The sequence below is a fragment of the Dendrobates tinctorius genome, unplaced genomic scaffold, assembly GCF_039654945.1.
Source record: "Dendrobates tinctorius isolate UK_male_01 unplaced genomic scaffold, ASM3965494v1 ptg000300l, whole genome shotgun sequence".
Classification (NCBI taxonomy): domain Eukaryota; kingdom Metazoa; phylum Chordata; class Amphibia; order Anura; family Dendrobatidae; genus Dendrobates; species Dendrobates tinctorius.
In genome coordinates this window covers 609,315-720,449 of record NW_027361967.1, presented here as the reverse complement: position 1 = coordinate 720,449, position 111,135 = coordinate 609,315, and the positions used below count along the sequence as shown (strand labels likewise).

Here is a 111,135-nt window from a genome sequence, read left to right as displayed (position 1 = left end):
ATGACAGCACTTCAGAAGGTTGATTCCCTACCCTAATAGGGACAGAGAACACAAAGAGGTGAAATAGTCCCTCCTCAATGACTGTCCAAAGGATTTTTCTAGTGCCAAAAGAACAACAGACATATGCACAAAAAATCTGTTTGATGTTCCTAGAGTTCTTTTTTGAGAGGACAAATTCAGATTCACTCCAAAGACTCTCAGGAAATTTTTCAAAACCACATTACTAAGTTTTGTTTGACCTCATCTAATCAATAAATGAAGATAAAGTTTCTTGAAATTAAATGTTGATGTCAGAAGTGGGATTTAGACCGCTCGGCCATCCTGACTTTGATATGCAATTGGAACTTAACTCCTTCCATGCTAGTCAGCAGAAATGTTACCATTCCTTGTGATTAAAAACTTGTCACACCACCCCAAAAAAGTCAATAAATAACATTTTTTATATGCGTACTTTTCGTCTGCATTAATTTTTAAACCTCCATTTATTTTGTTTGGATATTAGAAATGTTAGATTTCTCACAAATGCGGTGATGCACCACATTTCTTCAGAAACTACTGTTTGGCCACACAGCAGGGCTTTGAAAGGAAGAGCCCTATTTGGGTTTTGCAATGCAGATTTTGCAGGAATACCTTGCAGATGAAATTTGCAGAGTACCAAAACAGCAGAAAACCTCCCAAAGTGACCACATTTTAGAAATTATTTTGCACAATGAGTTAATCAACACCTGCAATTACTATTGTCAGCCTATAGGTGTTTTCACTCTGAACCATCCAGCATTGCAAGTATGCCAGTTTAGTGCCCAGCTTTTGCTTGCAGAGACAAGCAACCCATACATTTTTAAGTGGGCTCTACTCACTGGAGCAATGTCAAATATGTAGATGCTTTGTCTCACCATTAAAGTAGAAACCTCCTATATTTCAAATTAAAGATGACGGACCTGTGTGGAGCTTGTGTTTTTTGCCTTTTTGACTTTGTCCACAGCATATTTTTTAAGGACATTTGTCTCAGTAATGCCTCAGTGTTTCATAGTCAAACAAGCTGACTATAATCATTCAGCTAGTGTCTGATAAGTGCTGTCTGTTTCAGCTATCAGGTTACCTTTTAATCCTCTTACAGCTAAGTCAATCTGAAATAAAACAAAATAGAGGAAAAATTACTAAAAAATATTCATGTGTTCAAAAGGAAACAGTTACCGTTTCTCAAATGTTTAACATTTTGTTTTCTGTAGATAGTTAAGATTTTTAGGCCTTTTGATCATGATCTGTCCATGTGCTTTGTTTAATATCTCCTTAAAATGTAAACGGTGAAGAAAAAGCATTTTGCCGAAACCCGGGATTGGACCAGGGACCTTTAGATCTTCAGTCTAACGCTCTCCCAACTGAGCTATTTCGGCCATATCTATACATTTTCTGGGGGGTTTGACACTCTGCAAATGTCAAGTGTCACACCTGGAGGGATATGTTATAATTTTTCATTTGACTGTTTTTTGAAGCATGATTTCTATTTGAAACGCCTTCCATTTTGCTGTACATATTTAATAACATTCATTAACTATTTGTGAATGAGTAGAAAAAGACAGCAATTTTGCCATTGAATTTTTACATTTTCAGTTTGTCTCCATGCACCAGTATAATTCTGACCCTGTGCTTCTAGAATAGGTCATGGTCGCACATAAAACACAATTTGCATGCATAATGTTACATCAAGTTTTATTTTTTATGAGATGCAAACAATTGGAGCAAAAAGGAGACAAAAATTTAGAGAAAATATTTTATTGATTGTTAATGTTAAAAGTGAGACCATTTGTCCCAAAATGTGCTGAAACATGTCAGAAGGACATGGGCATTTCACATTTTTTAAACTATGATTACCTACTTGTTAAGTTTTTGTTTATTAAGTATCGTTATGGTCTATTGATGTATGAGGTGAAAACTATGAAAGTAGACTTACCAGCAAATCTGTTTCTAGATATATTTCATGACAGCACTGTAGAAGGTTGATTCCCTACCCTAATAGGGACAGAGAACACAAAGAGGTGAAATAGTCCCTCCTCAATGACTGTCCAAAGGATTTTTCTAGTGCCAAAAGAACAACAGACATATGCACAAAAAATCTGTTTGATGTTCCTAGAGTTCTTTTTTGAGAGGACAAATTCAGATTCACTCCAAAGACTCTCAGGAAATTTTTCAAAACCACATTACTAAGTTTTGTTTGACCTCATCTAATCAATAAATGAAGATAAAGTTTCTTGAAATTAAATGTTGATGTCAGAAGTGGGATTTAGACCGCTCGGCCATCCTGACTTTGATATGCAATTGGAACTTAACTCCTTCCATGCTAGTCAGCAGAAATGTTACCATTCCTTGTGATTAAAAACTTGTCACACCACCCCAAAAAAGTCAATAAATAACATTTTTTATATGCGTACTTTTCGTCTGCATTAATTTTTAAACCTCCATTTATTTTGTTTGGATATTAGAAATGTTAGATTTCTCACAAATGCGGTGATGCACCACATTTCTTCAGAAACTACTGTTTGGCCACACAGCAGGGCTTTGAAAGGAAGAGCCCTATTTGGGTTTTGCAATGCAGATTTTGCAGGAATACCTTGCAGATGAAATTTGCAGAGTACCAAAACAGCAGAAAACCTCCCAAAGTGACCACATTTTAGAAATTATTTTGCACAATGAGTTAATCAACACCTGCAATTACTATTGTCAGCCTATAGGTGTTTTCACTCTGAACCATCCAGCATTGCAAGTATGCCAGTTTAGTGCCCAGCTTTTGCTTGCAGAGACAAGCAACCCATACATTTTTAAGTGGGCTCTACTCACTGGAGCAATGTCAAATATGTAGATGCTTTGTCTCACCATTAAAGTAGAAACCTCCTATATTTCAAATTAAAGATGACGGACCTGTGTGGAGCTTGTGTTTTTTGCCTTTTTGACTTTGTCCACAGCATATTTTTTAAGGACATTTGTCTCAGTAATGCCTCAGTGTTTCATAGTCAAACAAGCTGACTATAATCATTCAGCTAGTGTCTGATAAGTGCTGTCTGTTTCAGCTATCAGGTTACCTTTTAATCCTCTTACAGCTAAGTCAATCTGAAATAAAACAAAATAGAGGAAAAATTACTAAAAAATATTCATGTGTTCAAAAGGAAACAGTTACCGTTTCTCAAATGTTTAACATTTTGTTTTCTGTAGATAGTTAAGATTTTTAGGCCTTTTGATCATGATCTGTCCATGTGCTTTGTTTAATATCTCCTTAAAATGTAAACGGTGAAGAAAAAGCATTTTGCTGAAACCTGGGATTGGACCAGGGACCTTTAGATCTTCAGTCTAACGCTCTCCCAACTGAGCTATTTCGGCCATATCTATACATTTTCTGGGGGGTTTGACACTCTGCAAATGTCAAGTGTCACACCTGGAGGGATATGTTATAATTTTTCATTTGACTGTTTTTTGAAGCATGATTTCTATTTGAAACGCCTTCCATTTTGCTGTACATATTTAATAACATTCATTAACTATTTGTGAATGAGTAGAAAAAGACAGCAATTTTGCCATTGAATTTTTACATTTTCAGTTTGTCTCCATGCACCAGTATAATTCTGACCCTGTGCTTCTAGAATAGGTCATGGTCGCACATAAAACACAATTTGCATGCATAATGTTACATCAAGTTTTATTTTTTATGAGATGCAAACAATTGGAGCAAAAAGGAGACAAAAATTTAGAGAAAATATTTTATTGATTGTTAATGTTAAAAGTGAGACCATTTGTCCCAAAATGTGCTGAAACATGTCAGAAGGACATGGGCATTTCACATTTTTTAAACTATGATTACCTACTTGTTAAGTTTTTGTTTATTAAGTATCGTTATGGTCTATTGATGTATGAGGTGAAAACTATGAAAGTAGACTTACCAGCAAATCCGTTTCTAGATATATTTCATGACAGCACTGTAGAAGGTTGATTCCCTACCCTAATAGGGACAGAGAACACAAAGAGGTGAAATAGTCCCTCCTCAATGACTGTCCAAAGGATTTTTCTAGTGCCAAAAGAACAACAGACATATGCACAAAAAATCTGTTTGATGTTCCTAGAGTTCTTTTTTGAGAGGACAAATTCAGATTCACTCCAAAGACTCTCAGGAAATTTTTCAAAACCACATTACTAAGTTTTGTTTGACCTCATCTAATCAATAAATGAAGATAAAGTTTCTTGAATTTAAATGTTGATGTCAGAAGTGGGATTTAGACCGCTCGGCCATCCTGACTTTGATATGCAATTGGAACTTAACTCCTTCCATGCTAGTCAGCAGAAATGTTACCATTCCTTGTGATTAAAAACTTGTCACACCACCCCAAAAAAGTCAATAAATAACATTTTTTATATGCGTACTTTTCGTCTGCATTAATTTTTAAACCTCCATTTATTTTGTTTGGATATTAGAAATGTTAGATTTCTCACAAATGCGGTGATGCACCACATTTCTTCAGAAACTACTGTTTGGCCACACAGCAGGGCTTTGAAAGGAAGAGCCCTATTTGGGTTTTGCAATGCAGATTTTGCAGGAATACCTTGCAGATGAAATTTGCAGAGTACCAAAACAGCAGAAAACCTCCCAAAGTGACCACATTTTAGAAATTATTTTGCACAATGAGTTAATCAACACCTGCAATTACTATTGTCAGCCTATAGGTGTTTTCACTCTGAACCATCCAGCATTGCAAGTATGCCAGTTTAGTGCCCAGCTTTTGCTTGCAGAGACAAGCAACCCATACATTTTTAAGTGGGCTCTACTCACTGGAGCAATGTCAAATATGTAGATGCTTTGTCTCACCATTAAAGTAGAAACCTCCTATATTTCAAATTAAAGATGACGGACCTGTGTGGAGCTTGTGTTTTTTGCCTTTTTGACTTTGTCCACAGCATATTTTTTAAGGACATTTGTCTCAGTAATGCCTCAGTGTTTCATAGTCAAACAAGCTGACTATAATCATTCAGCTAGTGTCTGATAAGTGCTGTCTGTTTCAGCTATCAGGTTACCTTTTAATCCTCTTACAGCTAAGTCAATCTGAAATAAAACAAAATAGAGGAAAAATTACTAAAAAATATTCATGTGTTCAAAAGGAAACAGTTACCGTTTCTCAAATGTTTAACATTTTGTTTTCTGTAGATAGTTAAGATTTTTAGGCCTTTTGATCATGATCTGTCCATGTGCTTTGTTTAATATCTCCTTAAAATGTAAACGGTGAAGAAAAAGCATTTTGCCGAAACCCGGGATTGGACCAGGGACCTTTAGATCTTCAGTCTAACGCTCTCCCAACTGAGCTATTTCAGCCATATCTATACATTTTCTGGGGGGTTTGACACTCTGCAAATGTCAAGTGTCACACCTGGAGGGATATGTTATAATTTTTCATTTGACTGTTTTTTGAAGCATGATTTCTATTTGAAACGCCTTCCATTTTGCTGTACATATTTAATAACATTCATTAACTATTTGTGAATGAGTAGAAAAAGACAGCAATTTTGCCATTGAATTTTTACATTTTCAGTTTGTCTCCATGCACCAGTATAATTCTGACCCTGTGCTTCTAGAATAGGTCATGGTCGCACATAAAACACAATTTGCATGCATAATGTTACATCAAGTTTTATTTTTTATGAGATGCAAACAATTGGAGCAAAAAGGAGACAAAAATTTAGAGAAAATATTTTATTGATTGTTAATGTTAAAAGTGAGACCATTTGTCCCAAAATGTGCTGAAACATGTCAGAAGGACATGGGCATTTCACATTTTTTAAACTATGATTACCTACTTGTTAAGTTTTTGTTTATTAAGTATCGTTATGGTCTATTGATGTATGAGGTGAAAACTTTGAAAGTAGACTTACCAGCAAATCCGTTTCTAGATATATTTCATGACAGCACTGTAGAAGGTTGATTCCCTACCCTAATAGGGACAGAGAACACAAAGAGGTGAAATAGTCCCTCCTCATTGACTGTCCAAAGGATTTTTCTAGTGCCAAAAGAACAACAGACATATGCACAAAAAATATGTTTGATGTTCTTTTTTGAGAGGACAAATTCAGATTCACTCCAAAGACTCTCAGGAAATTTTTCAAAACCACATTACTAAGTTTTGTTTGACCTCATCTCATCAATAAATGAAGATAAAGTTTCTTGAAATTAAATGTTGATGTCAGAAGTGGGATTTGAACCCACGCCTCCAGGGGAGACTGCAAACTGAACGCAGCGCCTTAGACTGCTCGGCCATCCTGACTTTAATGTGCAATAGGAACTTAACTCCTTCCATGCTAGACAGCAGAAATGTTACCATTCCTTGTGATTAAAAACTTGTCACACCACCCCAAAAAAGTCAATAAATAACATTTTTTATATGCGTACTTTTCTTCGTCTGCATTAATTTTTAAACCTCCATTTATTTTGTTTGGATATTAGAAATGTTAGATTTCTCACAAATGCGGTGATGCACCACATTTCTTCAGAAACTACTGTTTGGCCACACAGCAGGGCTTTGAAAGGAAGAGCCCTATTTGGGTTTTGCAATGCAGATTTTGCAGGAATACCTTGCAGATGAAATTTGCAGAGTACCAAAACAGCAGAAAACCTCCCAAAGTGATCACATTTTAGAAATTATTTTGCACAATGAGATAATCAACACCTGCAATTACTATTGTCAGCCTATAGGTGTTTTCACTCTGAACCATCCAGCATTGCAAGTATGCCAGTTTAGTGTCCAGCTTTTGCTTCCAGAGACAAGCAACCCATACATTTTTAAGTGGGCTCTACTCACTGGAGCAATGTCAAATATGTACATGCTTTGTCTCACCATTAAAGTAGAAACCTCCTATATTTCAAATTAAAGATGACGGATCTGTGTGGAGCTTGTGTTTTTTGCCTTTTTGACTTTGTCCACAGCATATTTTTTAAGGACATTTGTCTCAGTAATGCCTCAGTGTTTCAAAGTCAAACAAGCTGACTATAATCATTCAGCTAGTGTCTGATAAGTGCTGTCTGTTTCAGCTATCAGGTTACCTTTTAATCCTCTTACAGCTAAGTCAATCTGAAATAAAACAAAATAGAGGAAAAATTACTAAAAAACATTCATGTGTTCAAAAGGAAAAAGTTACCGTTTCTCAAATTTTTAACATTTTGTTTTCTGTAGATAGTTAAGATTTTTAGGCCTTTTGATCATGATCAGTCCATGTGCTTTGTTTAATATCTCCTTAAAATGTAAACGGTGAAGAAAAAGCATTTTGCCGAAACCCGGGACCTTTAGATCTTCAGTCTAACGCTCTCCCAACTGAGCTATTTCAGCCATATCTATACATTGTCTGGGGGGTTTGACACTCTGCAAATGTCAAGTGTCACACCTGGAGGGATATATTATAATTTTTCATTTGACTGTTTTTTGAAGCATGATTTCTATTTGAAACGCCTTCCATTTTGCTGTACATATTTAATAACATTCATTAACTATTTGTGATTGAGTAGAAAAAGACAGCAATTTTGCTATTGAATTTTTACATTTTCAGTTTGTCTCCATGCACCAGTATAATTCTGACCCTGTGCTTCTAGAATAGGTCATGGTCGCACATAAAACACAATTTGCATGCATAATGTTACATCAAGTTTTATTTTTTATGAGATGCAAACAATTGGAGCAAAAAAGAGACAAAAATTTAGAGAAAATATTTTATTGATTGTTAATGTTAAAAGTGAGACCATTTGTCCCAAAATGTGCTGAAACATGTCAGAAGGACATGGGCATTTCACATTTTTTAAACTATGATTACCTACTTGTTAAGTTTTTGTTTATTAAGTATCGTTATGGTCTATTGATGTATGATGTGAAAACTATGAAAGTAGACTTACCAGCAAATCCGTTTCTAGATATATTTCATGACAGCACTGTAGAAGGTTGATTCCCTAACCTAATAGGGACAGAGAACACAAAGAGGTAAAATAGTCCCTCCTCATTGACTGTCCAAAGGATTTTTCTAGTGCCAAAAGAACAACAGACATATGCACAAAAAATCTGTTTGATGTTCCTAGAGTTCTTTTTTGAGAGGACAAATTCAGATTCACTCCAAAGACTCTCAGGAAATTTTTCAAAACCACATTACTAAGTTTTGTTTGACCTCATCTAATCAATAAATGAAGATAAAGTTTCTTGAAATTAAATGTTGATGTCAGAAGTGGGATTTAGACCGCTCGGCCATCCTGACTTTGATATGCAATTGGAACTTAACTCCTTCCATGCTAGTCAGCAGAAATGTTACCATTCCTTGTGATTAAAAACTTGTCACACCACCCCAAAAAAGTCAATAAATAACATTTTTTATATGCGTACTTTTCGTCTGCATTAATTTTTAAACCTCCATTTATTTTGTTTGGATATTAGAAATGTTAGATTTCTCACAAATGCGGTGATGCACCACATTTCTTCAGAAACTACTGTTTGGCCACACAGCAGGGCTTTGAAAGGAAGAGCCCTATTTGGGTTTTGCAATGCAGATTTTGCAGGAATACCTTGCAGATGAAATTTGCAGAGTACCAAAACAGCAGAAAACCTCCCAAAGTGACCACATTTTAGAAATTATTTTGCACAATGAGTTAATCAACACCTGCAATTACTATTGTCAGCCTATAGGTGTTTTCACTCTGAACCATCCAGCATTGCAAGTATGCCAGTTTAGTGTCCAGCTTTTGCTTCCAGAGACAAGCAACCCATACATTTTTAAGTGGGCTCTACTCACTGGAGCAATGTCAAATATGTAGATGCTTTGTCTCACCATTAAAGTAGAAACCTCCTATATTTCAAATTAAAGATGACGGACCTGTGTGGAGCTTGTGTTTTTTGCCTTTTTGACTTTGTCCACAGCATATTTTTTAAGGACATTTGTCTCAGTAATGCCTCAGTGTTTCAAAGTCAAACAAGCTGACTATAATCATTCAGCTAGTGTCTGATAAGTGCTGTCTGTTTCAGCTATCAGGTTACCTTTTAATCCTCTTACAGCTAAGTCAATCTGAAATAAAACAAAATAGAGGAAAAATTACTAAAAAACATTCATGTGTTCAAAAGGAAAAAGTTACCGTTTCTCAAATTTTTAACATTTTGTTTTCTGTAGATAGTTAAGATTTTTAGGCCTTTTGATCATGATCAGTCCATGTGCTTTGTTTAATATCTCCTTAAAATGTAAACGGTGAAGAAAAAGCATTTTGCCGAAACCCGGGACCTTTAGATCTTCAGTCTAACGCTCTCCCAACTGAGCTATTTCAGCCATATCTATACATTGTCTGGGGGGTTTGACACTCTGCAAATGTCAAGTGTCACACCTGGAGGGATATATTATAATTTTTCATTTGACTGTTTTTTGAAGCATGATTTCTATTTGAAACGCCTTCCATTTTGCTGTACATATTTAATAACATTCATTAACTATTTGTGAATGAGTAGAAAAAGACAGCAATTTTGCCATTGAATTTTTACATTTTCAGTTTGTCTCCATGCACCAGTATAATTCTGACCCTGTGCTTCTAGAATAGGTCATGGTCGCACATAAAACACAATTTGCATGCATAATGTTACATCAAGTTTTATTTTTTATGAGATGCAAACAATTGGAGCAAAAAAGAGACAAAAATTTAGAGAAAATATTTTATTGATTGTTAATGTTAAAAGTGAGACCATTTGTCCCAAAATGTGCTGAAACATGTCAGAAGGACATGGGCATTTCACATTTTTTAAACTATGATTACCTACTTGTTAAGTTTTTGTTTATTAAGTATCGTTATGGTCTATTGATGTATGATGTGAAAACTATGAAAGTAGACTTACCAGCAAATCCGTTTCTAGATATATTTCATGACAGCACTGTAGAAGGTTGAATCCCTAACCTAATAGGGACAGAGAACACAAAGAGGTAAAATAGTCCCTCCTCATTGACTGTCCAAAGGATTTTTCTAGTGCCAAAAGAACAACAGACATATGCACAAAAAATCTGTTTGATGTTCCTAGAGTTCTTTTTTGAGAGGACAAATTCAGATTCACTCCAAAGACTCTCAGGAAATTTTTCAAAACCACATTACTAAGTTTTGTTTGACCTCATCTAATCAATAAATGAAGATAAAGTTTCTTGAAATTAAATGTTGATGTCAGAAGTGGGATTTGAACCCACTCCTCCAGGGGAGACACGCAGCGCCTTAGACCGCTCGGCCATCCTGACTTCGATATGCAATTGGAACTTAACTCCTTCCATGCTAGTCAGCAGAAATGTTACCATTCCTTGTGATTAAAAACTTGTCACACCACCCCAAAAAAGTCAATAAATAACATTTTTTATATGCGTACTTTTCTTCGTCTGCATTAATTTTTAAACCTCCATTTATTTTGTTTGGATATTAGAAATGTTAGATTTCTCACAAATGCGGTGATGCACCACATTTCTTCAGAAACTACTGTTTGGCCACACAGCAGGGCTTTGAAAGGAAGAGCCCTATTTGGGTTTTGCAATGCAGATTTTGCAGGAATACCTTGCAGATGAAATTTGCAGAGTACCAAAACAGCAGAAAACCTCCCAAAGTGACCACATTTTAGAAATTATTTTGCACAATGAGTTAATCAACACCTGCAATTACTATTGTCAGCCTATAGGTGTTTTCACTCTGAACCATCCAGCATTGCAAGTATGCCAGTTTAGTGTCCAGCTTTTGCTTCCAGAGACAAGCAACCCATACATTTTTAAGTGGGCTCTACTCAGTGGAGCAATGTCAAATATGTAGATGCTTTGTCTCACCATTAAAGTAGAAACCTCCTATATTTCAAATTAAAGATGACGGATCTGTGTGGAGCTTGTGTTTTTTGCCTTTTTGACTTTGTCCACAGCATATTTTTTAAGGACATTTGTCTCAGTAATGCCTCAGTGTTTCAAAGTCAAACAAGCTGACTATAATCATTCAGCTAGTGTCTGATAAGTGCTGTCTGTTTCAGCTATCAGGTTACCTTTTAATCCTCTTACAGCTAAGTCAATCTGAAATAAAACAAAATAGAGGAAAAATTACTAAAAAACATTCATGTGTTCAAAAGGAAAAAGTTACCGTTTCTCAAATTTTTAACATTTTGTTTTCTGTAGATAGTTAAGATTTTTAGGCCTTTTGATCATGATCAGTCCATGTGCTTTGTTTAATATCTCCTTAAAATGTAAACGGTGAAGAAAAAGCATTTTGCCGAAACCCGGGACCTTTAGATCTTCAGTCTAACGCTCTCCCAACTGAGCTATTTCAGCCATATCTATACATTGTCTGGGGGGTTTGACACTCTGCAAATGTCAAGTGTCACACCTGGAGGGATATATTATAATTTTTCATTTGACTGTTTTTTGAAGCATGATTTCTATTTGAAACGCCTTCCATTTTGCTGTACATATTTAATAACATTCATTAACTATTTGTGAATGAGTAGAAAAAGACAGCAATTTTGCCATTGAATTTTTACATTTTCAGTTTGTCTCCATGCACCAGTATAATTCTGACCCTGTGCTTCTAGAATAGGTCATGGTCGCACATAAAACACAATTTGCATGCATAATGTTACATCAAGTTTTATTTTTTATGAGATGCAAACAATTGGAGCAAAAAAGAGAGAAAAATTTAGAGAAAATATTTTATTGATTGTTAAAAGTGAGACCATTTGTCCCAAAATGTGCTGAAACATGTCAGAAGGACATGGGCATTTCACATTTTTTAAACTATGATTACCTACTTGTTAAGTTTTTGTTAATTAAGTATCGTTATGGTCTATTGATGTATGAGGTGAAAACTATGAAAGTAGACTTACCAGCAAATCCGTTTCTAGATATATTTCATGACAGCACTGTAGAAGGTTGATTCCCTACCCTAATAGGGACAGAGAACACAAAGAGGTGAAATAGTCCCTCCTCATTGACTGTCCAAAGGATTTTTCTAGTGCCAAAAGAACAACAGACATATGCACAAAAAATCTCTTTGATGTTCCTAGAGTTCTTTTTTGAGAGGACAAATTCAGATTCACTCCAAAGACTCTCAGGAAATTTTTCAAAACCACATTACTAAGTTTTGTTTGACCTCATCTAATCAAAAAATGAAGATAAAGTTTCTTGAAATTAAATGTTGATGTCAGAAGTGGGATTTGAACCCACGCCTCCAGGGGAGACTGCGACCTGCGACTGCGACAAAATAGAGGAAAAATTACTAAAAAACATTCATGTGTTCAAAAGGAAAAAGTTACCGTTTCTCAAATTTTTAACAGAGACTGCCACCTGAACGCAGCGCCGTAGACCACTTGGCCATCCTGACTTCGATATGCAATTGGAACTTAACTCCTTCCATGCTAGTCAGCAGAAATGTTACCATTCCTTGTGATTAAAAACTTGTCACACCACCCCAAAAAAGTCAATAAATAACATTTTTTATATGCGTACTTTTCGTCTGCATAAATTTTTAAACCTCCATTTATTTTGTTTGGATATTAGAAATGTTAGATTTCTCACAAATGCCGTGATGCACCACATTTCTTCAGAAACTACTGTTTGGCCACACAGCAGGGCTTTGAAAGGAAGAGCCCTATTTGGGTTTTGCAATGCAGATTTTGCAGGAATACCTTGCAGATGAAATTTGCAGAGTACCAAAACAGCAGAAAACCTCCCAAAGTGACCACATTTTAGAAATTATTTTGCACAATGAGTTAATCAACACCTGCAATTACTATTGTCAGCCTATAGGTGTTTTCACTCTGAACCATCCAGCATTGCAAGTATGCCAGTTTAGTGCCCAGCTTTTGCTTGCAGAGACAAGCAACCCATACATTTTTAAGTGGGCTCTACTCACTGGAGCAATGTCAAATATGTAGATGCTTTGTCTCACCATTAAAGTAGAAACCTCCTATATTTCAAATTAAAGATGACGGACCTGTGTGGAGCTTGTGTTTTTTGCCTTTTTGACTTTGTCCACAGCATATTTTTTAAGGACATTTGTCTCAGTAATGCCTCAGTGTTTCAAAGTCAAACAAGATGACTATAATCATTCAGCTAGTGTCTGATAAGTGCTGTCTGTTTCAGCTATCAGGTTACCTTTTAATCCTCTTACAGCTAAGTCAATCTGAAATAAAACAAAATAGAGGAAAAATTACTAAAAAACATTCATGTGTTCAAAAGGAAAAAGTTACCGTTTCTCAAATTTTTAACATTTTGTATTCTGTAGATAGTTAAAATTTTTAGGCCTTTTGATCATGATCAGTCCATGTGCTTTGTTTAATATCTCCTTAAAATGTAAACGGTGAAGAAAAAGCATTTTGCCGAAACCCTGGATTGGACCAGGGACCTTTAGATCTTCAGTCTAACGCTCTCCCAACTGAGCTATTTCGGCCATATCTATACATTTTCTGGGGGGTTTGACACTCTGCAAATGTCAAGTGTCACACCTGGAGGGATATATTATAATTTTTCATTTGACTGTTTTTTGAAGCATGATTTCTATTTGAAACGCCTTCCATTTTGCTGTACATATTTAATAACATTCATTAACTATTTGTGAATGAGTAGAAAAAGACAGCAATTTTGCCATTGAATTTTTACATTTTCAGTTTGTCTCCATGCACCAGTATAATTCTGACCCTGTGCTTCTAGAATAGGTCATGGTCGCACATAAAACACAATTTGCATGCATAATGTTACATCAAGTTTTATTTTTTATGAGATGCAAACAATTGGAGCAAAAAAGAGACAAAAATTTAGAGAAAATATTTTATTGATTGTTAAAAGTGAGACCATTTGTCCCAAAATGTGCTGAAACATGTCAGAAGGACATGGGCATTTCACATTTTTTAAACTATGATTACCTACTTGTTAAGTTTTTGTTTATTAAGTATCGTTATGGTCTATTGATGTATGAGGTGAAAACTATGAAAGTAGACTTACCAGCAAATCTGTTTCTAGATATATTTCATGACAGCACTGTAGAAGGTTGATTCCCTACCCTAATAGGGACAGAGAACACAAAGAGGTGAAATAGTCCCTCCTCATTGACTGTCCAAAGGATTTTTCTAGTGCCAAAAGAACAACAGACATATGCACAAAAAATCTGTTTGAAGTTCCTAGAGTTCTTTTTTGAGAGGACAAATTCAGATTCACTCCAAAGACTCTCAGGAAATTTTTCAAAACCACATTACTAAGTTTTGTTTGACCTCATCTAATCAATAAATGAAGATAAAGTTTCTTGAAATTAAATGTTGATGTCAGAAGTGGGATTTGAACCCACTCCTCCAGGGGAGACACGCAGCGCCTTAGACCGCTCGGCCATCCTGACTTCAATATGCAATTGGAACTTAACTCCTTCCATGCTAGTCAGCAGAAATGTTACCATTCCTTGTGATTAAAAACTTGTCACACCACCCCAAAAAAGTCAATAAATAACATTTTTTATATGCGTACTTTTCTTCGTCTGCATTAATTTTTAAACCTCCATTTATTTTGTTTGGATATTAGAAATGTTAGATTTCTCACAAATGCGGTGATGCACCACATTTCTTCAGAAACTACTGTTTGGCCACACAGCAGGGCTTTGAAAGGAAGAGCCCTGTTTGGGTTTTGCAATGCAGATTTTGCAGGAATACCTTGCAGATGAAATTTGCAGAGTACCAAAACAGCAGAAAACCTCCCAAAGTGACCACATTTTAGATATTATTTTGCACAATGAGTTAATCAACACCTGCAATTACTATTGTCAGCCTATAGGTGTTTTCACTCTGAACCATCCAGCATTGCAAGTATGCCAGTTTAGTGTCCAGCTTTTGCTTCCAGAGACAAGCAACCCATACATTTTTAAGTGGGCTCTACTCACTGGAGCAATGTCAAATATGTAGATGCTTTGTCTCACCATTAAAGTAGAAACCTCCTATATTTCAAATTAAAGATGACGGATCTGTGTGGAGCTTGTGTTTTTTGCCTTTTTGACTTTGTCCACAGCATATTTTTTAAGGACATTTGTCTCAGTAATGCCTCAGTGTTTCAAAGTCAAACAAGCTGACTATAATCATTCAGCTAGTGTCTGATAAGTGCTGTCTGTTTCAGCTATCAGGTTACCTTTTAATCCTCTTACAGCTAAGTCAATCTGAAATAAAACAAAATAGAGGAAAAATTACTAAAAAACATTCATGTGTTCAAAAGGAAAAAGTTACCGTTTCTCAAATTTTTAACATTTTGTTTTCTGTAGATAGTTAAGATTTTTAGGCCTTTTGATCATGATCAGTCCATGTGCTTTGTTTAATATCTCCTTAAAATGTAAACGGTGAAGAAAAAGCATTTTGCCGAAACCCGGGACCTTTAGATCTTCAGTCTAACGCTCTCCCAACTGAGCTATTTCAGCCATATCTATACATTGTCTGGGGGGTTTGACACTCTGCAAATGTCAAGTGTCACACCTGGAGGGATATATTATAATTTTTCATTTGACTGTTTTTTGAAGCATGATTTCTATTTGAAACGCCTTCCATTTTGCTGTACATATTTAATAACATTCATTAACTATTTGTGAATGAGTAGAAAAAGACAGCAATTTTGCCATTGAATTTTTACATTTTCAGTTTGTCTCCATGCACCAGTATAATTCTGACCCTGTGCTTCTAGAATAGGTCATGGTCGCACATAAAACACAATTTGCATGCATAATGTTACATCAAGTTTTATTTTTTATGAGATGCAAACAATTGGAGCAAAAAAGAGACAAAAATTTAGAGAAAATATTTTATTGATTGTTAAAAGTGAGACCATTTGTCCCAAAATGTGCTGAAACATGTCAGAAGGACATGGGCATTTCACATTTTTTAAACTATGATTACCTACTTGTTAAGTTTTTGTTAATTAAGTATCGTTATGGTCTATTGATGTATGAGGTGAAAACTATGAAAGTAGACTTACCAGCAAATCCGTTTCTAGATATATTTCATGACAGCACTGTAGAAGGTTGATTCCCTACCCTAATAGGGACAGAGAACACAAAGAGGTGAAATAGTCCCTCCTCATTGACTGTCCAAAGGATTTTTCTAGTGCCAAAAGAACAACAGACATATGCACAAAAAATCTGTTTGATGTTCCTAGAGTTCTTTTTTGAGAGGACAAATTCAGATTCACTCCAAAGACTCTCAGGAAATTTTTCAAAACCACATTACTAAGTTTTGTTTGACCTCATCTAATCAAAAAATGAAGATAAAGTTTCTTGAAATTAAATGTTGATGTCAGAAGTGGGATTTGAACCCACGCCTCCAGGGGAGACTGCGACCTGCGACTGCGACAAAATAGAGGAAAAATTACTAAAAAACATTCATGTGTTCAAAAGGAAAAAGTTACCGTTTCTCAAATTTTTAACAGAGACTGCCACCTGAACGCAGCGCCGTAGACCACTTGGCCATCCTGACTTCGATATGCAATTGGAACTTAACTCCTTCCATGCTAGTCAGCAGAAATGTTACCATTCCTTGTGATTAAAAACTTGTCACACCACCCCAAAAAAGTCAATAAATAACATTTTTTATATGCGTACTTTTCGTCTGCATAAATTTTTAAACCTCCATTTATTTTGTTTGGATATTAGAAATGTTAGATTTCTCACAAATGCCGTGATGCACCACATTTCTTCAGAAACTACTGTTTGGCCACACAGCAGGGCTTTGAAAGGAAGAGCCCTATTTGGGTTTTGCAATGCAGATTTTGCAGGAATACCTTGCAGATGAAATTTGCAGAGTACCAAAACAGCAGAAAACCTCCCAAAGTGACCACATTTTAGAAATTATTTTGCACAATGAGTTAATCAACACCTGCAATTACTATTGTCAGCCTATAGGTGTTTTCACTCTGAACCATCCAGCATTGCAAGTATGCCAGTTTAGTGCCCAGCTTTTGCTTGCAGAGACAAGCAACCCATACATTTTTAAGTGGGCTCTACTCACTGGAGCAATGTCAAATATGTAGATGCTTTGTCTCACCATTAAAGTAGAAACCTCCTATATTTCAAATTAAAGATGACGGACCTGTGTGGAGCTTGTGTTTTTTGCCTTTTTGACTTTGTCCACAGCATATTTTTTAAGGACATTTGTCTCAGTAATGCCTCAGTGTTTCAAAGTCAAACAAGATGACTATAATCATTCAGCTAGTGTCTGATAAGTGCTGTCTGTTTCAGCTATCAGGTTACCTTTTAATCCTCTTACAGCTAAGTCAATCTGAAATAAAACAAAATAGAGGAAAAATTACTAAAAAACATTCATGTGTTCAAAAGGAAAAAGTTACCGTTTCTCAAATTTTTAACATTTTGTATTCTGTAGATAGTTAAAATTTTTAGGCCTTTTGATCATGATCAGTCCATGTGCTTTGTTTAATATCTCCTTAAAATGTAAACGGTGAAGAAAAAGCATTTTGCCGAAACCCTGGATTGGACCAGGGACCTTTAGATCTTCAGTCTAACGCTCTCCCAACTGAGCTATTTCGGCCATATCTATACATTTTCTGGGGGGTTTGACACTCTGCAAATGTCAAGTGTCACACCTGGAGGGATATATTATAATTTTTCATTTGACTGTTTTTTGAAGCATGATTTCTATTTGAAACGCCTTCCATTTTGCTGTACATATTTAATAACATTCATTAACTATTTGTGAATGAGTAGAAAAAGACAGCAATTTTGCCATTGAATTTTTACATTTTCAGTTTGTCTCCATGCACCAGTATAATTCTGACCCTGTGCTTCTAGAATAGGTCATGGTCGCACATAAAACACAATTTGCATGCATAATGTTACATCAAGTTTTATTTTTTATGAGATGCAAACAATTGGAGCAAAAAAGAGACAAAAATTTAGAGAAAATATTTTATTGATTGTTAAAAGTGAGACCATTTGTCCCAAAATGTGCTGAAACATGTCAGAAGGACATGGGCATTTCACATTTTTTAAACTATGATTACCTACTTGTTAAGTTTTTGTTTATTAAGTATCGTTATGGTCTATTGATGTATGAGGTGAAAACTATGAAAGTAGACTTACCAGCAAATCTGTTTCTAGATATATTTCATGACAGCACTGTAGAAGGTTGATTCCCTACCCTAATAGGGACAGAGAACACAAAGAGGTGAAATAGTCCCTCCTCATTGACTGTCCAAAGGATTTTTCTAGTGCCAAAAGAACAACAGACATATGCACAAAAAATCTGTTTGAAGTTCCTAGAGTTCTTTTTTGAGAGGACAAATTCAGATTCACTCCAAAGACTCTCAGGAAATTTTTCAAAACCACATTACTAAGTTTTGTTTGACCTCATCTAATCAATAAATGAAGATAAAGTTTCTTGAAATTAAATGTTGATGTCAGAAGTGGGATTTGAACCCACTCCTCCAGGGGAGACACGCAGCGCCTTAGACCGCTCGGCCATCCTGACTTCAATATGCAATTGGAACTTAACTCCTTCCATGCTAGTCAGCAGAAATGTTACCATTCCTTGTGATTAAAAACTTGTCACACCACCCCAAAAAAGTCAATAAATAACATTTTTTATATGCGTACTTTTCTTCGTCTGCATTAATTTTTAAACCTCCATTTATTTTGTTTGGATATTAGAAATGTTAGATTTCTCACAAATGCGGTGATGCACCACATTTCTTCAGAAACTACTGTTTGGCCACACAGCAGGGCTTTGAAAGGAAGAGCCCTGTTTGGGTTTTGCAATGCAGATTTTGCAGGAATACCTTGCAGATGAAATTTGCAGAGTACCAAAACAGCAGAAAACCTCCCAAAGTGACCACATTTTAGATATTATTTTGCACAATGAGTTAATCAACACCTGCAATTACTATTGTCAGCCTATAGGTGTTTTCACTCTGAACCATCCAGCATTGCAAGTATGCCAGTTTAGTGTCCAGCTTTTGCTTCCAGAGACAAGCAACCCATACATTTTTAAGTGGGCTCTACTCACTGGAGCAATGTCAAATATGTAGATGCTTTGTCTCACCATTAAAGTAGAAACCTCCTATATTTCAAATTAAAGATGACGGATCTGTGTGGAGCTTGTGTTTTTTGCCTTTTTGACTTTGTCCACAGCATATTTTTTAAGGACATTTGTCTCAGTAATGCCTCAGTGTTTCAAAGTCAAACAAGCTGACTATAATCATTCAGCTAGTGTCTGATAAGTGCTGTCTGTTTCAGCTATCAGGTTACCTTTTAATCCTCTTACAGCTAAGTCAATCTGAAATAAAACAAAATAGAGGAAAAATTACTAAAAAACATTCATGTGTTCAAAAGGAAAAAGTTACCGTTTCTCAAATTTTTAACATTTTGTTTTCTGTAGATAGTTAAGATTTTTAGGCCTTTTGATCATGATCAGTCCATGTGCTTTGTTTAATATCTCCTTAAAATGTAAACGGTGAAGAAAAAGCATTTTGCCGAAACCCGGGACCTTTAGATCTTCAGTCTAACGCTCTCCCAACTGAGCTATTTCAGCCATATCTATACATTGTCTGGGGGGTTTGACACTCTGCAAATGTCAAGTGTCACACCTGGAGGGATATATTATAATTTTTCATTTGACTGTTTTTTGAAGCATGATTTCTATTTGAAACGCCTTCCATTTTGCTGTACATATTTAATAACATTCATTAACTATTTGTGAATGAGTAGAAAAAGACAGCAATTTTGCCATTGAATTTTTACATTTTCAGTTTGTCTCCATGCACCAGTATAATTCTGACCCTGTGCTTCTAGAATAGGTCATGGTCGCACATAAAACACAATTTGCATGCATAATGTTACATCAAGTTTTATTTTTTATGAGATGCAAACAATTGGAGCAAAAAAGAGACAAAAATTTAGAGAAAATATTTTATTGATTGTTAAAAGTGAGACCATTTGTCCCAAAATGTGCTGAAACATGTCAGAAGGACATGGGCATTTCACATTTTTTAAACTATGATTACCTACTTGTTAAGTTTTTGTTAATTAAGTATCGTTATGGTCTATTGATGTATGAGGTGAAAACTATGAAAGTAGACTTACCAGCAAATCCGTTTCTAGATATATTTCATGACAGCACTGTAGAAGGTTGATTCCCTACCCTAATAGGGACAGAGAACACAAAGAGGTGAAATAGTCCCTCCTCATTGACTGTCCAAAGGATTTTTCTAGTGCCAAAAGAACAACAGACATATGCACAAAAAATCTGTTTGATGTTCCTAGAGTTCTTTTTTGAGAGGACAAATTCAGATTCACTCCAAAGACTCTCAGGAAATTTTTCAAAACCACATTACTAAGTTTTGTTTGACCTCATCTAATCAAAAAATGAAGATAAAGTTTCTTGAAATTAAATGTTGATGTCAGAAGTGGGATTTGAACCCACGCCTTCAGGGGAGACTGCGACCTGCGACTGCGACAAAATAGAGGAAAAATTACTAAAAAACATTCATGTGTTCAAAAGGAAAAAGTTACCGTTTCTCAAATTTTTAACAGAGACTGCCACCTGAACGCAGCGCCGTAGACCACTTGGCCATCCTGACTTCGATATGCAATTGGAACTTAACTCCTTCCATGCTAGTCAGCAGAAATGTTACCATTCCTTGTGATTAAAAACTTGTCACACCACCCCAAAAAAGTCAATAAATAACATTTTTTATATGCGTACTTTTCGTCTGCATAAATTTTTAAACCTCCATTTATTTTGTTTGGATATTAGAAATGTTAGATTTCTCACAAATGCGGTGATGCACCACATTTCTTCAGAAACTACTGTTTGGCCACACAGCAGGGCTTTGAAAGGAAGAGCCCTATTTGGGTTTTGCAATGCAGATTTTGCAGGAATACCTTGCAGATGAAATTTGCAGAGTACCAAAACAGCAGAAAACCTCCCAAAGTGACCACATTTTAGAAATTATTTTGCACAATGAGTTAATCAACACCTGCAATTACTATTGTCAGCCTATAGGTGTTTTCACTCTGAACCATCCAGCATTGCAAGTATGCCAGTTTAGTGCCCAGCTTTTGCTTGCAGAGACAAGCAACCCATACATTTTTAAGTGGGCTCTACTCACTGGAGCAATGTCAAATATGTAGATGCTTTGTCTCACCATTAAAGTAGAAACCTCCTATATTTCAAATTAAAGATGACGGACCTGTGTGGAGCTTGTGTTTTTTGCCTTTTTGACTTTGTCCACAGCATATTTTTTAAGGACATTTGTCTCAGTAATGCCTCAGTGTTTCAAAGTCAAACAAGATGACTATAATCATTCAGCTAGTGTCTGATAAGTGCTGTCTGTTTCAGCTATCAGGTTACCTTTTAATCCTCTTACAGCTAAGTCAATCTGAAATAAAACAAAATAGAGGAAAAATTACTAAAAAACATTCATGTGTTCAAAAGGAAAAAGTTACCGTTTCTCAAATTTTTAACATTTTGTATTCTGTAGATAGTTAAAATTTTTAGGCCTTTTGATCATGATCAGTCCATGTGCTTTGTTTAATATCTCCTTAAAATGTAAACGGTGAAGAAAAAGCATTTTGCCGAAACCCGGGACCTTTAGATCTTCAGTCTAACGCTCTCCCAACTGAGCTATTTCGGCCATATCTATACATTTTCTGGGGGGTTTGACACTCTGCAAATGTCAAGTGTCACACCTGGAGGGATATATTATAATTTTTCATTTGACTGTTTTTTGAAGCATGATTTCTATTTGAAACGCCTTCCATTTTGCTGTACATATTTAATAACATTCATTAACTATTTGTGAATGAGTAGAAAAAGACAGCAATTTTGCCATTGAATTTTTACATTTTCAGTTTGTCTCCATGCACCAGTATAATTCTGACCCTGTGCTTCTAGAATAGGTCATGGTCGCACATAAAACACAATTTGCATGCATAATGTTACATCAAGTTTTATTTTTTATGAGATGCAAACAATTGGAGCAAAAAAGAGACAAAAATTTAGAGAAAATATTTTATTGATTGTTAAAAGTGAGACCATTTGTCCCAAAATGTGCTGAAACATGTCAGAAGGACATGGGCATTTCACATTTTTTAAACTATGATTACCTACTTGTTAAGTTTTTGTTTATTAAGTATCGTTATGGTCTATTGATGTATGAGGTGAAAACTATGAAAGTAGACTTACCAGCAAATCTGTTTCTAGATATATTTCATGACAGCACTGTAGAAGGTTGATTCCCTACCCTAATAGGGACAGAGAACACAAAGAGGTGAAATAGTCCCTCCTCATTGACTGTCCAAAGGATTTTTCTAGTGCCAAAAGAACAACAGACATATGCACAAAAAATCTGTTTGAAGTTCCTAGAGTTCTTTTTTGAGAGGACAAATTCAGATTCACTCCAAAGACTCTCAGGAAATTTTTCAAAACCACATTACTAAGTTTTGTTTGACCTCATCTAATCAATAAATGAAGATAAAGTTTCTTGAAATTAAATGTTGATGTCAGAAGTGGGATTTGAACCCACTCCTCCAGGGGAGACACGCAGCGCCTTAGACCGCTCGGCCATCCTGACTTCAATATGCAATTGGAACTTAACTCCTTCCATGCTAGTCAGCAGAAATGTTACCATTCCTTGTGATTAAAAACTTGTCACACCACCCCAAAAAAGTCAATAAATAACATTTTTAATATGCGTACTTTTCTTCGTCTGCATTAATTTTTAAACCTCCATTTATTTTGTTTGGATATTAGAAATGTTAGATTTCTCACAAATGCGGTGATGCACCACATTTCTTCAGAAACTACTGTTTGGCCACACAGCAGGGCTTTGAAAGGAAGAGCCCTGTTTGGGTTTTGCAATGCAGATTTTGCAGGAATACCTTGCAGATGAAATTTGCAGAGTACCAAAACAGCAGAAAACCTCCCAAAGTGACCACATTTTAGAAATTATTTTGCACAATGAGTTAATCAACACCTGCAATTACTATTGTCAGCCTATAGGTGTTTTCACTCTGAACCATCCAGCATTGCAAGTATGCCAGTTTAGTGTCCAGCTTTTGCTTCCAGAGACAAGCAACCCATACATTTTTAAGTGGGCTCTACTCACTGGAGCAATGTCAAATATGTAGATGCTTTGTCTCACCATTAAAGTAGAAACCTCCTATATTTCAAATTAAAGATGACGGATCTGTGTGGAGCTTGTGTTTTTTGCCTTTTTGACTTTGTCCACAGCATATTTTTTAAGGACATTTGTCTCAGTAATGCCTCAGTGTTTCAAAGTCAAACAAGCTGACTATAATCATTCAGCTAGTGTCTGATAAGTGCTGTCTGTTTCAGCTATCAGGTTACCTTTTAATCCTCTTACAGCTAAGTCAATCTGAAATAAAACAAAATAGAGGAAAAATTACTAAAAAACATTCATGTGTTCAAAAGGAAAAAGTTACCGTTTCTCAAATTTTTAACATTTTGTTTTCTGTAGATAGTTAAGATTTTTAGGCCTTTTGATCATGATCAGTCCATGTGCTTTGTTTAATATCTCCTTAAAATGTAAACGGTGAAGAAAAAGCATTTTGCCGAAACCCGGGACCTTTAGATCTTCAGTCTAACGCTCTCCCAACTGAGCTATTTCAGCCATATCTATACATTGTCTGGGGGGTTTGACACTCTGCAAATGTCAAGTGTCACACCTGGAGGGATATATTATAATTTTTCATTTGACTGTTTTTTGAAGCATGATTTCTATTTGAAACGCCTTCCATTTTGCTGTACATATTTAATAACATTCATTAACTATTTGTGAATGAGTAGAAAAAGACAGCAATTTTGCCATTGAATTTTTACATTTTCAGTTTGTCTCCATGCACCAGTATAATTCTGACCCTGTGCTTCTAGAATAGGTCATGGTCGCACATAAAACACAATTTGCATGCATAATGTTACATCAAGTTTTATTTTTTATGAGATGCAAACAATTGGAGCAAAAAAGAGACAAAAATTTAGAGAAAATATTTTATTGATTGTTAAAAGTGAGACCATTTGTCCCAAAATGTGCTGAAACATGTCAGAAGGACATGGGCATTTCACATTTTTTAAACTATGATTACCTACTTGTTAAGTTTTTGTTAATTAAGTATCGTTATGGTCTATTGATGTATGAGGTGAAAACTATGAAAGTAGACTTACCAGCAAATCCGTTTCTAGATATATTTCATGACAGCACTGTAGAAGGTTGATTCCCTACCCTAATAGGGACAGAGAACACAAAGAGGTGAAATAGTCCCTCCTCATTGACTGTCCAAAGGATTTTTCTAGTGCCAAAAGAACAACAGACATATGCACAAAAAATCTGTTTGATGTTCCTAGAGTTCTTTTTTGAGAGGACAAATTCAGATTCACTCCAAAGACTCTCAGGAAATTTTTCAAAACCACATTACTAAGTTTTGTTTGACCTCATCTAATCAAAAAATGAAGATAAAGTTTCTTGAAATTAAATGTTGATGTCAGAAGTGGGATTTGAACCCACGCCTCCAGGGGAGACTGCGACCTGCGACTGCGACAAAATAGAGGAAAAATTACTAAAAAACATTCATGTGTTCAAAAGGAAAAAGTTACCGTTTCTCAAATTTTTAACAGAGACTGCCACCTGAACGCAGCGCCGTAGACCACTTGGCCATCCTGACTTCGATATGCAATTGGAACTTAACTCCTTCCATGCTAGTCAGCAGAAATGTTACCATTCCTTGTGATTAAAAACTTGTCACACCACCCCAAAAAAGTCAATAAATAACATTTTTTATATGCGTACTTTTCGTCTGCATAAATTTTTAAACCTCCATTTATTTTGTTTGGATATTAGAAATGTTAGATTTCTCACAAATGCGGTGATGCACCACATTTCTTCAGAAACTACTGTTTGGCCACACAGCAGGGCTTTGAAAGGAAGAGCCCTATTTGGGTTTTGCAATGCAGATTTTGCAGGAATACCTTGCAGATGAAATTTGCAGAGTACCAAAACAGCAGAAAACCTCCCAAAGTGACCACATTTTAGAAATTATTTTGCACAATGAGTTAATCAACACCTGCAATTACTATTGTCAGCCTATAGGTGTTTTCACTCTGAACCATCCAGCATTGCAAGTATGCCAGTTTAGTGCCCAGCTTTTGCTTGCAGAGACAAGCAACCCATACATTTTTAAGTGGGCTCTACTCACTGGAGCAATGTCAAATATGTAGATGCTTTGTCTCACCATTAAAGTAGAAACCTCCTATATTTCAAATTAAAGATGACGGACCTGTGTGGAGCTTGTGTTTTTTGCCTTTTTGACTTTGTCCACAGCATATTTTTTAAGGACATTTGTCTCAGTAATGCCTCAGTGTTTCAAAGTCAAACAAGATGACTATAATCATTCAGCTAGTGTCTGATAAGTGCTGTCTGTTTCAGCTATCAGGTTACCTTTTAATCCTCTTACAGCTAAGTCAATCTGAAATAAAACAAAATAGAGGAAAAATTACTAAAAAACATTCATGTGTTCAAAAGGAAAAAGTTACCGTTTCTCAAATTTTTAACATTTTGTATTCTGTAGATAGTTAAAATTTTTAGGCCTTTTGATCATGATCAGTCCATGTGCTTTGTTTAATATCTCCTTAAAATGTAAACGGTGAAGAAAAAGCATTTTGCCGAAACCCGGGATTGGACCAGGGACCTTTAGATCTTCAGTCTAACGCTCTCCCAACTGAGCTATTTCGGCCATATCTATACATTTTCTGGGGGGTTTGACACTCTGCAAATGTCAAGTGTCACACCTGGAGGGATATATTATAATTTTTCATTTGACTGTTTTTTGAAGCATGATTTCTATTTGAAACGCCTTCCATTTTGCTGTACATATTTAATAACATTCATTAACTATTTGTGAATGAGTAGAAAAAGACAGCAATTTTGCCATTGAATTTTTACATTTTCAGTTTGTCTCCATGCACCAGTATAATTCTGACCCTGTGCTTCTAGAATAGGTCATGGTCGCACATAAAACACAATTTGCATGCATAATGTTACATCAAGTTTTATTTTTTATGAGATGCAAACAATTGGAGCAAAAAAGAGACAAAAATTTAGAGAAAATATTTTATTGATTGTTAAAAGTGAGACCATTTGTCCCAAAATGTGCTGAAACATGTCAGAAGGACATGGGCATTTCACATTTTTTAAACTATGATTACCTACTTGTTAAGTTTTTGTTTATTAAGTATCGTTATGGTCTATTGATGTATGAGGTGAAAACTATGAAAGTAGACTTACCAGCAAATCTGTTTCTAGATATATTTCATGACAGCACTGTAGAAGGTTGATTCCCTACCCTAATAGGGACAGAGAACACAAAGAGGTGAAATAGTCCCTCCTCATTGACTGTCCAAAGGATTTTTCTAGTGCCAAAAGAACAACAGACATATGCACAAAAAATCTGTTTGAAGTTCCTAGAGTTCTTTTTTGAGAGGACAAATTCAGATTCACTCCAAAGACTCTCAGGAAATTTTTCAAAACCACATTACTAAGTTTTGTTTGACCTCATCTAATCAATAAATGAAGATAAAGTTTCTTGAAATTAAATGTTGATGTCAGTAGTGGGATTTGAACCCACGCCTCCAGGGGAGACTGCGACCTGAACGCAGCGCCTTAGACCGCTCGGCCATCCTGACTTCGATATGCAATTGGAACTTAACTCCTTCCATGCTAGTCAGCAGAAATGTTACCATCCCTTGTGATTAAAAACTTGTCACACCACCCCAAAAAAGTCAATAAATAACATTTTTTATATGCGTACTTTTCGTCTGCATTAATTTTTAAACCTCCATTTATTTTGTTTGGATATTAGAAATGTTAGATTTCTCACAAATGCGGTGATGCACCACATTTCTTCAGAAACTACTGTTTGGCCACACAGCAGGGCTTTGAAAGGAAGAGCCCTATTTGGGTTTTGCAATGCAGATTTTGCAGGAATACCTTGCAGATGAAATTTGCAGAGTACCAAAACAGCAGAAAACCTCCCAAAGTGACCACATTTTAGAAATTATTTTGCACAATGAGTTAATCAACACCTGCAATTACTATTGTCAGCCTATAGGTGTTTTCACTCTGAACCATCCAGCATTGCAAGTATGCCAGTTTAGTGCCCAGCTTTTGCTTGCAGAGACAAGCAACCCATACATTTTTAAGTGGGCTCTACTCACTGGAGCAATGTCAAATATGTAGATGCTTTGTCTCACCATTAAAGTAGAAACCTCCTATATTTCAAATTAAAGATGACGGACCTGTGTGGAGCTTGTGTTTTTTGCCTTTTTGACTTTGTCCACAGCATATTTTTTAAGGACATTTGTCTCAGTAATGCCTCAGTGTTTCAAAGTCAAACAAGCTGACTATAATCATTCAGCTAGTGTCTGATAAGTGCTGTCTGTTTCAGCTATCAGGTTACCTTTTAATCCTCTTACAGCTAAGTCAATCTGAAATAAAACAAAATAGAGGAAAAATTACTAAAAAACATTCATGTGTTCAAAAGGAAAAAGTTACCGTTTCTCAAATTTTTAACATTTTGTTTTCTGTAGATAGTTAAGATTTTTAGGCCTTTTGATCATGATCAGTCCATGTGCTTTGTTTAATATCTCCTTAAAATGTAAACGGTGAAGAAAAAGAATTTTGCCGAAACCCGGGACCTTTAGATCTTCAGTCTAACGCTCTCCCAACTGAGCTATTTCGGCCATATCTATACATTTTCTGGGGGGTTTGACACTCTGCAAATGTCAAGTGTCACACCTGGAGGGATATATTATAATTTTTCATTTGACTGTTTTTTGAAGCATGATTTCTATTTGAAACGCCTTCCATTTTGCTGTACATATTTAATAACATTCATTAACTATTTGTGAATGAGTAGAAAAAGACAGCAATTTTGCCATTGAATTTTTACATTTTCAGTTTGTCTCCATGCACCAGTATAATTCTGACCCTGTGCTTCTAGAATAGGTCATGGTCGCACATAAAACACAATTTGCATGCATAATGTTACATCAAGTTTTATTTTTTATGAGATGCAAACAATTGGAGCAAAAAAGAGACAAAAATTTAGAGAAAATATTTTATTGATTGTTAAAAGTGAGACCATTTGTCCCAAAATGTGCTGAAACATGTCAGAAGGACATGGGCATTTCACATTTTTTAAACTATGATTACCTACTTGTTAAGTTTTTGTTAATTAAGTATCGTTATGGTCTATTGATGTATGAGGTGAAAACTATGAAAGTAGACTTACCAGCAAATCCGTTTCTAGATATATTTCATGACAGCACTGTAGAAGGTTGATTCCCTACCCTAATAGGGACAGAGAACACAAAGAGGTGAAATAGTCCCTCCTCATTGACTGTCCAAAGGATTTTTCTAGTGCCAAAAGAACAACAGACATATGCACAAAAAAACCTGTTTGATGTTCCTAGAGTTCTTTTTTGAGAGGACAAATTCAGATTCACTCCAAAGACTCTCAGGAAATTTTTCAAAACCACATTACTAAGTTTTGTTTGACCTCATCTAATCAATAAATGAAGATAAAGTTTCTTGAAATTAAATGTTGATGTCTGAAGTGGGATTTGAACCCACGCCTCCAGGGAAGACTGCGACCTGAACACAGCGCCTTAGACCGCTCGGCCATCCTGACTTCGATATGCAATTGGAACTTAACTCCTTCCATGCTAGTCAGCAGAAATGTTACCATTCCTTGTGATTAAAAACTTGTCACACCACCCCAAAAAAGTCAATAAATAACATTTTTTATATGCGTACTTTTCTTCGTCTGCATTAATTTTTAAACCTCCATTTATTTTGTTTGGATATTAGAAATGTTAGATTTCTCACAAATGCGGTGATGCACCACATTTCTTCAGAAACTACTGTTTGGCCACACAGCAGGGCTTTGAAAGGAAGAGCCCTGTTTGGGTTTTGCAATGCAGATTTTGCAGGAATACCTTGCAGATGAAATTTGCAGAGTACCAAAACAGCAGAAAACCTCCCAAAGTGACCACATTTTAGAAATTATTTTGCACAATGAGTTAATCAACACCTGCAATTACTATTGTCAGCCTATAGGTGTTTTCACTCTGAACCATCCAGCATTGCAAGTATGCCAGTTTAGTGTCCAGCTTTTGCTTCCAGAGACAAGCAACCCATACATTTTTAAGTGGGCTCTACTCACTGGAGCAATGTCAAATATGTAGATGCTTTGTCTCACCATTAAAGTAGAAACCTCCTATATTTCAAATTAAAGATGACGGATCTGTGTGGAGCTTGTGTTTTTTGCCTTTTTGACTTTGTCCACAGCATATTTTTTAAGGACATTTGTCTCAGTAATGCCTCAGTGTTTCAAAGTCAAACAAGCTGACTATAATCATTCAGCTAGTGTCTGATAAGTGCTGTCTGTTTCAGCTATCAGGTTACCTTTTAATCCTCTTACAGCTAAGTCAATCTGAAATAAAACAAAATAGAGGAAAAATTACTAAAAAACATTCATGTGTTCAAAAGGAAAAAGTTACCGTTTCTCAAATTTTTAACATTTTGTTTTCTGTAGATAGTTAAGATTTTTAGGCCTTTTGATCATGATCAGTCCATGTGCTTTGTTTAATATCTCCTTAAAATGTAAACGGTGAAGAAAAAGCATTTTGCCGAAACCCGGGACCTTTAGATCTTCAGTCTAACGCTCTCCCAACTGAGCTATTTCAGCCATATCTATACATTGTCTGGGGGGTTTGACACTCTGCAAATGTCAAGTGTCACACCTGGAGGGATATATTATAATTTTTCATTTGACTGTTTTTTGAAGCATGATTTCTATTTGAAACGCCTTCCATTTTGCTGTACATATTTAATAACATTCATTAACTATTTGTGAATGAGTAGAAAAAGACAGCAATTTTGCCATTGAATTTTTACATTTTCAGTTTGTCTCCATGCACCAGTATAATTCTGACCCTGTGCTTCTAGAATAGGTCATGGTCGCACATAAAACACAATTTGCATGCATAATGTTACATCAAGTTTTATTTTTTATGAGATGCAAACAATTGGAGCAAAAAAGAGACAAAAATTTAGAGAAAATATTTTATTGATTGTTAAAAGTGAGACCATTTGTCCCAAAATGTGCTGAAACATGTCAGAAGGACATGGGCATTTCACATTTTTTAAACTATGATTACCTACTTGTTAAGTTTTTGTTAATTAAGTATCGTTATGGTCTATTGATGTATGAGGTGAAAACTATGAAAGTAGACTTACCAGCAAATCCGTTTCTAGATATATTTCATGACAGCACTGTAGAAGGTTGATTCCCTACCCTAATAGGGACAGAGAACACAAAGAGGTGAAATAGTCCCTCCTCATTGACTGTCCAAAGGATTTTTCTAGTGCCAAAAGAACAACAGACATATGCACAAAAAATCTGTTTGATGTTCCTAGAGTTCTTTTTTGAGAGGACAAATTCAGATTCACTCCAAAGACTCTCAGGAAATTTTTCAAAACCACATTACTAAGTTTTGTTTGACCTCATCTAATCAAAAAATGAAGATAAAGTTTCTTGAAATTAAATGTTGATGTCAGAAGTGGGATTTGAACCCACGCCTCCAGGGGAGACTGCGACCTGCGACTGCGACAAAATAGAGGAAAAATTACTAAAAAACATTCATGTGTTCAAAAGGAAAAAGTTACCGTTTCTCAAATTTTTAACAGAGACTGCCACCTGAACGCAGCGCCGTAGACCACTTGGCCATCCTGACTTCGATATGCAATTGGAACTTAACTCCTTCCATGCTAGTCAGCAGAAATGTTACCATTCCTTGTGATTAAAAACTTGTCACACCACCCCAAAAAAGTCAATAAATAACATTTTTTATATGCGTACTTTTCGTCTGCATAAATTTTTAAACCTCCATTTATTTTGTTTGGATATTAGAAATGTTAGATTTCTCACAAATGCGGTGATGCACCACATTTCTTCAGAAACTACTGTTTGGCCACACAGCAGGGCTTTGAAAGGAAGAGCCCTATTTGGGTTTTGCAATGCAGATTTTGCAGGAATACCTTGCAGATGAAATTTGCAGAGTACCAAAACAGCAGAAAACCTCCCAAAGTGACCACATTTTAGAAATTATTTTGCACAATGAGTTAATCAACACCTGCAATTACTATTGTCAGCCTATAGGTGTTTTCACTCTGAACCATCCAGCATTGCAAGTATGCCAGTTTAGTGCCCAGCTTTTGCTTGCAGAGACAAGCAACCCATACATTTTTAAGTGGGCTCTACTCACTGGAGCAATGTCAAATATGTAGATGCTTTGTCTCACCATTAAAGTAGAAACCTCCTATATTTCAAATTAAAGATGACGGACCTGTGTGGAGCTTGTGTTTTTTGCCTTTTTGACTTTGTCCACAGCATATTTTTTAAGGACATTTGTCTCAGTAATGCCTCAGTGTTTCAAAGTCAAACAAGATGACTATAATCATTCAGCTAGTGTCTGATAAGTGCTGTCTGTTTCAGCTATCAGGTTACCTTTTAATCCTCTTACAGCTAAGTCAATCTGAAATAAAACAAAATAGAGGAAAAATTACTAAAAAACATTCATGTGTTCAAAAGGAAAAAGTTACCGTTTCTCAAATTTTTAACATTTTGTATTCTGTAGATAGTTAAAATTTTTAGGCCTTTTGATCATGATCAGTCCATGTGCTTTGTTTAATATCTCCTTAAAATGTAAACGGTGAAGAAAAAGCATTTTGCCGAAACCCGGGACCTTTAGATCTTCAGTCTAACGCTCTCCCAACTGAGCTATTTCGGCCATATCTATACATTTTCTGGGGGGTTTGACACTCTGCAAATGTCAAGTGTCACACCTGGAGGGATATATTATAATTTTTCATTTGACTGTTTTTTGAAGCATGATTTCTATTTGAAACGCCTTCCATTTTGCTGTACATATTTAATAACATTCATTAACTATTTGTGAATGAGTAGAAAAAGACAGCAATTTTGCCATTGAATTTTTACATTTTCAGTTTGTCTCCATGCACCAGTATAATTCTGACCCTGTGCTTCTAGAATAGGTCATGGTCGCACATAAAACACAATTTGCATGCATAATGTTACATCAAGTTTTATTTTTTATGAGATGCAAACAATTGGAGCAAAAAAGAGACAAAAATTTAGAGAAAATATTTTATTGATTGTTAAAAGTGAGACCATTTGTCCCAAAATGTGCTGAAACATGTCAGAAGGACATGGGCATTTCACATTTTTTAAACTATGATTACCTACTTGTTAAGTTTTTGTTTATTAAGTATCGTTATGGTCTATTGATGTATGAGGTGAAAACTATGAAAGTAGACTTACCAGCAAATCTGTTTCTAGATATATTTCATGACAGCACTGTAGAAGGTTGATTCCCTACCCTAATAGGGACAGAGAACACAAAGAGGTGAAATAGTCCCTCCTCATTGACTGTCCAAAGGATTTTTCTAGTGCCAAAAGAACAACAGACATATGCACAAAAAATCTGTTTGAAGTTCCTAGAGTTCTTTTTTGAGAGGACAAATTCAGATTCACTCCAAAGACTCTCAGGAAATTTTTCAAAACCACATTACTAAGTTTTGTTTGACCTCATCTAATCAATAAATGAAGATAAAGTTTCTTGAAATTAAATGTTGATGTCAGAAGTGGGATTTGAACCCACGCCTCCAGGGGAGACTGCGACCTGAACGCAGCGCCTTAGACCGCTCGGCCATCCTGACTTCGATATGCAATTGGAACTTAACTCCTTCCATGCTAGTCAGCAGAAATGTTACCATCCCTTGTGATTAAAAACTTGTCACACCACCCCAAAAAAGTCAATAAATAACATTTTTTATATGCGTACTTTTCGTCTGCATTAATTTTTAAACCTCCATTTATTTTGTTTGGATATTAGAAATGTTAGATTTCTCACAAATGCGGTGATGCACCACATTTCTTCAGAAACTACTGTTTGGCCACACAGCAGGGCTTTGAAAGGAAGAGCCCTATTTGGGTTTTGCAATGCAGATTTTGCAGGAATACCTTGCAGATGAAATTTGCAGAGTACCAAAACAGCAGAAAACCTCCCAAAGTGACCACATTTTAGAAATTATTTTGCACAATGAGTTAATCAACACCTGCAATTACTATTGTCAGCCTATAGGTGTTTTCACTCTGAACCATCCAGCATTGCAAGTATGCCAGTTTAGTGCCCAGCTTTTGCTTGCAGAGACAAGCAACCCATACATTTTTAAGTGGGCTCTACTCACTGGAGCAATGTCAAATATGTAGATGCTTTGTCTCACCATTAAAGTAGAAACCTCCTATATTTCAAATTAAAGATGACGGACCTGTGTGGAGCTTGTGTTTTTTGCCTTTTTGACTTTGTCCACAGCATATTTTTTAAGGACATTTGTCTCAGTAATGCCTCAGTGTTTCAAAGTCAAACAAGCTGACTATAATCATTCAGCTAGTGTCTGATAAGTGCTGTCTGTTTCAGCTATCAGGTTACCTTTTAATCCTCTTACAGCTAAGTCAATCTGAAATAAAACAAAATAGAGGAAAAATTACTAAAAAACATTCATGTGTTCAAAAGGAAAAAGTTACCGTTTCTCAAATTTTTAACATTTTGTTTTCTGTAGATAGTTAAGATTTTTAGGCCTTTTGATCATGATCAGTCCATGTGCTTTGTTTAATATCTCCTTAAAATGTAAACGGTGAAGAAAAAGCATTTTGCCGAAACCCGGGATTGGACCAGGGACCTTTAGATCTTCAGTCTAACGCTCTCCCAACTGAGCTATTTCGGCCATATCTATACATTTTCTGGGGGGTTTGACACTCTGCAAATGTCAAGTGTCACACCTGGAGGGATATATTATAATTTTTCATTTGACTGTTTTTTGAAGCATGATTTCTATTTGAAACGCCTTCCATTTTGCTGTACATATTTAATAACATTCATTAACTATTTGTGAATGAGTAGAAAAAGACAGCAATTTTGCCATTGAATTTTTACATTTTCAGTTTGTCTCCATGCACCAGTATAATTCTGACCCTGTGCTTCTAGAATAGGTCATGGTCGCACATAAAACACAATTTGCATGCATAATGTTACATCAAGTTTTATTTTTTATGAGATGCAAACAATTGGAGCAAAAAAGAGACAAAAATTTAGAGAAAATATTTTATTGATTGTTAAAAGTGAGACCATTTGTCCCAAAATGTGCTGAAACATGTCAGAAGGACATGGGCATTTCACATTTTTTAAACTATGATTACCTACTTGTTAAGTTTTTGTTAATTAAGTATCGTTATGGTCTATTGATGTATGAGGTGAAAACTATGAAAGTAGACTTACCAGCAAATCCGTTTCTAGATATATTTCATGACAGCACTGTAGAAGGTTGATTCCCTACCCTAATAGGGACAGAGAACACAAAGAGGTGAAATAGTCCCTCCTCATTGACTGTCCAAAGGATTTTTCTAGTGCCAAAAGAACAACAGACATATGCACAAAAAATCTGTTTGAAGTTCCTAGAGTTCTTTTTTGAGAGGACAAATTCAGATTCACTCCAAAGACTCTCAGGAAATTTTTCAAAACCACATTACTAAGTTTTGTTTGACCTCATCTAATCAATAAATGAAGATAAAGTTTCTTGAAATTAAATGTTGATGTCAGAAGTGGGATTTGAACCCACGCCTCCAGGGGAGACTGCGACCTGCGACTGCGACAAAATAGAGGAAAAATTACTAAAAAACATTCCTATGTTCAAAAGGAAAAAGTTACCGTTTCTCAAATTTTTAACAGAGACTGCCACCTGAACGCAGCGCCTTAGACCACTTGGCCATCCTGACTTCGATATGCAATTGGAACTTAACTCCTTCCATGCTAGTCAGCAGAAATGTTACCATTCCTTGTGATTAAAAACTTGTCACACCACCCCAAAAAAGTCAATAAATAACATTTTTTATATGCGTACTTTTCGTCTGCATAAATTTTTAAACCTCCATTTATTTTGTTTGGATATTAGAAATGTTAGATTTCTCACAAATGCGGTGATGCACCACATTTCTTCAGAAACTACTGTTTGGCCACACAGCAGGGCTTTGAAAGGAAGAGCCCTATTTGGGTTTTGCAATGCAGATTTTGCAGGAATACCTTGCAGATGAAATTTGCAGAGTACCAAAACAGCAGAAAACCTCCCAAAGTGACCACATTTTAGAAATTATTTTGCACAATGAGTTAATCAACACCTGCAATTACTATTGTCAGCCTATAGGTGTTTTCACTCTGAACCATCCAGCATTACAAGTATGCCAGTTTAGTGCCCAGCTTTTGCTTGCAGAGACAAGCAACCCATACATTTTTAAGTGGGCTCTACTCACTGGAGCAATGTCAAATATGTAGATGCTTTGTCTCACCATTAAAGTAGAAACCTCCTATATTTCAAATTAAAGATGACGGACCTGTGTGGAGCTTGTGTTTTTTGCCTTTTTGACTTTGTCCACAGCATATTTTTTAAGGACATTTGTCTCAGTAATGCCTCAGTGTTTCAAAGTCAAACAAGCTGACTATAATCATTCAGCTAGTGTCTGATAAGTGCTGTCTGTTTCAGCTATCAGGTTACCTTTTAATCCTCTTACAGCTAAGTCAATCTGAAATAAAACAAAATAGAGGAAAAATTACTAAAAAACATTCATGTGTTCAAAAGGAAAAAGTTACTGTTTCTCAAATTTTTAACATTTTGTTTTCTGTAGATAGTTAAAATTTTTAGGCCTTTTGATAATGATCAGTCCATGTGCTTTGTTTAATATCTCCTTAAAATGTAAACGGTGAAGAAAAAGCATTTTGCCGAAACCCGGGATTGGACCAGGGACCTTTAGATCTTCAGTCTAACGCTCTCCCAACTGAGCTATTTCGGCCATATCTATACATTTTCTGGGGGGTTTGACACTCTGCAAATGTCAAGTGTCACACCTGGAGGGATATATTATAATTTTTCATTTGACTGTTTTTTGAAGCATGATTTCTATTTGAAACGCCTTCCATTTTGCTGTACATATTTAATAACATTCATTAACTATTTGTGAATGAGTAGAAAAAGACAGCAATTTTGCCATTGAATTTTTACATTTTCAGTTTGTCTCCATGCACCAGTATAATTCTGACCCTGTGCTTCTAGAATAGGTCATGGTCGCACATAAAACACAATTTGCATGCATAATGTTACATCAAGTTTTATTTTTTATGAGATGCAAACAATTGGAGCAAAAAAGAGACAAAAATTTAGAGAAAATATTTTATTGATTGTTAAAAGTGAGACCATTTGTCCCAAAATGTGCTGAAACATGTCAGAAGGACATGGGCATTTCACATTTTTTAAACTATGATTACCTACTTGTTAAGTTTTTGTTTATTAAGTATCGTTATGGTCTATTGATGTATGAGGTGAAAACTATGAAAGTAGACTTACCAGCAAATCTGTTTCTAGATATATTTCATGACAGCACTGTAGAAGGTTGATTCCCTACCCTAATAGGGACAGAGAACACAAAGAGGTGAAATAGTCCCTCCTCATTGACTGTCCAAAGGATTTTTCTAGTGCCAAAAGAACAACAGACATATGCACAAAAAATCTGTTTGAAGTTCCTAGAGTTCTTTTTTGAGAGGACAAATTCAGATTCACTCCAAAGACTCTCAGGAAATTTTTCAAAACCACATTACTAAGTTTTGTTTGACCTCATCTAATCAATAAATGAAGATAAAGTTTCTTGAAATTAAATGTTGATGTCAGAAGGGGGATTTGAACCCACGCCTCCAGGGTAGACTGCGACCTGAACGCAGCACCTTAGACCGCTCGGCCATCCTGACTTCGATATGCAATTGGAACTTAACTCCTTCCATGCTAGTCAGCAGAAATGTTACCATCCCTTGTGATTAAAAACTTGTCACACCACCCCAAAAAAGTCAATAAATAACATTTTTTATATGCGTACTTTTCGTCTGCATTAATTTTTAAACCTCCATTTATTTTGTTTGGATATTAGAAATGTTAGATTTCTCACAAATGCGGTGATGCACCACATTTCTTCAGAAACTACTGTTTGGCCACACAGCAGGGCTTTGAAAGGAAGAGCCCTATTTGGGTTTTGCAATGCAGATTTTGCAGGAATACCTTGCAGATGAAATTTGCAGAGTACCAAAACAGCAGAAAACCTCCCAAAGTGACCACATTTTAGAAATTATTTTGCACAATGAGTTAATCAACACCTGCAATTACTATTGTCAGCCTATAGGTGTTTTCACTCTGAACCATCCAGCATTGCAAGTATGCCAGTTTAGTGCCCAGCTTTTGCTTGCAGAGACAAGCAACCCATACATTTTTAAGTGGGCTCTACTCACTGGAGCAATGTCAAATATGTAGATGCTTTGTCTCACCATTAAAGTAGAAACCTCCTATATTTCAAATTAAAGATGACGGACCTGTGTGGAGCTTGTGTTTTTTGCCTTTTTGACTTTGTCCACAGCATATTTTTTAAGGACATTTGTCTCAGTAATGCCTCAGTGTTTCAAAGTCAAACAAGCTGACTATAATCATTCAGCTAGTGTCTGATAAGTGCTGTCTGTTTCAGCTATCAGGTTACCTTTTAATCCTCTTACAGCTAAGTCAATCTGAAATAAAACAAAATAGAGGAAAAATTACTAAAAAACATTCATGTGTTCAAAAGGAAAAAGTTACCGTTTCTCAAATTTTTAACATTTTGTTTTCTGTAGATAGTTAAGATTTTTAGGCCTTTTGATCATGATCAGTCCATGTGCTTTGTTTAATATCTCCTTAAAATGTAAACGGTGAAGAAAAAGAATTTTGCCGAAACCCGGGATTGGACCAGGGACCTTTAGATCTTCAGTCTAACGCTCTCCCAACTGAGCTATTTCGGCCATATCTATACATTTTCTGGGGGGTTTGACACTCTGCAAATGTCAAGTGTCACACCTGGAGGGATATATTATAATTTTTCATTTGACTGTTTTTTGAAGCATGATTTCTATTTGAAACGCCTTCCATTTTGCTGTACATATTTAATAACATTCATTAACTATTTGTGAATGAGTAGAAAAAGACAGCAATTTTGCCATTGAATTTTTACATTTTCAGTTTGTCTCCATGCACCAGTATAATTCTGACCCTGTGCTTCTAGAATAGGTCATGGTCGCACATAAAACACAATTTGCATGCATAATGTTACATCAAGTTTTATTTTTTATGAGCTGCAAACAATTGGAGCAAAAAAGAGACAAAAATTTAGAGAAAATATTTTATTGATTGTTAAAAGTGAGACCATTTGTCCCAAAATGTGCTGAAACATGTCAGAAGGACATGGGCATTTCACATTTTTTAAACTATGATTACCTACTTGTTAAGTTTTTGTTAATTAAGTATCGTTATGGTCTATTGATGTATGAGGTGAAAACTATGAAAGTAGACTTACCAGCAAATCCGTTTCTAGATATATTTCATGACAGCACTGTAGAAGGTTGATTCCCTACCCTAATAGGGACAGAGAACACAAAGAGGTGAAATAGTCCCTCCTCATTGACTGTCCAAAGGATTTTTCTAGTGCCAAAAGAACAACAGACATATGCACAAAAAATCTGTTTGATGTTCCTAGAGTTCTTTTTTGAGAGGACAAATTCAGATTCACTCCAAAGACTCTCAGGAAATTTTTTAAAACCACATTACTAAGTTTTGTTTGACCTCATCTAATCAATAAATGAAGATAAAGTTTCTTGAAATTAAATGTTGATGTCAGAAGTGGGATTTGAACCCACGCCTCCAGGGGAGACTGCGACCTGCGACTGCGACAAAATAGAGGAAAAATTACTAAAAAACATTCATGTGTTCAAAAGGAAAAAGTTACCGTTTCTCAAATTTTTAACAGAGACTGCCACCTGAACGCAGCGCCTTAGAACACTTGGCCATCCTGACTTCGATATGCAATTGGAACTTAACTCCTTCCATGCTAGTCAGCAGAAATGTTACCATTCCTTGTGATTAAAAACTTGTCACACCACCCCAAAAAAGTCAATAAATAACATTTTTTATATGCGTACTTTTCGTCTGCATAAATTTTTAAACCTCCATTTATTTTGTTTGGATATTAGAAATGTTAGATTTCTCACAAATGCGGTGATGCACCACATTTCTTCAGAAACTACTGTTTGGCCACACAGCAGGGCTTTGAAAGGAAGAGCCCTATTTGGGTTTTGCAATGCAGATTTTGCAGGAATACCTTGCAGATGAAATTTGCAGAGTACCAAAACAGCAGAAAACCTCCCAAAGTGACCACATTTTAGAAATTATTTTGCACAATGAGTTAATCAACACCTGCAATTACTATTGTCAGCCTATAGGTGTTTTCACTCTGAACCATCCAGCATTGCAAGTATGCCAGTTTAGTGCCCAGCTTTTGCTTGCAGAGACAAGCAACCCATACATTTTTAAGTGGGCTCTACTCACTGGAGCAATGTCAAATATGTAGATGCTTTGTCTCACCATTAAAGTAGAAACCTCCTATATTTCAAATTAAAGATGACGGACCTGTGTGGAGCTTGTGTTTTTTGCCTTTTTGACTTTGTCCACAGCATATTTTTTAAGGACATTTGTCTCAGTAATGCCTCAGTGTTTCAAAGTCAAACAAGCTGACTATAATCATTCAGCTAGTGTCTGATAAGTGCTGTCTGTTTCAGCTATCAGGTTACCTTTTAATCCTCTTACAGCTAAGTCAATCTGAAATAAAACAAAATAGAGGAAAAATTACTAAAAAACATTCATGTGTTCAAAAGGAAAAAGTTACTGTTTCTCAAATTTTTAACATTTTGTTTTCTGTAGATAGTTAAAATTTTTAGGCCTTTTGATCATGATCAGTCCATGTGCTTTGTTTAATATCTCCTTAAAATGTAAACGGTGAAGAAAAAGCATTTTGCCGAAAGCCGGGATTGGACCAGGGACCTTTAGATCTTCAGTCTAACGCTCTCCCAACTGAGCTATTTCGGCCATATCTATACATTTTCGGGGGGGTTTGACACTCTGCAAATGTCAAGTGTCACACCTGGAGGGATATATTATAATTTTTCATTTGACTGTTTTTTGAAGCATGATTTCTATTTGAAGCCTTCCATTTTGCTGTACATATTTAATAACATTCATTAACTATTTGTGAATGAGTAGAAAAAGACAGCAATTTTGCCATTGAATTTTTACATTTTCAGTTTGTCTCCATGCACCAGTATAATTCTGACCCTGTGCTTCTAGAATAGGTCATGGTCGCACATAAAACACAATTTGCATGCTTAATGTTACATCAAGTTTTATTTTTTATGAGATGCAAACAATTGGAGCAAAAAAGAGACAAAAATTTAGAGAAAATATTTTATTGATTGTGAAAAGTGAGACCATTTGTCCCAAAATGTGCTGAAACATGTCAGAAGGACATGGGCATTTCACATTTTTTAAACTATGATTACCTACTTGTTAAGTTTTTGTTAATTAAGTATCGTTATGGTCTATGGATGTATGAGGTGAAAACTATGAAAGTAGACTTACCAGCAAATCCGTTTCTAGATATATTTCATGACAGCACTGTAGAAGGTTGATTCCCTACCCTAATAGGGACAGAGAACACAAAGAGGTGAAATAGTCCCTCCTCATTGACTGTCCAAAGGATTTTTCTAGTGCCAAAAGAACAACAGACATATGCACAAAAAAACCTGTTTGATGTTCCTAGAGTTCTTTTTTGAGAGGACAAATTCAGATTCACTCCAAAGACTCTCAGGAAATTTTTCAAAACCACATTACTAAGTTTTGTTTGACCTCATCTAATCAATAAATGAAGATAAAGTTTTTTGAAATTAAATGTTGATGTCAGAAGTGGGATTTGAACCCACGCCTCCAGGGAAGACTGAACGCAGCGCCTTAGACCGCTCGGCCATCCTGACTTCGATATGCAATTGGAACTTAACTCCTTCCATGCTAGTCAGCAGAAATGTTACCATCCCTTGTGATTAAAAACTTGTCACACCACCCCAAAAAAGTCAATAAATAACATTTTTTATATGCGTACTTTTCGTCTGCATTAATTTTTAAACCTCCATTTATTTTGTTTGGATATTAGAAATGTTAGATTTCTCACAAATGCGGTGATGCACCACATTTCTTCAGAAACTACTGTTTGGCCACACAGCAGGGCTTTGAAAGGAAGAGCCCTATTTGGGTTTTGCAATGCAGATTTTGCAGGAATACCTTGCAGATGAAATTTGCAGAGTACCAAAACAGCAGAAAACCTCCCAAAGTGACCACATTTTAGAAATTATTTTGCACAATGAGTTAATCAACACCTGCAATTACTATTGTCAGCCTATAGGTGTTTTCACTCTGAACCATCCAGCATTGCAAGTATGCCAAGTTTAGTGCCCAGCTTTTGCTTGCAGAGACAAGCAACCCATACATTTTTAAGTGGGCTCTACTCACTGGAGCAATGTCAAATATGTAGATGCTTTGTCTCACCATTAAAGTAGAAACCTCCTATATTTCAAATTAAAGATGACGGACCTGTGTGGAGCTTGTGTTTTTTACCTTTTTGACTTTGTCCACAGCATATTTTTTAAGGACATTTGTCTCAGTAATGCCTCAGTGTTTCAAAGTCAAACAAGCTGACTATAATCATTCAGCTAGTGTCTGATAAGTGCTGTCTGTTTCAGCTATCAGGTTACCTTTTAATCCTCTTACAGCTAAGTCAATCTGAAATAAAACAAAATAGAGGAAAAATTACTAAAAAACATTCATGTGTTCAAAAGGAAAAAGTTACCGTTTCTCAAATTTTTAACATTTTGTTTTCTGTAGATAGTTAAGATTTTTAGGCCTTTTGATCATGATCAGTCCATGTGCTTTGTTTAATATCTCCTTAAAATGTAAACGGTGAAGAAAAAGCATTTTGCCGAAACCTGGGATTGGACCAGGGACCTTTAGATCTTCAGTCTAACGCTCTCCCAACTGAGCTATTTCGGCCATATCTATACATTTTCTGGGGGGTTTGACACTCTGCAAATGTCAAGTGTCACACCTGGAGGGATATATTATAATTTTTCATTTGACTGTTTTTTGAAGCATGATTTCTATTTGAAACGCCTTCCATTTTGCTGTACATATTTAATAACATTCATTAACTATTTGTGAATGAGTAGAAAAAGACAGCAATTTTGCCATTGAATTTTTACATTTTCAGTTTGTCTCCATGCACCAGTATAATTCTGACCCTGTGCTTCTAGAATAGGTCATGGTCGCACATAAAACACAATTTGCATGCATAATGTTACATCAAGTTTTATTTTTTATGAGATGCAAACAATTGGAGCAAAAAAGAGACAAAAATTTAGAGAAAATATTTTATTGATTGTGAAAAGTGAGACCATTTGTCCCAAAATGTGCTGAAACATGTCAGAAGGACATGGGCATTTCACATTTGTTAAACTATGATAACCTACTTGTTAAGTTTTTGTTAATTAAGTATCGTTATGGTCTATTGATGTATGAGGTGAAAACTATGAAAGTAGACTTACCAGCAAATCCGTTTCTAGATATATTTCATGACAGCACTTTAGAAGGTTGATTCCCTACCCTAATAGGGACAGAGAACACAAAGAGGTGAAATAGTCCCTCCTCATTGACTGTCCAAAGGATTTTTCTAGTGCCAAAAGAACAACAGACATATGCACAAAAAAACCTGTTTGATGTTCCTAGAGTTCTTTTTTGAGAGGACAAATTCAGATTCACTCCAAAGACTCTCAGGAAATTTTTCAAAACCACATTACTAAGTTTTGTTTGACCTCATCTAATCAATAAATGAAGATAAAGTTTCTTGAAATTAAATGTTGATGTCAGAAGTGGGATTTGCACCCACGCCTCCAGGGAAGACTGCGACCTGAACGCAGCGCCTTAGACCGCTCGGCCATCCTGACTTCGATATGCAATTGGAACTTAACTCCTTCCATGCTAGTCAGCAGAAATGTTACCATCCCTTGTGATTAAAAACTTGTCACACCACCCCAAAAAAGTCAATAAATAACATTTTTTATATGCGTACTTTTCGTCTGCATTAATTTTTAAACCTCCATTTATTTTGTTTGGATTTTAGAAATGTTAGATTTCTCACAAATGCGGTGATGCACCACATTTCTTCAGAAACTACTGTTTGGCCACACAGCAGGGCTTTGAAAGGAAGAGCCCTATTTGGGTTTTGCAATGCAGATTTTGCAGGAATACCTTGCAGATGAAATTTGCAGAGTACCAAAACAGCAGAAAACCTCCCAAAGTGACCACATTTTAGAAATTATTTTGCACAATGAGTTAATCAACACCTGCAATTACTATTGTCAGCCTATAGGTGTTTTCACTCTGAACCATCCAGCATTGCAAGTGTGCCAAGTTTAGTGCCCAGCTTTTGCTTGCAGAGACAAGCAACCCATACATTTTTAAGTGGGCTCTACTCACTGGAGCAATGTCAAATATGTAGATGCTTTGTCTCACCATTAAAGTAGAAACCTCCTATATTTCAAATTAAAGATGACGGACCTGTGTGGAGCTTGTGTTTTTTACCTTTTTGACTTTGTCCACAGCATATTTTTTAAGGACATTTGTCTCAGTAATGCCTCAGTGTTTCAAAGTCAAACAAGCTGACTATAATCATTCAGCTAGTGTCTGATAAGTGCTGTCTGTTTCAGCTATCAGGTTACCTTTTAATCCTCTTACAGCTAAGTCAATCTGAAATAAAACAAAATAGAGGAAAAATTACTAAAAAACATTCATGTGTTCAAAAGGAAAAAGTTACCGTTTCTCAAATTTTTAACATTTTGTTTTCTGTAGATAGTTAAGATTTTTAGGCCTTTTGATCATGATCAGTCCATGTGCTTTGTTTAATATCTCCTTAAAATGTAAACGGTGAAGAAAAAGCATTTTGCCGAAACCTGGGATTGGACCAGGGACCTTTAGATCTTCAGTCTAACGCTCTCCCAACTGAGCTATTTCGGCCATATCTATACATTTTCTGGGGGGTTTGACACTCTGCAAATGTCAAGTGTCACACCTGGAGGGATATATTATAATTTTTCATTTGACTGTTTTTTGAAGCATGATTTCTATTTGAAATGCCTTCCATTTTGCTGTACATATTTAATAACATTCATTAACTATTTGTGAATGAGTAGAAAAAGACAGCAATTTTGCCATTGAATTTTTACATTTTCAGTTTGTCTCCATGCACCAGTATAATTCTGACCCTGTGCTTCTAGAATAGGTCATGGTCGCACATAAAACACAATTTGCATGCATAATGTTACATCAAGTTTTATTTTTTATGAGATGCAAACAATTGGAGCAAAAAAGAGACAAAAATTTAGAGAAAATATTTTATTGATTGTGAAAAGTGAGACCATTTGTCCCAAAATGTGCTGAAACATGTCAGAAGGACATGGGCATTTCACATTTTTTAAACTATGATTACCTACTTGTTAAGTTTTTGTTAATTAAGTATCGTTATGGTCTATTGATGTATGAGGTGAAAACTATGAAAGTAGACTTACCAGCAAATCCGTTTCTAGATATATTTCATGACAGCACTGTAGAAGGTTGATTCCCTACCCTAATAGGGACAGAGAACACAAAGAGGTGAAATAGTCCCTCCTCATTGACTGTCCAAAGGATTTTTCTAGTGCCAAAAGAACAACAGACATATGCACAAAAAAACCTGTTTGATGTTCCTAGAGTTCTTTTTTGAGAGGACAAATTCAGATTCACTCCAAAGACTCTCAGGAAATTTTTCAAAACCACATTACTAAGTTTTGTTTGACCTCATCTAATCAATAAATGAAGATAAAGTTTTTTGAAATTAAATGTTGATGTCAGAAGTGGGATTTAAACCCACGCCTCCAGGGAAGACTGCAACCTGAACGCAGCGCCTTAGACCGCTCGGCCATCCTGACTTCGATATGCAATTGGAACTTAACTCCTTCCATGCTAGTCAGCAGAAATGTTACCATCCCTTGTGATTAAAAACTTGTCACATCACCCCAAAAAAGTCAATAAATAACATTTTTTATATGCGTACTTTTCGTCTGCATTAATTTTTAAACCTCCATTTATTTTGTTTGGATATTAGAAATGTTAGATTTCTCACAAATGCGGTGATGCACCACATTTCTTCAGAAGCTACTGTTTGGCCACACAGCAGGGCTTTGAAAGGAAGAGCCCTATTTGGGTTTTGCAATGCAGATTTTGCAGGAATACCTTGCAGATGAAATTTGCAGAGTACCAAAACAGCAGAAAACCTCCCAAAGTGACCACATTTTAGAAATTATTTTGCACAATGAGTTAATCAACACCTGCAATTACTATTGTCAGCCTATAGGTGTTTTCACTCTGAACCATCCAGCATTGCAAGTATGCCAGTTTAGTGCCCAGCTTTTGCTTGCAGAGACTAGCAACCCATACATTTTTAAGTGGGCTCTACTCACTGGAGCAATGTCAAATATGTAGATGCTTTGTCTCACCATTAAAGTAGAAACCTCCTATATTTCAAATTAAAGATGACGGACCTGTGTGGAGCTTGTGTTTTTTGCCTTTTTGACTTTGTCCACAGCATATTTTTTAAGGACATTTGTCTCAGTAATGCCTCAGTGTTTCAAAGTCAAACAAGCTGACTATAATCATTCAGCTAGTGTCTGATAAGTGCTGTCTGTTTCAGCTATCAGGTTACCTTTTAATCCTCTTACAGCTAAGTCAATCTGAAATAAAACAAAATAGAGGAAAAATTACTAAAAAACATTCATGTGTTCAAAAGGAAAAAGTTACCGTTTCTCAAATTTTTAACATTTTGTTTTCTGTAGATAGTTAAGATTTTTAGGCCTTTTGATCATGATCAGTCCATGTGCTTTGTTTAATATCTCCTTAAAATGTAAACGGTGAAGAAAAAGCATTTTGCCGAAACCCGGGATTGGACCAGGGACCTTTAGATCTTCAGTCTAACGCTCTCCCAACTGAGCTATTTCGGCCATATTTATACATTTTCTGGGGGGTTTGACACTCTGCAAATGTCAAGTGTCACACCTGGAGGGATATATTATAATTTTTCATTTGACTGTTTTTTGAAGCATGATTTCTATTTGAAACGCCTTCCATTTTGCTGTACATATTTAATAACATTCATTAACTATTTGTGAATGAGTAGAAAAAGACAGCAATTTTGCCATTGAATTTTTACATTTTCAGTTTGTCTCCATGCACCAGTATAATTCTGACCCTGTGCTTCTAGAATAGGTCATGGTCGCACATAAAACACAATTTGCATGCATAATGTTACATCAAGTTTTATTTTTTATGAGATGCAAACAATTGGAGCAAAAAAGAGACAAAAATTTAGAGAAAATATTTTATTGATTGTTAAAAGTGAGACCATTTGTCCCAAAATGTGCTGAAACATGTCAGAAGGACATGGGCATTTCACATTTTTTAAACTATGATTACCTACTTGTTAAGTTTTTGTTAATTAAGTATCGTTATGGTCTATTGATGTATGAGGTGAAAACTATGAAAGTAGACTTACCAGCAAATCCGTTTCTAGATATATTTCATGACAGCACTTTAGAAGGTTGATTCCCTACCCTAATAGGGACAGAGAACACAAAGAGGTGAAATAGTCCCTCCTCATTGACTGTCCAAAGGATTTTTCTAGTGCCAAAAGAACAACAGACATATGCACAAAAAAACCTGTTTGATGTTCCTAGAGTTCTTTTTTGAGAGGACAAATTCAGATTCACTCCAAAGACTCTCAGGAAATTTTTCAAAACCACATTACTAAGTTTTGTTTGACCTCATCTAATCAATAAATGAAGATAAAGTTTCTTGAAATTAAATGTTGATGTCAGAAGTGGGATTTGAACCCAAGCCTCCAGGGAAGACTGCGACCTGAACGCAGCGCCTTAGACCGCTCGGCCATCCTGACTTCGATATGCAATTGGAACTTAACTCCTTCCATGCTAGTCAGCAGAAATGTTACCATCCCTTGTGATTAAAAACTTGTCACACCACCCCAAAAAAGTCAATAAATAACATTTTTTATATGCGTACTTTTCGTCTGCATTAATTTTTAAACCTCCATTTATTTTGTTTGGATATTAGAAATGTTAGATTTCTCACAAATGCGGTGATGCACCACATTTCTTCAGAAACTACTGTTTGGCCACACAGCAGGGCTTTGAAAGGAAGAGCCCTATTTGGGTTTTGCAATGCAGATTTTGCAGGAATACCTTGCAGATGAAATTTGCAGAGTACCAAAACAGCAGAAAACCTCCCAAAGTGACCACATTTTAGAAATTATTTTGCACAATGAGTTAATCAACACCTGCAATTACTATTGTCAGCCTATAGGTGTTTTCACTCTGAACCATCCAGCATTGCAAGTATGCCAAGTTTAGTGCCCAGCTTTTGCTTGCAGAGACAAGCAACCCATACATTTTTAAGTGGGCTCTACTCACTGGAGCAATGTCAAATATGTAGATGCTTTGTCTCACCATTAAAGTAGAAACCTCCTATATTTCAAATTAAAGATGACGGACCTGTGTGGAGCTTGTGTTTTTTACCTTTTTGACTTTGTCCACAGCATATTTTTTAAGGACATTTGTCTCAGTAATGCCTCAGTGTTTCAAAGTCAAACAAGCTGACTATAATCATTCAGCTAGTGTCTGATAAGTGCTGTCTGTTTCAGCTATCAGGTTACCTTTTAATCCTCTTACAGCTAAGTCAATCTGAAATAAAACAAAATAGAGGAAAAATTACTAAAAAACATTCATGTGTTCAAAAGGAAAAAGTTACCGTTTCTCAAATTTTTAACATTTTGTTTTCTGTAGATAGTTAAGATTTTTAGGCCTTTTGATCATGATCAGTCCATGTGCTTTGTTTAATATCTCCTTAAAATGTAAACGGTGAAGAAAAAGCATTTTGCCGAAACCTGGGATTGGACCAGGGACCTTTAGATCTTCAGTCTAACGCTCTCCCAACTGAGCTATTTCGGCCATATCTATACATTTTCTGGGGGGTTTGACACTCTGCAAATGTCAAGTGTCACACCTGGAGGGATATATTATAATTTTTCATTTGACTGTTTTTTGAAGCATGATTTCTATTTGAAACGCCTTCCATTTTGCTGTACATATTTAATAACATTCATTAACTATTTGTGAATGAGTAGAAAAAGACAGCAATTTTGCCATTGAATTTTTACATTTTCAGTTTGTCTCCATGCACCAGTATAATTCTGACCCTGTGCTTCTAGAATAGGTCATGGTCGCACATAAAACACAATTTGCATGCATAATGTTACATCAAGTTTTATTTTTTATGAGATGCAAACAATTGGAGCAAAAAAGAGACAAAAATTTAGAGAAAATATTTTATTGATTGTTAAAAGTGAGACCATTTGTCCCAAAATGTGCTGAAACATGTCAGAAGGACATGGGCATTTCACATTTTTTAAACTATGATTACCTACTTGTTAAGTTTTTGTTAATTAAGTATCGTTATGGTCTATTGATGTATGAGGTGAAAACTATGAAAGTAGACTTACCAGCAAATCCGTTTCTAGATATATTTCATGACAGCACTTTAGAAGGTTGATTCCCTACCCTAATAGGGACAGAGAACACAAAGAGGTGAAATAGTCCCTCCTCATTGACTGTCCAAAGGATTTTTCTAGTGCCAAAAGAACAACAGACATATGCACAAAAAAACCTGTTTGATGTTCCTAGAGTTCTTTTTTGAGAGGACAAATTCAGATTCACTCCAAAGACTCTCTGGAAATTTTTCAAAACCACATTACTAAGCTTTGTTTGACCTCATCTAATCAATAAATGAAGATAAAGTTTCTTGAAATTAAATGTTGATGTCAGAAGTGGGATTTGCACCCACGCCTCCAGGGAAGACTGCGACCTGAACGCAGCGCCTTAGACCGCTCGGCCATCCTGACTTCGATATGCAATTGGAACTTAACTCCTTCCATGCTAGTCAGCAGAAATGTTACCATTCCTTGTGATTAAAAACTTGTCACACCACCCCAAAAAAGTCAATAAATAACATTTTTTATATGCGTACTTTTCGTCTGCATTAATTTTTAAACCTCCATTTATTTTGTTTGGATATTAGAAATGTTAGATTTCTCACAAATGCGGTGATGCACCACATTTCTTCAGAAACTACTGTTTGGCCACACAGCAGGGCTTTGAAAGGAAGAGCCCTATTTGGGTTTTGCAATGCAGATTTTGCAGGAATACCTTGCAGATGAAATTTGCAGAGTACCAAAACAGCAGAAAACCTCCCAAAGTGACCACATTTTAGAAATTATTTTGCACAATGAGTTAATCAACACCTGCAATTACTATTGTCAGCCTATAGGTGTTTTCACTCTGAACCATCCAGCATTGCAAGTATGCCAGTTTAGTGCCCAGCTTTTGCTTGCAGAGGCAAGCAACCCATACATTTTTAAGTGGGCTCTACTCACTGGAGCAATGTCAAATATGTAGATGCTTTGTCTCACCATTAAAGTAGAAACCTCCTATATTTCAAATTAAAGATGACGGACCTGTGTGGAGCTTGTGTTTTTTGCCTTTTTGACTTTGTCCACAGCATATTTTTTAAGGACATTTGTCTCAGTAATGCCTCAGTGTTTCAAAGTCAAACAAGCTGACTATAATCATTCAGCTAGTGTCTGATAAGTGCTGTCTGTTTCAGCTATCAGGTTACCTTTTAATCCTCTTACAGCTAAGTCAATCTGAAATAAAACAAAATAGAGGAAAAATTACTAAAAAACATTCATGTGTTCAAAAGGAAAAAGTTACCGTTTCTCAAATTTTTAACATTTTGTTTTCTGTAGATAGTTAAGATTTTTAGGCCTTTTGATCATGATCAGTCCATGTGCTTTGTTTAATATCTCCTTAAAATGTAAACGGTGAAGAAAAAGCATTTTGCCGAAACACGGGACCTTTAGATCTTCAGTCTAACGCTCTCCCAACTGAGCTATTTCGGCCATATCTATACATTTTCTGGGGGGTTTGACACTCTGCAAATGTCAAGTGTCACACCTGGAGGGATATATTATAATTTTTCATTTGACTGTTTTTTGAAGCATGATTTCTATTTGAAACGCCTTCCATTTTGCTGTACATATTTAATAACATTCATTAACTATTTGTGAATGAGTAGAAAAAGACAGCAATTTTGCCATTGAATTTTTACATTTTCAGTTTGTCTCCATGCACCAGTATAATTCTGACCCTGTGCTTCTAGAATAGGTCATGGTCGCCATAAAACACAATTTGCATGCATAATGTTACATCAAGTTTTATTTTTTATGAGATGCAAACAATTGGAGCAAAAAAGAGACAAAAATTTAGAGAAAATATTTTATTGATTGTTAAAAGTGAGACCATTTGTCCCAAAATGTGCTGAAACATGTCAGAAGGACATGGGCATTTCACATTTTTTAAACTATGATTACCTACTTGTTAAGTTTTTGTTTATTAAGTATCGTTATGGTCTATTGATGTATGAGGTGAAAACTATGAAAGTAGACTTACCAGCAAATCCGTTTCTAGATATATTTCATGACAGCACTGTAGAAGGTTGATTCCCTAACCTAATAGGGACAGAGAACACAAAGAGGTAAAATAGTCCCTCCTCATTGACTGTCCAAAGGATTTTTCTAGTGCCAAAAGAACAACAGACATATGCACAAAAAATCTGTTTGATGTTCCTAGAGTTCTTTTTTGAGAGGACAAATTCAGATTCACTCCAAAGACTCTCAGGAAATTTTTCAAAACCACATTACTAAGTTTTGTTTGACCTCATCTAATCAATAAATGAAGATAAAGTTCCTTGAAATTAAATGTTGATGTCAGAAGTGGGATTTGAACCCACTCCTCCAGCGGAGACACGCAGCGCCTTAGACCGCTCGGCCATCCTGACTTCGATATGCAATTGGAACTTAACTCCTTCCATGCTAGTCAGCAGAAATGTTACCATTCCTTGTGATTAAAAACTTGTCACACCACCCCAAAAAAGTCAATAAATAACATTTTTTATATGCGTACTTTTCGTCTGCATTAATTTTTAAACCTCCATTTATTTTGTTTGGATATTAGAAATGTTAGATTTCTCACAAATGCGGTGATGCACCACATTTCTTCAGAAACTACTGTTTGGCCACACAGCAGGGCTTTGAAAGGAAGAGCCCTATTTGGGTTTTGCAATGCAGATTTTGCAGGAATACCTTGCAGATGAAATTTGCAGAGTACCAAAACAGCAGAAAACCTCCCAAAGTGACCACATTTTAGAAATAATTTTGCACAATGAGTTAATCAACACCTGCAATTACTATTGTCAGCCTATAGGTGTTTTCACTCTGAACCATCCAGCATTGCAAGTATGCCAGTTTAGTGCCCAGCTTTTGCTTGCAGAGACAAGCAACCCATACATTTTTAAGTGGGCTCTACTCACTGGAGCAATATCAAATATGTAGATGCTTTGTCTCACCATTAAAGTAGAAACCTCCTATATTTCAAATTAAAAATGACGGACCTGTGTGGAGCTTGTGTTTTTTGCCTTTTTGACTTTGTCCACAGCATATTTTTTAAGGACATTTGTCTCAGTAATGCCTCAGTGTTTCAAAGTCAAACAAGCTGACTATAATCATTCAGCTAGTGTCTGATAAGTGCTGTCTGTTTCAGCTATCAGGTTACCTTTTAATCCTCTTACAGCTAAGTCAATCTGAAATAAAACAAAATAGAGGAAAAATTACTAAAAAACATTCATGTGTTCAAAAGGAAAAAGTTACCGTTTCTCAAATTTTTAACATTTTGTTTTCTGTAGATAGTTAAGATTTTTAGGCCTTTTGATCATGATCAGTCCATGTGCTTTGTTTAATATCTCCTTAAAATGTAAACGGTGAAGAAAAAGCATTTTGCCGAAACACGGGATCTTTAGATCTTCAGTCTAACGCTCTCCCAACTGAGCTATTTCGGCCATATCTATACATTTTCTGGGGGGTTTGACACTCTACAAATGTCAAGTGTCACACCTGGAGGGATATATTATAAATTTTCATTTGACTGTTTTTTGAAGCATGATTTCTATTTGAAACGCCTTCCATTTTGCTGTACATATTTAATAACATTCATTAACTATTTGTGAATGAGTAGAAAAAGACAGCAATTTTGCCATTGAATTTTTACATTTTCAGTTTGTCTCCATGCACCAGTATAATTCTGACCCTGTGCTTCTAGAATAGGTCATGGTCGCACATAAAACACAATTTGCATGCATAATGTTACATCAAGTTTTATTTTTTATGAGATGCAAACAATTGGAGCAAAAAAGAGACAAAAATTTAGAGAAAATATTTTATTGATTGTTAAAAGTGAGACCATTTGTCCCAAAATGTGCTGAAACATGTCAGAAGGACATGGGCATTTCACATTTTTTAAACTATGATTACCTACTTGTTAAGTTTTTGTTAATTAAGTATCGTTATGGTCTATTGATGTATGAGGTGAAAACTATGAAAGTAGACTTACCAGCAAATCCGTTTCTAGATATATTTCATGACAGCACTGTAGAAGGTTGATTCCCTACCCTAATAGGGACAGAGAACACAAAGAGGTGAAATAGTCCCTCCTCATTGACTGTCCAAAGGATTTTTCTAGTGCCAAAAGAACAACAGACATATGCACAAAAAAACCTGTTTGATGTTCCTAGAGTTCTTTTTTGAGAGGACAAATTCAGATTCACTCCAAAGACTCTCAGGAAATTTTTCAAAACCACATTACTAAGTTTTGTTTGACCTCATCTAATCAATAAATGAAGATAAAGTTTCTTGAAAATAAATGTTGATGTCAGAAGTCCAGGGACGACTGCGACCTGAACGCAGCGCCTTAGACCGCTCGGCCATCCTGACTTCGATATGCAATTGGAACTTAACTCCTTCCATGCTAGTCAGCAGAAATGTTACCATCCCTTGTGATTAAAAACTTGTCACACCACCCCAAAAAAGTCAATAAATAACATTTTTTATATGCGTACTTTTCGTCTGCATTAATTTTTAAACCTCCATTTATTTTGTTTGGATATTAGAAATGTTAGATTTCTCACAAATGCGGTGATGCACCACATTTCTTCAGAAACTACTGTTTGGCCACACAGCAGGGCTTTGAAAGGAAGAGCCCTATTTGGGTTTTGCAATGCAGATTTTGCAGGAATACCTTGCAGATGAAATTTGCAGAGTACCAAAACAGCAGAAAACCTCCCAAAGTGACCACATTTTAGAAATTATTTTGCACAATGAGTTAATCAACACCTGCAATTACTATTGTCAGCCTATAGGTGTTTTCACTCTGAACCATCCAGCATTGCAAGTATGCCAGTTTAGTGCCCAGCTTTTGCTTGCAGAGACAAGCAACCCATACATTTTTAAGTGGGCTCTACTCACTGGAGCAATGTCAAATATGTAGATGCTTTGTCTCACCATTAAAGTAGAAACCTCCTATATTTCAAATTAAAGATGACGGACCTGTGTGGAGCTTGTGTTTTTTGCCTTTTTGACTTTGTCCACAGCATATTTTTTAAGGACATTTGTCTCAGTAATGCCTCAGTGTTTCAAAGTCAAACAAGCTGACTATAATCATTCAGCTAGTGTCTGATAAGTGCTGTCTGTTTCAGCTATCAGGTTACCTTTTAATCCTCTTACAGCTAAGTCAATCTGAAATAAAACAAAATAGAGGAAAAATTACTAAAAAACATTCATGTGTTCAAAAGGAAAAAGTTACCGTTTCTCAAATTTTTAACATTTTGTTTTCTGTAGATAGTTAAGATTTTTAGGCCTTTTGATCATGATCAGTCCATGTGCTTTGTTTAATATCTCCTTAAAATGTAAACGGTGAAGAAAAAGCATTTTGCCAAAACACGGGATTGGACCAGGGACCTTTAGATATTCAGTCTAACGCTCTCCCAACTGAGCTATTTCGGCCATATCTATACATTTTCTGGGGGGTTTGACACTCTGCAAATGTCAAGTGTCACACATGGAGGGATATATTATAATTTTTCATTTGACTGTTTTTTGAAGCATGATTTCTATTTGAAACGCCTTCCATTTTGCTGTACATATTTAATAACATTCATTAACTATTTGTGAATGAGTAGAAAAAGACAGCAATTTTGCCATTGAATTTTTACATTTTCAGTTTGTCTCCATGCACCAGTATAATTCTGACCCTGTGCTTCTAGAATAGGTCATGGTCGCACATAAAACACAATTTGCATGCATAATGTTACATCAAGTTTTATTTTTTATGAGATGCAAACAATTGGAGCAAAAAAGAGACAAAAATTTAGAGAAAATATTTTATTGATTGTTAAAAGTGAGACCATTTGTCCCAAAATGTGCTGAAACATGTCAGAATGACATGGGCATTTCACATTTTTTAAACTATGATTACCTACTTGTTAAGTTTTTGTTAATTAAGTATCGTTATGGTCTATTGATGTATGAGGTGAAAACTATGAAAGTAGACTTACCAGCAAATCCGTTTCTAGATATATTTCATGACAGCACTGTAGAAGGTTGATTCCCTACCCTAATAGGGACAGAGAACACAAAGAGGTGAAATAGTCCCTCCTCATTGACTGTCCAAAGGATTTTTCTAGTGCCAAAAGAACAACAGACATATGCACAAAAAAACCTGTTTGATGTTCCTAGAGTTCTTTTTTGAGAGGACAAATTCAGATTCACTCCAAAGACTCTCAGGAAATTTTTCAAAACCACATTACTAAGTTTTGTTTGACCTCATCTAATCAATAAATGAAGATAAAGTTTCTTGAAATTAAATGTTGATGTCAGAAGTGGGATTTGAACCCACGCCTCCAGGGAAGACTATGACCTGCGACTGCGACAAAATAGAGGAAAAATTACTAAAAAACATTCATGTGTTCAAAAGGAAAAAGTTACCGTTTCTCAAATTTTTAACAGAGACTGCCACCTGAACGCAGCGCCTTAGACCGCTCGGCCATCCTGACTTCGATATGCAATTGGAACTTAACTCCTTCCATGCTAGTCAGCAGAAATGTTACCATCCCTTGTGATTAAAAACTTGTCACACCACCCCAAAAAAGTCAATAAATAACATTTTTTATATGCGTACTTTTCGTCTGCATTAATTTTTAAACCTCCATTTATTTTGTTTGGATATTAGAAATGTTAGATTTCTCACAAATGCGGTGATGCACCACATTTCTTCAGAAGCTACTGTTTGGCCACACAGCAGGGCTTTGAAAGGAAGAGCCCTATTTGGGTTTTGCAATGCAGATTTTGCAGGAATACCTTGCAGATGAAATTTGCAGAGTACCAAAACAGCAGAAAACCTCCCAAAGTGACCACATTTTAGAAATTATTTTGCACAATGAGTTAATCAACACCTGCAATTACTATTGTCAGCCTATAGGTGTTTTCACTCTGAACCATCCAGCATTGCAAGTATGCCAGTTTAGTGCCCAGCTTTTGCTTGCAGAGACAAGCAACCCATACATTTTTAAGTGGGCTCTACTCACTGGAGCAATGTCAAATATGTAGATGCTTTGTCTCACCATTAAAGTAGAAACCTCCTATATTTCAAATTAAAGATGACGGACCTGTGTGGAGCTTGTGTTTTTTGCCTTTTTGACTTTGTCCACAGCATATTTTTTAAGGACATTTGTCTCAGTAATGCCTCAGTGTTTCAAAGTCAAACAAGCTGACTATAATCATTCAGCTAGTGTCTGATAAGTGCTGTCTGTTTCAGCTATCAGGTTACCTTTTAATCCTCTTACAGCTAAGTCAATCTGAAATAAAACAAAATAGAGGAAAAATTACTAAAAAACATTCATGTGTTCAAAAGGAAAAAGTTACCGTTTCTCAAATTTTTAACATTTTGTTTTCTGTAGATAGTTAAGATTTTTAGGCCTTTTGATCATGATCAGTCCATGTGCTTTGTTTAATATCTCCTTAAAATGTAAACGGTGAAGAAAAAGCATTTTGCCGAAACCCGGGATTGGACCAGGGACCTTTAGATCTTCAGTCTAACGCTCTCCCAACTGAGCTATTTCGGCCATATTTATACATTTTCTGGGGGGTTTGACACTCTGCAAATGTCAAGTGTCACACCTGGAGGGATATATTATAATTTTTCATTTGACTGTTTTTTGAAGCATGATTTCTATTTGAAACGCCTTCCATTTTGCTGTACATATTTAATAACATTCATTAACTATTTGTGAATGAGTAGAAAAAGACAGCAATTTTGCCATTGAATTTTTACATTTTCAGTTTGTCTCCATGCACCAGTATAATTCTGACCCTGTGCTTCTAGAATAGGTCATGGTCGCACATAAAACACAATTTGCATGCATAATGTTACATCAAGTTTTATTTTTTATGAGATGCAAACAATTGGAGCAAAAAAGAGACAAAAATTTAGAGAAAATATTTTATTGATTGTTAAAAGTGAGACCATTTGTCCCAAAATGTGCTGAAACATGTCAGAAGGACATGGGCATTTCACATTTTTTAAACTATGATTACCTACTTGTTAAGTTTTTGTTAATTAAGTATCGTTATGGTCTATTGATGTATGAGGTGAAAACTATGAAAGTAGACTTACCAGCAAATCCGTTTCTAGATATATTTCATGACAGCACTTTAGAAGGTTGATTCCCTACCCTAATAGGGACAGAGAACACAAAGAGGTGAAATAGTCCCTCCTCATTGACTGTCCAAAGGATTTTTCTAGTGCCAAAAGAACAACAGACATATGCACAAAAAAACCTGTTTGATGTTCCTAGAGTTCTTTTTTGAGAGGACAAATTCAGATTCACTCCAAAGACTCTCAGGAAATTTTTCAAAACCACATTACTAAGTTTTGTTTGACCTCATCTAATCAATAAATGAAGATAAAGTTTCTTGAAAATAAATGTTGATGTCAGAAGTCCAGGGACGACTGCGACCTGAACGCAGCGCCTTAGACCGCTCGGCCATCCTGACTTCGATATGCAATTGGAACTTAACTCCTTCCATGCTAGTCAGCAGAAATGTTACCATCCCTTGTGATTAAAAACTTGTCACACCACCCCAAAAAAGTCAATAAATAACATTTTTTATATGCGTACTTTTCGTCTGCATTAATTTTTAAACCTCCATTTATTTTGTTTGGATATTAGAAATGTTAGATTTCTCACAAATGCGGTGATGCACCACATTTCTTCAGAAACTACTGTTTGGCCACACAGCAGGGCTTTGAAAGGAAGAGCCCTATTTGGGTTTTGCAATGCAGATTTTGCAGGAATACCTTGCAGATGAAATTTGCAGAGTACCAAAACAGCAGAAAACCTCCCAAAGTGACCACATTTTAGAAATTATTTTGCACAATGAGTTAATCAACACCTGCAATTACTATTGTCAGCCTATAGGTGTTTTCACTCTGAACCATCCAGCATTGCAAGTATGCCAGTTTAGTGCCCAGCTTTTGCTTGCAGAGACAAGCAACCCATACATTTTTAAGTGGGCTCTACTCACTGGAGCAATGTCAAATATGTAGATGCTTTGTCTCACCATTAAAGTAGAAACCTCCTATATTTCAAATTAAAGATGACGGACCTGTGTGGAGCTTGTGTTTTTTGCCTTTTTGACTTTGTCCACAGCATATTTTTTAAGGACATTTGTCTCAGTAATGCCTCAGTGTTTCAAAGTCAAACAAGCTGACTATAATCATTCAGCTAGTGTCTGATAAGTGCTGTCTGTTTCAGCTATCAGGTTACCTTTTAATCCTCTTACAGCTAAGTCAATCTGAAATAAAACAAAATAGAGGAAAAATTACTAAAAAACATTCATGTGTTCAAAAGGAAAAAGTTACCGTTTCTCAAATTTTTAACATTTTGTTTTCTGTAGATAGTTAAGATTTTTAGGCCTTTTGATCATGATCAGTCCATGTGCTTTGTTTAATATCTCCTTAAAATGTAAACGGTGAAGAAAAAGCATTTTGCCAAAACACGGGATTGGACCAGGGACCTTTAGATATTCAGTCTAACGCTCTCCCAACTGAGCTATTTCGGCCATATCTATACATTTTCTGGGGGGTTTGACACTCTGCAAATGTCAAGTGTCACACATGGAGGGATATATTATAATTTTTCATTTGACTGTTTTTTGAAGCATGATTTCTATTTGAAACGCCTTCCATTTTGCTGTACATATTTAATAACATTCATTAACTATTTGTGAATGAGTAGAAAAAGACAGCAATTTTGCCATTGAATTTTTACATTTTCAGTTTGTCTCCATGCACCAGTATAATTCTGACCCTGTGCTTCTAGAATAGGTCATGGTCGCACATAAAACACAATTTGCATGCATAATGTTACATCAAGTTTTATTTTTTATGAGATGCAAACAATTGGAGCAAAAAAGAGACAAAAATTTAGAGAAAATATTTTATTGATTGTTAAAAGTGAGACCATTTGTCCCAAAATGTGCTGAAACATGTCAGAATGACATGGGCATTTCACATTTTTTAAACTATGATTACCTACTTGTTAAGTTTTTGTTAATTAAGTATCGTTATGGTCTATTGATGTATGAGGTGAAAACTATGAAAGTAGACTTACCAGCAAATCCGTTTCTAGATATATTTCATGACAGCACTGTAGAAGGTTGATTCCCTACCCTAATAGGGACAGAGAACACAAAGAGGTGAAATAGTCCCTCCTCATTGACTGTCCAAAGGATTTTTCTAGTGCCAAAAGAACAACAGACATATGCACAAAAAAACCTGTTTGATGTTCCTAGAGTTCTTTTTTGAGAGGACAAATTCAGATTCACTCCAAAGACTCTCAGGAAATTTTTCAAAACCACATTACTAAGTTTTGTTTGACCTCATCTAATCAATAAATGAAGATAAAGTTTCTTGAAATTAAATGTTGATGTCAGAAGTGGGATTTGAACCCACGCCTCCAGGGAAGACTGTGACCTGCGACTGCGACAAAATAGAGGAAAAATTACTAAAAAACATTCATGTGTTCAAAAGGAAAAAGTTACCGTTTCTCAAATTTTTAACAGAGACTGCCACCTGAACGCAGCGCCTTAGACCGCTCGGCCATCCTGACTTCGATATGCAATTGGAACTTAACTCCTTCCATGCTAGTCAGCAGAAATGTTACCATCCCTTGTGATTAAAAACTTGTCACACCACCCCAAAAAAGTCAATAAATAACATTTTTTATATGCGTACTTTTCGTCTGCATTAATTTTTAAACCTCCATTTATTTTGTTTGGATATTAGAAATGTTAGATTTCTCACAAATGCGGTGATGCACCACATTTCTTCAGAAGCTACTGTTTGGCCACACAGCAGGGCTTTGAAAGGAAGAGCCCTATTTGGGTTTTGCAATGCAGATTTTGCAGGAATACCTTGCAGATGAAATTTGCAGAGTACCAAAACAGCAGAAAACCTCCCAAAGTGACCACATTTTAGAAATTATTTTGCACAATGAGTTAATCAACACCTGCAATTACTATTGTCAGCCTATAGGTGTTTTCACTCTGAACCATCCAGCATTGCAAGTATGCCAGTTTAGTGCCCAGCTTTTGCTTGCAGAGACAAGCAACCCATACATTTTTAAGTGGGCTCTACTCACTGGAGCAATGTCAAATATGTAGATGCTTTGTCTCACCATTAAAGTAGAAACCTCCTATATTTCAAATTAAAGATGACGGACCTGTGTGGAGCTTGTGTTTTTTGCCTTTTTGACTTTGTCCACAGCATATTTTTTAAGGACATTTGTCTCAGTAATGCCTCAGTGTTTCAAAGTCAAACAAGCTGACTATAATCATTCAGCTAGTGTCTGATAAGTGCTGTCTGTTTCAGCTATCAGGTTACCTTTTAATCCTCTTACAGCTAAGTCAATCTGAAATAAAACAAAATAGAGGAAAAATTACTAAAAAACATTCATGTGTTCAAAAGGAAAAAGTTACCGTTTCTCAAATTTTTAACATTTTGTTTTCTGTAGATAGTTAAGATTTTTAGGCCTTTTGATCATGATCAGTCCATGTGCTTTGTTTAATATCTCCTTAAAATGTAAACGGTGAAGAAAAAGCATTTTGCCGAAACCCGGGATTGGACCAGGGACCTTTAGATCTTCAGTCTAACGCTCTCCCAACTGAGCTATTTCGGCCATATTTATACATTTTCTGGGGGGTTTGACACTCTGCAAATGTCAAGTGTCACACCTGGAGGGATATATTATAATTTTTCATTTGACTGTTTTTTGAAGCATGATTTCTATTTGAAACGCCTTCCATTTTGCTGTACATATTTAATAACATTCATTAACTATTTGTGAATGAGTAGAAAAAGACAGCAATTTTGCCATTGAATTTTTACATTTTCAGTTTGTCTCCATGCACCAGTATAATTCTGACCCTGTGCTTCTAGAATAGGTCATGGTCGCACATAAAACACAATTTGCATGCATAATGTTACATCAAGTTTTATTTTTTATGAGATGCAAACAATTGGAGCAAAAAAGAGACAAAAATTTAGAGAAAATATTTTATTGATTGTTAAAAGTGAGACCATTTGTCCCAAAATGTGCTGAAACATGTCAGAAGGACATGGGCATTTCACATTTTTTAAACTATGATTACCTACTTGTTAAGTTTTTGTTAATTAAGTATCGTTATGGTCTATTGATGTATGAGGTGAAAACTATGAAAGTAGACTTACCAGCAAATCCGTTTCTAGATATATTTCATGACAGCACTGTAGAAGGTTGATTCCCTACCCTAATAGGGACAGAGAACACAAAGAGGTGAAATAGTCCCTCCTCATTGACTGTCCAAAGGATTTTTCTAGTGCCAAAAGAACAACAGACATATGCACAAAAAAACCTGTTTGATGTTCCTAGAGTTCTTTTTTGAGAGGACAAATTCAGATTCACTCCAAAGACTCTCAGGAAATTTTTCAAAACCACATTACTAAGTTTTGTTTGACCTCATCTAATCAATAAATGAAGATAAAGTTTCTTGAAAATAAATGTTGATGTCAGAAGTCCAGGGACGACTGCGACCTGAACGCAGCGCCTTAGACCGCTCGGCCATCCTGACTTCGATATGCAATTGGAACTTAACTCCTTCCATGCTAGTCAGCAGAAATGTTACCATCCCTTGTGATTAAAAACTTGTCACACCACCCCAAAAAAGTCAATAAATAACATTTTTTATATGCGTACTTTTCGTCTGCATTAATTTTTAAACCTCCATTTATTTTGTTTGGATATTAGAAATGTTAGATTTCTCACAAATGCGGTGATGCACCACATTTCTTCAGAAACTACTGTTTGGCCACACAGCAGGGCTTTGAAAGGAAGAGCCCTATTTGGGTTTTGCAATGCAGATTTTGCAGGAATACCTTGCCGATGAAATTTGCAGAGTACCAAAACAGCAGAAAACCTCCCAAAGTGACCACATTTTAGAAATTATTTTGCACAATGAGTTAATCAACACCTGCAATTACTATTGTCAGCCTATAGGTGTTTTCACTCTGAACCATCCAGCATTGCAAGTATGCCAGTTTAGTGCCCAGCTTTTGCTTGCAGAGACAAGCAACCCATACATTTTTAAGTGGGCTCTACTCACTGGAGCAATGTCAAATATGTAGATGCTTTGTCTCACCATTAAAGTAGAAACCTCCTATATTTCAAATTAAAGATGACGGACCTGTGTGGAGCTTGTGTTTTTTGCCTTTTTGACTTTGTCCACAGCATATTTTTTAAGGACATTTGTCTCAGTAATGCCTCAGTGTTTCAAAGTCAAACAAGCTGACTATAATCATTCAGCTAGTGTCTGATAAGTGCTGTCTGTTTCAGCTATCAGGTTACCTTTTAATCCTCTTACAGCTAAGTCAATCTGAAATAAAACAAAATAGAGGAAAAATTACTAAAAAACATTCATGTGTTCAAAAGGAAAAAGTTACCGTTTTTCAAATTTTTAACATTTTGTTTTCTGTAGTTAAGATTTTTAGGCCTTTTGATCATGATCAGTCCATGTGCTTTGTTTAATATCTCCTTAAAATGTAAACGGTGAAGAAAAAGCATTTTGCCGAAACCCGGGATTGGACCAGGGACCTTTAGATCTTCAGTCTAACGCTCTCCCAACTGAGCTATTTCGGCCATATCTATACATTTTCTGGGGGGTTTGACACTCTGCAAATGTCAAGTGTCACACCTGGAGGGATATATTATAATTTTTCATTTGACTGTTTTTTGAAGCATGATTTCTATTTGAAACGCCTTCCATTTTGCTGTACATATTTAATAACATTCATTAACTATTTGTGAATGAGTAGAAAAAGACAGCAATTTTGCCATTGAATTTTTACATTTTCAGTTTGTCTCCATGCACCAGTATAATTCTGACCCTGTGCTTCTAGAATAGGTCATGGTCGCACATTAAACACAATTTGCATGCATAATGTTACATCAAGTTTTATTTTTTATGAGATGCAAACAATTGGAGCAAAAAAGAGACAAAAATTTAGAGAAAATATTTTATTGATTGTTAAAAGTGAGACCATTTGTCCCAAAATGTGCTGAAACATGTCAGAAGGACATGGGCATTTCACATTTTTTAAACTATGATTACCTACTTGTTAAGTTTTTGTTAATTAAGTATCGTTATGGTCTATTGATGTATGAGGTGAAAACTATGAAAGTAGACTTACCAGCAAATCCGTTTCTAGATATATTTCATGACAGCACTGTAGAAGGTTGATTCCCTACCCTAATAGGGACAGAGAACACAAAGAGGTGAAATAGTCCCTCCTCATTGACTGTCCAAAGGATTTTTCTAGTGCCAAAAGAACAACAGACATATGCACAAAAAAACCTGTTTGATGTTCCTAGAGTTCTTTTTTGAGAGGACAAATTCAGATTCACTCCAAAGACTCTCAGGAAATTTTTCAAAACCACATTACTAAGTTTTGTTTGACCTCATCTAATCAATAAATGAAGATAAAGTTTCTTGAAATTAAATGTTGATGTCAGAAGTGGGATTTAAACCCACGCCTCCAGGGAAGACTGCGACCTGAACACAGCGCCTTAGACCGCTCGGCCATCCTGACTTCGCTATGCAATTGGAACTTAACTCCTTCCATGCTAGTCAGCAGAAATGTTACCATCCCTTGTGATTAAAAACTTGTCACACCACCCCAAAAAAGTCAATAAATAACATTTTTTATATGCGTACTTTTCGTCTGCATTAATTTTTAAACCTCCATTTATTTTGTTTGGATATTAGAAATGTTAGATTTCTCACAAATGCAGTGATGCACCACATTTCTTCAGAAACTACTGTTTGGCCACACAGCAGGGCTTTGAAAGGAAGAGCCCTATTTGGGTTTTGCAATGCAGATTTTGCAGGAATACCTTGCAGATGAAATTTGCAGAGTACCAAAACAGCAGAAAACCTCCAAAAGTGACCACATTTTAGAAATTATTTTGCACAATGAGTTAATCAACACCTGCAATTACTATTGTCAGCCTATAGGTGTTTTCACTCTGAACCATCCAGCATTGCAAGTATGCCAGTTTAGTGCCCAGCTTTTGCTTGCAGAGACAAGCAACCCATACATTTTTAAGTGGGCTCTACTCACTGGAGCAATGTCAAATATGTAGATGCTTTGTCTCACCATTAAAGTAGAAACCTCCTATATTTCAAATTAAAGATGACGGACCTGTGTGGAGCTTGTGTTTTTTGCCTTTTTGACTTTGTCCACAGCATATTTTTTAAGGACATTTGTCTCAGTAATGCCTCAGTGTTTCAAAGTCAAACAAGCTGACTATAATCATTCAGCTAGTGTCTGATAAGTGCTGTCTGTTTCAGCTATCAGGTTACCTTTTAATCCTCTTACAGCTAAGTCAATCTGAAATAAAACAAAATAGAGGAAAAATTACTAAAAAACATTCATGTGTTCAAAAGGAAAAAGTTACCGTTTTTCCAATTTTTAACATTTTGTTTTCTGTAGATGGTTAAGATTTTTAGGCCTTTTGATCATGATCAGTCCATGTGCTTTGTTTAATATCTCCTTAAAATGTAAACGGTGAAGAAAAAGCATTTTGCCGAAACCCGGGATTGGACCAGGGACCTTTAGATCTTCAGTCTAACGCTCTCCCAACTGAGATATTTCGGCCATATCTATACATTTTCTGGGGGGTTTGACACTCTGCAAATGTCAAGTGTCACACCTGGAGGGATATATTATAATTTTTCATTTGACTGTTTTTTGAAGCATGATTTCTATTTGAAACGCCTTCCATTTTGCTGTACATATTTAATAACATTCATTAACTATTTGTGAATGAGTAGAAAAAGACAGCAATTTTGCCATTGAATTTTTACATTTTCAGTTTGTCTCCATGCACCAGTATAATTCTGACCCTGTGCTTCTAGAATAGGTCATGGTCGCACATTAAACACAATTTGCATGCATAATGTTACATCAAGTTTTATTTTTTATGAGATGCAAACAATTGGAGCAAAAAAGAGACAAAAATTTAGAGAAAATATTTTATTGATTGTTAAAAGTGAGACCATTTGTCCCAAAATGTGCTGAAACATGTCAGAAGGACATGGGCATTTCACATTTTTTAAACTATGATTACCTACTTGTTAAGTTTTTGTTAATTAAGTATCGTTATGGTCTATTGATGTATGAGGTGAAAACTATGAAAGTAGACTTACCAGCAAATCCGTTTCTAGATATATTTCATGACAGCACTGTAGAAGGTTGATTCCCTACCCTAATAGGGACAGAGAACACAAAGAGGTGAAATAGTCCCTCCTCATTGACTGTCCAAAGGATTTTTCTAGTGCCAAAAGAACAACAGACATATGCACAAAAAAACCTGTTTGATGTTCCTAGAGTTCTTTTTTGAGAGGACAAATTCAGATTCACTCCAAAGACTCTCAGGAAATTTTTCAAAACCACATTACTAAGTTTTGTTTGACCTCATCTAATCAATAAATGAAGATAAAGTTTCTTGAAATTAAATGTTGATGTCAGAAGTGGGATTTAAACCCACGCCTCCAGGGAAGACTGCGACCTGAACACAGCGCCTTAGACCGCTCGGCCATCCTGACTTCGCTATGCAATTGGAACTTAACTCCTTCCATGCTAGTCAGCAGAAATGTTACCATCCCTTGTGATTAAAAACTTGTCACACCACCCCAAAAAAGTCAATAAATAACATTTTTTATATGCGTACTTTTCGTCTGCATTAATTTTTAAACCTCCATTTATTTTGTTTGGATATTAGAAATGTTAGATTTCTCACAAATGCAGTGATGCACCACATTTCTTCAGAAACTACTGTTTGGCCACACAGCAGGGCTTTGAAAGGAAGAGCCCTATTTGGGTTTTGCAATGCAGATTTTGCAGGAATACCTTGCAGATGAAATTTGCAGAGTACCAAAACAGCAGAAAACCTCCAAAAGTGACCACATTTTAGAAATTATTTTGCACAATGAGTTAATCAACACCTGCAATTACTATTGTCAGCCTATAGGTGTTTTCACTCTGAACCATCCAGCATTGCAAGTATGCCAGTTTAGTGCCCAGCTTTTGCTTGCAGAGACAAGCAACCCATACATTTTTAAGTGGGCTCTACTCACTGGAGCAATGTCAAATATGTAGATGCTTTGTCTCACCATTAAAGTAGAAACCTCCTATATTTCAAATTAAAGATGACGGACCTGTGTGGAGCTTGTGTTTTTTGCCTTTTTGACTTTGTCCACAGCATATTTTTTAAGGACATTTGTCTCAGTAATGCCTCAGTGTTTCAAAGTCAAACAAGCTGACTATAATCATTCAGCTAGTGTCTGATAAGTGCTGTCTGTTTCAGCTATCAGGTTACCTTTTAATCCTCTTACAGCTAAGTCAATCTGAAATAAAACAAAATAGAGGAAAAATTACTAAAAAACATTCATGTGTTCAAAAGGAAAAAGTTACCGTTTCTCAAATTTTTAACATTTTGTTTTCTGTAGATAGTTAAGATTTTTAGGCCTTTTGATCATGATCAGTCCATGTGCTTTGTTTAATATCTCCTTAAAATGTAAACGGTGAAGAAAAAGCATTTTGCCGAAACCCGGGACCTTTAGATCTTCAGTCTAACGCTCTCCCAACTGAGCTATTTCGGCCATATCTATACATTTTCTGGGGGGGTTGACACTCTGCAAATGTCAAGTGTCACACCTGGAGGGATATATTATAATTTTTCATTTGACTGTTTTTTGAAGCATGATTTCTATTTGAAACGCCTTCCATTTTGCTGTACATATTTAATAACATTCATTAACTATTTGTGAATGAGTAGAAAAAGACAGCAATTTTGCCATTGAATTTTTACATTTTCAGTTTGTCTCCATGCACCAGTATAATTCTGACCCTGTGCTTCTAGAATAGGTCATGGTCGCACATAAAACACAATTTGCATGCATAATGTTACATCAAGTTTTATTTTTTATGAGATGCAAACAATTGGAGCAAAAAAGAGACAAAAATTTAGAGAAAATATTTTATTGATTGTTAAAAGTGAGACCATTTGTCCCAAAATGTGCTGAAACATGTCAGAAGGACATGGGCATTTCACATTTTTTAAACTATGATTACCTACTTGTTAAGTTTTTGTTAATTAAGTATCGTTATGGTCTATTGATGTATGAGGTGAAAACTATGAAAGTAGACTTACCAGCAAATCCGTTTCTAGATATATTTCATGACAGCACTGTAGAAGGTTGATTCCCTACCCTAATAGGGACAGAGAACACAAAGAGGTGAAATAGTCCCTCCTCATTGACTGTCCAAAGGATTTTTCTAGTGCCAAAAGAACAACAGACATATGCACAAAAAAACCTGTTTGATGTTCCTAGAGTTCTTTTTTGAGAGGACAAATTCAGATTCACTCCAAAGACTCTCAGGGAATTTTTCAAAACCACATTACTAAGTTTTGTTTGACCTCATCTAATCAATAAAAGAAGATAAAGTTTCTTGAAATTAAATGTTGATGTCAGAAGTGGGATTTGAACCCTCGCCTCCAGGGAAGACTGCGACCTGAACGCAGCGCCTTAGACCGCTCGGCCATCCTGACTTCGATATGCAATAGGAACTTAACTCCTTCCATGCTAGTCAGCAGAAATGTTACCATCCCTTGTGATTAAAAACTTGTCACACCACCCCAAAAAAGTCAATAAATAACATTTTTTATATGCGTACTTTTCGTCTGCATTAATTTTTAAACCTCCATTTATTTTGTTTGGATATTAGAAATGTTAGATTTCTCACAAATGCGGTGATGCACCACATTTCTTCAGAAACTACTGTTTGGCCACACAGCAGGGCTTTGAAAGGAAGAGCCCTATTTGGGTTTTGCAATGCAGATTTTGCAGGAATACCTTGCAGATGAAATTTGCAGAGTACCAAAACAGCAGAAAACCTCCCAAAGTGACCACATTTTAGAAATTATTTTGCACAATGAGTTAATCAACACCTGCAATTACTATTGTCAGCCTATAGGTGTTTTCACTCTGAACCATCCAGCATTGCAAGTATGCCAGTTTAGTGCCCAGCTTTTGCTTGCAGAGACAAGCAACCCATACATTTTTAAGTGGGCTCTACTCACTGGAGCAATGTCAAATATGTAGATGCTTTGTCTCACCATTAAAGTAGAAACCTCCTATATTTCAAATTAAAGATGACGGACCTGTGTGGAGCTTGTGTTTTTTGCCTTTTTGACTTTGTCCACAGCATATTTTTTAAGGACATTTGTCTCAGTAATGCCTCAGTGTTTCAAAGTCAAACAAGCTGACTATAATCATTCAGCTAGTGTCTGATAAGTGCTGTCTGTTTCAGCTATCAGGTTACCTTTTAATCCTCTTACAGCTAAGTCAATCTGAAATAAAACAAAATAGAGGAAAAATTACTAAAAAACATTCATGTGTTCAAAAGGAAAAAGTTACCGTTTCTCAAATTTGTAACATTTTGTTTTCTGTAGATAGTTAAGATTTTTAGGCCTTTTGATCATGATCAGTCCATGTGCTTTGTTTAATATCTCCTTAAAATGTAAACGGTGAAGAAAAAGCATTTTGCCGAAACCCGGGATTGGACCAGGGACCTTTAGATCTTCAGTCTAACGCTCTCCCAACTGAGCTATTTCGGCCATATCTATACATTTTCTGGGGGGGTTGACACTCTGCAAATGTCAAGTGTCACACCTGGAGGGATATATTATAATTTTTCATTTGACTGTTTTTTGAAGCATGATTTCTATTTGAAACGCCTTCCATTTTGCTGTACATATTTAATAACATTCATTAACTATTTGTGAATGAGTAGAAAAAGACAGCAATTTTGCCATTGAATTTTTACATTTTCAGTTTGTCTCCATGCACCAGTATAATTCTGACCCTGTGCTTCTAGAATAGGTCATGGTCGCACATAAAACACAATTTGCATGCATAATGTTACATCAAGTTTTATTTTTTATGAGATGCAAACAATTGGAGCAAAAAAGAGACAAAAATTTAGAGAAAATATTTTATTGATTGTTAAAAGTGAGACCATTTGTCCCAAAATGTGCTGAAACATGTCAGAAGGACATGGGCATTTCACATTTTTTAAACTATGATTACCTACTTGTTAAGTTTTTGTTAATTAAGTATCGTTATGGTCTATTGATGTATGAGGTGAAAACTATGAAAGTAGACTTACCAGCAAATCCGTTTCTAGATATATTTCATGACAGCACTTTAGAAGGTTGATTCCCTACCCTAATAGGGACAGAGAACACAAAGAGGTGAAATAGTCCCTCCTCATTGACTGTCCAAAGGATTTTTCTAGTGCCAAAAGAACAACAGACATATGCACTAAAAAACCTGTTTGATGTTCCTAGAGTTCTTTTTTGAGAGGACAAATTCAGATTCACTCCAAAGACTCTCAGGAAATTTTTCAAAACCACATTACTAAGTTTTGTTTGACCTCATCTAATCAATAAATTAAGATAAAGTTTCTTGAAATTAAATGTTGATGTCAGAAGTGGGATTTGAACCCACGCCTCCAGGGAAGACTGCGAACTGAACGCAGCGCCTTAGACCGCTCGGCCATCCTGACTTCGATATGCAATTGGAACTTAACTCCTTCCATGCTAGTCAGCAGAAATGTTACCATCCCTTGTGATTAAAAACTTGTCACACCACCCCAAAAAAGTCAATAAATAACATTTTTTATATGCGTACTTTTCGTCTGCATTAATTTTTAAACCTCCATTTATTTTGTTTGGATATTAGAAATGTTAGATTTCTCACAAATGCGGTGATGCACCACATTTCTTCAGAAACTACTGTTTGGCCACACAGCAGGGCTTTGAAAGGAAGAGCCCTATTTGGGTTTTGCAATGCAGATTTTGCAGGAATACCTTGCAGATGAAATTTGCAGAGTACCAAAACAGCAGAAAACCTCCCAAAGTGACCACATTTTAGAAATTATTTTGCACAATGAGTTAATCAACACCTGCAATTACTATTGTCAGCCTATAGGTGTTTTCACTCTGAACCATCCAGCATTGCAAGTATGCCAGTTTAGTGCCCAGCTTTTGCTTGCAGAGACAAGCAACCCATACATTTTTAAGTGGGCTCTACTCACTGGAGCAATGTCAAATATGTAGATGCTTTGTCTCACCATTAAAGTAGAAACCTCCTATATTTCAAATTAAAGATGACGGACCTGTGTGGAGCTTGTGTTTTTTGCCTTTTTGACTTTGTCCACAGCATATTTTTTAAGGACATTTGTCTCAGTAATGCCTCAGTGTTTCAAAGTCAAACAAGCTGACTATAATCATTCAGCTAGTGTCTGATAAGTGCTGTCTGTTTCAGCTATCAGGTTACCTTTTAATCCTCTTACAGCTAAGTCAATCTGAAATAAAACAAAATAGAGGAAAAATTACTAAAAAACATTCATGTGTTCAAAAGGAAAAAGTTACTGTTTCTCAAATTTTTAACATTTTGTTTTCTGTAGATAGTTAAAATTTTTAGGCCTTTTGATCATGATCAGTCCATGTGCTTTGTTTAATATCTCCTTAAAATGTAAACGGTGAAGAAAAAGCATTTTGCCGAAACCCGGGATTGGACCAGGGACCTTTAGATCTTCAGTCTAACGCTCTCCCAACTGAGCTATTTCGGCCATATCTATACATTTTCTGGGGGGTTTGACACTCTGCAAATGTCAAGTGTCACACCTGGAGGGATATATTATAATTTTTCATTTGACTGTTTTTTGAAGCATGATTTCTATTTGAAACGCCTTCCATTTTGCTGTACATATTTATTAACATTCATTAACTATTTGTGAATGAGTAGAAAAAGACAGCAATTTTGCCATTGAATTTTTACATTTTCAGTTTGTCTCCATGCACCAGTATAATTCTGACCCTGTGCTTCTAGAATAGGTCATGGTCGCACATAAAACACAATTTGCATGCATAATGTTACATCAAGTTTTATTTTTTATGAGATGCAAACAATTGGAGCAAAAAAGAGACAAAAATTTAGAGAAAATATTTTATTGATTGTTAAAAGTGAGACCATTTGTCCCAAAATGTGCTGAAACATGTCAGAAGGACATGGGCATTTCACATTTTTTAAACTATGATTACCTACTTGTAAAGTTTTTGTTAATTAAGTATCGTTATGGTCTATTGATGTATGAGGTGAAAACTATGAAAGTAGACTTACCAGCAAATCCGTTTCTAGATATATTTCATGACAGCACTTTAGAAGGTTGATTCCCTACCCTAATAGGGACAGAGAACACAAAGAGGTGAAATAGTCCCTCCTCATTGACTGTCCAAAGGATTTTTCTAGTGCCAAAAGAACAACAGACATATGCACTAAAAAACCTGTTTGATGTTCCTAGAGTTCTTTTTTGAGAGGACAAATTCAGATTCACTCCAAAGACTCTCAGGAAATTTTTCAAAACCACATTACTAAGTTTTGTTTGACCTCATCTAATCAATAAATTAAGATAAAGTTTCTTGAAATTAAATGTTGATGTCAGAAGTGGGATTTGAACCCACGCCTCCAGGGAAGACTGCGAACTGAACGCAGCGCCTTAGACCGCTCGGCCATCCTGACTTCGATATGCAATTGGAACTTAACTCCTTCCATGCTAGTCAGCAGAAATGTTACCATCCCTTGTGATTAAAAACTTGTCACACCACCCCAAAAAAGTCAATAAATAACATTTTTTATATGCGTACTTTTCGTCTGCATTAATTTTTAAACCTCCATTTATTTTGTTTGGATATTAGAAATGTTAGATTTCTCACAAATGCGGTGATGCACCACATTTCTTCAGAAACTACTGTTTGGCCACACAGCAGGGCTTTGAAAGGAAGAGCCCTATTTGGGTTTTGCAATGCAGATTTTGCAGGAATACCTTGCAGATGAAATTTGCAGAGTACCAAAACAGCAGAAAACCTCCCAAAGTGACCACATTTTAGAAATTATTTTGCACAATGAGTTAATCAACACCTGCAATTACTATTGTCAGCCTATAGGTGTTTTCACTCTGAACCATCCAGCATTGCAAGTATGCCAGTTTAGTGCCCAGCTTTTGCTTGCAGAGACAAGCAACCCATACATTTTTAAGTGGGCTCTACTCACTGGAGCAATGTCAAATATGTAGATGCTTTGTCTCACCATTAAAGTAGAAACCTCCTATATTTCAAATTAAAGATGACGGACCTGTGTGGAGCTTGTGTTTTTTGCCTTTTTGACTTTGTCCACAGCATATTTTTTAAGGACATTTGTCTCAGTAATGCCTCAGTGTTTCAAAGTCAAACAAGCTGACTATAATCATTCAGCTAGTGTCTGATAAGTGCTGTCTGTTTCAGCTATCAGGTTACCTTTTAATCCTCTTACAGCTAAGTCAATCTGAAATAAAACAAAATAGAGGAAAAATTACTAAAAAACATTCATGTGTTCAAAAGGAAAAAGTTACTGTTTCTCAAATTTTTAACATTTTGTTTTCTGTAGATAGTTAAAATTTTTAGGCCTTTTGATCATGATCAGTCCATGTGCTTTGTTTAATATCTCCTTAAAATGTAAACGGTGAAGAAAAAGCATTTTGCCGAAACCCGGGATTGGACCAGGGACCTTTAGATCTTCAGTCTAACGCTCTCCCAACTGAGCTATTTCGGCCATATCTATACATTTTCTGGGGGGTTTGACACTCTGCAAATGTCAAGTGTCACACCTGGAGGGATATATTATAATTTTTCATTTGACTGTTTTTTGAAGCATGATTTCTATTTGAAACGCCTTCCATTTTGCTGTACATATTTATTAACATTCATTAACTATTTGTGAATGAGTAGAAAAAGACAGCAATTTTGCCATTGAATTTTTACATTTTCAGTTTGTCTCCATGCACCAGTATAATTCTGACCCTGTGCTTCTAGAATAGGTCATGGTCGCACATAAAACACAATTTGCATGCATAATGTTACATCAAGTTTTATTTTTTATGAGATGCAAACAATTGGAGCAAAAAAGAGACAAAAATTTAGAGAAAATATTTTATTGATTGTTAAAAGTGAGACCATTTGTCCCAAAATGTGCTGAAACATGTCAGAAGGACATGGGCATTTCACATTTTTTAAACTATGATTACCTACTTGTAAAGTTTTTGTTAATTAAGTATCGTTATGGTCTATTGATGTATGAGGTGAAAACTATGAAAGTAGACTTACCAGCAAATCCGTTTCTAGATATATTTCATGACAGCACTGTAGAAGGTTGATTCCCTACCCTAATAGGGACAGAGAACACAAAGAGGAGAAATAGTCCCTCCTCATTGACTGTCCAAAGGATTTTTCTAGTGCCAAAAGAACAACAGACATATGCACAAAAAAACCTGTTTGATGTTCCTAGAGTTCTTTTTTGAGAGGACAAATTCAGATTCACTCCAAAGACTCTCAGGAAATTTTTCAAAACCACATTACTAAGTTTTGTTTGACCTCATCTAATCAATAAATGAAGATAAAGTTTCTTGAAATTAAATGTTGATGTCAGAAGTGGGATTTGAACCCACGCCTCCAGGGAAGACTGCGACCTGAACGCAGCGCCTTAGACCACTCAGCCATCCTGACTTCGATATGCAATTGGAACTTAACTCCTTCCATGCTAGTCAGCAGAAATGTTACCATCCCTTGTGATTAAAAACTTGTCACACCACCCCAAAAAAGTCAATAAATAACATTTTTTATATGCGTACTTTTCGTCTGCATTAATTTTTAAACCTCCATTTATTTTGTTTGGATATTAGAAATGTTAGATTTCTCACAAATGCGGTGATGCACCACATTTCTTCAGAAACTACTGTTTGGCCACACAGCAGGGCTTTGAAAGGAAGAGCCCTATTTGGGTTTTGCAATGCAGATTTTGCAGGAATACCTTGCAGATGAAATTTGCAGAGTACCAAAACAGCAGAAAACCTCCCAAAGTGACCACATTTTAGAAATTATTTTGCACAATGAGTTAATCAACACCTGCAATTACTATTGTCAGCCTATAGGTGTTTTCACTCTGAACCATCCAGCATTGCAAGTATGCCAGTTTAGTGCCCAGCTTTTGCTTGCAGAGACAAGCAACCCTTACATTTTTAAGTGGGCTCTACTCACTGGAGCAATGTCAAATATGTAGATGCTTTGTCTCACCATTAAAGTAGAAACCTCCTATATTTCAAATTAAAGATGACGGACCTGTGTGGAGCTTGTGTTTTTTGCCTTTTTGACTTTGTCCACAGCATATTTTTTAAGGACATTTGTCTCAGTAATGCCTCAGTGTTTCAAAGTCAAACAAGCTGACTATAATCATTCAGCTAGTGTCTGATAAGTGCTGTCTGTTTCAGCTATCAGGTTACCTTTTAATCCTCTTACAGCTAAGTCAATCTGAAATAAAACAAAATAGAGGAAAAATTACTAAAAAACATTCATGTGTTCAAAAGGAAAAAGTTACCGTTTCTCAAATTTTTAACATTTTGTTTTCTGTAGATAGATAAGATTTTTAGGCCTTTTGATCATGATCAGTCCATGTGCTTTGTTTAATATCTCCTTAAAATGTAAACGGTGAAGAAAAAGCATTTTGCCGAAACCCGGGATTGGACCAGGGACCTTTAGATCTTCAGTCTAACGCTCTCCCAACTGAGCTATTTCAGCCATATCTATACATTTTCTGGGGGGTTTGACACTCTGCAAATGTCAAGTGTCACACCTGGAGGGATATATTATAATTTTTCATTTGACTGTTTTTTGAAGCATGATTTCTATTTGAAACGCCTTCCATTTTGCTGTACATATTTAATAACATTCATTAACTATTTGTGAATGAGTAGAAAAAGACAGCAATTTTGCCATTGAATTTTTACATTTTCAGTTTGTCTCCATGCACCAGTATAATTCTGACCCTGTGCTTCTAGAATAGGTCATGGTCGCACATAAAACACAATTTGCATGCATAATGTTACATCAAGTTTTATTTTTTATGAGATGCAAACAATTGGAGCAAAAAAGAGACAAAAATTTAGAGAAAATATTTTATTGATTGTTAAAAGTGAGACCATTTGTCCCAAAATGTGCTGAAACATGTCAGAAGGACATGGGCATTTCACATTTTTTAAACTATGATTACCTACTTGTTAAGTTTTTGTTAATTAAGTATCGTTATGGTCTATTGATGTATGAGGTGAAAACTATGAAAGTAGACTTACCAGCAAATCCGTTTCTAGATATATTTCATGACAGCACTGTAGAAGGTTGATTCCCTACCCTAATAGGGACAGAGAACACAAAGAGGTGAAATAGTCCCTCCTCATTGACTGTCCAAAGGATTTTTCTAGTGCCAAAAGAACAACAGACATATGCACAAAAAAACCTGTTTGATGTTCCTAGAGTTCTTTTTTGAGAGGACAAATTCAGATTCACTCCAAAGACTCTCAGGAAATTTTTCAAAACCACATTACTAAGTTTTGTTTGACCTCATCTAATTAATAAATGAAGATAAAGTTTCTTGAAATTAAATGTTGATGTCAGAAGTGGGATTTGAACCCACGCCTCCAGGGAAGACTGCGACCTGAACGCAGCGCCTTAGACCACTCAGCCATCCTGACTTCGATATGCAATTGGAACTTAACTCCTTCCATGCTAGTCAGCAGAAATGTTACCATCCCTTGTGATTAAAAACTTGTCACACCACCCCAAAAAAGTCAATAAATAACATTTTTTATATGCGTACTTTTCGTCTGCATTAATTTTAAAACCTCCATTTATTTTGTTTGGATATTAGAAATGTTAGATTTCTCACAAATGCGGTGATGCACCACATTTCTTCAGAAACTACTGTTTGGCCACACAGCAGGGCTTTGAAAGGAAGAGCCCTATTTGGGTTTTGCAATGCAGATTTTGCAGGAATACCTTGCAGATGAAATTTGCAGAGTACCAAAACAGCAGAAAACCTCCCAAAGTGACCACATTTTAGAAATTATTTTGCACAATGAGTTAATCAACACCTGCAATTACTATTGTCAGCCTATAGGTGTTTTCACTCTGAACCATCCAGCATTGCAAGTATGCCAGTTTAGTGCCCAGCTTTTGCTTGCAGAGACAAGCAACCCATACATTTTTAAGTGGGCTCTACTCACTGGAGCAATGTCAAATATGTAGATGCTTTGTCTCACCATTAAAGTAGAAACCTCCTATATTTCAAATTAAAGATGACGGACCTGTGTGGAGCTTGTGTTTTTTGCCTTTTTGACTTTGTCCACAGCATATTTTTTAAGGACATTTGTCTCAGTAATGCCTCAGTGTTTCAAAGTCAAACAAGCTGACTATAATCATTCAGCTAGTGTCTGATAAGTGCTGTCTGTTTCAGCTATCAGGTTACCTTTTAATCCTCTTACAGCTAAGTCAATCTGAAATAAAACAAAATAGAGGAAAAATTACTAAAAAACATTCATGTGTTCAAAAGGAAAAAGTTACCGTTTCTCAAATTTTTAACATTTTGTTTTCTGTAGATAGTTAAGATTTTTAGGCCTTTTGATCATGATCAGTCCATGTGCTTTGTTTAATATCTCCTTAAAATGTAAACGGTGAAGAAAAAGCATTTTGCCGAAACCCGGGATTGGACCAGGGACCTTTAGATCTTCAGTCTAACGCTCTCCCAACTGAGCTATTTCGGCCATATCTATACATTTTCTGGGGGGTTTGACACTCTGCAAATGTCAAGTGTCACACCTGGAGGGATATATTATAATTTTTCATTTGACTGTTTTTTGAAGCATGATTTCTATTTGAAACGCCTTCCATTTTGCTGTACATATTTAATAACATTCATTAACTATTTGTGAATGAGTAGAAAAAGACAGCAATTTTGCCATTGAATTTTTACATTTTCAGTTTGTCTCCATGCACCAGTATAATTCTGACCCTGTGCTTCTAGAATAGGTCATGGTCGCACATAAAACACAATTTGCATGCATAATGTTACATCAAGTTTTATTTTTTATGAGATGCAAACAATTGGAGCAAAAAAGAGACAAAAATTTAGAGAAAATATTTTATTGATTGTTAAAAGTGAGACCATTTGTCCCAAAATGTGCTGAAACATGTCAGAAGGACATGGGCATTTCACATTTTTTAAACTATGATTACCTACTTGTTAAGTTTTTGTTAATTAAGTATCGTTATGGTCTATTGATGTATGAGGTGAAAACTATGAAAGTAGACTTACCAGCAAATCCGTTTCTAGATATATTTCATGACAGCACTTTAGAAGGTTGATTCCCTACCCTAATAGGGACAGAGAACACAAAGAGGTGAAATAGTCCCTCCTCATTGACTGTCCAAAGGATTTTTCTAGTGCCAAAAGAACAACAGACATATGCACAAAAAACCTGTTTGATGTTCCTAGAGTTCTTTTTTGAGAGGACAAATTCAGATTCACTCCAAAGACTCTCAGGAAATTTTTCAAAACCACATTACTAAGTTTTGTTTGACCTCATCTAATCAATAAATTAAGATAAAGTTTCTTGAAATTAAATGTTGATGTCAGAAGTGGGATTTGAACCCACGCCTCCAGGGAAGACTGCGAACTGAACGCAGCGCCTTAGACCGCTCGGCCATCCTGACTTCGATATGCAATTGGAACTTAACTCCTTCCATGCTAGTCAGCAGAAATGTTACCATCCCTTGTGATTAAAAACTTGTCACACCACCCCAAAAAAGTCAATAAATAACATTTTTTATATGCGTACTTTTCGTCTGCATTAATTTTTAAACCTCCATTTATTTTGTTTGGATATTAGAAATGTTAGATTTCTCACAAATGCGGTGATGCACCACATTTCTTCAGAAACTACTGTTTGGCCACACAGCAGGGCTTTGAAAGGAAGAGCCCTATTTGGGTTTTGCAATGCAGATTTTGCAGGAATACCTTGCAGATGAAATTTGCAGAGTACCAAAACAGCAGAAAACCTCCCAAAGTGACCACATTTTAGAAATTATTTTGCACAATGAGTTAATCAACACCTGCAATTACTATTGTCAGCCTATAGGTGTTTTCACTCTGAACCATCCAGCATTGCAAGTATGCCAGTTTAGTGCCCAGCTTTTGCTTGCAGAGACAAGCAACCCATACATTTTTAAGTGGGCTCTACTCACTGGAGCAATGTCAAATATGTAGATGCTTTGTCTCACCATTAAAGTAGAAACCTCCTATATTTCAAATTAAAGATGATGGACCTGTGTGGAGCTTGTGTTTTTTGCCTTTTTGACTTTGTCCACAGCATATTTTTTAAGGACATTTGTCTCAGTAATGCCTCAGTGTTTCAAAGTCAAACAAGCTGACTATAATCATTCAGCTAGTGTCTGATAAGTGCTGTCTTTTTCAGCTATCAGGTTACCTTTTAATCCTCTTACAGCTAAGTCAATCTGAAATAAAACAAAATAGAGGAAAAATTACTAAAAAACATTCATGTGTTCAAAAGGAAAAAGTTACCGTTTCTCAAATTTTTAACATTTTGTTTTCTGTAGATAGTTAAGATTTTTAGGCCTTTTGATCATGATCAGTCCATGTGCTTTGTTTAATAACTCCTTAAAATGTAAACGGTGAAGAAAAAGCATTTTGCCGAAACCCGGGACCTTTAGATCTTCAGTCTAACGCTCTCCCAACTGAGCTATTTCGGCCATATCTATACATTTTCTGGGGGGTTTGACACTCTGCAAATGTCAAGTGTCACACCTGGAGGGATATATTATAATTTTTCATTTGACTGTTTTTTGAAGCATGATTTCTATTTGAAACGCCTTCCATTTTGCTGTACATATTTAATAACATTCATTAACTATTTGTGAATGAGTAGAAAAAGACAGCAATTTTGCCATTGAATTTTTACATTTTCAGTTTGTCTCCATGCACCAGTATAATTCTGACCCTGTGCTTCTAGAATAGGTCATGGTCGCACATAAAACACAATTTGCATGCATAATGTTACATCAAGTTTTATTTTTTATGAGATGCAAACAATTGGAGCAAAAAAGAGACAAAAATTTAGAGAAAATATTTTATTGATTGTTAAAAGTGAGACCATTTGTCCCAAAATGTGCTGAAACATGTCAGAAGGACATGGGCATTTCACATTTTTTAAACTATGATTACCTACTTGTTAAGTTTTTGTTAATTAAGTATCGTTATGGTCTATTGATGTATGAGGTGAAAACTATGAAAGTAGACTTACCAGCAAATCCGTTTCTAGATATATTTCATGACAGCACTTTAGAAGGTTGATTCCCTACCCTAATAGGGACAGAGAACACAAAGAGGTGAAATAGTCCCTCCTCATTGACTGTCCAAAGGCTTTTTCTAGTGCCAAAAGAACAACAGACATATGCACAAAAAAACCTGTTTGATGTTCCTAGAGTTCTTTTTTGAGAGGACAAATTCAGATTCACTCCAAAGACTCTCAGGAAATTTTTCAAAACCACATTACTAAGTTTTGTTTGACCTCATCTAATCAATAAATGAAGATAAAGTTTCTTGAAATTAAATGTTGATGTCAGAAGTGGGATTTGAACCCACGCCTCCAGGGAAGACTGCGAACTGAACGCAGCGCCTTAGACCGCTCGGCCAACCTGACTTCGATATGCAATTGGAACTTAACTCCTTCCATGCTAGTCAGCAGAAATGTTACCATCCCTTGTGATTAAAAACTTGTCACACCACCCCAAAAAAGTCAATAAATAACATTTTTTATATGCGTACTTTTCGTCTGCATTAATTTTTAAACCTCCATTTATTTTGTTTGGATATTAGAAATGTTAGATTTCTCACAAATGCGGTGATGCACCACATTTCTTCAGAAACTACTGTTTGGCCACACAGCAGGGCTTTGAAAGGAAGAGCCCTATTTGGGTTTTGCAATGCAGATTTTGCAGGAATACCTTGCAGATGAAATTTGCAGAGTACCAAAACAGCAGAAAACCTCCCAAAGTGACCACATTTTAGAAATTATTTTGCACAATGAGTTAATCAACACCTGCAATTACTATTGTCAGCCTATAGGTGTTTTCACTCTGAACCATCCAGCATTGCAAGTACGCCAGTTTAGTGCCCAGCTTTTGCTTGCAGAGACAAGCAACCCATACATTTTTAAGTGGGCTCTACTCACTGGAGCAATGTCAAATATGTAGATGCTTTGTCTCACCATTAAAGTAGAAACCTCCTATATTTCAAATTAAAGATGACGGACCTGTGTGGAGCTTGTGTTTTTTGCCTTTTTGACTTTGTCCACAGCATATTTTTTAAGGACATTTGTCTCAGTAATGCCTCAGTGTTTCAAAGTCAAACAAGCTGACTATAATCATTCAGCTAGTGTCTGATAAGTGCTGTCTGTTTCAGCTATCAGGTTACCTTTTAATCCTCTTACAGCTAAGTCAATCTGAAATAAAACAAAACAGAGGAAAAATTACTAAAAAACATTCATGTGTTCAAAAGGAAAAAGTTACCGTTTCTCAAATTTTTAACATTTTGTTTTCTGTAGATAGTTAAGATTTTTAGGCCTTTTGATCATGATCAGTCCATGTGCTTTGTTTAATATCTCCTTAAAATGTAAACGGTGAAGAAAAAGCATTTTGCCGAAACCCGGGATTGGACCAGGGACCTTTAGATCTTCAGTCTAACGCTCTCCCAACTGAGCTATTTCGGCCATATCTATACATTTTCTGGGGGGTTTGACACTCTGCAAATGTCAAGTGTCACACCTGGAGGGATATATTATAATTTTTCATTTGACTGTTTTTGAAGCATGATTTCTATTTGAAACGCCTTCCATTTTGCTGTACATATTTAATAACATTCATTAACTATTTGTGAATGAGTAGAAAAAGACAGCAATTTTGCCATTGAATTTTTACATTTTCAGTTTGTCTCCATGCACCAGTATAATTCTGACCCTGTGCTTCTAGAATAGGTCATGGTCGCACATAAAACACAATTTGCATGCATAATGTTACATCAAGTTTTATTTTTTATGAGATGCAAACAATTGGAGCAAAAAAGAGACAAAAATTTAGAGAAAATATTTTATTGATTGTTAAAAGTGAGACCATTTGTCCCAAAATGTGCTGAAACATGTCAGAATGACATGGGCATTTCACATTTTTTAAACTATGATTACCTACTTGTTAAGTTTTTGTTTATTAAGTATCGTTATGGTCTATTGATGTATGAGGTGAAAACTATGAAAGTAGACTTACCAGCAAATCCGTTTCTAGATATATTTCATGACAGCACTGTAGAAGGTTGATTCCCTACCCTAATAGGGACAGAGAACACAAAGAGGTGAAATAGTCCCTCCTCATTGACTGTCCAAAGGATTTTTCTAGTGCCAAAAGAACAACAGACATATGCACAAAAAATCTGTTTGATGTTCCTAGAGTTCTTTTTTGAGAGGACAAATTCAGATTCACTCCAAAGACTCTCAGGAAATTTTTCAAAACCACATTACTAAGTTTTGTTTGACCTCATCTAATCAATAAATGAAGATAAAGTTTCTTGAAATTAAATGTCAGAAGTGGGATTTGAACCCACGCCTCGAGGGGAGACTGCGACCTGAACGCAGCACCTTAGACCGCTCGGTATTAGACCGCTCGCCTTAGACCGCTTGCCTTAGACCGCTTCGATATGCAATTGGAACTTTACTCCTTCCATGCTAGTCAGCAGAAATGTTACCATTCCTTGTGATTAAAAACTTGTCACACCACCCCAAAAAAGTCAATAAATAACATTTTTTATATGCGTACTTTTCGTCTGCATTAATTTTTAAACCTCCATTTATTTTGTTTGGATATTAGAAATGTTAGATTTCTCACAAATGCGGTGATGCACCACATTTCTTCAGAAACTACTGTTTGGCCACACAGCAGGGCTTTGAAAGGAAGAGCCCTATTTGGGTTTTGCAATGCAGATTTTGCAGGAATACCTTGCAGATGAAATTTGCAGAGTACCAAAACAGCAGAAAACCTCCCAAAGTGACCACATTTTAGAAATTATTTTGCACAATGAGTTAATCAACACCTGCAATTACTATTGTCAGCCTATAGGTGTTTTCACTCTGAACCATCCAGCATTGCAAGTGATGATTCTGTCACACTAAGGTGCGACCCGTCTTAATTGTCTGTGGCCGAATTGTAGCTTTGGCACAAGGTATACGTATACTCGAGGAAAGAATACACAAGACAAGAGGGTATCGTGTCAGTATGATTCTTCTCTGTCTTTAATCAAACGTGTACAGCTTTTATAACAGAATTTGAGCTACATCATCAGTTACATCATGGACATATTTCCAGTTACTATTTGCTTTTCTCAGGTCGCTACACAATCATTATGTACACTTCTGGGTTACCGTTTACTGCTCCCACATTGCTAAACAATACTTATATACACAAGTATTGTTTTCTAGCTTGGCTTACCCTGGTCCACCCAGTTTATTCAATATTTGGTGAAGCTTAGGTGAATGATACCATACAGAAACAACTCTAAGAAAATATAAGAAAATATAAGAAAATCAGAAGTATCTTAAAGCAACATGATCCCAATATCCAGCAAAGCGTCCATATAGTGATACAGTTTTGATTCTTGTATATATTCATGTGCCATATATTCTTCCCTTAACAGTCCCTCCTTTGGAGATATGCAAAATCAAAATCCTAATCTCGTCGAACCTATCGATCTGTCCTCCCAGCCTACCTATCTCAACATTGCTGGAACCTAACTAACTAATCTTCACCGTATATACGAGACGACCCATCTCTAGTAGATGGACCCCCTCCTAACGGACTTTGCACAGGAGGAAGTCAGATCCTGGACTTTCCCTCATTGGCTTGCTTCAAGCAGGCATATTCCGGAGGTGGTGCTTGCATGTTTTCATTGGGACATCTTTCATACAGGGGATCTTCAAAATCGGCATGCATGGTCATCACTGTGGTTTCCATAGTTTTCATCATCATTTTCTTAAGGCATGGCACTATGCAGCATAGAATTAAAGAAAATATGATCAAAGGACATAAAATAACTTTTGCAAACTTAATGGGTCAATAATTGCCTTCATGGCATCCCCAGTGTATTTTATAAACCGTTGTTGATTATTGTATAAATAGTTTATCCGCTTTGCATTCTTATTTGCGGGGATGGTGGGTTTAAACACAACTATTGTCTCGTTCTCGACTTTGAATTTGTCAGGTGCTCCCTGTGTGCCCCCACTGGTATCTATGCTTCTTAGCCAAAATTTACCTTTTGTGTCACCATTTTCCCTCCCAAGTTTAGTACTTGAGCCTAGTACATATAACCCTTGCTCATACTCTGAAGGGTTGTCAATAGTAAGGTACAGAACTATGCATCCCTCCTTGGGGCAGTGAGTGGCAGTGACAGGGAGTATTGAATCTGGAAGGCCACTCTGACCCTTAAAATGGGCTTTGGACAGGGTCATGCGACTTAATAGGCTTATTCCCCATTTGTCCCTTCGCTGTAGGGCCTGGGCTGGTTGATGTCTCCAGTCACTTTCACCAGTGTGCCACCCAACAAGAGACTAATCCTCCCAGTTTGAACCTTCCCCTATTTCAGCAGTAGTGACACAGATGAATTGTGTATTAAACCTGATATGAAACTGTGCCATGGGGCCTGGACATTCTTATTGTGAGACAGTAGTCAAATTGATATGTTACTCTTGGGGTGGAGACATTATACCAGAAAGTCAGTATGCCCTTCTCATGAGTGACTACCCCTTGGTGATTGACTACCCCTTGAGCTAGGAGAAGGATAAGTGCCAGATGGATGAAGAGTGGCAGCCGCTACTGGACTCTGGATCCGGCATCTCCTTGCAGTGGGAAGCGAGGACCCATGGACTGCTGCGATAGTTGACAGGACTTGGAACAGGCTGTCATCTCTAGGTTCAAGGGTACGTCTGTTGAACCTCTTGGTGATGAGGACTCAGTCACCGGGCAGGATCTGGTGGGCTCCTATGTCCTCAGGATCTGGGATGGATGAAAAGACTCGAAAATGCATTTTAGTCACATGTTTTTAAACTTAGTCTACATATAGGCAATTATACTTGTGCGTGTATGTGACCCAAGGGAAAGACTAAACTCTTATGCTATGACCCCTGTTTCCTGTATAGCATCAAGTATGTAAAGTTTTGTTCGAGGCCTTAAATTTTCCTTGTTCATCCTTAGGTGTATTTCATCCTGTATAACTTCATCTTAGGTCCATTTCTTCTTTTCTTCCTTGGATACTTGTTTCTGGAGTGTTATTCCTTTTCCTCTGTTTCCGTGTCAACCGGTATTACTGCTGCTTCTTTTGCTGTTACTTCAGCTAGCCTGTTGCCCACTGCTTCCCTTGAAGTGTCTCCAGTGTGTGTGCTTTTACTTTTACCACCGCAACTCTTCCTGGCATCAACAAGGACTCCATTAATTCTTGCATGGCTTTGTGGTGTCTGACCGGCGTTCCGTTAGCCGTGATGAAGTCTCTTTCTCTCCAGATTGATCTTGATAGCTTCATGTTGAGTGGACCTCTCGTATGCTTCTGTCAAGGCCTGCAGTCCTTTTGGATATAGGCAGTGGTTTTGCTGGCAGCAAGTTACTTCTGTGGCTACTGCTATACCAGTGTGCGAACGGCCTTCTTGGTCTGCATACCTTGGTCTATCCACAATGAGCATCAGGTCAGGATCTTCCAGGTGTTCTCTTGCCTCATGACAGCAAGACAATCGCGTTCAGCCATTTCAGAGTCGACTACCTCTTCCACTAATGTGTCAGAGATGTGGTTTTCATCCTCCATCTTCCTCCCCCCTTTGGCAGAGGTAGAAGAGTAGCTGAATTATGGACAGCACATCTGGAGATGGTGACGTCCGGGAGCAGAGTAGGGCATTGCAGACAGGTGCTTTGGGCCAGGATCTTCAACTGGTGACCCATAAAAATATCAGAAGCTTTGTCCAGCACAGGTGGGTTGCAAACACGGTTCTCATGCAAGTTGGGACTCCACGAGCCACTTGGTCAAGTCTTGGAGAGTAGAAGCCAGGAGGGCATTGTCTTCCTCCGTGAAGCTGTGTTAGGACTCCATTTACATGGTCAGGCTTCTTCATGACAAACAGACAAAACAGTTCGGTATAGCCTGGCAGTCCTAGAGCTGTGAAAATGTGATTGCAATTTAGTATATAAAACACACTGATTACCTTCTTGGAAAGTCTTGAAATAATTATAAAAAGGTTGCATGTGTAGAAGAGCAGTATTGGCTTGGCTGTCTTCAGTCAGGGGAAGAGGTCATCCATATATATTGTAAAACGAAGTGGCTGTGGGATGTATCCTCTTCCAGGGCTCCAGGACCGTGGTCATGGCTCGGGTGAACATAGAGAGGCTATACTGTGCCCCTTGAGGCATCATAATCCAAATATATTGCTGGCCCTCATGTGAAAACAAACAGGTACTGGCTTGCAGCATGTAGAAATAAACTGAAGAAAGCATTGGCCAGGTCAATCACCGTAAACCATAGAAAAATAAATAGAATTGATAAAAAAAAACATAGTGTGTGGATTTGGTACCATAGATGTGTTCAGTACTATAACTTCATTGACAGCACATAAGTCATGTATTATCCATAACTTCATAGAAATAATTGCAAATTATGAAATGGAGGGTGAAATAGGATGAATATTGCAATTTCCTTGGCAGCAGGGCTACTGGCTTCGGCCCCACCTTTACAAACTGGATTTTCAGCCTGCCAATATTGAGTCTGGGATCAGTGCCATTAGTTCAACGCCCACATGATCTACAGATGTGTCCTGTAAAAAAAAAAAAAAAAAAAAAAGACTACATACTTCTTCAGCAAGTAGATCAATGTCCCTGATCAATCTTCTGATTGCATCGGGACCCACCAGGAATTTGAGAGGAGTATCCTCAACCTCTGTCTGGGTGAGAGATGTTGTTTCTCTACTGTATTTTTGTGGGGGGGGCGAGCTGTTTACTAGGGTATCTGTCTCCTGGCATTTCCAGGAGTCCTTGCATGTAGTAGATTGTGTATAAAAGTATGAGCTTTGAGGCTTAAAAGATGATGATGATAATTATGTCCCCTCACCATATAACGATAAATACTGTAGATTATCAGTCTGAGCTATTTATTTCCTGTCTCCTCCGGTTCTGTTTACTTATATACCTCCATGTCATATTCATCTTTTTCTTCATTATTCTTTTCATAAATTACATTAATTAATAAAACTATAATGGATGCTGGACAGGATGTAGCACAAGACGTGCCGTCTATATAAATAGTTGGAAAGAAGGTACGGCTCTTTGGGTTGGTCATCTGACAGTCAGAACAAGTCTCACGATATTCTGCATTCTGCGTTTGACAGCTGGCACACGTCCAGTCATCGGGAATGTATATAGATGTATAAATGAATGTAATGCAGATATTGCAACTGACATCTTCCTGTGTAAATATTTGTTTTGCACAAAATTCAGCAATCTTGTTATATTCCTCTCCTCATGCCTTTTTTCCTAACTTCCTCTGCCATCTTATAAAATGCTTCAGGGTCCTGTAACACCTCATAATACCTGAGGCTGGGACGCTGCTCTCCACTCATTAACACATTCTTCTATCCCTTCTTATCTAATGCTCCTCCCCTCGTGATCAGAGGGTTTCTTAACGTACATTTTCTTTCTCACTCCACTATGGGTCATATCTGTCTTATAGATATTGACTGACTGCTCCCACCCATTCTATCATCTGAATTCTGAGTATATCTGAAAAACATATGTATGTGGGCGTCTTGAAACAAATTCTCACGGGGTTATGAACAGTTGGATATGTGACTGTAAAAGCTGTATGTACTCCTTATGTCCGAGTAAAGGGGTCTTCAGTGAACATAGTGATGTCTAGCTATCTTGAACACAGTAATATAGGGAATTAACCAACAACTAACACCAGAGTATTTCACAAATCTTGTGTATCCAGAAACTGCGTAGTATTAAAATTTCTGTTTCCTCAAAACTTTCGCTCTAAAACCTTTCAAAGAAAACCATCTCATAGAGAAATGTAGTGACATTAGTAAAACAATAACTAAAAAGTAACAATAGACCTCGGATCTCACAGAGATATCTGTACAAATCAAGCAATTACCATTCAAGTAATTCTCTTTCTACCTGAACCAACTAACCTTATAATTATAGTATGCAGAACAAAACCAGTTTATCCAATTCTCTAATTTCACAACATATATATGTATACACACATAGAATGCATTCAAAAATTTTAACCACATGCTAGTACGCCTCCTGCAAATTATACACACTACAAAAGACAAAAGACAATGAATTTAAAACTGGTACTGACATCAAATACTGCGAATCCTTGACACCAAAACAATTCGCAATTTACCTATCCATATGCCAGCCTGATTTGTAGAGGTGAAAAATCTACACCTGGGCAAACCATACTTTTCAGGGAGAGAGCAATCACTCAGTCACATCAACACGGTAATTGAAATTACCCTTCCACCCATATAACTTATGAACCTATGCTGCAGCTAAAACACCATCATCTTAGCCAGATGATGTCCGGTGGGAAACCCGCAAGAAGTTACCAACCACTTAGAGGTTGGAAAATCACTGAGAGTAATCAAGCCCCTACTCCCACTTGCCCACTGGGAGAGACACAGTTCAGACTTCTGCGATCATCGGTCAAGCCGAGAGCAGGACCGGAACCAGAGTGACAGAGAATTTGCTCAGTACGTCTCCCTATCTATATTTTTTTCCTTTTCAGGCTGGCTGAGGTAACAATCACGTATGCAAACAACCAAAACAGCAAAGCAGAGAGGCAAAGCAGATAAGGCAGACAATTAAACTTTTAGATTACCGTAATTATAAATATGCTTGAAGGGTTACTGTGTGTATACTATAAAACAACTTATTACATTTTATATTTTATATCCTCCGGACTGAATACAGATAATGTAGCGTGATTATTAAACACTTTGCATTCAGGAAATGCAGCTGAAATAGCAGTCTAACCAGTATGGCAGTATATTCAATATGAGAGCTGCGGACAGGCGTGTCACAACAATGCATCAATACTTCAAACATAAAAAAAAACTATTATGAATGTATTCCTTATCCCTTTCACTGTTCTTTTGTTACCAAGGCAACTAGGGCTGGGCTTTTTGTCACTTTAGGTATAGTAAATAGTGGTAATCACTTCTAGATAGGTGGTTGATATTTCAGCAGAGGGGGAAAAATTAGTAATCACCTCTTTCCTTAAAAATGTATATACCGTGTCATTCACGTCACCGGGCCCAGTTTATACCGTGGGCGTATGGCCGGACGTGAGCACCTATATGTATATATCTGATATATATATATAACTTCTTCGACCGTCTAAGGTCGGAACCAGGGTGATAACTCAGTGGAAACAGCCCCTTTGCACTCTGCTCTGTATGCTTCTAGTAGCCCTAGTGCAGTATGAAATAGTTTTTATCAGATACTAGATGGATTCTAGATACACCCTCCGAATTGGTTAGACCGGATAATACACACAGACAATTAAGGAATTATATACCTGACCGGGTCCGTAGGCTCAGGACTTTCAAACGTGGTCAGTTTAAGGGTTCAGAGAAGACAGCCAACTATCTCCTCCCAGCCGGACGTGAATACAGAAGGTTAGGTAAGATGATATATTTTCTCACCAGGTCTCGAGCTGCAGTCTCGTCCCGCTGGAAAGACGTCCGTCCTGGGGGGAGATTTTGTTGCGGCTGTGATCATCTGGTATCGTCCTTCGATATGCAATTGGAACTTAACTCCTTCCATGCTAGTCAGCAGAAATGTTACCATTCCTTGTGATTAAAAACTTTTCACACCACCCCAAAAAAGTCAATAAATAACATTTTTTATATGCGTACTTTTCGTCTGCATTAATTTTTAAACCTCCATTTATTTTGTTTGGATATTAGAAATGTTAGATTTCTCACAAATGCGGTGATGCACCACATTTCTTCAGAAACTACTGTTTGGCCACACAGCAGGGCTTTGAAAGGAAGAGCCCTATTTGGGTTTTGCAATGCAGATTTTGCAGGAATACCTTGCAGATGAAATTTGCAGAGTACCAAAACAGCAGAAAACCTCCCAAAGTGATCACATTTTAGAAATTATTTTGCACAATGAGTTAATCAACACCTGCAATTACTATTGTCAGCCTATAGGTGTTTTCACTCTGAACCATCCAGCATTGCAAGTATGCCAGTTTAGTGCCCAGCTTTTGCTTGCAGAGACAAGCAACCCATACATTTTTAAGTGGGCTCTACTCACTGGAGCAATGTCAAATATGTAGATGCTTTGTCTCACCATTAAAGTAGAAACCTCCTATACTTCAAATTAAAGATGACGGACCTGTGTTCAGCTTGTGTTTTTTGCCTTTTTGACTTTGTCCACAGCATATTTTTTAAGGACATTTGTCTCAGTAATGCCTCAGTGTTTCAAAGTCAAACAAGCTGACTATAATCATTCAGCTAGTGTCTGATAAGTGCTGTCTGTTTTAGCTATCAGGTTACCTTTTAATCCTCTTACAGCTAAGTCAATCTGAAATAAAACAAAATAGAGGAAAAATTACTAAAAAACATTCATGTGTTCAAAAGGAAAAAGTTACCGTTTCTCAAATTTTTAACATTTTGTTTTCTGTAGATAGTTAAGATTTTTAGGCCTTTTGATCATGATCAGTCCATGTGCTTTGTTTAATATCTCCTTAAAATGTAAACGGTGAAGAAAAAGCATTTTGCCGAAACCCGGGATTGGACCAGGGACCTTTAGATCTTCAGTCTAACGCTCTCCCAAATGAGCTATTTCGGCCATATCTATACATTTTCTGGGGGGTTTGACACTCTGCAAATGTCAAGTGTCACACCTGGAGGGATATATTATAATTTTTCATTTGACTGTTTTTTGAAGCATGATTTCTATTTGAAACGCCTTCCATTTTGCTGTACATATTTAATAACATTCATTAACTATTTGTGAATGAGTAGAAAAAGACAGCAATTTTGCCATTGAATTTTTACATTTTCAGTTTGTCTCCATGCACCAGTATAATTCTGACCCTGTGCTTCTAGAATAGGTCATGGTCGCACATAAAACACAATTTGCATGCATAATGTTACATTAAGTTTTATTTTTTATGAGATGCAAACAATTGGAGCAAAAAAGAGACAAAAATTTAGAGAAAATATTTTATTGATTGTTAAAAGTGAGACCATTTGTCCCAAAATGTGCTGAAACATGTCAGAATGACATGGGCATTTCACATTTTTTAAACTATGATTACCTACTTGTTAAGTTTTTGTTTATTAAGTATCGTTATGGTCTATTGATGTATGAGGTGAAAACTATGAAAGTAGACTTACCAGCAAATCCGTTTCTAGATATATTTCATGACAGCACTGTAGAAGGTTGATTCCCTACCCTAATAGGGACAGAGAACACAAAGAGGTGAAATAGTCCCTCCTCATTGACTGTCCAAAGGATTTTTCTAGTGCCAAAAGAACAACAGACATATGCACAAAAAATCTGTTTGATGTTCCTAGAGTTCTTTTTTGAGAGGACAAATTCAGATTCACTCCAAAGACTCTCAGGAAATTTTTCAAAACCACATTACTAAGTTTTGTTTGACCTCATCTAATCAATAAATGAAGATAAAGTTTCTTGAAATTAAATGTTGATGTCAGAAGTGGGATTTGAACCCACGCCTCCAGGGGAGACTGCGACCTGAACGCAGCGGCTTAGACCGCTCGGTATTAGACCGCTCGCCTTAGACCGCTTCAATATGCAATTGGAACTTAACTCCTTCCATGCTAGTCAGCAGAAATGTTACCATTCCTTGTGATTAAAAACTTTTCACACCACCCCAAAAAAGTCAATAAATAACATTTTTTATATGCGTACTTTTCGTCTGCATTAATTTTTAAACCTCCATTTATTTTGTTTGGATATTAGAAATGTTAGATTTCTCACAAATGCGGTGATGCACCACATTTCTTCAGAAACTACTGTTTGGCCACACAGCAGGGCTTTGAAAGGAAGAGCCCTATTTGGGTTTTGCAATGCAGATTTTGCAGGAATACCTTGCAGATGAAATTTGCAGAGTACCAAAACAGCAGAAAACCTCCCAAAGTGACCACATTTTAGAAATTATTTTGCACAATGAGTTAATCAACACCTGCAATTACTATTGTCAGCCTATAGGTGTTTTCACTCTGAACCATCCAGCATTGCAAGTGATGATTCTGTCACACTAAGGTGCGACCCGTCTTAATTGTCTGTGGCCGAATTGTAGCTTTGGCACAAGGTATACGTATACTCGAGGAAAGAATACACAAGACAAGAGGGTATCGTGTCAGTATGATTCTTCTCTGTCTTTAATCAAACGTGTACAGCTTTTATAACAGAATTTGAGCTACATCATCAGTTACATCATGGACATATTTCCAGTTACTATTTGCTTTTCTCAGGTCGCTACACAATCATTATGTACACTTCTGGGTTACCGTTTACTGCTCCCACATTGCTAAACAATACTTATATACACAAGTATTGTTTTCTAGCTTGGCTTACCCTGGTCCACCCAGTTTATTCAATATTTGGTGAAGCTTAGGTGAATGATACCATACAGAAACAACTCTAAGAAAATATAAGAAAATATAAGAAAATCAGAAGTATCTTAAAGCAACATGATCCCAATATCCAGCAAAGCGTCCATATAGTGATACAGTTTTGATTCTTGTATATATTCATGTGCCATATATTCTTCCCTTAACAGTCCCTCCTTTGGAGATATGCAAAATCAAAATCCTAATCTCGTCGAACCTATCGATCTGTCCTCCCAGCCTACCTATCTCAACATTGCTGGAACCTAACTAATCTTCACCGTATATACGAGACGACCCATCTCTAGTAGATGGACCCCCTCCTAACGGACTTTGCACAGGAGGAAGTCAGATCCTGGACTTTCCCTCATTGGCTTGCTTCAAGCAGGCATATTCCGGAGGTGGTGCTTGCATGTTTTCATTGGGACATCTTTCATACAGGGGATCTTCAAAATCGGCATGCATGGTCATCACTGTGGTTTCCATAGTTTTCATCATCATTTTCTTAAGGCATGGCACTATGCAGCATAGAATTAAAGAAAATATGATCAAAGGACATAAAATAACTTTTGCAAACTTAATGGGTCAATAATTGCCTTCATGGCATCCCCAGTGTATTTTATAAACCGTTGTTGATTATTGTATAAATAGTTTATCCGCTTTGCATTCTTATTTGCGGGGATGGTGGGTTTAAACACAACTATTGTCTCGTTCTCGACTTTGAATTTGTCAGGTGCTCCCTGTGTGCCCCCACTGGTATCTATGCTTCTTAGCCAAAATTTACCTTTTGTGTCACCATTTTCCCTCCCAAGTTTAGTACTTGAGCCTAGTACATATAACCCTTGCTCATACTCTGAAGGGTTGTCAATAGTAAGGTACAGAACTATGCATCCCTCCTTGGGGCAGTGAGTGGCAGTGACAGGGAGTATTGAATCTGGAAGGCCACTCTGACCCTTAAAATGGGCTTTGGACAGGGTCATGCGACTTAATAGGCTTATTCCCCATTTGTCCCTTCGCTGTAGGGCCTGGGCTGGTTGATGTCTCCAGTCACTTTCACCAGTGTGCCACCCAACAAGAGACTAATCCTCCCAGTTTGAACCTTCCCCTATTTCAGCAGTAGTGACACAGATGAATTGTGTATTAAACCTGATATGAAACTGTGCCATGGGGCCTGGACATTCTTATTGTGAGACAGTAGTCAAATTGATATGTTACTCTTGGGGTGGAGACATTATACCAGAAAGTCAGTATGCCCTTCTCATGAGTGACTACCCCTTGGTGATTGACTACCCCTTGAGCTAGGAGAAGGATAAGTGCCAGATGGATGAAGAGTGGCAGCCGCTACTGGACTCTGGATCCGGCATCTCCTTGCAGTGGGAAGCGAGGACCCATGGACTGCTGCGATAGTTGACAGGACTTGGAACAGGCTGTCATCTCTAGGTTCAAGGGTACGTCTGTTGAACCTCTTGGTGATGAGGACTCAGTCACCGGGCAGGATCTGGTGGGCTCCTATGTCCTCAGGATCTGGGATGGATGAAAAGACTCGAAAATGCATTTTAGTCACATGTTTTTAAACTTAGTCTACATATAGGCAATTATACTTGTGCGTGTATGTGACCCAAGGGAAAGACTAAACTCTTATGCTATGACCCCTGTTTCCTGTATAGCATCAAGTATGTAAAGTTTTGTTCGAGGCCTTAAATTTTCCTTGTTCATCCTTAGGTGTATTTCATCCTGTATAACTTCATCTTAGGTCCATTTCTTCTTTTCTTCCTTGGATACTTGTTTCTGGAGTGTTATTCCTTTTCCTCTGTTTCCGTGTCAACCGGTATTACTGCTGCTTCTTTTGCTGTTACTTCAGCTAGCCTGTTGCCCACTGCTTCCCTTGAAGTGTCTCCAGTGTGTGTGCTTTTACTTTTACCACCGCAACTCTTCCTGGCATCAACAAGGACTCCATTAATTCTTGCATGGCTTTGTGGTGTCTGACCGGCGTTCCGTTAGCCGTGATGAAGTCTCTTTCTCTCCAGATTGATCTTGATAGCTTCATGTTGAGTGGACCTCTCGTATGCTTCTGTCAAGGCCTGCAGTCCTTTTGGATATAGGCAGTGGTTTTGCTGGCAGCAAGTTACTTCTGTGGCTACTGCTATACCAGTGTGCGAACGGCCTTCTTGGTCTGCATACCTTGGTCTATCCACAATGAGCATCAGGTCAGGATCTTCCAGGTGTTCTCTTGCCTCATGACAGCAAGACAATCGCGTTCAGCCATTTCAGAGTCGACTACCTCTTCCACTAATGTGTCAGAGATGTGGTTTTCATCCTCCATCTTCCTCCCCCCTTTGGCAGAGGTAGAAGAGTAGCTGAATTATGGACAGCACATCTGGAGATGGTGACGTCCGGGAGCAGAGTAGGGCATTGCAGACAGGTGCTTTGGGCCAGGATCTTCAACTGGTGACCCATAAAAATATCAGAAGCTTTGTCCAGCACAGGTGGGTTGCAAACACGGTTCTCATGCAAGTTGGGACTCCACGAGCCACTTGGTCAAGTCTTGGAGAGTAGAAGCCAGGAGGGCATTGTCTTCCTCCGTGAAGCTGTGTTAGGACTCCATTTACATGGTCAGGCTTCTTCATGACAAACAGACAAAACAGTTCGGTATAGCCTGGCAGTCCTAGAGCTGTGAAAATGTGATTGCAATTTAGTATATAAAACACACTGATTACCTTCTTGGAAAGTCTTGAAATAATTATAAAAAGGTTGCATGTGTAGAAGAGCAGTATTGGCTTGGCTGTCTTCAGTCAGGGGAAGAGGTCATCCATATATATTATAAAACGAAGTGGCTGTGGGATGTATCCTCTTCCAGGGCTCCAGGACCGTGGTCATGGCTCGGGTGAACATAGAGAGGCTATACTGTGCCCCTTGAGGCATCATAGTCGAAATATATTGCTGGCCCTCATGTGAAAACAAACAGGTACTGGCTTGCAGCATGTAGAAATAAACTGAAGAAAGCATTGGCCAGGTCAATCACCGTAAACCATAGAAAAATAAATAGAATTGATAAAAAAAAACATAGTGTGTGGATTTGGTACCATAGATGTGTTCAGTACTATAACTTCATTGACAGCACATAAGTCATGTATTATCCATAACTTCATAGAAATAATTGCAAATTATGAAATGGAGGGTGAAATAGGATGAATATTGCAATTTCCTTGGCAGCAGGGCTACTGGCTTCGGCCCCACCTTTACAAACTGGATTTTCAGCCTGCCAATATTGAGTCTGGGATCAGTGCCATTAGTTCAACGCCCACATGATCTACAGATGTGTCCTGTAAAAAAAAAAAAAAAAAAAAAAGACTACATACTTCTTCAGCAAGTAGATCAATGTCCCTGATCAATCTTCTGATTGCATCGGGACCCACCAGGAATTTGAGAGGAGTATCCTCAACCTCTGTCTGGGTGAGAGATGTTGTTTCTCTACTGTATTTTTGTGGGGGGGGGCGAGCTGTTTACTAGGGTATCTGTCTCCTGGCATTTCCAGGAGTCCTTGCATGTAGTAGATTGTGTATAAAAGTATGAGCTTTGAGGCTTAAAAGATGATGATGATAATTATGTCCCCTCACCATATAACGATAAATACTGTAGATTATCAGTCTGAGCTATTTATTTCCTGTCTCCTCCGGTTCTGTTTACTTATATACCTCCATGTCATATTCATCTTTTTCTTCATTATTCTTTTCATAAATTACATTAATTAATAAAACTATAATGGATGCTGGACAGGATGTAGCACAAGACGTGCCGTCTATATAAATAGTTGGAAAGAAGGTACGGCTCTTTGGGTTGGTCATCTGACAGTCAGAACAAGTCTCACGATATTCTGCATTCTGCGTTTGACAGCTGGCACACGTCCAGTCATCGGGAATGTATATAGATGTATAAATGAATGTAATGCAGATATTGCAACTGACATCTTCCTGTGTAAATATTTGTTTTGCACAAAATTCAGCAATCTTGTTATATTCCTCTCCTCATGCCTTTTTTCCTAACTTCCTCTGCCATCTTATAAAATGCTTCAGGGTCCTGTAACACCTCATAATACCTGAGGCTGGGACGCTGCTCTCCACTCATTAACACATTCTTCTATCCCTTCTTATCTAATGCTCCTCCCCTCGTGATCAGAGGGTTTCTTAACGTACATTTTCTTTCTCACTCCACTATGGGTCATATCTGTCTTATAGATATTGACTGACTGCTCCCACCCATTCTATCATCTGAATTCTGAGTATATCTGAAAAACATATGTATGTGGGCGTCTTGAAACAAATTCTCACGGGGTTATGAACAGTTGGATATGTGACTGTAAAAGCTGTATGTACTCCTTATGTCCGAGTAAAGGGGTCTTCAGTGAACATAGTGATGTCTAGCTATCTTGAACACAGTAATATAGGGAATTAACCAACAACTAACACCAGAGTATTTCACAAATCTTGTGTATCCAGAAACTGCGTAGTATAAAAATACCTTATAAATTGTTAAAATTTCTGTTTCCTCAAAACTTTCGCTCTAAAACCTTTCAAAGAAAACCATCTCATAGAGAAATGTAGTGACATTAGTAAAACAATAACTAAAAAGTAACAATAGACCTCGGATCTCACAGAGATATCTGTACAAATCAAGCAATTACCATTCAAGTAATTCTCTTTCTACCTGAACCAACTAACCTTATAATTATAGTATGCAGAACAAAACCAGTTTATCCAATTCTCTAATTTCACAACATATATATGTATACACACATAGAATGCATTCAAAAATTTTAACCACATGCTAGTACGCCTCCTGCAAATTATACACACTACAAAAGACAAAAGACAATGAATTTAAAACTGGTACTGACATCAAATACTGCGAATCCTTGACACCAAAACAATTCGCAATTTACCTATCCATATGCCAGCCTGATTTGTAGAGGTGAAAAATCTACACCTGGGCAAACCATACTTTTCAGGGAGAGAGCAATCACTCAGTCACATCAACACGGTAATTGAAATTACCCTTCCACCCATATAACTTATGAACCTATGCTGCAGCTAAAACACCATCATCTTAGCCAGATGATGTCCGGTGGGAAACCCGCAAGAAGTTACCAACCACTTAGAGGTTGGAAAATCACTGAGAGTAATCAAGCCCCTACTCCCACTTGCCCACTGGAAGAGACACAGTTCAGACTTCTGCGATCATCGGTCAAGCCGAGAGCAGGACCGGAACCAGAGTGACAGAGAATTTGCTCAGTACGTCTCCCTATCTATATTTTTTTCCTTTTCAGGCTGGCTGAGGTAACAATCACGTATGCAAACAACCAAAACAGCAAAGCAGAGAGGCAAAGCAGATAAGGCAGACAATTAAACTTTTAGATTACCGTAATTATAAATATGCTTGAAGGGTTACTGTGTGTATACTATAAAACAACTTATTACATTTTATATTTTATATCCTCCGGACTGAATACAGATAATGTAGCGTGATTATTAAACACTTTGCATTCAGGAAATGCAGCTGAAATAGCAGTCTAACCAGTATGGCAGTATATTCAATATGAGAGCTGCGGACAGGCGTGTCACAACAATGCATCAATACTTCAAACATAAAAAAAAACTATTATGAATGTATTCCTTATCCCTTTCACTGTTCTTTTGTTACCAAGGCAACTAGGGCTGGGCTTTTTGTCACTTTAGGTATAGTAAATAGTGGTAATCACTTCTAGATAGGTGGTTGATATTTCAGCAGAGGGGGAAAAATTAGTAATCACCTCTTTCCTTAAAAATGTATATACCGTGTCATTCACGTCACCGGGCCCAGTTTATACCGTGGGCGTATGGCCGGACGTGAGCACCTATATGTATATATCTGATATATATATATAACTTCTTCGACCGTCTAAGGTCGGAACCAGGGTGATAACTCAGTGGAAACAGCCCCTTTGCACTCTGCTCTGTATGCTTCTAGTAGCCCTAGTGCAGTATGAAATAGTTTTTATCAGATACTAGATGGATTCTAGATACACCCTCCGAATTGGTTAGACCGGATAATACACACAGACAATTAAGGAATTATATACCTGACCGGGTCCATAGGCTCAGGACTTTCAAACGTGGTCAGTTTAAGGGTTCAGAGAAGACAGCCAACTATCTCCTCCCAGCCGGACGTGAATACAGAAGGTTAGGTAAGATGATATATTTTCTCACCAGGTCTCGAGCTGCAGTCTCGTCCCGCTGGAAAGACGTCCGTCCTGGGGGGAGATTTTGTTGCGGCTGTGATCATCTGGTATCGTCCTTCGATATGCAATTGGAACTTAACTCCTTCCATGCTAGTCAGCAGAAATGTTACCATTCCTTGTGATTAAAAACTTTTCACACCACCCCAAAAAAGTCAATAAATAACATTTTTTATATGCGTACTTTTCGTCTGCATTAATTTTTAAACCTCCATTTATTTTGTTTGGATATTAGAAATGTTAGATTTCTCACAAATGCGGTGATGCACCACATTTCTTCAGAAACTACTGTTTGGCCACACAGCAGGGCTTTGAAAGGAAGAGCCCTATTTGGGTTTTGCAATGCAGATTTTGCAGGAATACCTTGCAGATGAAATTTGCAGAGTACCAAAACAGCAGAAAACCTCCCAAAGTGACCACATTTTAGAAATTATTTTGCACAATGAGTTAATCAACACCTGCAATTACTATTGTCAGCCTATAGGTGTTTTCACTCTGAACCATCCAGCATTGCAAGTATGCCAGTTTAGTGCCCAGCTTTTGCTTGCAGAGGCAAGCAACCCATACATTTTTAAGTGGGCTCTACTCACTGGAGCAATGTCAAATATGTAGATGCTTTGTCTCACCATTAAAGTAGAAACCTCCTATATTTCAAATTAAAGATGACGGACCTGTGTGGAGCTTGTGTTTTTTGCCTTTTTGACTTTGTCCACAGCATATTTTTTAAGGACATTTGTCTCAGTAATGCCTCAGTGTTTCAAAGTCAAACAAGCTGACTATAATCATTCAGCTAGTGTCTGATAAGTGCTGTCTGTTTCAGCTATCAGGTTACCTTTTAATCCTCTTACAGCTAAGTCAATCTGAAATAAAACAAAATAGAGGAAAAATTACTAAAAAACATTCATGTGTTCAAAAGGAAAAAGTTACCGTTTCTCAAATTTTTAACATTTTGTTTTCTGTAGATAGTTAAGATTTTTAGGCCTTTTGATCATGATCAGTCCATGTGCTTTGTTTAATATCTCCTTAAAATGTAAATAGTGAAGAAAAAGCATTTTGCCGAAACACGGGACCTTTAGATATTCAGTCTAACGCTCTCCCAACTGAGCTATTTCGGCCATAGCTATACATTTTCTGGGGGGTTTGACACTCTGCAAATATCAAGTGTCACACCTGGAGGGATATATTATAATTTTTCATTTGACTGTTTTTTGAAGCATGATTTCTATTTGAAACGCCTTCCATTTTGCTGTACATATTTAATAACATTCATTAACTATTTGTGAATGAGTAGAAAAAGACAGCAATTTTGCCATTGAATTTTTACATTTTCAGTTTGTCTCCATGCACCAGTATAATTCTGACCCTGTGCTTCTAGAATAGGTCATGGTCGCACATAAAACACAATTTGCATGCATAATGTTGCATCAAGTTTTATTTTTTATGAGATGCAAACAATTGGAGCAAAAAAGAGACAAAAATTTAGAGAAAATATTTTATTGATTGTTAAAAGTGAGACCATTTGTCCCAAAATGTGCTGAAACATGTCAGAATGACATGGGCATTTCACATTTTTTAAACTATGATTACCAACTTGTTAAGTTTTTCTTTATTAAGTATCGTTATGGTCTATTGATGTATGAGGTGAAAACTATGAAAGTAGACTTACCAGCAAATCCGTTTCTAGATATATTTCATGACAGCACTGTAGAAGGTTGATTCCCTACCCTAATAGGGACAGAGAACACAAAGAGGTGAAATAGTCCCTCCTCATTGACTGTCCAAAGGATTTTTCTAGTGCCAAAAGAACAACAGACATATGCACAAAAAATCTGTTTGATGTTCCTAGAGTTCTTTTTTGAGAGGACAAATTCAGATTCACTCCAAAGACTCTCAGGAAATTTTTCAAAACCACATTACATGAAGATAAAGTTACTTGAAATTAAATGTTGATGTCAGAAGTGGGATTTGAACCCACGCCTCCAGGGGAGACTGCGACCTGAACGCAGCGCCTTAGACCGCTCGGCCATCCTGACTTCGATATGCAATTAGAACTTAACTCCTTCCATGCTAGTCAGCAGAAATGTTACCATTCCTTGTGATTACAAACTTGTCACACCACCCCAAAAAAGTCAATAAATAACATTTTTTATATGCGTACTTTTCGTCTGCATTAATTTTTAAACCTCCATTTATTTTGTTTGGATATTAGAAATGTTAGATTTCTCACAAATACGGTGATGCACCACATTTCTTCAGAAACTACTGTTTGGCCACACAGCAGGGCTTTGAAAGGAAGAGCCCTATTTGGGTTTTGCAATGCAGATTTTGCAGGAATACCTTGCAGATGAAATTTGCAGAGTACCAAAACAGCAGAAAACCTCCCAAAGTGACCACATTTTAGAAATTATTTTGCACAATGAGTTAATCAACACCTGCAATTACTATTGTCAGCCTATAGGTGTTTTCACTCTGAACCATCCAGCATTGCAAGTATGCCAGTTTAGTGCCCAGCTTTTGCTTGCAGAGACAAGCAACCCATACATTTTTAAGTGGGCTCTACTCACTGGAGCAATGTCAAATATGTAGATGCTTTGTCTCACCATTAAAGTAGAAACCTCCTATATTTCAAATTAAAGATGACGGACCTGTGTGGAGCTTGTGTTTTTTGCCTTTTTGACTTTGTCCACAGCATATTTTTTAAGGACATTTGTCTCAGTAATGCCTCAGTGTTTCAAAGTCAAACAAGCTGACTATAATCATTCAGCTAGTGTCTGATAAGTGCTGTCTGTTTCAGCTATCAGGTTATCTTTTAATCCTCTTACAGCTAAGTCAATCTGAAATAAAACAAAATAGAGGAAAAATTACTAAAAAACATTCATGTGTTCAAAAGGAAAAAGTTACCGTTTCTCAAATTTTTAACATTTTGTTTTCTGTAGATAGTTAAGATTTTTAGGCCTTTTGATCATGATCAGTCCATGTGCTTTGTTTAATATCTCCTTAAAATGTAAACGGTGAAGAAAAAGCATTTTGCCGAAACCCGGGATTGGACCAGGGACCTTTAGATCTTCAGTCTAACGCTCTCCCAACTGAGCTATTTCAGCCATATCTATACATTTTCTGGGGGGTTTGACACTCTGCAAATGTCAAGTGTCACACCTGGAGGGATATATTATAATTTTTCATTTGACTGTTTTTTGAAGCATGATTTCTATTTGAAACGCCTTCCATTTTGCTGTACATATTTAATAACATTCATTAACTATTTGTGAATGAGTAGAAAAAGACAGCAATTTTGCCATTGAATTTTTACATTTTCAGTTTGTCTCCATGCACCAGTATAATTCTGACCCTGTGCTTCTAGAATAGGTCATGGTCACACATAAAACACAATTTGCATGCATAATGTTACATCAAGTTTTATTTTTTATGAGATGCAAACAATTGGAGCAAAAAAGAGACAAAAATTTAGAGAAAATATTTTATTGATTGTTAAAAGTGAGACCATTTGTCCCAAAATGTGCTGAAACATGTCAGAATGACATGGGCATTTCACATTTTTTAAACTATGATTACCTACTTGTTAAGTTTTTGTTTATTAAGTATCGTTATGGTCTATTGATGTATGAGGTGAAAACTATGAAAGTAGACTTACCAGCAAATCCGTTTCTAGATATATTTCATGACAGCACTGTAGAAGGTTGATTCCCTACCCTAATAGGGACAGAGAACACAAAGAGGTGAAATAGTCCCTCCTCATTGACTGTCCAAAGGATTTTTCTAGTGCCAAAAGAACAACAGACATATGCACAAAAAATCTGTTTGATGTTCCTAGAGTTCTTTTTTGAGAGGACAAATTCAGATTCACTCCAAAGACTCTCAGGAAATTTTTCAAAACCACATTACATGAAGATAAAGTTACTTGAAATTAAATGTTGATGTCAGAAGTGGGATTTGAACCCACGCCTCCAGGGGAGACTGCGACCTGAACGCAGCGCCTTAGACCGCTCGGCCATCCTGACTTCGATATGCAATTAGAACTTAACTCCTTCCATGCTAGTCAGCAGAAATGTTACCATTCCTTGTGATTACAAACTTGTCACACCACCCCAAAAAAGTCAATAAATAACATTTTTTATATGCGTACTTTTCGTCTGCATTAATTTTTAAACCTCCATTTATTTTGTTTGGATATTAGAAATGTTAGATTTCTCACAAATACGGTGATGCACCACATTTCTTCAGAAACTACTGTTTGGCCACACAGCAGGGCTTTGAAAGGAAGAGCCCTATTTGGGTTTTGCAATGCAGATTTTGCAGGAATACCTTGCAGATGAAATTTGCAGAGTACCAAAACAGCAGAAAACCTCCCAAAGTGACCACATTTTAGAAATTATTTTGCACAATGAGTTAATCAACACCTGCAATTACTATTGTCAGCCTATAGGTGTTTTCACTCTGAACCATCCAGCATTGCAAGTATGCCAGTTTAGTGCCCAGCTTTTGCTTGCAGAGACAAGCAACCCATACATTTTTAAGTGGGCTCTACTCACTGGAGCAATGTCAAATATGTAGATGCTTTGTCTCACCATTAAAGTAGAAACCTCCTATATTTCAAATTAAAGATGACGGACCTGTGTGGAGCTTGTGTTTTTTGCCTTTTTGACTTTGTCCACAGCATATTTTTTAAGGACATTTGTCTCAGTAATGCCTCAGTGTTTCAAAGTCAAACAAGCTGACTATAATCATTCAGCTAGTGTCTGATAAGTGCTGTATGTTTCAGCTATCAGGTTATCTTTTAATCCTCTTACAGCTAAGTCAATCTGAAATAAAACAAAATAGAGGAAAAATTACTAAAAAACATTCATGTGTTCAAAAGGAAAAAGTTACCGTTTCTCAAATTTTTAACATTTTGTTTTCTGTAGATAGTTAAGATTTTTAGGCCTTTTGATCATGATCAGTCCATGTGCTTTGTTTAATATCTCCTTAAAATGTAAACGGTGAAGAAAAAGCATTTTGCCGAAACCCGGGATTGGACCAGGGACCTTTAGATCTTCAGTCTAACGCTCTCCCAACTGAGCTATTTCAGCCATATCTATACATTTTCTGGGGGGTTTGACACTCTGCAAATGTCAAGTGTCACACCTGGAGGGATATATTATAATTTTTCATTTGACTGTTTTTTGAAGCATGATTTCTATTTGAAACGCCTTCCATTTTGCTGTACATATTTAATAACATTCATTAACTATTTGTGAATGAGTAGAAAAAGACAGCAATTTTGCCATTGAATTTTTACATTTTCAGTTTGTCTCCATGCACCAGTATAATTCTGACCCTGTGCTTCTAGAATAGGTCATGGTCACACATAAAACACAATTTGCATGCATAATGTTACATCAAGTTTTATTTTTTATGAGATGCAAACAATTGGAGCAAAAAAGAGACAAAAATTTAGAGAAAATATTTTATTGATTGTTAAAAGTGAGACCATTTGTCCCAAAATGTGCTGAAACATGTCAGAATGACATGGGCATTTCACATTTTTTAAACTATGATTACCTACTTGTTAAGTTTTTGTTTATTAAGTATCGTTATGGTCTATTGATGTATGAGGTGAAAACTATGAAAGTAGACTTACCAGCAAATCCGTTTCTAGATATATTTCATGACAGCACTGTAGAAGGTTGATTCCCTACCCTAATAGGGACAGAGAACACAAAGAGGTGAAATAGTCCCTCCTCATTGACTGTCCAAAGGATTTTTCTAGTGCCAAAAGAACAACAGACATATGCACAAAAAATCTGTTTGATGTTCCTAGAGTTCTTTTTTGAGAGGACAAATTCAGATTCACTCCAAAGACTCTCAGGAAATTTTTCAAAACCACATTACATGAAGATAAAGTTAATTGAAATTAAATGTTGATGTCAGAAGTGGGATTTGAACCCACGCCTCCAGGGGAGACTGCGACCTGAACGCAGCGCCTTAGACCGCTCGGCCATCCTGACTTCGATATGCAATTGGAACTTAACTCCTTCCATGCTAGTCAGCAGAAATGTTACCAATCCTTGTGATTACAAACTTGTCACACCACCCCAAAAAAGTCAATAAATAACATTTTTTATATGCGTACTTTTCGTCTGCATTAATTTTTAAACCTCCATTTATTTTGTTTGGATATTAGAAATGTTAGATTTCTCACAAATACGGTGATGCACCACATTTCTTCAGAAACTACTGTTTGGCCACACAGCAGGGCTTTGAAAGGAAGAGCCCTATTTGGGTTTTGCAATGCAGATTTTGCAGGAATACCTTGCAGATGAAATTTGCAGAGTACCAAAACAGCAGAAAACCTCCCAAAGTGACCACATTTTAGAAATTATTTTGCACAATGAGTTAATCAACACCTGCAATTACTATTGTCAGCCTATAGGTGTTTTCACTCTGAACCATCCAGCATTGCAAGTATGCCAGTTTAGTGCCCAGCTTTTGCTTGCAGAGGCAAGCAACCCATACATTTTTAAGTGGGCTCTACTCACTGGAGCAATGTCAAATATGTAGATGCTTTGTCTCACCATTAAAGTAGAAACCTCCTATATTTCAAATTAAAGATGACGGACCTGTGTGGAGCTTGTGTTTTTTGCCTTTTTGACGTTGTCCACAGCATATTTTTTAAGGACATTTGTCTCAGTAATGCCTCAGTGTTTCAAAGTCAAACAAGCTGACTATAATCATTCAGCTAGTGTCTGATAAGTGCTGTCTGTTTCAGCTATCAGGTTACCTTTTAATCCTCTTACAGCTAAGTCAATCTGAAATAAAACAAAATAGAGGAAAAATTACTAAAAAACATTCATGTGTTCAAAAGGAAAAAGTTACCGTTTCTCAAATTTTTAACATTTTGTTCTCTGTAGATAGTTAAGATTTTTAGGCCTTTTGATCATGATCAGTCCATGTGCTTTGTTTAATATCTCCTTAAAATGTAAACGGTGAAGAAAAAGCATTTTGCCGAAACCCGGGATTGGACCAGGGACCTTTAGATCTTCAGTCTAACGCTCTCCCAACTGAGCTATTTCAGCCATATCTATACATTTTCTAGGGGGTTTGACACTCTGCAAATGTCAAGTGTCACACCTGGAGGGATATATTATAATTTTTCATTTGACTGTTTTTTGAAGCATGATTTCTATTTGAAACGCCTTCCATTTTGCTGTACATATTTAATAACATTCATTAACTATTTGTGAATGAGTAGAAAAAGACAGCAATTTTGCCATTGAATTTTTACATTTTCAGTTTGTCTCCATGCACCAGTATAATTCTGACCCTGTGCTTCTAGAATAGGTCATGGTCACACATAAAACACAATTTGCATGCATAATGTTACATCAAGTTTTATTTTTTATGAGATGCAAACAATTGGAGCAAAAAAGAGACAAAAATATAGAGAAAATATTTTATTGATTGTTAAAAGTGAGACCATTTGTCCCAAAATGTGCTGAAACATGTCAGAATGACATGGGCATTTCACATTTTTTAAACTATGATTACCAACTTGTTAAGTTTTTGTTTATTAAGTATCGTTATGGTCTATTGATGTATGAGGTGAAAACTATGAAAGTAGACTTACCAGCAAATCCGTTTCTAGATATATTTCATGACAGCACTGTAGAAGGTTGATTCCCTACCCTAATAGGGACAGAGAACACAAAGAGGTGAAATAGTCCCTCCTCATTGACTGTCCAAAGGATTTTTCTAGTGCCAAAAGAACAACAGACATATGCACAAAAAATCTGTTTGATGTTCCTAGAGTTCTTTTTTGAGAGGACAAATTCAGATTCACTCCAAAGACTCTCAGGAAATTTTTCAAAACCACATTACTAAGTTTTGTTTGACCTCATCTAATCAATAAATGAAGATAAAGTTTCTTGAAATTAAATGTTGATGTCAGAAGTGGGATTTGAACCCACGCCTGCGAGACTGCGACCTGAACGCTGCGCCTTAGACCGCTCAGCCATCCTGACTTCGATATGCAATTGGAACTTAACTCCTTCCATGCTAGTCAGCAGAAATGTTACCATTCCTTGTGATTACAAACTTGTCACACCACCCCAAAAAAGTCAATAAATAACATTTTTTATATGCGTACTTTTCGTCTGCATTAATTTTTAAACCTCCATTTATTTTGTTTGGATATTAGAAATGTTAGATTTCTCACAAATACGGTGATGCACCACATTTCTTCAGAAACTACTGTTTGGCCACACAGCAGGGCTTTGAAAGGAAGAGCCCTATTTGGGTTTTGCAATGCAGATTTTGCAGGAATACCTTGCAGATGAAATTTGCAGAGTACCAAAACAGCAGAAAACCTCCCAAAGTGACCACATTTTAGAAATTATTTTGCACAATGAGTTAATCAACACCTGCAATTACTATTGTCAGCCTATAGGTGTTTTCACTCTGAACCATCCAGCATTGCAAGTATGCCAGTTTAGTGCCCAGCTTTTGCTTGCAGAGGCAAGCAACCCATACATTTTTAAGTGGGCTCTACTCACTGGAGCAATGTCAAATATGTAGATGCTTTGTCTCACCATTAAAGTAGAAACCTCCTATATTTCAAATTAAAGATGACGGACCTGTGTGGAGCTTGTGTTTTTTGCCTTTTTGACTTTGTCCACAGCATATTTTTTAAGGACATTTGTCTCAGTAATGCCTCAGTGTTTCAAAGTCAAACAAGCTGACTATAATCATTCAGCTAGTGTCTGATAAGTGCTGTCTGTTTCAGCTATCAGGTTACCTTTTAATCCTCTTACAGCTAAGTCAATCTGAAATAAAACAAAATAGAGGAAAAATTACTAAAAAACATTCATGTGTTCAAAAGGAAAAAGTTACCATTTCTCAAATTTTTAACATTTTGTTTTCTGTAGATAGTTAAGATTTTTAGGCCTTTTGATCATGATCAGTCCATGTGCTTTGTTTAATATCTCCTTAAAATGTAAACGGTGAAGAAAAAGCATTTTGCCGAAACCCGGGATTGGACCAGGGACCTTTAGATCTTCAGTCTAACGCTCTCCCAACTGAGCTATTTCGGCCATATCTATACATTTTCTGGGGGGTTTGACACTCTGCAAATGTCAAGTGTCACACCTGGAGGGATATATTATAATTTTTCATTTGACTGTTTTTTGAAGCATGATTTCTATTTGAAACGCCTTCCATTTTGCTGTACATATTTAATAACATTCATTAACTATTTGTGAATGAGTAGAAAAAGACAGCAATTTTGCCATTGAATTTTTACATTTTCAGTTTGTCTCCACGCACCAGTATAATTCTGACCCTGTGCTTCTAGAATAGGTCATGGTCGCACATAAAACACAATTTGCATGCATAATGTTACATCAAGTTTTATTTTTTATGAGATGCAAACAATTGGAGCAAAAAAGAGACAAAAATTTAGAGAAAATATTTTATTGATTGTTAAAAGTGAGACCATTTGTCCCAAAATGTGCTGAAACATGTCAGAATGACATGGGCATTTCACATTTTTTAAACTATGATGACCAACTTGTTAAGTTTTTGTTTATTAAGTATCGTTATGGTCTATTGATGTATGAGGTGAATACTATGAAAGTAGACTTACCAGCAAATCCGTTTCTAGATATATTTCATGACAGCACTGTAGAAGGTTGATTCCCTACCCTAATAGAGACAGAGAACACAAAGAGGTGAAATAGTCCCTCCTCATTGACTGTCCAAAGGATTTTTCTAGTGCCAAAAGAACAACAGACATATGCACAAAAAATCTGTTCGATGTTCCTAGAGTTCTTTTTTGAGAGGACAAATTCAGATTCACTCCAAAGACTCTCAGGAAATTTTTCAAAACCACATTACTAAGTTTTGTTTGACCTCATCTAATCAATAAATGAAGATAAAGTTTCTTGAAATTAAATGTTGATGTCAGAAGTGGGATTTGAACCCACGCCTCCAGGGAAGACTGCGACCTGAACGCAGCGCCTTAGACCGCTCGGCCATCCTGACTTCGATATGCAATTGGAACTTAACTCCTTCCATGCTAGTCAGCAGAAATGTTACCATCCCTTGTGATTAAAAACTTGTCACTCCACCCCAAAAAAGTCAATAAATAACATTTTTTATATGCGTACTTTTCGTCTGCATTAATTTTTAAACCTCCATTTATTTTGTTTGGATATTAGAAATGTTAGATTTCTCACAAATGCGGTGATGCACCACATTTCTTCAGAAACTACTGTTTGGCCACACAGCAGGGCTTTGAAAGGAAGAGCCCTATTTGGGTTTTGCAATGCAGATTTTGCAGGAATACCTTGCAGATGAAATTTGCAGAGTACCAAAACAGCAGAAAACCTCCCAAAGTGACCACATTTTAGAAATTATTTTGCACAATGAGTTAATCAACACCTGCAATTACTATTGTCAGCCTATAGGTGTTTTCACTCTGAACCATCCAGCATTGCAAGTATGCCAGTTTAGTGCCCAGCTTTTGCTTGCAGAGACAAGCAACCCATACATTTTTAAGTGGGCTCTACTCACTGGAGCAATGTCAAATATGTAGATGCTTTGTCTCACCATTAAAGTAGAAACCTCCTATATTTCAAATTAAAGATGACGGACCTGTGTGGAGCTTTTGTTTTTTGCCTTTTTGACTTTGTCCACAACAAATTTTTTAAGGACATTTGTCTCAGTAATGCCTCAGTGTTTCAAAGTCAAACAAGCTGACTATAATCATTCAGCTAGTGTCTGATAAGTGCTGTCTGTTTCAGCTATCAGGTTACCTTTTAATCCTCTTACAGCTAAGTCAATCTGAAATAAAACAAAATAGAGGAAAAATTACTAAAAAACATTCATGTGTTCAAAAGGAAAAAGTTACCGTTTCTCAAATTTTTAACATTTTGTTTTCTGTAGATAGTTAAGATTTTTAGGCCTTTTGATCAAGATCAGCCCATGTGCTTTGTTTAATATCTCCTTAAAATGTAAACGGTGAAGAAAAAGCATTTTGCCGAAACCCGGGATTGGACCAGGGACCTTTAGATCTTCAGTCTAACGCTCTCCAAACTGAGATATTTTGGCCATATCTATACATTTTCTATGGGGTTTGACACTCTGCAAATGTCAAGTGTCACACCTGGAGGGATATATTATAATTTTTCATTTGACTGTTTTTTGAAGCATGATTTCTATTTGAAACGCCTTCCATTTTGCTGTACATATTTAATAACATTCATTAACTATTTGTGAATGAGTAGAAAAAGACAGCAATTTTGCCATTGAATTTTTACATTTTCAGTTTGTCTCCATGCACCAGTATAATTCTGACCCTGTGCTTCTAGAATAGGTCATGGTCGCACATAAAACACAATTTGCATGCATAATGTTACATCAAGTTTTATTTTTTATGAGATGCAAACAATTGGAGCAAAAAAGAGACAAAAATTTAGAGAAAATATTTTATTGATTGTTAAAAGTGAGACCATTTGTCCCAAAATGTGCTGAAACATGTCAGAAGGACATGGGCATTTCACATTTTTTAAACTATGATTACCTACTTGTTAAGTTTTTGTTTATTAAGAATCGTTATGGTCTATTGATGTATGAGGTGAAAACTATGAAAGTAGACTTACCAGCAAATCCGTTTCTAGATATATTTCATGACAGCACTGTAGAAGGTTGATTCCCTACCCTAATAGGGACAGAGAACACAAAGAGGTGAAATAGTCCCTCGTCATTGACTGTCCAAAGGATTTTTCTAGTGCCAAAAGAACAACAGACATATGCACAAAAAATCTGTTTGATGTTCCTAGAGTTCTTTTTTGAGAGGACAAATTCAGATTCACTCCAAAGACTCTCAGGAAATTTTTCAAAACCACATTACTAAGTTTTGTTTGACCTCATCTAATCAATAAATGAAGATAAAGTTTCTTGAAATTAAATGTTGATGTCAGAAGTGGGATTTGAACCCACGCCTCCAGGGGAGACTGCGACCTGAACGCAGCGCCTTAGACCGCTCGGTATTAGACGGCTCGCCTTAGACTGCTTCGATATGCAATTGGAACTTAACTCCTTCCATGCTAGTCAGCAGAAATGTTACCATTCCTTGTGATTAAAAACTTGTCACACCACCCCAAAAAAGTCAATAAATAACATTTTTTATATGCGTACTTTTCGTCTGCATTAATTTTTAAACCTCCATTTATTTTGTTTGGATATTAGAAATGTTAGATTTCTCACAAATGCGGTGATGCACCACATTTCTTCAGAAACTACTGTTTGGCCACACAGCAGGGCTTTGAAAGGAAGAGCCCTATTTGGGTTTTGCAATGCAGATTTTGCAGGAATACCTTGCAGATGAATTTTGCAGAGTACCAAAACAGCAGAAAACCTCCCAAAGTGACCACATTTTAGAAATTATTTTGCACAATGAGTTAATCAACACCTGCAATTACTATTGTCAGCCTATAGGTGTTTTCACTCTGAACCATCCAGCATTGCAAGTATGCCAGTTTAGTGCCCAGCTTTTGCTTGCAGAGACAAGCAACCCATACATTTTTAAGTGGGCTCTACTCACTGGAGCAATGTCAAATATATAGATGCTTTGTCTCACCATTAAAGTAGAAACCTCCTATATTTCAAATTAAAGATGACGGACCTGTGTGGAGCTTGTGTTTTTTGCCTTTTTGACTTTGTCCACAGCATATTTTTTAAGGACATTTGTCTCAGTAATGCCTCAGTGTTTCAAAGTCAAACAAGCTGACTATAATCATTCAGCTAGTGTCTGATAAGTGCTGTCTGTTTCAGCTATCAGGTTACCTTTTAATCCTCTTACAGCTAAGTCAATCTGAAATAAAACAAAATAGAGGAAAAATTACTAAAAAACATTCCTGTGTTCAAAAGGAAAAAGTTACCGTTTCTCAAATTTTTAACATTTTGTTTTCTGTAGATAGTTAAGATTTTTAGGCCTTTTGATCATGATCAGTCCATGTGCTTTGTTTAATATCTCCTTAAAATGTAAACGGTGAAGAAAAAGCATTTTGCCGAAACCCGGGATTGGACCAGGGACCTTTAGATCTTCAGTCTAACGCTCTCCCAACTCAGCTATTTCGGCCATATCTATACATTTTCTGGGGGGTTTGACACTCTGCAAATGTCAAGTGTCACACCTGGAGGGATATATTATAATTTTTCATTTGACTGTTTTTTGAAGCATGATTTCTATTTGAAACGCCTTCCATTTTGCTGTACATATTTAATTACATTCATTAACTATTTGTGAATGAGTAG

General features: G+C 36.6%; 30 non-coding genes across 30 annotated transcripts; all 30 read right to left on the bottom strand.

Annotated features, from left to right (window-relative positions):
- Positions 1-1,321: 1,321 nt before the first annotated feature.
- On the bottom strand, positions 1,322-1,394 carry TRNAF-GAA (transfer RNA phenylalanine (anticodon GAA)). The gene has a single exon. It is a non-coding gene; the product is annotated as a tRNA-Phe (tRNA).
- A 24,304-nt stretch (positions 1,395-25,698) lies between these two features.
- TRNAF-GAA (transfer RNA phenylalanine (anticodon GAA)) lies at positions 25,699-25,771 on the bottom strand. Its single transcript has one exon. It is a non-coding gene; the product is annotated as a tRNA-Phe (tRNA).
- A 6,984-nt stretch (positions 25,772-32,755) lies between these two features.
- Positions 32,756-32,838, bottom strand: TRNAL-CAG (transfer RNA leucine (anticodon CAG)). Its single transcript has one exon. It is a non-coding gene; the product is annotated as a tRNA-Leu (tRNA).
- A 995-nt stretch (positions 32,839-33,833) lies between these two features.
- On the bottom strand, positions 33,834-33,906 carry TRNAF-GAA (transfer RNA phenylalanine (anticodon GAA)). The gene has a single exon. It is a non-coding gene; the product is annotated as a tRNA-Phe (tRNA).
- Positions 33,907-35,949: 2,043 nt separating this feature from the next.
- On the bottom strand, positions 35,950-36,022 carry TRNAF-GAA (transfer RNA phenylalanine (anticodon GAA)). Its single transcript has one exon. It is a non-coding gene; the product is annotated as a tRNA-Phe (tRNA).
- A 1,944-nt stretch (positions 36,023-37,966) lies between these two features.
- Positions 37,967-38,039, bottom strand: TRNAF-GAA (transfer RNA phenylalanine (anticodon GAA)). Its single transcript has one exon. It is a non-coding gene; the product is annotated as a tRNA-Phe (tRNA).
- Positions 38,040-42,092: 4,053 nt separating this feature from the next.
- TRNAF-GAA (transfer RNA phenylalanine (anticodon GAA)) lies at positions 42,093-42,165 on the bottom strand. The gene has a single exon. It is a non-coding gene; the product is annotated as a tRNA-Phe (tRNA).
- Positions 42,166-44,111: 1,946 nt separating this feature from the next.
- TRNAF-GAA (transfer RNA phenylalanine (anticodon GAA)) lies at positions 44,112-44,184 on the bottom strand. The gene has a single exon. It is a non-coding gene; the product is annotated as a tRNA-Phe (tRNA).
- Positions 44,185-46,129: 1,945 nt separating this feature from the next.
- Positions 46,130-46,202, bottom strand: TRNAF-GAA (transfer RNA phenylalanine (anticodon GAA)). The gene has a single exon. It is a non-coding gene; the product is annotated as a tRNA-Phe (tRNA).
- Positions 46,203-48,148: 1,946 nt separating this feature from the next.
- On the bottom strand, positions 48,149-48,221 carry TRNAF-GAA (transfer RNA phenylalanine (anticodon GAA)). The gene has a single exon. It is a non-coding gene; the product is annotated as a tRNA-Phe (tRNA).
- An 8,043-nt stretch (positions 48,222-56,264) lies between these two features.
- Positions 56,265-56,337, bottom strand: TRNAF-GAA (transfer RNA phenylalanine (anticodon GAA)). Its single transcript has one exon. It is a non-coding gene; the product is annotated as a tRNA-Phe (tRNA).
- A 4,043-nt stretch (positions 56,338-60,380) lies between these two features.
- On the bottom strand, positions 60,381-60,453 carry TRNAF-GAA (transfer RNA phenylalanine (anticodon GAA)). The gene has a single exon. It is a non-coding gene; the product is annotated as a tRNA-Phe (tRNA).
- Positions 60,454-62,375: 1,922 nt separating this feature from the next.
- Positions 62,376-62,448, bottom strand: TRNAF-GAA (transfer RNA phenylalanine (anticodon GAA)). Its single transcript has one exon. It is a non-coding gene; the product is annotated as a tRNA-Phe (tRNA).
- Positions 62,449-63,315: 867 nt separating this feature from the next.
- Positions 63,316-63,398, bottom strand: TRNAL-CAG (transfer RNA leucine (anticodon CAG)). Its single transcript has one exon. It is a non-coding gene; the product is annotated as a tRNA-Leu (tRNA).
- Positions 63,399-65,333: 1,935 nt separating this feature from the next.
- TRNAL-CAG (transfer RNA leucine (anticodon CAG)) lies at positions 65,334-65,416 on the bottom strand. The gene has a single exon. It is a non-coding gene; the product is annotated as a tRNA-Leu (tRNA).
- A 3,001-nt stretch (positions 65,417-68,417) lies between these two features.
- TRNAF-GAA (transfer RNA phenylalanine (anticodon GAA)) lies at positions 68,418-68,490 on the bottom strand. The gene has a single exon. It is a non-coding gene; the product is annotated as a tRNA-Phe (tRNA).
- Positions 68,491-69,357: 867 nt separating this feature from the next.
- On the bottom strand, positions 69,358-69,440 carry TRNAL-CAG (transfer RNA leucine (anticodon CAG)). The gene has a single exon. It is a non-coding gene; the product is annotated as a tRNA-Leu (tRNA).
- Positions 69,441-70,435: 995 nt separating this feature from the next.
- TRNAF-GAA (transfer RNA phenylalanine (anticodon GAA)) lies at positions 70,436-70,508 on the bottom strand. Its single transcript has one exon. It is a non-coding gene; the product is annotated as a tRNA-Phe (tRNA).
- Positions 70,509-71,375: 867 nt separating this feature from the next.
- Positions 71,376-71,458, bottom strand: TRNAL-CAG (transfer RNA leucine (anticodon CAG)). The gene has a single exon. It is a non-coding gene; the product is annotated as a tRNA-Leu (tRNA).
- A 995-nt stretch (positions 71,459-72,453) lies between these two features.
- TRNAF-GAA (transfer RNA phenylalanine (anticodon GAA)) lies at positions 72,454-72,526 on the bottom strand. The gene has a single exon. It is a non-coding gene; the product is annotated as a tRNA-Phe (tRNA).
- Positions 72,527-73,393: 867 nt separating this feature from the next.
- On the bottom strand, positions 73,394-73,476 carry TRNAL-CAG (transfer RNA leucine (anticodon CAG)). Its single transcript has one exon. It is a non-coding gene; the product is annotated as a tRNA-Leu (tRNA).
- Positions 73,477-75,411: 1,935 nt separating this feature from the next.
- On the bottom strand, positions 75,412-75,494 carry TRNAL-CAG (transfer RNA leucine (anticodon CAG)). The gene has a single exon. It is a non-coding gene; the product is annotated as a tRNA-Leu (tRNA).
- A 995-nt stretch (positions 75,495-76,489) lies between these two features.
- On the bottom strand, positions 76,490-76,562 carry TRNAF-GAA (transfer RNA phenylalanine (anticodon GAA)). The gene has a single exon. It is a non-coding gene; the product is annotated as a tRNA-Phe (tRNA).
- An 866-nt stretch (positions 76,563-77,428) lies between these two features.
- TRNAL-CAG (transfer RNA leucine (anticodon CAG)) lies at positions 77,429-77,511 on the bottom strand. Its single transcript has one exon. It is a non-coding gene; the product is annotated as a tRNA-Leu (tRNA).
- A 3,001-nt stretch (positions 77,512-80,512) lies between these two features.
- On the bottom strand, positions 80,513-80,585 carry TRNAF-GAA (transfer RNA phenylalanine (anticodon GAA)). Its single transcript has one exon. It is a non-coding gene; the product is annotated as a tRNA-Phe (tRNA).
- Positions 80,586-99,774: 19,189 nt separating this feature from the next.
- On the bottom strand, positions 99,775-99,857 carry TRNAL-CAG (transfer RNA leucine (anticodon CAG)). Its single transcript has one exon. It is a non-coding gene; the product is annotated as a tRNA-Leu (tRNA).
- Positions 99,858-101,760: 1,903 nt separating this feature from the next.
- Positions 101,761-101,843, bottom strand: TRNAL-CAG (transfer RNA leucine (anticodon CAG)). The gene has a single exon. It is a non-coding gene; the product is annotated as a tRNA-Leu (tRNA).
- Positions 101,844-103,746: 1,903 nt separating this feature from the next.
- Positions 103,747-103,829, bottom strand: TRNAL-CAG (transfer RNA leucine (anticodon CAG)). Its single transcript has one exon. It is a non-coding gene; the product is annotated as a tRNA-Leu (tRNA).
- Positions 103,830-106,837: 3,008 nt separating this feature from the next.
- On the bottom strand, positions 106,838-106,910 carry TRNAF-GAA (transfer RNA phenylalanine (anticodon GAA)). The gene has a single exon. It is a non-coding gene; the product is annotated as a tRNA-Phe (tRNA).
- An 866-nt stretch (positions 106,911-107,776) lies between these two features.
- TRNAL-CAG (transfer RNA leucine (anticodon CAG)) lies at positions 107,777-107,859 on the bottom strand. Its single transcript has one exon. It is a non-coding gene; the product is annotated as a tRNA-Leu (tRNA).
- Positions 107,860-111,135: the final 3,276 nt, after the last annotated feature.